Below are 144,179 nucleotides of genomic sequence, written 5' to 3' on the forward strand. Positions count from 1 at the left end.
AAAATCCGTGTGGACGCTGGAACTTTAGAATTCCTCTGGAATTCAAACATACTTGGCTGGTTCGCCCTGCAGCTACCCAAATCCTTTCCACTAGATGACTTTTTGTACCAGTGGCCTGAAGGTTTTCACAGACACCTCTGACTTCAGGCAGGAAAATCCTATCTATTTTCCAGGTTGAGTCTTACTTGGCCAGCGTCCCCCTTATGCACAGAGGCTCTTTCTTCTTTGTTTGTTTCCCATCACCAGCTACCAAGTGTCTCTGGGCTGTCATGACTGGGTTTTTAAATATTCTTTCTCCAGTGTTTCACTCTTGGGCAATTGCACGCCCACCCTATGGGTTTCAGAGTCAGGAATAGCATGGAAAAGGATCTCTGAACTGGTTTCAGGCTGGGCTGCAGGATCTCTGAAGGATGGTCCAAATCTGAAGCTGGGATTGCAAACAAACAGGAAGACCCCCCCCCACCTCCCCGGGAATCTGATGACGTGAAGGACAGTGCTTCAGCTTCAGGGGGAGGCAGAAGGCACAGGCAGCGTCAAAGACCAGAGGTCTGAACTTAAACTGGAGCAGGCGTGGACCCCTGGACACCCCTGGACCCAGGCCCCGTGGCTCAGCACCATCAGCAGCACCCATCTCCTCCGGAAGCCACGCCCAGATGGCTGGACTCAGAGAATCTGACACCTGATGGACAGCCAGGTCCAGCTGGAAATCTGACAGCAAGGGAAATTTGGCAGCAAAATCTGAACCATTCCCTGAAACTGAATCACTGAGGGGAGAATTTCACATTGATCTTGAGGGTTCGGGGTCTTGGCTTCCTACAGAAAGACTGGCACCCAGTCATACTCTTTGTGATTTTTTTTAAACTACATAGACAGTTCTAAAGGTGGTGGGGGAGGCACATATATTCACAAACGCAGTCAAGTTGATGAAATGATTGAAATGTCCTAATAGTACCGTCCAAACAGATGTCCCCATGACCCGGCCCCAGAGAACCAGGAACAAGCCCAGAATGTCCAGCTTCTCTGAGTCCTTCTTGAGCCAGAGCAGCTCTGGATAATGGAAAAGAAATGATGGGAAAACTGTCGTTAAAGGAAAAGGGAAGGATAGAGAGAATTTCTTTCCAATGAGAGTTACAGAAGGTCTTGAAAAGTGTGCTGAGAAGGGCAAGCTTTGTGCTGGAAGAAGATATGGAGTCAGAACTTGGACCAACTTCCTGCCAAAGGGCCCCTGGAGAATGAGAGTGAAGATACTCTGGGAACCAGCACATCTTTGGAACTCAGGGAGAGCTTCTGGGTCACAAAGACTTTCTCAGATGCAGCCTCTGTTAGGTCATAGCTGGGTGACCTGGACCACTCTGACCTTCTGTTTCATCATCTGGACAGCTAGTGTAATGACCGCTACCAGACAACATGGCCTGAGATAATGTGTGTGAAGCCTGACACACTGCTACTAGACAGAAGTGAATTGTGTTCATTAAGACTATACTATCTTCTAGAACAGCCCTAAACCTCAGCACATTACCCCAGTGGAAGTTTACTTCTTGTTCACAAAATTCTAAGTAGGTGCTCTTTCCTGGCAAGCCACCTCCATCCAGACAGCCGGGCTGGAGGTTGTTTGCAGCTGCCCCAGAAAGCTTTAGGTGATGCTCAAATCAGGGGCATGCCACAGCTCAGGGGTGAGGATGTGGAGTCCACGGTGCAGTCTGGCAAAGAACGGTTTTCAGAAAGAGGTCCACAGCTGTCTCCGGGCAGAAGTCCTGCAGCTGGGACCACACTTTGCTGAACCAAAGTTAGGACGGATGATCTAACAGGGGGGCTGGTTGTAGTTCCACGTTACTATCAATTCTTGCGCATTTTAGATCACGGTGTCCCTGGAGTCTCCCCTTCATCGTCTCTGCCGTTGCTCTCGTCCTTGTCACCACCGCCTCTCATGTGAATTTTTGCCGCAGCCTTACCGCGAAGTCGCCGCCCCGTCACTGGTGTCAGCCCCTCGTTGCTCTCGTGTCTCGTCCCCACACGGCAGCTGGTGGATTCTGCAGAGGTCACGGACCGTGCTGTCAGTCCTGGATGGAGCTGCTGAGTAATGGCTCCGAATCAATAGTCGGGTGATCTGGGCTCCCCAGGGGCCCCAGGCCCCTTCCTCTCACGCAGCACAGCCCAGCTCTCAGCATTCTCCTCCATCTGATGAACACCCTTTGCTCTCGGGGCCCTGCCTGCCCCAAACTCTCTCTTCAGTTACCCCTTTGGCTGCCTCCCTCACCATCTTCAGGCGTTTTTCTGTCTCCTTCTCAGTGAAGCCCATGGTGTTGCCACTCCTGGAACATGGCAGCCACCCAGCACACCACCACCTGCCTGCTGCCCCCAGCTTGGTCACATCCCGCACAAACAAGTGCACCTTTGGCTTCTTTTTCAAAAAAAGATTCACTGGAATATAAAGTAAAAGTGAAGTTGCTCAGTCACGTCCGACTCTTTGTGAGCCCATGGACTATAGCCTACCAGGCTCCTCCGTCTATGGGATTTTCCAGGCAACGATATTGGAGTGGGTTGCCATTTCCTTCTCCAGGAGATCTTCCCCACCCAGGGACTGAACCAGGTCTCCCAGCCCATCCCCCATTCACTCTCTGGTAACCAGATGGTTTTTACATATGTGACTCTATGTCTGTTTTGTAGATAAGTTCACTTGTATCATTTTTTTAGATTATGCATATACTTCATAAGGAAAGCTGAGCACCAAAGAACTGATGGCTGTGAACTGTGGCATTGGAGAAAACTCTTGCGAGTCTTTGGACTGCAAGGAGATCTAACTGGTCCATCTGAGAGAGTCAATTCCTAGGCAGGTTGATAAGAAGTCCGGGGGTCCCCAAGGAGAGAGGGGTCTGGAATTCTCAAGGAGGAGGAAAGGACAAATTTTTTTTTTTTTTTTTTTCCTCTACATTCCTTAGTCTTAGTCACATAAAACGTTTTTTTCTTTAAGCCTGGAACTGATGATTACACAACAAACAACTCAGTTTAAACTCTGTACTAAGGATTATATAACAACAATGTATCCTGCTTGAGGACAGTTTCTCCTTCCTGAAAACCTTCTGGCTAATCCTGTTATCTTAAAATGTAAATTATGGGAGTGGGTCTAGTAAGATCTTTACAACCTCCAGACATTCTTTTGATTCACTGTAATAACTAATTAAAAAGTATATAACTCCATTGCTAACACTAGTGAGGGGGTACTCTTTCTGCCCCCTTCTGATGTCTCTGTCAGAAGCTTTCTCTATCCCTTTTATACTTTAATAAAACTTATTACACAAAAGCTCTGAGTGGCCAAACCTCACCTCTGGCCCTGGATTGAATTCTTCTCCTCTGGAGGCCAAGAATCCCAGCGTCTTTCATGGTTCAGCAACAACCTTTCACATCCCAAAGGAGATCAGTCCTGAATATTCATTGGAAGGACTGATGCTGAAGCTGAAACTCTAATACTTTGGCCACCTGATGGGAAGAACTGACTCATTTGAAAAGACCCTGATGCTGGGAAAGATTGAAGGCAGGAGGAGAAGGGGACGACAGAGGATGAGATGGCTGGATGGCATCACCAACTCAATGGACATGAGTTTGAGTGAATTCCAGGAGCTGGTGATAGACAGGGAGGCCTGGCGTGCTGCAGTCCATGGGGTCACAAAGAGTCAAACACGACTGAGCGACTGAACTGAACTGAAACTTCTTCATCTTGGTCCTTGCACTCTGTGTATCTCCCACCAGGAGGACATAAGCCCCGCGTGGTCAGGGATCCTGTCCAGTTTGTTCTCTACTTCACCCTAAAAGCCCAGCGGAACACATACAATGTGCTTAGCTGTCATATGAATTAGTGTAACTGCTTGTCTCCATTAATGAGACAGAATTATGTGAAAGTGGGATCTTCATGTGAGACTGAAAATCTGGGATAACTGAACCCCCTCATGATTCTCCTACTTCTCTGTATAACTAGTACTGGGGTAAAATGCACCTTCAAGATGAGGTCTGGGCGTTGGGAAGGGAAAGTGGCACAGCTGAGTCAGGCACACATCCAGCGGCCGAATAGGGTCCCCGGACGGCAGCCCTCCCTCCAGCTGAGCTTGCTTCAGCACGTCTGAGCGTCCCCGGTATGGGTTGCGGTGTGGCCGCAGTGATGTGCGCAGCCTAATTTAAGCTCTCCCAGAGACCATGTTTTCTCTTCCTGGGCGTCACTGCATGTTATGGCACCACGGGAATTGGAAAGGCAGCCATGGCTATTTTTCTCCTCCTGTCTTCCCACCTCCTCACATTTTATAGCTGCATTTGTGCTCTCTGGTTCCCCCAACTAGGTCAGTTCCAACAGAACTGCATTTCTAGTGCCTAGACCCGGTCTAGCACATGGTACATGTTTGGTAAGCACTTATGGAACAAAAGAATGAAAGAATGAATGATGGGTGGTTAAGTACATCCACACAACACAGATTATAAAACAGTTAAAATTTTTAAATAGTGTCATTCGTATATAAAAATATCTTCAATTTTAAAATAACTGCTTGATATGAGTAATACATGTTTATTTTAGAAAAAATTTAAGTGTAGAAACACTTAAAGAACATTTAAATCACCACGCCAGAAATAACCGCTGCTTAAATTTTGTTGTATTTACTTTTACTTTTTTCTCACTAAAGAGAGGTACGCATGTGTGCATGTATACACATGTATGAAAGTATCATATTAAATATACAGATCTGTGTATTTTTTAACATTGTATCATATACATCAATTGATTAATTGCAAGGATCATTTACCTGCATTATGACATATTTAATGGCTGTCTTTTTCTTTTGTTGATTAAGCATTCTTTTCTTGTTGGCCATTTTGATGATCTCTAATACATTTTGTCATTGCACATAACGCCATATCCTTGAGCATAAATTTTTGTACATTTCTGATTGTCTCCTTGGGATAAATCTCTACTTGTAAATTTACTGGGAGAAAAGTCAGGAACACTTTAAATGCTGTTCATTTACACATACATACTGCCAGATGGGATTATGGGAATGATGATCATCATGAGTGTGGTGAAGGTTAAAAGTAAAAGTAAAGTGAAGTCGCTCAGTCATGTCTGACTCTTTGCTACCCCATGGACTGTAGCCTGCCAGGCTCCTCTGTCCATGGGATTTTCCAGGCAAGAGTACTGGAGTGGGTTGCCATTTCCTTCTCCAGGGGATCTTCCCGACCCAGGAATTGAACCCAGGTCTACTCGCATTATAGGCAGACTCTTTACCATCTAAGCTGCCAGGGAATGCCTGCGTGTATTCATTTGTCAGAACTCTTCAAGCCACACGCAGAAGGGGATGCATTTTACCGCATGTAAAGCTGATTATTTTTAATGCGATGGGTGAACAGACCCCGTGTGTACCGTGCAGGAAACAAGAGGCCCACCATTCCGCCATCTCTTGGGTTTTGGTTTTCTCAGTCCAAGCGTTCCCACCAAGGGGAAGATCTGAAAACCGCTGTGAGGATGGAGGGGATTTTAAGCAGCCGGAGGAGGGAAGGGGAGGGGAGACTTGCAGTCGCGGCTGGGGGAGAACTTTGGGGCTGAAGCGGCTTGCTCAAGAGCGTGCGTGTTAACTCAAACCGTGGACACGTGACGAGCCTGCTCCCATCCCCTCAAGGAGCCTGCCACTAACGCGTGCTGAGGCAGGCTCACACACATCTGTGGGGCGACTTGGGGTGCTGAGGCTCACTCCTAGGACATCGAGGGGCTGGGGGAGCAGTGTTCAGCCTGCACCAGGGGTCTGGGGCTCAGAGTGCTCCACTCCTCAGGTTCCTGCAAGAGGCTGGTGTCAAGTGCCCAGTGGACTCTGTTCCCCAGAGCTGATGGCTGGGGCCCCCGCTCAGAGCGACTGAAGGGTGGCCCCAGTCACTGATGATGCAGACGAGGGCCAGGGGAGGGGTCGGGGGGCTTTCAGAGACAACGACATGCTTATGAAGACACTGTGCTCTTCCCTCATCTCCTGTGGCGGGGAGGAAGGACCCACTTCTTTGGCATCAGGAAGGAACGCCCACCTGTTCACAGGGACCAGCTCCCATCCAAAAGCCCTAAGAGAAACACTCAGGGCTGGAGACCAGGGTCTGATCATTCCCTTCCACCACCACCAAGTCAGGGGCCAGAAACCAGCTCTCAACTGACCATGGGCCTGACCTCTGGGCCCCTAGGACCCTGACCCCCGGCTGAGTGAAAGGGGGGGTGTGGCAGTTGACGTGGCAAGCTCATGCAAATCTCCTGTGGATTAAGTGGCCTGAGAAGCTGGCTGGACCCGAGCTGACTGGCTGCCTCTGCTCTTCAGGAGGCTGCACGCCTGAGCAAAGACACCAGCACTGAGGGTCAGCGGGGAAGGTGAGCCCCAGGAGGGAGGGTGTGGGGGAGGAAGAGGAGGCTCAGAGGGGCCAGACTGCCCAGGCGAGCGCCCCCCAGCTTCCTCCAGAGAACCGACGACCTACACCCCAAGAGAGAGTCAGCAGGGGACCCGCGGCAGAAGGAGACCAGGGCAGGGGGTGGTGGTGAGAGAGAACAATGGAGACCAACAGGAAGTCAGCTCCAAGTTCACCTCCGGAGCCCAGGACAGAGCTCCAGCCCAGAAAACCCCTCCGGCGTGGAGAGTAAAGAGGAAGTGGGGCGGGGACGAACCAAGGGCTTCTTCCCTCCAGTCATCAGGGGCCGGGCATCCAGCCGGCACTGGACCACAGGGGAAAGGCTCTGAGCTGCATCCGGGATGCAAGTGTGAAATGCACAAGGACCGGCCTGAGGATCCTGCAGCCACTGTTTCAGTAGCCGGGGCTGATAAGAAACAGACAGAACTCACTCTTCATAGCAGCTGCTGCCCTCTACATAGCAGAGGTGGCTGCTGGAATTGGAGCCCCTAAAACTGTGAATGGCTTAAATTGTGTCTACCCCCCACCCCGCCCACCCACCAGACAGTAAAGAGTTTGCCCGCAATGCCGGAGACCCGGGTTTGATCCCTGGGTCGGGAAGATTCCCCTGGAGAAGGAAATGGCAACCCACTCCAGTACTCTTGCCTAGAAAAGGCCATGGATGGAGGAGCCTGGTGGGTTACATTCCATGGGGTCGGAAAGAGTCGGACACGACTGAGCAACTTCACTTCCTTTCTTTCCACCCACCAAAAAAAGATATGCTGAGGTCCAAACCCCCAGAACCTCAGGATCTGAACTTATCTGGAAATAGGGCCACTGCAGACATAGGTGAGATGAGGCTATTCACCCTGATCTCGTGTGGACTTCCCAGGTGGCGCTAGTGGTAAAAACCTGCCTGCCAATGCAGGAGACGTAAGAGACCCAGGTTCAGTCCCTGGGTCGGGAAGATATCAGAAGGAAATGGCAACCAACTCTAGTATTCTTGCCTGGAAAATCCCACGGACAGAGGATCCTGGCAGGCTACAGTCCATAGGGTGGCAAAGAGTCAGACGCAACTGAAGCAACTTAGCACACACACACACTAGTCCCATGTAACTGGCATCTTTATAAGAAGATGGCCATGCAAGGACAGAGGCAGAGATGGGACTCACATGCCTACAAGCCAAGGAGTCGCCAGAAAGTGGGAAAAAGCAAGGAAGGATTGCACTGTGGGTTTCAGAGGCAGTATGGCCCTGTTGACACCTTGATTTTGGACTTCCAGCCTGCACAACTGAGAGGATGAACTTCCGTTGTTTGAAACACCTGGTTTGTGGTACTTGGTTATGGCAGCCCCAGGAAATGCACACAGACTGTGCAGTCCACTACACCAGTGAGGCCCTCTTTCCTGACCCCCCACTACAAATGTTTCTTGCCTCCATTGGGATGTAATGAACTTGGCTTGACCACACACCTGAGGGGAGGCAGGCAGGCCAGTTTCTATGGAGGGGGGTGATCCTCTGGGGCTGGAGGGCTCTGGGCTGGCTGGCCGAGAAAGGCACAGAATCCACACTTTCCACCCTGGGTGAACATCCCTCTGGATATCATGGCCATCACTGGGCTCTCGATCCTTCCATTGGTTTGGCCTTGGGCTAAAAGGAGGGCCCTTCAAAGATGGGAAGGCAGGCAGTGTGTCCTAGAGGGCAGGGGTGGTCCAGGGCCCCCCAACCATGAGAGCTTCTTGGGAGTCCTCAAAGCTTTGCAGTCACCACCCAAAGCTGCCTTGAGGGTCAGCTGGGCTCTCTCCATCCCAGTAAGTTGCAGGTAAAGGCCAATCCCCAGCATCATGGATTGTGAAGTGCCAAGTCCTCCCCTGAACTCCTGCAGATTCCAGCAGGGCTATCCTCTGTCCACACGGTCCTTCCCTCCATCACTCACTCTGTCTGCCTGCTCTGTCAAAGGTACTCAGGGACAAAGCTCAGTTCTTCCTCCAGGTGCTATGCAAATATGCTCACTTTGAGTGTACTGGTGAATTTAGAAATTGCACCTAAAGACCTGGGTGGAAATCACAAGGAGTGAGTGGTCTTTGTGACCACCCAGTCTCTCCCATTCCATCCCCATGGCTCTTCATAAGCTCTGACTCCTCCCCTCCCCCTTCCATCAACATACTAACTGATAAACCGTCCTGCATCTTACATAAAGCAGTTCTGTCCCCACCCAAGGAGCTCCACCAAAGCCCTTGTCAGTGTCCTTGTGCTTTATCATAGAAATTCACTTTCCTTCCTAAGTGGAATTGAGGTAACACCTAAATATGTATTTCTTGGTTTCTTCTGTTTTTCTGAAGAAAAGAGAAAGGGGGCCTTTAAGAAAAAAAGATACCTTATGGTTCGTCTGAGACTCCAGAAAGGGGATGGGGAGTCTGGGCCAGCGGCCTGCACTTCTCAGCCACTGTGGACAGAAGCGGACGCCCCAGGAGACAGTTACCTTAAAGAGGCCACGTCTCTGGGATGCAGCTACAAGCCAGAGGGGAGTGTGAAGGCCAGTCTGGTTCTTAAGACCAGGGAGACTCCAGGGACCCTAAGCAAAGACCGTGATCCACCCGGTCATGGAGCGCTGGAGGGCGAGTGGGCTGGACCCACCGGGGTCTCCCACACACTGTCTGATAGAGCATCCTTGCCCCTTCACGGGACACCACAGGGTGGCATGCAAGACTACACACCTGAATAGGGCCCAATTCCCCCGGCCTACGGGTGATTCTGACGACAGATGCTATAGAATCAACACAACCAGGAACGCCAAACCCACACTTTCAATATACTTTATTAAAAAGTTTCTTTGTATAAATTTCCTAAAAATTTTAAAATTAAAATTAAACCCCCCCCCGCACAAAAAAAAAAAAATTAACACACACACAACTTTAGAGGAATGCCAACAAATCTTCTCTATCATGACTTTCTTTTCATTCTTTAATTAAGGCATTGGTCCCACAACAGTGCACCAAGATCAAGGGATTTTGCTTCCTTCTAACTAGTTTGTTAGAAGCTTTAGAAAAAGAAAATCAGCTCAAAATCTATTTCAGGAGACTGGGGCGGGGGGGGTGGCGATGAGAAAGTTGGATTCTTGCTTCTTCTCCATACACAGGCTTTCCATCTAAAGTCATGCTTAGTAAAGAGGCGAGGAAACAAACCAAGCGGAAGTATACAGGGTAGCTGTGAATTCGGGGAGTTATTTTCTAGATCTTACACTTGCCTGAAAGAGGCATAACATGAAACTCCAGAGGGAGGTTGAGTCTATAGGAACGTTCACATAAACGCCAGCAGTGGGTATCAGTTACACACGTTCAGCGTGTGCGATGGAATTGCCCGGAGACGAAGAGGGTCAGGTCCACAGACACATGTAGCACCATATTGATAGGTTACGCGGCAGAGGCTTCCTCCCAAGTCCGGGTGTAAATCAAAGCATGAAACGGTACAGTGCGAGGGAATCTACACCCAGAGCTCCTACAAAGACGACCGGCGATGGCTGACTCCTTCTTCTTCAAGAGGTATGTGTCGCTGGCCGGCCACGCCTAGGTCCCCATCGCGGCGATAACTCCGGGCTGCTTGATGGGCACTGGGCAGGGATGGAGGAGTGAGGAGGGGGTGAGGATGGAAGGGCAGAAGAGGGGGGAAGTCACATCATTGACCCGAAAGAACACCACGTTTCTCGTGAAAATGGCTCATGGCCTCATGGCCTCTGGCTTTCACCATCAGTCTCACTCTTCAGCGGCTCCCCTGGAGCTTCCCTGCCTGGACTTTGGGGTTCTCTGTGTCCCCTGAGCCCATTCTATCTTCTGGCATCACCGGCCTGGCCGTTAACCAAATCCAACACTCCCGTTCGGCACTGGCCCCAGACTCTCTGCGTAGCTGTTGTGACTTTATTATCAATCATGTTGCCTGACACGATAGAGCTATCTGATGGCCTTGCTGTCAACTTTATTATTTAGAGGAAGCAAGACTATTTAAAGATGAATAGACTATACAGAGGCTTCCCAGGTGGCACTAGTGGTAAAGAACCCGCCTGCCAGTGCAGGAGACATAAGAGACGTGGGTTCGATCCCTGGGTCGGGAAGATCCCCTGGAGGAGGGCATGGCAACCCACTCCAGTATTCTTGCCTGGAGAATCCCATGGACAGAGGAGCCTGGCAGGCTGCAGTCCATAGTGTCACACAGAGTCAGACACGACTGAAGCAACTTAGCACACAGACTATATAGAGGTTATTATTAATTTTTCATTACATTATTTTCCCAATAATCATTTCTGTTACAATATTTATGAATAACAGAAACCTAGTACTGTTTCTTTTTTTTTTAGCCACCAGGGTGGCATGTGGGATCTTAGTTCCCCAACCAGGGGTTGAACCCACACCCCTCTGCAGTGGAAGCATGGAGTCTTAACCACTGGACTGCCAGGGAAGTTCCAGCAGCTTAGGAATATTTCTAAAGGGTGAGGAGTGGTTAGCCATATGTTTCCTCATTGGCAAAATTACAAGTATGCTTTTAGAAATAACAATAACTCCGAAAATGAATACCATGTATTTTATTTGTACAACTTCCTCATCTGAAAATCCAATTTACCTTCTTTTTCAAATCTATCAGCATCATTATCATTAAATATCTTTAAAAGATGAATGCTTGGCTTGGATCCTTTATCTACAAAAACCACGAACACAAGATCAGAATCACTTACCAGGAGGGCAAACCTTTTCACATTCATCCTGCGAATTAAATCTGTTTTCATTTCCACCGCAGCCTCCATACCAGAATCTGGCGCAGTTTTCAGTTACAGAATCATAGTACCACTTTAATACAAACTCTCTGCAAGTTCCGCCGTCCTTTGGCAGCTTACATATATCTTGAGGAACAACATGGGGAAAGAAGATTAATGTGGATGTGTTAAGTGACTCTGCTCCTCGCACGAGGAGCTAAAGGTCTAATCCCAGTACTGCCGGAGAAAGAAAGCAGAAGCGTTTCCAGAAGGAAAAATTCCTTTACTTCTCAGAGCCTCGATCTCCTTACTGTCAGGGGGACATAATAATTACCTACAGCTTTGAGAGCAATAAATACAATCCTATCAATAAAAGGGCTTCATAGACTGCACTTGGAATCTCAAATGTTGGCAACTATTATTGGATGATTTCAGATGAAATGAACTTGTTTTCCCCTTTCCAATCACTGAGTCAGGTCTACAGTTCTTTGAATGCTCAACCCCCAGAGAAGCAACCAAAATTTTAAAACCTTGGAGTTTTCTACTCCTTGGCAAAAGAGCAATTAAATTCTGTCAGAACATTGTTCAAAAACAAGACTCTCCATTTCAGTACAAGCCAAGTTGATGAAAAACAAAAGTTAGAGTGGGAAAAGAAAATCCTTTATGAGTATGTGCGTATATGCATACAAGTGTGTGTGTAGCTACTAACTTTGTGACCAGCCAAAGTTAACAAGCCAAAAGAAGTGCTAACACTGATGTAAAACTCACGACACCGAAAATGTCACCTAGTAAAGCTATTTTGAAGACAGAGAAGCGTTCTTTTGCCAGTTAAGGGAGTCTTTTATGTTGTGAATGCATTTTAAATGCATGCTTCTGATACAGCCCAGCTGCAGAGGGAAAGCTACATTTTCCACCATGCCTGCAGAGACAAGTCTACTGTTCACACACAGTAAAACTTCTGTTTACAGAGTTTTTTTGGCAAACTCTAGATCGGGCTGGGAGAGAGACGCATTAATATTAATATCAACTGCTATCTGAAAATTTGAAAAACGTAAAACAAAGCCCCTGGAGTGGACAACACTACCTGTTTATGTAACTAGCATGGGTGAATCACTGTTCCCCGCTCCACACACACACCAGGCTGACATCTCCGGGGGCCTTCTCCCCCGCTGCAGGGGTGGCAGGGGTGGTAAGCTTCTGCAAATGCTTGTTGATACCAAGAAGTTAAAGGAAAACCTGGGTCTTCAGGTAGAAAACCAAACCTTGGGTCGGCTATAATGAACCAGACTTACAGGCGCAGGATTGAAGCTCAGAATTGGTCTAAGATACTGCCTGGTGACTTGGGGCGGGGGGGACGGGGGTTGACTGTCACCCCTGCAAGAGGAAGATGGCCCCACAATTACAGCATCTCTCAGTTGCAGACTTTTCAGAGGCCCAGAAGGCCAGCAGTGCTACCCAGAGCTTCTTGAAGACCTGAGGAGGCCAAGATAAAGTGATGATAACTCACAAAACCAATGTTCCTCCTTTTATAATGCCAGCACTGGGGGAGAAGGCCTGGTTTTAAGGAAAGAGGGGATTCAGCAAAGCAAGACCATTCAGCCACCAACACACATCCCTTGTTTAGGTTGGGTCCCCATCAGTGTGGGAAGCTGGCCAAACGGTCACCTCATCCCCTCCTCTTTTTTCCCTACAGCATACCCTAGGGGCCCAGGTCGGTTCCATGTTGTTTATTCCAAGTGCATCCCGTCCTGGCTAACTGTGTTTAGCTCTTTAGGTCCTACTTCACTGTGCTCTTCTAAAGCAGACAAAAGTCTTCCCAGACCCGAGGAGCCCAGCCTGCAGGCAGCCCTGAAGTAGGGCCCTGTTCCCTAACCCACTGGCTTTCCCAGTTTCCTTTGATCTTCACCTTCACTCTCTGGCACTAAACCACAGCTCTTGCATTCTACATCCTTTATTCCAGCAGGAGTCGCTGCCAAGACCTGTAAGGTTTACTAATGGAATATCAGGACAGATACTTGAAGAACTAAGAGAAATAACACGGGCCTCGCAGTATTCAAAGACAAAATCCTGGGGTTCTCTATTTTTTAAATTAAATTTTATTGGAGTATAGTTGCTTTGCAATGTTGTGGTAGTTTCTACCATAGAGCAAAGTTGATCAGCTGAAGTATACACATTGGCTGTGTCTGACTCTTTCGCAACCCCATGGACTGTAGCCTGCCACAGTCCTCTGTCCATGGGATTTCTGGGCAAGTATACCAGAGTGGGTAGCCCTTTCCTTCTCTAGGGAATCTTTCCCACCTAGAGATCAAACCCTGAAAAGTATGAAAGTGAAAGTCACTCAGTCGTGTCCGACTCTTTGTGACCCCATAAACTATACAGTCCATGGAATTCTCCAGCCAGAATACTGGAGTGGGTAGCCTTTCCCTTCTCCAGGGAATCTTCCCAACCCAGGGATCAAACCTGGGTCTCCCGCATTGCAGGTGGATTCTTTAACCATCTGAGCCACCAGGAAAGCCATAGATTTACATATATCTCCTCTTTTTTGAATTTCCTTCCCATTTAGGCCACCACAGAGCATTGAGTGGAATCCCATGGTAGGTTCTGAGCTATATAGTAAGTTCTCAAGCATCAAAATGGGAGGTTTTATGTCCTAACATTTTTCTGTATGTTCCGAATTCTTCACAATGAGTATCTATTGTTTTATGACTAGAAAAAGGTATCTGAAACTGAAAACATGTTAAATTGGAAAATCTTGTCTTTTATCAGTTGAGATTTCTACAGTGTCTAAAGGTAGCATTTTTAAAGGCACCATCTTTGACATTTTCCAAGCCAGCAAGTTATCAGTATTTAAGTACTTTCTTAAGCCAAATTGTGGGGGCTAAGAGGAGTAGAAAGTGTTTATGGCGCAGATATAAATATGTGCAATTATGTTCCTTATTAGTTTAATGGCTTTAAAACAAGAAGGTTCAATTGCCTTCGGACCAGACATTGTTGACATGATGTAAAGTGCTTCCAAATCTCTGAAGCAGATACAATCGGCTGGAATGAATAAAACTTTCCCACGTCTATATTTTGAGCATCGACTCAGAATTACCGAGGAAATATTTTCTGCATTGTTGACTTTATTTCAAATGTAGTTGTAGCTGTATGTTAAATGCAGTTTCAGGTCTTGACCAATAGAGCTTCATTTCATAAGGCTCACCTGCTTCACATAAAAAAGTGCCAAATGCCCTTGGGGACCTCATGATTCAAACCTGGCAGCTGACTTAGCCACCTTCTCATGAAGCAATAAACACACTGCCTTGAAGATGGCTATGTCTCTTCAACCAAGGAGACAAAGGGTTTGTAGCTATTTAATGTACCTCAACTTGTGGGGTTACGTTACTTCTTTAAATTATTATCAACATAAAGTCATATATTTTCCACATCACATCATTTTATGGCAGCCAATGCTATATATTCATGGTGGAACACACAAATACTGGATTTCAGCAAATCTAAGATACCTTAATTTTAGGATGTATTATTGTTTTATATTCCACTAACTAAGAGAAAATGATGCCAATAAGACACAACATGTCATCAACTTCAAGTCACATTTCAATTTTGGAAGTACTACAATGGGAAAATTTGTGCATCTTAGAATCAATAAAGTAAGCAAAACATTGGTGAATTTATTTCCTTCCGAGCTGTGTAACTGACCCAGAAATGCCTGCTCAGACAAAACATGGTCACTTCTACAGACTGCGAATTTCTAGAGTAACTGATATGAATGCTACACATTTCGGTAGCTATTTGACTCCCTTCTGCATTGAAACATCTCTTCATACATAGGTAGGTCAATAATTTAGGATTCATTCTATAATGATATAAAAAGCAAATTTTCTAAGGTCTTTTTCTTTTGCTGTTTAAAACCTTCAGAGTCTTTGCTTTACTAATCATATGCATATAAAATATCTCTCCAAGACTTCTTCAGCCAAAAATAAGAGGAGGAGGAGAGAGATGGTGACAGAAACCTAAAACAAATGACAGCGTCCTCAAAACCAGCAGGAACAAAGCATGCTACCAAAAATGCCTCGCATGGTCTATGCTTTTTTTAAGACTGTGACAATCACTGAAAGATTCATTTAATTGCTACTAAATGCCATTTTCAGGCAGCAAATGCATCCCAGAAGAGTGGGTGTGTTTCTTTCAGATGCTGAGAAAAGCAAAAATCAGGCAGGAATTTTTTCTTTTCACAGGGCTTGTTCTATTTTGTTGAGGAAAAAAAAAAGTATTAACCATTTACAATGGAATCATGGGGCTTCCCCGGTGGTCCAGTGGTTAAGAATCTGCCTGCCAATCAAGAGGACCTAGGTTCAACCCCCAGTGGGTGAAAGCTGCACATAGCACGGAGCAATGAAACCCATGCATGACAACTCCTGAAGGCCACACACCTAGAGCCTGGGCTCCACAAGAGAAGCCACTGCAATGAGCAGCCCACACATCGCAAGGACAGATAGACCCCCAGTGCCCCAACTAGAGAAAGCCCACGCATAGCAATGAAGACCCAGCGCAGCCAAAAATAAATAAATAAATGCGTCTTAAATAAAATGCAATAGAATGGAATCGCACAGTACTGCAAAGCCTGGAATCCTCAATGTTAGTAACGATGCTATCAGTCTGCTGAGGTAGGCAACCTTCGTCTCAAACTGATGCCTTACTCACACTCCATCTCACACTGATGCCACACCTCACATTCCATGCAAAACAGGGCCAGGCCTCATCAGGAGGGACAAAGAATCCCTTCGCTAGGGTGTCCTCACGTTCTGGGCCTGTGTCCCACTTCTGGTAAAGAAGTATCTATTAAATGTGAATTTCCAAAGGGGCGAACATTAACAAACACCAATGAAAACTCAGGTATTAGTACTGCCCAGCCTTCCTCCCCCTCACTGGACGCCATGGATCAGAGATTTGTTCATTTCATAGGATTTTGGCCCACAGATTCCTGCACAGATTCTAACACTGGTCACCATGTTCCCCAAACCAAGAGGGGTTACCTATGACAAAATTCAGTTCCCAAAGACAGGCTCAAAACCTAGTAAATTTTTTATTCATGAGGTAAAAAAGGCACACACACACACAAAAGTGTCTAGCATTTACTGTACAAGAAAGGGCCACATCTCTGCTAGCACAAATCATGTTTCTAGTGAACTGGTGCTGCAAAAAGACAAAAAGAATCAAACTGTATTCATGCTCACATATAAATGCTAGCTTTAAAACTGCTATTTGCCTGAATTGTCTAGAAAATACAGGTTTGCAGAAAGAATACATATTGTGGCAATTGATATTTAGATGTGAGATATACATACAACTACAGAGGAAGAATACACTTACTGTACTTGTAAAGTTACTTATAAACAATGATTTGTTGTTACTTCTTTTTCCTTTCTCCCAAAACATGAATATTGTTAAAATGTTTTACCCTCTGGGGAAATTTCTAAAGTGCCTTAATTATATGGGAGAGGGGGAAGGGAGGCATTGGGAGGAAGGAAAGCAAGCTTCCATCTCCTGATCTGTTTACCCATTCTGAATTTATACATTCTAAAGTAAATATCCAATTAATTCAAGTCAAGAACAGCTTTCAAGACGGGGTGCATGTGTGTGTGTGTGTGTGTGTGTGTGTGTGTGTGTGTGTGCATGTAACTCCATATGTTCATGAGCAAATGTTTACTAAGTGACTTCTCCAGGCACAGCACTGTTTTGTTACTTGTGGGCTAGAGATCAATTATACAGAAGCTTGTTAAGAATAGCAAGTAATTTATACTGTCAGACTGACTTGATTCACTGGGGGGAAACACACATACATGAATACACACACACACACACATGTGAAACAGCATTCAGGTCCTGGGGCTGAGGGTTCTGTACAGGTCAGAAGGAAGGAGAAAGGTTTTGGATTCATACAAATCTAACTACCAGTCGTCACCTTGAAAGACACACAAGCCCCGGTTTAAACATCTCTTTTCTCTCTGCCACATGAAGAGAGGAGACCTAAGTGTTGAAGGTGTAGATTGAGAACACTCTTCTACTTCTGAATCTGTGACTCAGTCTTAAAAAACAAGACAGCCCAGCAAGACGCCTTTTTAAAGACTGTGTTTATATTAACTCAACACTGTTTATATATTCTTATCCCTTCTGGACCACACATAAGAAGACCAAATACATCCCCAAATCTCACTGTGCAATTTATTCCTAATTGTTTTCTCTCAATGAAGTATCGAATTTGCTAGAAGTTTCTCATTCCCCACACTCTATAAGGGGTGAAGTTACCAACGAGTGGCAACAGTATGCACAGATCTCAGGGACTCTGAAGTCAGAATGTCATCAGTCCTGACCCCTATCTTTGGTGAGATCCTAGTGGGTCTCAGCTTCTCTGAGCTCAAGCACCATGTTGGGTGGGCTACGGGCTGCAGAGAACCCCCAGAGCAAAGACCAAAGCTGATCCATGGTCCCTTGATTATGAGCAGAAATCCAAGGGGTTGAAAAAACTTTAATTTTTTAAATTTAAATTTAAATTTAATTTTTTAATTTTAATGCACCTCAATGTCCACTGCAGCACTATTTACAATAGCCAGGACACGGAAGCAACCTGAGTGTCCATCAGCAGAGAAATGGATAAAGATGTGGTGTGTGCGTACAATGTAATACAACTCAGCCACACACAAAAAAGAATGAAGGAATGCCATTTGCAGCCGCGTGGATGGACCTAGAGATGACCTTACCAAGCAAATTAAGTCAGAGAGATAGAAACACCGTATGATATCACTTATACGTGGAACCTAAAGTATGATACAAATGAACTTATGAAACAGAAACAGACTTACAGACAGACAGAAAAGAAGCCTACAAACCCCATGGGTATCAAAGGGGAAAGGAGGCGGTGGGGGAGAGATGGATTAGGAGTTTGAGATTAGCAGATACAAACTGCTATACATAAAATAGATAAGTAAGATCCTTCTGTTTAGCACAGGGAACTATATTTAGTATCATATAATAACCCATATGAAAAAGAATATATATGTATATCAGAGTCACTTTGCTGTACATCAGAAACTAACACAACATCGTACATTGTAACTCAACTATACTTCAATAACTTCAAATATATATACTTCAATAATATACTTCAAAAAAAAAAGAAAAAAAATCAGAGGCATTGAGACTTCAGTTTTCTTCTACATCTCAAACCATCGTGCCACATCCTTGCTGCCATTTTTTTAGTCTAAGCTAAAAGTCATAACGGTGAAAGTTTCTATAGTTTTTTAACACAACTCTTAAGAAGTTGAAACTTAAATTACCCAATGTAACATGAATTTCTGAATTATTCCCATAAATTTATATCAGGAAAGAACTTGGAAAGGCCAGAGGAGCCTGAAAAACACCTGGCTATCTGATACTGGGAAAGATTGAGGGCAGGAGGAGAAGGGGGCAACAGAGGATGAGATGGCTGGATGCATCACTGACTCGATGGACATGTTTGAGCAAACTCTGGGAGAGAGTGGAGACAGGGGAGCCTGGCGTGCTTCTGTTCATTGGGGTTGCAAAGAGTCAGACATGACTTAGCAGCTGAACAACAACCTTTATCACAGACCAATTCCTAAACTTGTTTATAAATATAAACTATTTTGAAACGTTTCGCAGCTTTATAAGTAGTTGGTTTGTTGACCCTTATTAAACATCTAGGTATGTAATAGTTTCATAATTCCTGTATTGACTTCACTATCTTCTTTCTAATAACTCTTTATGTCAAAGCTCATTATGGGTTATGGCTGAATTAAGAGATGATAGACAAATGTGGAAATACAGATGTAGATATACACATGTATACATGGACAGGGGGAAATTCCATCAGTGGAATAAAACACTATTCTAGTAACAGACAAGACTCCTCTGGAAACAACTAAAAGAACCAAGCCCTATATTTCCAAGCAGGCCCAAAGAGATGGAGGTGTGGAGGAGGAAACCACCCAATTTCATTTAAATGCAGGTGAGCTAGGATGCAGACTCTACAAAAAGGGTGAGGTGGAGAAACAAGGATCATTTTAAAACTTGCAATGGAAAGAGTAAAATGGGGAATCCTCACTGACAGCTCAAAAAATGAGCATGCCGTTGCTTCTGATGATACAGGACAGACTGAAGAAGGACAGCTGCTTTTACACCTAGGATCTACGAAAGCAGCTTGGCATCCAAGATTTCTTTTACCCTAACTCGTAACAGAGACAAACTTTGTAAAGAAACACACCTTCCTCCTCCTGACTGGGGCCAACAGGTTGTTGTTGTTCAGTGGCTAAATCCTGTCCAATTCTTTGCGACCCCATGGACTGCAGCATGCCAGGCTTCTCTGTCTTTCACCATCTCCCAGAGTTTGCTCAGATTCATGTGCATTGAATCAGTGATGCTATCTAACTATCTCATTCTCTGGAGCCAACATATTAATTTCAAAACTAACAAACTGTCCCCATAATTAGTGGAAACCCTTTGCTTTGGGGTCTATAAACCAGTAAGATATCTAAATCCCATGGAATTCTGACTGTGGAATTAATACCAATATCTTTGGCAGAATACTCTTACGCGAAGCGTACTGGCCATTTCAATAACCGTTTCCCACAGATGAACAATCACAGCTCACGTTCCCCTGGATGAGAGGTTATGGGTCACCCAGAGTTCCACTGCCCGGGAACAAAAACAAGAAACAGCTGTCACTTCCAGAAACACATCTAACTTGTCACGGATTTCACATAAAATGTTGCACACTCTCGGCTCAGGCCCAAGAGAAGGGCAGGCTAGATTAAGCCAGGGTATGTGCTGAGGGAACTGGGACCAGAGCCTCGATCCCGTGGGTCACTTCCAAAGCCCCAGATTTCATGGATTCCAAACTGAGCTGTCTCGTGTTCTTCTGAGTAGTTTCTTATTAAATTAAATCACTGAGTGGATGAAACCCTATGCCTTGCTGCATCACAGACCACAAATAAACTCAAGTCCCAAGATGAGGCACCGGGGAAATGACTAAGGGACTCATGAGTTCCTGGCTACAGTCCCCCAAAGTCCCCAAAGCGTTATCTAAGAACCTCAGGACAGGCAAGGTAAGTCAGCATTTGGAACTTGAAATATGGAAGTTAAGACCAGGATGGACCACACAGAGCCACTTTGGAACCTTCTCCATACAAGTCACTCCTGGTCTGAGAATTAGAACCCCTGCAGATTAAACTGGAAGAATTCTCTTTTTTCTTAATAGTATAATTTATTGGACTTTCTCCTTTTAAGTATGAATGGGCCGTGCAGTTCTGGTTTTAGCTCTGCTTTTGTTTTAAATGTTTGGCCTCGCCACACAGCACATGGGACCTCAGTTTCCCAGCCAGGGATCAAACTCAAGCCCCCTGCAGTGGAAGAATGGAGTCTTAACCACTGCACCCGCCCGTATAGTCCCGAGAATGCTTCCTTAGTTCTGCGATGCACCTAGTATTTTCAGCGGCTCACCTGCTTTACTCCCAGCCAACTGGTCTGCGCTCACCACGAGATTGATGGCTGCACTAGAAGCTAATCTCTCTGTTTGCGGAGGTGGAGGCTGAATTTTCTCTGAAAAACAAAAAGATTCACCCCTAGTAAGTAACCCGGGAAATGAGAGGGTGAGGAGCCCTTAGAGACTGAGGCAGGCTTGCTTTTCTGGATCGTGTCTTAGGCAAGGGTGGGCCACTGGAACAAAGAGCCCCAAGAAGTCTCTACACACACGGCTTCTGTCTGTTACCTGCACGCCTGATCCACCTCAACAAGTAAACAGAGAAAACCTCTGATCTCGGAACAGACCCTCACAGTTTCCATATAACCTCTGCTGTTTCCGTCCTAGGAAACAGAGCCCTGGGGCTGAATGGTCTTTGGACTCACATCTTTCTGCGTGCATGGTAACAGATGAGAATTTCCCACCCCCACGCAAAGTTCCTTGATGTGAATGACACCGGGAGAAAAGAGTGGGAGCCTCCCCGGCCACGTCCCAGGAGCAGCAGGGGTGGAGGAGAGTCGGGGTGAGGGTGGGGTCCAGGACAACTTGGGGGTGGGGCAGGGTACTGAACAGACTGGGAAAGCATGCACAGGCAAACCCCGGGGCAGCACAGGGATCATGGGCAGTGCGGGGCGCCGCGGGCCCAGGGGCGGCCGCGCCGGTGCCCTGTCTGCAGGGCTGCGGACGTCCCCCGCCCCTGGGACGATGCGACTCCAAGGGCTCCCTGGGTGCTCTCTACTGAGCGCTACTCGGGGTGTCTTCTGTTCACTGGACATGGAAATGTGCTTCTGACGCTCAGGCCCGGCGGGTGGCCGAGACCCAGCCAGGTTCTGCGGACATTTTCTTCCTCCCTGGGAAGGGGTACAGTCCGGCCATGTGGACCAGGTTTCCTCCACCCAGGAGCCCAGGACTGCAAAAGCAGGGCAATAGTTCACAAGGAACCGTCGGTTTCCGTTGTGTTAATTTATCAAGTGGGTGCAAGCAGGATAACCTTGTTGCTATTTTTCAGGACAAGGTCCATGAATGAGAATTGTCCCTTGACCGCCCGGCTCTGATATCCCATGCAGAGAGGGGTACCGACTCTCCTTAAAGGCGACCGTGCACTTACTCGTGCTGAAGCTGCCTTGGTAGATGCCTCTGACCTGAGACCTCAGGGAGCAGATCACCGTGACGTGGTAAGTCTGCCCGGGGAGCAGGCCCCCGACGACGTGGTTCGTGACAGTGAGGTTCTGCTTCAGAACCACGGCCTGATCGTGGGCCGAGGTGACGGTGAGGTTGTATAAGTAAGGGCTGGAGGGCTCGGGCCTCTCCCAGTGCAGCCTGGCGCTGTTCTCTGTGACCTCGGACACGTGGACCTCGCGGGGTGCCTTCACTGCGGAACAGAGCAGGGAGTAGAGAGCATGAGATACAATACAACCCTAGGGCCTTCCCTGGGAGCGCAGTGGGTAAGAATCCGCCTGTAGTGCAAGAGACACAGGTTCAATCCCTGGTCCGGGAAGATCCCACATGCCGAGGGGCAACTAAACCGGTGGTCACAACTACTGAAGCCCTGTGCACCTAGAGCCCACGCTCTGCACAAGAGAAGCCACCACAATAAGAAACCGTGCACCGTAACTCAAGGGGAGCCCCTGCTCACTGCAACCAGAGAAGAGCCCTGGCATCAACGAAGACCCAGCACAGACAAAATCAAATAAATACACACTTTTTAAAATGATCTTAATTTTAAAAATCTTTTAAAAATTAACTGATAAAAAGTAAAACCCTAAATGACTGTAACACATAGGCCAGAGATGAAATCTGAAAGAGATGTACCAGTAGACAGTTGATCTGAAGCTTAGGGGAGGCAGAGGAATAATTTCTCATTTAAGCTCCCGAGAAATACTGATGTTGTAGCTACCAGCATATGTGAAATTCACAGTAATCAAAACCCTCATCATTCATCCACCAGGTATAAAACTACCTTTTTTTTATTTCTGTTGAAAATCAATTAAGAAGATACTTTGAACATGCACGGTCCAGCGTGCTTAATCTGAAATCTTCAAGATAGAATAATCTCCCTAATTTACAGTCTATTAAATATACATCATGGAACTTTAATGCACGACCTGAAATTCTTTGAAGGAATCCCTGCTATCTCTCTGTTCACAAAATGCAATGTCCACTTTTTCAGGAGCACATACATCCTGCCTTCACTTATCAACTCAGTTTGTGACTCCAAAGGAATTTCTAAGTGTCTTCTTTGAGGGAAAAATAAAACACCACAGTCTGAGTCCCATGAAGCCCACCGGCCCCTGATAATCTAACCTAGCCTGGAACGCACTCTTCCCTGGGGCAGCACCAGCACGCAGCCCAGCCTGCGGGGACAGACTGATCATCTGGCTCTAAGTTTCCTCTTTGCTAAATGAAATGCCCCAAGGTGGCCGCAGCACAAAGCTTGGGCTTCTCTTCTGTGGGTATGAGCTTCACAGAGGGGACAAGGCCTGTTAACTGCAAAGCTCCAGCCAGATCTTTGGGGGTCATATTCTAAGGGAGGGAGGTCTAGCTCCAGAACTAAAGCCTAGAAACATCTTTTTCACTGCCTAAGAGCTGACTACAGGCTTTATCCTTCTTTCACTCCCTCAGTGGGGTCTAAAACTCTACATGGGCTTAGAACTTATCCCTTTAGCCTAAGACAACTGCATCTCCAGCTGGGGAGGGGGATGCCCACATGCTAAATCCTGGAGAGAACGGGTCACTCCCGAGCTCACCTGATGCAGGCTTGGGGTTAGGGTGGGGAGTGGGAAAACAGGCAGCAGAGGTGGAGAGATTTATTTCATTAGCTCTTTGCATGGAACTTATCAGCTTCACTGGGTGTAGGGCAGGGGAGAGAGAGAAAGATTGCTTTTGAATATAGAAAATAAGCAATGTTCTGGTAATTCCATGCTCAGATCAGCACCTTTCAAGATACTTCATCTAGATGTCAGATCCCAGATCAAGGACTGTGTCTGCTTTGCTTTGTAACAGGCTCTGGGGACCAACCCTGGACACAATAAATGAGAACAGCACAAGCTGGCGGCTTTCTTACCCACGGGCTTAGTTGTGGCAGGCCTGCTGGCAGCCAGTTTGGCCGCTTGGGGCCTGGGGGCCTCAGACCTCGTGGCCATGGATCTGGCAGCAGTGGGGGGTCTGGCAGGGGCAGGTTTGGCTGCTGCAGGCTTCGCGGCCACTGCAGGTCTGGCTGTAGCTGTCTTTGCAGCCTCGGGCCTGGCAGCCACAGGTTTGGTGGCCTCTGTCTTGGTAGCCACAGGTTTGGCAGCTTCAGTCTTGGTGGCCGTAGGCTTGGCACTATCAGCCATGGCCACAGGTTTGGCAGCTTCCACCTTGGTGGCCTCGGTCTTGGTGGCCATGGGACTGGCACTGTCGGTCTTGGTGGCCATGGGTTTTGCAGCCTCAGCCTTGGCGGCCACAGATTTAGCAACTTCCATCTTGGTGGCCTCGGTCTTGGTGGCCATGGGACTGGCACCATCGGTCTTGGTGGCCATGGGTTTTGCAGCTTCCGCCTTAGCGGCCAAAGGTTTGGCAGCTTCCATCTTGATGGCCTCAGTCTTGGTGGCCACGGGCTTGGCACTGTCATTCTTGGTGGCCACAGATCTCCCAGCTGCGGGTCTCTCAGCCACAGGTCTCGTGGCAGCTGGCTTTGAGGCTGGCAGGTTCACCACTGTTACTGGTTTGGTGGTGGTGATCACTGGCTTTGTTGTGGTCACCAATTTGGATGTAGGACTTGAAGTAACATTATTCGGAACATTTCTGTTAAAATATATTAAATGTTATTTTGACTCGTACCTATTTTCTCCTGCCATTTAAAACAGACAAAGACATAATTCCATGCGCTATGTAAAATATGCTCTCTCAGCAAAACACATGCAGTGGTTTACATATATTACATATAACATTACATATACTAAATTTGTCCTTTTAGGATCTGTGCCACAAAAAAGACATTGAACAGAATTATTAAAAGTGAAACCTCAATGGTGATATAACTGTACTTGTCGTCTTATTTTCAATTTATAAACTAAAACCAGGGAGAGAGTAAAGAAACAAAAATAAGTATTGTCATCATAATAGCACTTGTCAATAATAAATAATTAAAATAAAATAATATGTAAATAATACTCTAAATTCCAGGAGATAGTGGAGCACAGAGAAGCCTGGCATGTTATAATCCATAGGGTCAGAAAGAGTTAGGCATGACTTAGCAACTGAACAACAACAAACTAATTATAAAAACTGACCAACTGAAAAGACACACCAAAAACTAAGATCATTTAGCAGCTACTCTCATTATAAGAAGGTATCCATGCAACAAGATGCTGTGTTGAGCTGGAAAACTACAAAGTTGACATATAAGTTCAGTCCCAGTATTCACTGTGTATTTTTGTTTGTGCTAATTGTGTGTGTGGTTGTTTCTCTCACAATTTCTTAATTTATTCTGAATCTTTAAAAAGAATAACAACATAACCAGCAGACATGACATCACAGATCCAATTCTGTTCGTTTGCTGCTCTGAGATGATCATTACTGTGTTATAGAAGTGTCACATTATATGGCATATACAGTATATTTTGTTCAAGTTGATATCATAAAACCTCAAACACTAGTTTGCTTTGTTCATTCTGTTTTCCTAAAGATAAAGTTGAGCCAACATGATGGAATATTTGAGGGAAATTAGACAGATCATATTAAAAGTCTAGAAAAATAGAACCTGTGGACCTAGATTGAGCAGGATGAGCATACAGCACCACAGGAGGGTCACTGTTGGATTAGCAATGACTTTCAACTTACCAGGCTTACCGCGCTTTTACCCTTATGGCAGAAAATGAAGAGGAACTCAAGAGCCTCTCGATGAAAGTGAAAGAGGAGAGGGAAAAAGTTGGCTTAAAACTCAGCATTCATAAAACCAAGATCGTGGCATCTGGGCCCATCACTTCATGGCAAATAGATGGGGAAACAATGGAAACAGTGACAGACTTTATTTTGGTGGGCTCCAAAATCACTGCAGACACTTTCTCCTTGGAAGAAATGCTAGGACAAACCTAGTCAGTGTGTTAAAAAGCAGAGACATTACTTTGCTGAGAAGGGTCCGTCTAGTCAAAGCTATGGTTTTTCCTGTAGTCATCCATGGGTGTGAGTGTTGGACCATAAAGAATACAGAGCGACGTAAAATTGATGCTTTTGAACTGTGGTGTTGGAGAAGACTCTTGAGAGCCCCTTGGACTGCAAGGAGATCCAACCAGTCCATCCTAAAGATCAGTCCTGAATATTCACTGGAAGGACTGATGCTGAAGCTGAAACTCCAATACTTTGGCCACCTGATGCAAAGAGTTGACTCATTAGAAAAGACCCTGATGCTGGGAAAGACTGAAGGCAGGAGGAGAAGGGGACGACAGAGGATGAGATGGTTGGATGGCATCACTGACTCGATGGACATGAGTTTGAGCAAGCTCTGGGAGTTGGTGATGGACAGGGAAGCCTGGCATGCTGCAGTCCATGGGGTCACAAAGAGTCAGACACGACTGAGCTGAACTGAACTGAACTGAGGCTGACATAAAGTGCTTCCTCTGAGGACAGAGGCAAGAGCTGAAGCAGTTAAGGGGTGCAGAGAGAAATACATAAAGGTGGTAGGAAGAGGTCACCTGGGGGTCAGCCAGGAGAAGCCAGGAAGTCACTTTGCAAGGCTAATTGGAATCTGCATCTCATTTGGACTCAACAGTCAAAACCTCCCTTTTCCCCAAAGTGTGACACTCCATCCTCTCTTGGGGAGCATGAATTGCTGGCACAGTGCCTTGCCCCAATTCCTGTCACCATGTCCCCCTTTTCCAGCCCCCCTGTCACACGGCCACACTGCCCTCCTCTCTGCTCCTGGATTTGCATCAGTGATAGTGCTGGACATAAGCCCACAGGGCATGTGCCAAACGGCCAGCATCACTGTGAGCACTGCAGCCTCACCCACCTCCCAACCTCTTGATGGCTCTTTCCAGGAGGTCATACATGTCGCCTCCTTTCGTCACCACCATCACCTATGCCAGTACAGCATTAATCATTTTAAGAAGATTGGAGTCCATTTTTTGCTTCACATGTCTAACCCTTCTATAGGAAATCACTACACACCAGTTAGACTGTTGGGACATATGGCCCAATGGCCCACCTTTCTCTATACCCATGCTCTTAACAGTGTGATGTGGCAGGTCTCTCCAGCAGGTCCAGGTCCGGCTCCCTACTCTTGAATCTGGCAAAGCTGGCTTTGGACAGGCTTTGGCCCGTAGAGCGGAGCCCAGGTAACAGTGTGCCAGCTCCAGCCTGGACCTCGGGGGCCTGCCCACTTCCGTCTTCTCTCTTGGAACCCTGCTCAGTCTCCTCAGGCACAAACCCAGGCTTGCCACATAGAGCAGAGATGAGTCACCCATGTTAGACCACCCTAGACCATCAGTCTGTCTGCCAACCAGCAGCTGATCACAAGCACGTAAATGAGCCCCTTAGAGGCCAGAAGAACTGCCCAGCTGAGCCCAAACAAAACTCACCAGCCCACAGAATTGCAAATTAAATAGTTGCTATTGTCAGCCACTAAGTTTCAGGTAGTTTGTTACACAGCAAAAAATAAAGGAGACAACAGATTCTTCTCCTGAAATGCTCCACATGACCTTTGGGAAGTCACGTTTTCTGGATTTCAGCATCCTCACCCCATAAAGTTATCTTTTGGCTAAAGGACCTGTGCATGCCCTCTACCACTCTAGCTTCTGAGACACTTATTATAATCACTTACATCTGTTTGTAACCAAACTGCACGAGATTCTTTGCCGGTTGGTCTGCTTGGAACCAATCACACTGTTTCCTAATATCTGGGGACAGGTAGAAAGCATCTTTACCTAGAGAAAAACAGAAAAAAAAACATTAAAGCGAATGTGAACCACGTGCAAATTAAATTTACTCTGCTAAGGAGTTAAATGGATCATATGTATGGTAGTCCATAAATATTTGTTGAATTAATTCATTCTTCCAGATGATCTAAATTCAGTGATTTGAAACATGAAGCATAACGGTCCTCAGTCCGTAAAGCATCTTAAATCAGGATCTTATATTTGGCAATATTTGGGTGATTAAGTTAAAGGTAACATTTACTCAATGTGCAGGAAGACAGAATAGAAGAGAAATCAAGTGCAGAGCTAAGCAAGCTCCAAGCTCTTGAACATCAAATTAGAATCAACATTTACAATGTGGACATTACTGTCAACATTTTCTCAGTGCTATTTAACGAAGCTTCTGTTTTCAAACTTCTGAAGACAGGAATAGTGACCCCTGCATGAACTTGCTGGCCTAGCTTTGCTTTACATTTTTTTTCCCTAAAATTTTATGTGGGGGGGTGAGGGGGTGGGCAGTGTTTACTTTATAAAGCTCCCTTGTTTGTAAGACTTTCCTGTGCTGACTCTGGACAAGGCAGTGGTGAACGATACACCTCCTCCAGGACGTGTGGGCTACAGAGACCACAGATCCAGAAATGAATGACAAGAGGCCATATAACAGATGTGCCAAGTACAGCATCAAGATGAATGATGCTCAAGCCTTGGGAGTGGGGAGCATCCCAGTGAGGAGGGGCACATGGAGGGAATTTTTGAAGATGAACATGGATTCGCTGCTGAAGCAGGGTGGAAAGCATTTCAAGGAGGGAGAGCCACAAGAGCAAAGGCTTGGAAGCAGCCAAGTGTGTGGTGGGGGTAAGATCAGATCAATTCTGCTCCTTCTAGAAGCTTCCCTGGTCTCCCTCGGGACACACTTCAATGTGACATACCAGCATACTTACTGTCATGCTTAATAAATGTGCACTTGACCCCTGTGCCCGCCTCGGCCATTAAGCCCCTGGAGCAGAGTCTATGGCTGGGAGAAGCCTGGTCAAGTCTGGTTGAAAAAACAAGTGAAAAAAGGCAGGATTCCATGGCTCCTACCAGTGTGTCTGGGATGTGGGAGATGCCAACAGACACTGGTTGAGTGAATGGACGGATCGACGGGGGCACACTAGCTATCATTCCCAAACCCACGGGCCCGTCCCCAGAGCCGAGGGCACACAGGACTCACTGCTGACGAAGGATGGCAGCAGCCTCCCGAAGCGCATCAGCGGCTCCTCGTTGAGCTCAGTCGACTTGTCCACCAGCTTGAAGAAGACGTCGTTGGGCTCGCTGGCAGAGCTGTACAGCTCCTTGACGTTCACCTTCCTGCCGATGCCCAGGATCACGAAGAAGTATCCTTTGCATTTGGCCTGCAGGATGGCTCTCTGGGCCTCCTCCAGCTGCTGCTTCTGCACCTCGCCCGTCAGCATCAGCACCACGATCTTCAGGTCCCGGGGGTTGGGCGCGCTTTCGAAGATGTTCTCGATAGTGTAGTCGATGGCGCGGCCCAAGGCCCTGGTCCCCTGCAGCTGGGTGATCCTGCTGCCGAGGAAGGCCAGCAGCTTCTCCTTGGAGCCATAGTCGGTCAGGGAGAACTCCACCTTCACAGGCGGCACGCTGGCGTTGTCCACTGCCTCGTAGGGCGCATGTTGTACCACCGCCACGCGGGCGAAGTGCTGGGAGGCCTTGGGGTCCGGGCTCACGTCCAGCTGTCGGACCAGGTACTCGATGTACTTCCTCATCTCGTTGAACTGGAATGGGGTGGTGGACTCGGAGCTGTCTAAGATGAAAGCCATGTCGATGTCCACGTCGCTGCCTGCTGCCCTCCGGTCCCTGAAGGAAGGCCTCCAGCTGCCGAATCCACAGGATGGGTCGATGTTGCAGATGTCTACAAAGAAGCATGGCAGCCTGTTTATTCTGTCACTCTCAGAGTGAGAAACTGCCTGTCAGTCTGCAGGGGGTCTGGGGGGGGTCATTAAAATTGTCACATAATGTAGAAACCTATGTATATCTTGCTGACATTAGTGTGGCCAGATTTCAGTTTCTCATCACCTAACACTTACCAGGGGAAACCAATCAGTAAGCTAAAATCCTTTTCAATATGGCTTTGGGTTCCATTCCCCAGGTCAGGAAGATCCCCTGGAGGAGGGCATAGCAACCCACTCCAGTATTCTTGCCTGGAGAATCCCATGGACAGAGGAGCTTGGCAGGCTATAGTCTACGGGGTCACAAAGAGTCAGACACGACTGAGCAACTAACACTTTTGGCATAACGAAAGAGTGAAAAAAGGGGGGAAGGAAAGAAAAATACCTTACTTCTTTGCCACTCCCTGAAGAGTGTTTTCCAGAAAGTCACAAAGCCAGATTATTAAATTCTGGACTCCAAGGTCAAAATATAAGCAGGGCCCACTTGCTCCTTTATTGCCTATGGAACCCAACGCTCTCTTAACAGAGAGAGGCTCTGTCTGGGGGGAGTCAGCTTCATGCATGGAAACCACATACGCAGCATTTACACTGGTAAATACAGGGCCATCTGAATCCTGGTTTAACTCAGGCTTTTTGTACAGATGGTGATTATTCACTCAGTGTCCCCTGTGGACGGTGTCTTTCGCAATTGCAGCTGGACAGGCTTTCCTCTTGGAGAAGCACCTTACCCAAGCAGACGTGACACGTCAGGACATTCTTCAAGAAGTCCGTGAGGTCTCCGCCAGCAGGAAGGACAAGGGCATGGCCCACTGCTGTGTTATTGATCTGTTTTAAACAAAAATAAATGTACAGGAGGAATATACTAGATGTTGCCATTTGAGAATACAGCTGAAGAAAACATTAGAGTCACATCAATTAAATAACCCGCCCATAGCTTCTCTTTCCTAGGAAGTGGGGTTAGGAAGGAAGGCACTGATTATAACAGAAAAGCATAGGTTTTCTTCCAATGAGATGAGCTGGAGTTCAAACCTCTCTCCTGCACTCTCTGCTAGACCTGAAGAAAAGTTACTTAACTTCTCTAGAATTCAGTTTCCTTTGCTGCAATCTGGGATTAATGGTAGATTCCCATGAAGTTATTTGGAGGATTAAATTAGATAATGAAGCTAAAGTGCCTGGTATAGCCTCTAGCAAACAGCAGGGACCTCAATGTTAATCGTTATTTCTAGCAACAATAACAGCAGCTGGCCAGTGTTGGCTCCATCCCTCTTTCATGTGCCCAGGTCCAGAAAGGGATTTAACGACAAAACAAGCAATCACTTCCAGAAGATTCAAAAAGTCCTTCCCATCACAGCCTCTGACACGCCATCAATAATGATTTATTTTATGAATAATTGAATGAATGAATAATTGACTTTCTGAGCTGCCTGAAACTATGCTTTTGAGAAACATGCATGGTGGAACTTCCCTGGTGGTCCAGTGGTTAAGAATCTGCCTGCCAATGCAGGGGGACACAGGTTCAATCCCTGGTCCAGGAAGACCCCACATGCCTCAGGGCAACTAAGCCTGTGTGCCACAAGTACTGAGCCTGTGCTAGAGCCCATGATCTGGAACAAAAGAAGCCACTGCAACGAGAAGCCCAAGCACTGCAACTAGAGAGAGCCCGTGCGCAGCAGCAAAGACCCAGCGAGGCCAGTAAATAAACAGATAAAAAGGAACATGCGTGGTTCTGGATCACCTGGCCCTCATAAGGGGAGATGGACAGACACGAGACCCTAATAGGAACACACAGCTGGTAAACCCAAGGCAGAGACCCAATCCCAATACTTGGTGCTCAACCTGGCCTGAAGTCTGGCAGAACAAACCCTGAGGGGTGGCACCAGGGACCCAACTCTCCCTGGCGACGTGGCCGTGATAAAGTCATAGCATACTTGGTTTGGAAGGGAAGTTTTCAGAGACCAGCTCGCCCCTCTGCATCTGCCGCAGCTGAGAAACCTGAGCCACAGAGAAGTCCGAGCGAGGGCCATGTCACTCTCAGTGACTTGAAGCCAGAAGGTGACTTAACTAAAACCAGAGCCAATATTCTGGTCCACTGTTTCCCTTCTTGACCATCACCCACCCATCCTGGACAGCACAACCAGAATCGGCACTGAGCAAAGGCTGATTGATTGATTAATCAATTATTTTATATGTGTACATCATTATAATAATTATACAAGTTATTCAAGCAAATGACAAGGGCGTACTTAGCTGCTTCTCAGGTGGAAGCTAAAGCTTCCTTGTTCTTTGTTTAAATGACTTGTTTAATTGTTAGATGGGGGGCTGGCTAGTTGATGTCCCTAGGGGAGGGAGGGCTCCCAGGGTCAGCCTGGGAGCGCCTCTTCCAAGATTCAAGGAGGGACCCAGTGGGAATAAGTCACAGGCACTTGGATGTCCCGCTAGCGCCAGAGACATCAGGCTGTTCTAGAAATCCCAGCTTGGATACCAGCCTCATCTAGATGCTTTGAGAAGCTATAGGGTACAAAACAGTCTCGGATTTGGGCACGGATGTGCCCGTGTGCCTTCTCAGAGCCCAAGATGCCTGGAACACAGACCTGCAGGGCGTTGATCAGCTGCCGGTCCTCCTGACTCGTGAGGAACAAGGGTGTGATCCCGGCATCTGAGAGCTTGAGCACAGCCTCCCGGAGCTGCGGGGACGCCCTCGTGGGCTTATTACTGAAGAACACCGCCACCTTCCTCATCAGGAACCCGCTCCGCACCCGCTTAAACGTGTTTCTGGCCACGAAGGACATGGCGGTTTCCAGGCTCTGCTGCTTGGAGGTCAGCGACACCTGCAGGTTCTTGATCTTGTCCAGGAGGACGGACTTCTTCCTGGAGTCGGCAAAGCGGATCTCCGTGGTCACCTCGTTGTTGTAGGTGACCACGGCCACGCGGGCCCCCCGTGGGCAGTTGCTCTCGGCGATGGTCAGGTCGTCCAGAATCTTGAGGACCACCTCCCTCATCCTGCTGAATATGTCCTGGGTGACCCCCTCGGAGGTGTCCAAGGCGAAGGCCAGCTCCGTCGGGAAGACAGGGCACTCCAGGGGCCCTGTGGAAAGTGGGGTGGGGGGTTCACAGACACACTACTTACCGGAAACGGGGTCTTCTGCTTCCCTCAGAAGGAAGTCCAGTCATCAAGATAACTTACCGTAACAGCAAGCTGGAAAAGAACAGAGGAGCGTGAAAGCCACATCCACCAGGTGCAGACTCCACACGCAAGAGTAAAAGTGCGGTGCAGATGGCAGAAAAGAGCGTACTTACGGCATTTATCTTTGATGCTCTGGACCAGTGCACATTGCTGAGAAAGGGAAGGACAGAAGACGTAAGAGGGCGGCAGGAGGCTCACAGGGCAAGGGCTCGGGCAGCGCGCACGCAACTTACGTCCATCGAGTCGCCTCTGCTGCCTTTATAACCCTGCAAAACAAGGACGGGCAGCTGAGACCCCGCACATGTGCAGGTGCGGAGCGTCCGCAGGGAAGAGCCCGGGCCCGTGGACGCACGACAGAGGACGCGAGGTCCCTGGCTGGTCTCGATCGTCCACAGGCTCTCCCTCTAACTTTGACTTAACTGCTCCAAGAACAAAAGAGAGGCAGAAGGATCTCCGGTTGAGGTTAACAGCCCGCACCCTGGAAACCAGGATGCTCACCACAAATCAGGGTAAACCACACATTTGAGCTTGGGTCTAAACGCCCCTTCTCCCAGGAGAAAAGATCTGCCTTCCCCCCAACTCTGCCCCTAGGCTTCCCACGTCCTGTCGCAGGAGGGATACCCGGGAGTCAGCAGAGCTACCTCGAGGCTCCAGGTCTGAGCATGCTGGCTGGATTCCACTCCCAGGACACACCCACGGCTGCCCTCGACATCTCATCCCAGTGTGTGGCTGCCGAGGGTCAGGCCATCCTCTCGCGGGCTAGCCAGCATCTTTCCATCCAGCTGCACCTGCTCGCCTCCCACTGTCACTGGACTAACCCTGGCCCATTAAAGGCCCTCCTCCATTAAACCCCTGACTCTGACTCCTTCTCCTGGGTTCAACCAGCCCAATCCTTTAACATGTCATTCCAGGGATTATCTTCCTTCCTGTGTTATCTTCCCCACTCTTCCTTGAACCTCATCAATTTCAATGTCAGGAGACAGTACCAGGAGAAATTCAAGCAAGGAAACAAAGACATTTGTAACGAAGGATGTCTAAGTGCTGGAGAAGGCTGCCCTCATGGTTCCAGGTGGCAGGTCACTGGTAGGGTTTCAACTATGAATCCCCGGGGGATTTTATAGCCCAAAGGGAGTCTCCCCCAAACCGAGATCTATACTAAACTCCCTCCTCAAGATGCAATCAAGGAGTATTCAGATGTGTTTACTTTTCTTTGCCCTCTACACAAACCTCAAAACCTACACTAGGAAATCTTAAAGGCAACTTACAATGCACCCTGGATTACAGAATTTCGTGTGAAACTTGCTTTACCATTGTTTTTGTACTCTAAAATTCAAAATGTCTTTTCTTCATTGTGATATCAAAAGGGAACTGATTAAAAAGCAAATAAACAACAAAAATGCAGACAACTCTTTCGTAAGGAAAGGAGATAGTGGAAAGTCTTCAAGGACCATGTGTAAGGCTCCCAGCCCTCAGGCAGCTTGACTGGAAATGGATAGGTACTTACAGATGGTCCTGGGTAACCGGGGTCTCCCTTCTGTCCAGCTATCCCTGGAGGTCCTGAGTTTCCCTAGAAGCAGAATAAACATGACTCTGTTGTGACAGAAAATGGAGAATTCTCAGTTCCTACAGTTGGATGGAATGGTAGATGTGATCTTGTCCAACGTCCCCCATCTCCAAGGGGAATCTCTCATTTTAAGAGACCTTCAGTGTAGGGACAAGTGGCCCTAACAAGACAGAGTGCATCTCCCCAAACTCTGTTCTCTGGCAGGTCAAGGAGAGAAGATGTGGGCCTGAGAACCTTTAATAAGACCACTATGGACGTGTAAGAAAATAGTAACTGACAAATCATTAGCTCACTCTTTGATGTAGAGAACCAATCCAATGTTTTCAAATGCCATCATGAGTAGTAAATGATCTAGTTTGAATGTCCTTACTGAGCAAATTGACAGGATAATTATGATGGATTTAACCGTATTTTAAGCTAAAAATACCTGTTAGAAGCCTTTACCTGTTTCTAGGTCACAAATTGCTAACTCAAGACTCAGTGCAGTGTTAAGAGGATGAGTAAATATCCTCTAGGGAGAGAAATACACAACAAAAAGTAGCTTAAGAAAGAGGAGTCTTATCACAATGGGGAGACAGGGGAGTACATGGTCTCAGCCTTGCTCGATCCTAGCCTGGAACCCTGGTGAGCACTTCGTGCATCTCATGAAATCCTGTCTGCAACATCCAGTGGGCATGACCGACTGTGTAGACACAGACCTTCAACGTCACTCATTCTGAGACTTGAGTCCCCTGGTGCCATGCATGGAGTGGACCGTGGACTAGTGACCCTTGAGGTGTATCAGAGGAGGGGGCCATGCAGACCTCCCTGTAAGGGGAGCATATCCAAAAGGAGACAGCGCTGACACAACAGCAGGGGGTCAGGAGTTCGTCAGTCTAGGGTTAGGATTCCTCCACTCCCACCCCTACAATCTCCAGTCAGGTTACAAGCGACGAAGGGTAACTATGAAAGAAGGAATGGAGCCTGCAGGGTTCAGGCCTGCTGCCACGAAGGATCTGGTTCTCCACCTTCAGCCAAGGGGCAGGCAAACTTACCCTTCGGCCTCTGATGCCTTTGGGTCCCGGTGGTCCGTCTGTCCCTGGCTCACCAGGATTGCCCTGGGAAGACAGCCAGGAAGCAGCACATTAAGCTCTGGAGTGGCAAGTCCAGCTGAGGGTCCCTGGGGACCTCTGAACCACACTTCCCAGGGCAGCCAAATGGATTTGGCTGAACTTTGATGGACTTTTCCACTGAGTTACCAGTGCAGACTTAGTCTAAGCTTATTGAACTTAGAATTCACATTAATGACAGCATTATATAGATTATTGGAAAAGGAAATGGCAACCCACTCCAGTATTCTTGCCTGGAGAATCCTGTGGATGGAGGAGCCTGGTGGGCTGCTATCCATGGGGTCGCACAGAGTCAGACATGACTGAAGCGACTTAGCATGCATGCATGCATGCATATAGATTATAGCATCTTAAAGTTTATATTTGATTGCAGTGTCATTTCATTTAATCCTCACAAGCGCCATACCAAGTGCATATTGTCATCTTCATCTGACTGATGAGGGAGGGTCTTAGAGAAGTTGGGTCTTTCCCAGGGTCACTCAGTTAGTGTCTGACCCATGACTAGACCCAAGATATGGCGACCTTCAGCCATGGTCCCATCAGACTCATTCAAAACAATGAAAATGTTTACCCACTTAGGGGAATGCTTACCTTTGGACCTGGGTATCCAGGGAATCCTCTTTCTCCCTACAAAAGATAAATAAATGACTCAACATTTGGGTCCCAACTTAAAATCATCTAACATAAATTATTCTCAAGCAGAAAAGAAATAGATCCAATGTCACCAAGAGAAAAAGTTCACCATATTACAATTAAATTTTGTGAGATAAATCTTTAAAACTGCAACATGTTAGAAGTTCAAGAATCCTCAGCAGACACATACTTTCTTGCCTCTGCGTCCTTCACTGCCAACTCCATCTCGCCCATCATCTCCCTGAAAGAGTGGAAAGACAGCATTACTCCAGGAGACCGTGTCAGGCACTCCACGACCTTCTTTGTCTAAAGCCCTGAGCGGTGCATCAGATAAGGTACAGTTGAGGGAAAAGTTCCCACACCCACCCATCCTTCAGTGCAAACTAGACAGTGTCTATAGGTGGGTGAGCTTCATGGACTACAATGTATAAAACTGCTACGAGCTATTGGTATCGATGCTGTTTGGATGTAGAATCAGAGTCTTGGAGCCAGGGAATCTTAGAGTTGACAGGACTCTTGAAGGTCACCTTGACCTATGGCTCTATGAGTCTTTGTTGTTGGTGGTTTAGTTGCTAAGTCATGTCCGACTCTTTTGCAATCCCATGGATTGTAGCCCACCAGGCTCCTCTGTCCATGGGATTTCCCAGGGAAGAATACCATTTCCTTCTCAGGGGATCTTCCCAACCCAGGGGTTGAACTCCCATCTCCTGTGTTGGCAAGCAAATTCTTTACCACTGAGCCACCAGGGAAGCCCCATGAGTTTTGATTCTATTTAAAAGAAGGAACATAGCACTCAGTCTACACCCTCCTGAATCTTCTTTGCTCAGCCCCTGCTCCCCTCTCCCGGTGCCCCTTCACTTCCTTCCAGGTCTCGCCTCTAGATTTCCTTTCTTCCCAAAACCCCTTTCCCTGTACTCGGAGATTTGTTCCTATCACTCTCTCTTGGGCGGCTCTCCGAACTGGACACTGTTCATTATTCCAAAAGAATCAGAAGAATGTACATGAAATATACAATAATATCTCTAAAACACATGCAGAACATGCTCCTTAGTTAATTTACAGTTTTAAATAACTAAAGAATTGTTGCCCCAAATTAATAGAAACAGAATCAGGAAGAGAGTTTTTTTCAATGATTTGAGTAGTTTTTAAAGTTTGATTTTATTTTTACCCTCTGCTTCTGGGACTAAGTAATAGCAATGGATTTCTAAACTACCATTCACTATAGAGAAATTACAAACACAAGAAAAATATTTTCAAGCTTTGGGATCATGGGTCAGATCAACCTGGCTCGTGTATGTAGTATTTAGGTGTCATAACTCATCTTAGGAGACTCCCCAATGTGCTGGAGATTTTTTTTTTTTTCTAGATAGAAACATATGTTACAACATTATTGTAAGTGAGCAGTTAGAGGATTTTTAAATATTTTTAAAATGAATTCTCAAAGTAAGAATTTCCATTCTGGGATATCTCATTCCTTCCCTGGTGGTTCAGACGGTAATGAACCTGGCTGCCAATGCAGAAGACCCGAGTTCAATCCCTGGGTTAGGAAGATCCCCCAGAGAAGGAAACGGCAACCCACTCCAGTATTCTTGCCTGGAGAATTCCATGGAAGAGGAGCCTGGCAGGCTACAGTCCATGGGGTCACAAAGAATCAGACAGGACTGAGCAACTAACACTTTCACTTTCATATCTCATTCAAAACAAACTGTTTCAGTCTGAACTGAGATCTTATCAAAGCTCACTCCATTTTAAACCAAGGACATTTATTTCTTTACAGAAAAGCTCCATCTAGTCGGACTTGAAAAGCATTTGCAAGACCTGAAATGAAGGTGGTTCGAGGGTCAAGACACCACCACATTCATTCCTCAAAAAAAGCCTAGAAAAACTGCCTTTATTCACTACCCCTCCAATGAAATAAGAAGCATTTTGAAACTCATAAGCACCAAGCCTCACTATTTTCAATCACATCCACAGTAACATAAGAAGCAGCTATCAAGCTGTCTCTGCATGGAACCAACCCAAGCAGCAATTACAAAGCCCAGCCCAGCCCAAGGCCCAACTCCCTGCTCCCCGAGCATCTCAGCAGAGTCGACAGAAGCCCGGGCCCCGTGCATGTGGGGACCTTACCGTCTCCCCGCGAGGACCCCGGTTCCCGATGCTCCCCTTAGGTCCTGGATTTCCGGGCTCACCCTAGACATGAGAAACAGGGCTGAGACGCCAGGGTCTGGGACGACTCAAACTCTGGTTTCAGGCCCTGTGCTTGCTCTGGGTGATGTCACTGGTAGGCTGCCGCAGCTGCTAGCTTCACCTTTTAGATTTTGAGGTTAGTGAGTTTTTTACATTGCAGGGCTCATGCGTGAACTCCTGGAAGAGAATCCAGGCAGTCTTATATGCTTGCTCTTTCCGTCATCACAGCAAGGGGACAGGCTGCCGGGGAGGAGGGGAGGAGAGAGAGGCAAGCACAGGAAAGAGGGCGGCGTGGAGTCAGCAGTGAAACCTCGAGGCCCCACCCAGGGCAGAGAGGCAAGGCTGAATCGCCCGAACTCACTGCTCTCCCTGAGAAATGCTGCCTCTCGGATAAAGGACAGCAGTTCCTGGGGCTTGCAGACCGTCAGCCTGCATCCAGCAAGGTGCTGTTACCCAAGGCCGCCAGGCTCTGGGGCCCTTGGACCAGCTGCATATGGCCAGCAGGGTTACTGGCCCATCTGGAGAATACTTGGAGCGTCTGGAGGCAGTCCTTGGGGCTGCTAATGTGTCCTGGGCTCCCTGAACCGTCCTCACAAGCCCGGACTCGGAAAGATGCAGCAGGCCAGTAGTGGCTGGTGTCCTAGGTATGCGAATACACACCAATCCACTGCGCACAGGCCATGCACACCCTCGAGGTGGGGACGGTGATCCCGCCGGCCCAGCCGCTGTCAGCAGGGGAGGCTGGGCGGAAGAGACCAGAGGGGAGAAGGATGTGCACACCAAGCAGCTAGACAGACTGACAGACAAGGGAGCCGGGACAGGGTGTCTGGGGTCGGGGTGGGGGGAAGGCCCTGGCCTCCAGAAACTCGCATTGCCCTTGTCCAAACAAACCTTTCTTCCCAGGGGCCCGGTTCTGCCGCGTTCTCCAGGAGCACCTGCAGTTCCCCCGCTTCCCTGGAGCAGGAGGAGAGGAGAGAGGCAGTGAGACACCCACCCCTCCAAAGCCAAAGGGTCCGATCCCACCTCCTGCAGCCCCCACCCTGCCCCTGCGCGGAGGTCAGAACCTGCAGCCCTCTTCCACTTCCAGCCCTGGAGGCCCCCGTGCAAATGCATAGGGAGACGGCTTGTGCCAAACTAAACTATGAGCGTGACCTCTTCACACGTGTGTACACATCCGAGGAATTAACGTTCACCTGCTGAGTTACCGACTAGGGACAAACAGGCAGATGTGTATGGCATTCCCTCCTCTCACTTTCCACACCTCCCCATAAGCACCTGATTTTCCAGGTGTGGAAACCTATACACACTCAAACATCGAGTGAGAGAAGAGATCAACAAAGGGACACAGCTCTTAGAATGCAGGGCAGCCCGCAGAGCCCAGAAATGACCCTGCCGGGCCCAGCAAATCCAGATGGTGATGGCTGTATTGCTTGATATTTGAAGAGTTTCACCTCACCTCTTCACCATCAAAAAAGTCTTGACTAATCAGAGCTTAAATACATGTTAGGAACAAAACACATAAGCTTTAAAAATAGGTATCTATCAGATTTCAAACTGAGGAAAGACTTCCCAAGCAAACAGCGAGTCTCACGAAGTCCCGGCTGCCTCCTGTAAAACACTTCTGGGCGTTTACCTAGCCTCGGGTCAGTGCTTCACCGGTTTATTAGTCATGACTATTTTCTGTAACAAACAGTAGGATGGCTCCCTCAGGATCACAGCAGACCCCAGGGGCACCAAAGTGTGGAGTGCGAGGCACCCGGGCCCTTCCCGGCTACACCAACCTGCTTCTGCTCATCATCGCTAACAGCTGAGACAGATGCTGACATCTGCAGTGGCGGTGAGTTTAAGGACCACCTTCCACGTCACACTTAAGTGTGGGGGAATTTCCTTACACAGAATATCGAACCACAGAAACAATTTCCAGCAGTATGGTGTGATCTGAGCATCTTAGTAGATTCATCTGACTTCCTGCTGATCCACGCTAAGACTTCTGCAGTGAGGTCCATCCTTCCTTTGCTCACCACCCACCTGGCCTATGTCCATGGGGACTTAGCCCAAGGAGCACCAAGAGAAACAATCTCTAACTTCCTCAGGGCGGACGAGCCAGTTACTGTGAGAAGTGATGTCTGTGTTACGAAAGTGTCGGGCTGAGGGGTCTGTCTACTGTCCCACCATCCACGAAACACGGGCTATCCATGCTAGCCGTTTAGCGAAAGAGGGATCAAAACAGACTTACCCGAGGTCCGGGAATGCCCTGTTCACCAATCAGGCCTGGAGGACCAGTGGGACCGGGAGGACCCTGAAAAAGTGAGACGCCCAGGTAAGCGCTGCGTGGAGGTGACCCACCACGACCACCACGGCCAGGTAAGTGCCGCGTGGAGGTGACCCGCCGCGACCACCACAGGCTCCACACAACGGAAGGTTACTCTGCACGGGAAGGAACGGCGCCCACGCTGCCCACAGCATGGATAAACTTCAAAAATGTGACGTTAAGTGAAGGAGGCCAGATACAAAAGGCCACCTGGTAAATGCTTCCATGCATATAAAAGGTTCAGAAGATGCCAGTCCACCAAGACAGAAAGGGAATTGGTGGTTGCCAGGAGCTGGGGGGAGCAGCATGACTGTTTATTGGGCACAGTGTCCCCTTGAGGAACAATATCATGTTTTGAAACCTGATAGAGACGCTGCTTGGGCAACGCTGGGAATGCTCTCAAAATGGTCCTTCAAAAGATTAAATTTTGTGTTCAATTTTGTAAAACTGATTGTCACCTCAATTAAAAATACATATATATGGTAAGACGTGGCTCAGTGGTAAAGAATCCGCCTGCCAATGCAGGAGATGCAAGAGACGCAGGTTTGATCTCTGGGTTGGGAAGATCCCCCAGAGGAGGAAATGGCAACCCACTCCAGTATTCTTGCCTGGAGAATCCCATGGACAGAGGAGCCTGGCGGGCCACAGTCCATGGGGTCGCAAAGAGTCAGACAGGACTTAACTACTAGACAGCAACAACGGCAAGCCATCTGGGAACATGACACAGGACACACGGGCATGCTGGGGTACTGACCTGCGCGCCTCTGGTCCCCTGCTCTCCCACAGGGCCCGGCTGCCCGGGACCGCCCTGGTTGCCCTGTGAGAGGACAGAAGAGAAAGGGAGAGGTCAGCCACCTGTGCTCCGGTCACCTCTGGAGGAGGGCGCAGGGAACCGTCCCAGCTGTTCCGGGGGGTCAGAAGTGACACCGCAGCTCCAGGGAGAGGCATTGGACACACGGAGCCAGCTGTCACTTGGCACCCTTAGCATCGATTGTCCCTCTCATCTCACCTTTTCCTCAAGAAGACTTCCTGACATGAAGCTATTTCAGCCCACATCTGTCTCGCAGAGACAGCTGAGAGGCAGAGCCACTGAGGCCAGTAAGCAGGTTCCCTGGCAGGAGACGCCAAGGACGCAGCCTCCTGCCTCTTTCCCGTTCCCTTCTCCCCCACCCGCCATTCCCACAGCCACTTTCATTTTGATAATCATTCTCACTGGGTCATCATGATTTTCCCAAGCCTTTGCAGAAAAGGCTAAATTCAAGGAGATGGTAGGAAAGCTCCTGTTGGAGCCACAAGCCTTGATGGTGAAAGAGAGTCCCTCTTAATTTCGGGTGGGACGGAGGGGGGGCCAGCCCCTGGGAGGCAGCGGTGAGTTATGCAGTGATGACATCAAGGAGGCGGTGATGGAGAGGCTTTACCTTAGCTCCTGCTGGTCCCCTTCGGCCAAAGCCGCCCTGGGGAGAAACCACACAAACTATGAAGGGGAGGCAGGGAGGTTGCAGGAGGCTGGGCACCTTCACCACACCCGCTGGGAGCCAGACGCTGTACCTACCGGCCCGCAGGAAACTCTCACGAAGTAACACCTTCCCCCTCCCCACCCCACCCTCCCCGAGGGAAGGTTGTGCTCCCACGCTGCCCTTGTCAATCATCTAAATGGAAGATTTGAGAAGGACTTCAGACCTGCCAAGCAAAACAAGGAGTCCTCGGGCTACGTGGCCCCAGCCAGTTTCAAGAAAACAGGAATGCCGACCTGACTATTTTTCTTGCAGTTTCCTAACTGGAGGGAGAGGTAAGACGGCAATTAAAATGGAAGGAAGCCCCAGACGCTCCACACTGTCCCAGCCAACTATAACACACACTCGGTTAAGTAAAGTGCCCAGAGTGCATGTGCATGGACTTAAAAGCCCGGCTGTCTCGGTTTGGGCTCAAGACTTGGCAGCATCTTCCCTGATGCTCCAGAAGCGAACCTTAGTTCAAATAAATGTGGGCGAGCTTGCGAGTACTCCAGTAAGTCCCACCTCGTGATTCCTTCCTCTTTGGTGGAAAGGTTTGGGGTGGGCACCCTTCCTGGATACCTCTTTGAGAGGTTAGGAGGTGGAATTCCGGAGCCTGTCATCAGCCAGCCTGTGACGGGCACGGCCCGTCTGCTTCCTCAACCCAAGAACCACGTCCGCTGCCCCCCGGGGACCAGCCCAGTGATCTGGGGCCGCCGCTCTGCCGTGACTCACTGCAACGGCACCTTCTCTAGGGAAGACCTGGGCCTCCTTCTAGTGATGACGTGTGGACGGGTGGGACAGGTGCAGCCAGGCCACGCCTCCACGGGGTAGCAATCTGCTCGCTCCTCACAGAGTCATCCCTGAGTACGACCAGAGGTCACCTGTGCTCGGGCCACATGGGACGGGAGGCAGCCCAGGGGAGGACATCCTTCATCTCAGCATGAACCTCACTTGGGAGCTCCTAACGGAAGTCCCAACTTGACCGCACTGAACTCAAACCCCGAGTTTTCTACCCATGCTTAGAATTACAACTGAATTCTACGCTCATCATGGAAACAAGTCTGGGCTCTCTTCACAAAGCCGGGCAGCACAGCAGCGGAGTTTTTCCTCACTGCTTTCCATTGTGCAGATCAACAGTATGACTCAAAAATTATACTCGAGACTCTTAAGAGAGCAGTTTTCAAAATTTAAGTTTTCTTCTGAATGTTAAAAGTAAGGTGATGCTCATAGCGTATGATCTGCTTACAGGTAAGAGTCGTTCCTTTTAAAAGCCCCCATCAGTGCGAATCCTGTTGTTTCTTTTTAAAGTCCCCGTCAGCACACACCCTCAGGTGATCCAGCTGCGGATACCGCAGCGTGACTGTCCCAGGGACACGGCTGAGGGGGTTTCAGTCTCAGCCCTCCCCACCACCGAACCCAGTGAGATGCTGAGCAAACACCTGTCTCGGGCACCCACCAGCACCCTGAACTGGCCAAGGATTCACAAGCTTCTGGACCATCTTCTCCCAGCTAGGGGGGTCCGAGCTCCATGGACCCCCTGGGCCCTGGAAGCATTCAAATGGCTTCCCAATGATCATCCATCCCCCTTTGACCTCAGCAATTCTTCAACAAGACAAAGACGAGGCAGCGAGCACTCTGCAACAGGCATTTCTGAACTGTCTTGGAAAAGCAACTGCGAGAAGCATTTCACTGGAAAACTGGCTCTGGTTTCACTGCTTGACACAGCAGCGGAAGAACAACAAACAATTATCAAACAAAATAAACATACTCCCCGTCTGCCTCCCTGCCCCTAATCCCCTTACTCTTTCTGTATTTCTGTTTGGATTTTTTAATTATTCAGTGGGATAAAGCCTGGCTGAATATTCGAAAGCAGCAAAGATATTACTTTTTAAAGTGTCTGTTTGGTCTGTTTTGGAGAACGGCATGGCAACCCACTCCAGTGGGAGAGTCTCTCTTGCCTGGGGAATCCCATGGACAGGAGGGCCTGGCAGGCTACAGTCCACAGGGTCCCAAAAAGACAGACAGGACTGAGTGACTTCATCTGTTTTGGGAGCAGGAGGGAAGCAGACTGGGAGTGGCTCAAGAGAAAATTATAACGACAAAGGGTATGTAGAAGCAGCAACAGGTGGTTTCCAAAATCCCTTAATTCCCCCAATAAAAAGTTGCTCAGTAGCTCTGAGTAGGAAGTCTGGCAGAGTTAGGTAAATACTGCAAAGCCCCCCTCTAAGCCCCAAGAGACACTCACGCTTTTCCCGGGTTCTCCAGGCCCTCCAGACACCCCGTCTCTCCCAGGGAGACCCTGGCGTGGGAAAGAAAACTGATGTAAGATTCTCTGCAAAGAAGAAAGTGTAACTCAAATTCTGCCCAAGTCGCCGGGGGACGGGGGTGCATACAGAGCGGGCTGGTCGCCCACACCGGGGGGCCTCAGACACAGGTGCCCTCTGCCCCCCATGAGGCTTTGGCTTGACTTTCTGGAAACATCTAGGGGGCACCAACTCTGCCAAGAAGCAGCCCCTCTTGGGAGAGGCCATTTGGGTTCCCCTCGGAGACCCCCTCTCAAGCTGGCTTCTGGCTTCTGCTCCCGACCTCGACCCTGTGCACCCACAGCCTCAAGGCCCCTGTCCACGGCCCCCAGGGCTGGCGATGACCCAGCGCGAGGCCAGCCCCCCAGGCCCGCAGCGCAGGGAGGGTCTAGGTGTGCAGAGCACTGTACCACGGGGCCGATGTCTCCGATTTCTCCTTTGGCTCCTCTCTGCTGGCTGTCCTGTCCTGAATTGCCCTGAAAGGAGCACAGGTGGGCAATAAGTCACACGTGCACTCTATTTGCACATATAGAAAGCCACCGCTGCAGGGGGCCAGGGACCAGGAAAATAGCAGCAACGTCTGCAACCCAGGCACTTCAGCCGCATCCTGTTTCAGTAACGCCCACCCCGCCGAACAGAGCTTGTCGTGGGGTCAGCAATCGCTCTGAGCCCCAAACGGGGTGGGGGGTGATGGCTCTCCCTTCCTGTTCTTTCTCCTGGGGAGGACGGTGGCCAGGCTCACGCATGCCTCGTCCTGTCAGGACCCCAAGAGGCTGGCCCAGTAGTGGCCACTTGCTAACTGGTTTTATAGCCCCATAAAACAGGAAAGCTATAAACTCTCCTCTTTCTCTAACCCAAACTAGTGTGAGTCCCGAGACCACACTTTAGGGAAGCTTCTTTGGTCTTAATAGGAGAGGCTTTGCAAAGAATTATCTTGCAGTCAGAGAGCAGAGACATCTCCAGCCACCCCAAAATTCTAAGAAAAGGACAAACCACGTATTTCACCAGCATACGTTAAAGCAATTTCAACAGTGAAATCCTTACTTTCAACCCACTTCTCCCCACACCCTCTTTCCCCAGACTCAAATCTAGTATCAGTTAGTTCCCCTTACCGGGTCGCCTCTGATCCCGACATCACCTCTCTCGCCTTTATCTCCTTTGGGTCCTTTGTCACCCTAAATAAAAACCACAAGCAGAGCCTGAGAATTAGTCTCACATTTTCATCTCACCCTCAAAATGGCATTCTTCCCATCACAAATCTTAAACTGAACAGTGTTCTAGCATTTACCATTTACTCATTTGCCACGAAGGGAAAACTACCTCCAAGCATTTCAGGTAACTCACAGGTACTTATGGGGACCCACACTGTACCAGGCGCTGGGGATTTATTTCAACAAAACACACTCAGGTCTTGCCCCATGGGACATACTTTCCAAACAAGAAAAGACAACATAAACATGTCATGACTGACAGGGGACCTAGGAGATGCCAAGAACACACCCCAAGAGGAGGTCAAGGAAGGCTGCCCAGAGGAAGCGGTCTTATGCACAAGTAAAAGAAATCACTGAGCGAAATATTTGTCGCTTTTCCAGGACAGCCACACTACAGACATATGCTTACCCTCCTTCCTGGACTCCCTTTCTCTCCAGAAGTACCGGGCAGTCCTTTGTCGCCCTGCCAAAGACAACAATAAAATGTCACTCCTGGCGCAATGTCTACCGTAGACTGATGGATTAGTCACCAGCATCTTCCGGCCCAAGCGCAGTTTGGACTTAAGAGTGGAAACTCACTTACATCTTCACCATCAAGACCGTCCAGTCCAATCTCTCCTAATTCACCCTGTCAAGAGACAAGATGCATGAGTGAGTGCAAAATCTGGCAGAATAGTGGGAAAGTTTTAAATATACAAAGAAAACCAGGCTGAAGTACCTTCTCTCCCGGGAATCCACGAGAGCCCTGGAAAGGAAGGGAAGAAGGAATATGAGCTCCTTCCTGGAGGCTGGAGAGGGTAGGCCAGAGTAGGCTAAGGGATGCCCCCTCCCCGTCCCCACCATGAAGGGTGGGGTCTAAAATTTCAGTGTTAGAGATTCATCTGTCTGAATAACTTTCTCTCCATCACAAGGGGACCATAACGCTAACCTGCCTGGACCTGAGCACGTGGGTGTTGCTGGCCCCCTTGGGAGCGGGGGGCTGCAGGCCAGGGGTAGGGGCTCCGAGGAGGCCCCTTCGTAGCACTAAGTGTGGGGGCTGGTCCCTTGACATTGGCTCCCAAACTCCAGCAGATGGAGAAGATTCATCCACCCTTGATTCAACTATTTCACACGCAGGAACTTCCTGCGTGGGAGTCCTCTCCCAGTCTCCACCCCCCATTTCCCTCACCCCCGCCCACCAGGTCCGGGGCTCTAAAGACTGGGCACCGGTCCTCTCTCTGGCCAGCCCAGGGTCTCTCTGTGCTGGTCAGTGCCTGCTGGTCGCTTCACAATGCCACAGGCAACTTGTCTCTCCAACCTCAGGCTCCCTTCCCAACGCAGCCTGTGCTCCTGAGCCCGCCAGGCCCGGCCCCCCCCCGCCCCCCACGAGAGGCCACCGGCTGCCCAGTGCTAAGCGGAGAAGCCAGGCGGGCTCCCCCTTCCCCCAGGAGGCGCTGGGAGGAGCGGTCTCCTGCACACGTGCGGGGATGCAGGGGCCCCCTCCCCACACTGAGGGGCACCACACTCCACCTTGACTCCTCTCTGCCCAGGGCAGCCCTGGAAACCTTGAGTGCCGTTCACGCCAGGAGGACCGCGCTCACCCTGCGGGGAGACAGAAAGGGGTTCGGCAGGTTGGAACTTCTCGGCGTGTGCGTGCACCGAGCGGGCATTCCCGAGGAGGGCCTGCACTAGCGGGACCGATGGGTGATGTGCCAGGCGGGCCTCCAGCCTCCCTGCACTGGGCCTGGAACCGGCAGGTCCCTGCCCCAGAGGGAGACGGACGGGGCAGTCAGCAGCACAGGGCAGCTCCTGGTGGGTAGGGGACGAGCAGGCCTGGGTACTGGGTCTGGTGAGGACTGGGCCCCGTGGAGGACCCTCAAGCTGGCTGCTCCTCAGTGTGGTCCCTGGTTTCAGCTCTCCAGTGAGGTCCAGGCCCAGCGCTGACACCGGGCTCTTCCGATGGGACCTTTGTGGCTTCCAGTCCTTCCAGACCTTTGTTCTTCCTGGAAGGACCTTCCAGTCCTCCCACTAGGACTCTCCATCCCCACCAGGAGCTCTCTATCCCCACCCCAGGACCTCTCTATCCCCACCAGGAGCTCTCTATCCCCACTCCAGGACCTCTCCATCCCCACCAGGAGCTCTCTATCCCCACCAGGAGCTCTCTATCCCCACCCCAGGAGCTCTCTATCCCCACCAGGAGCTCTCTATCCCCACCCCAGGAGCTCTCTATCCCCACCAGGAGCTCCTCTATCTCCATCCAAAGGCTGGGCCTTGTCGGTTCTCAAAACCTCTCAAGTCACTTCTGGGTCAGGTTCTCTGCTTCCCAAAGGCCCTGCTGAAGATTCCACACACCCCCACTGGAAGCCTTGGCTCCTGAAAACCCAACCGCCCTCGGGGAGGCTCTTCTCAAAAGGTGTCACCCCTAAAATCCTGCCTAGGTTTCCCCTGCACCCCACTCCAGCCCCCTCTCCTCTCGGCTGGGTATCTGAATTTGGTAGATGCAGAGTTCGGCATCCCCGGTGGCCCTCTGACTCCGAAGCCACTCCGTCCCTCTTCTGAGATGGAACAAGTGAAGACCTGCACTTCATACCCACATGCATCAGACCAGTTCCCATAGCACAGAACTCTGAGTTGAGTTGTTAAGACAGATAGGAATTCATGATTTTCCCAGTGGAAAAGATTGGAAATGAAACAGATGAGGAACTCCACAATTCAGTTCCAACATGTAAGGAACAAGGAGGGCATAAAGACTTAAGGAATAAAGCGGCGTTGACTTACAGGTCCACCTTCGTCACCAGGATAACCTCGGTAGCCGTCTTCTCCAGGAATACCCTAGAACAAAGCCATCAGTTCCTGGGTTAAGAGCTGTGGTTTTCTTTGTTTCCCACTTAAGCATCTCCCTGATCCTCCTTCACGCAGTAGAGCCATGTGTTAGGTGTCCCTTGAATGCGACAGCTTTCCACACATTATTTCAGTGCAATTATTCTATCAGGATCTTTAAGGCTCTTGATCTACCGAGAAATACTGTGTGTTTCCTATAACTTCGAAGCAAATGCAAAGAAATGTTGCTGACCATCGTAGTGAGGCTGCCAGTCAATGATGCCACTGGTCTCAACATGGTTTTATAAATTAAAGAACTGAACCTGATGGAAAGGGAGGCAGGAGCAGGCACGGGGAAGGGTCTGCCCCTCAGACTCCCTGTCCTACAGCATAGCTATCCCTACTCCTTCCTCTCCGTCTCCCCACCATGACAGTGGAGAAATCTCTCAGCCAGAGCAGCGCCAGCTCTGAAGCTAGTCTCAGGTGAAAAAGAGGGTAAAGCCACCTACCTTTGGCCCGATGCTGCCTATGGGCCCTCGGTCCCCTCTTTGTCCAGAGCATTTGCAAGGGATCCCACAGCAGGCCTTCTCGGCAATGTTGTCCTACCAAGACAAAAGGCAAAGTTCACCCCTCAGTAAATGCCTAGGAAAAAAGCAGAGGTCTGAGGAATGTGGCATTCACAGCAGATGACATCACTCCCCGTGGCATTTCCTCGAAGACTCAGCCATCAGCAGGCTACGGGATGTCACACACAGAGTCTGAAGAACCACCAAAGATAATACATCCTATTCATAAAGTCACCTAAGGCTGGGCCTTACTTCTAAAGTTTCCAGCATAGATATTCAAGCTTCAGTTGCTAAGTATAACATAGATATTTTTAAGCTGCAAAAAGCAAAGCCTAACAAACCCTTGTAGACAGCCGGGATGGAAGGGGGTTTTAGAGCAGACCATGTGTCCTTCCCCAAGCCCTAGGCAGAGTCACAGAACATGGTACCTGCCTAGAGAGAAGGCCTGGGAGTGGCCATGTGGTGGGATCCCTGCCTGAGCCACAAGCACCCCACCTCTGGTCACCAAGGCCTCCAACATCCATCAGACACCCTGGACATCATGTGAGAAAGCCCATCCAGGCCCTGGCCTCATGTGGAAAAGCAGACACCCAAGAAACATTTCCACCTGCTGAACTCATGAGGGTCAATGCATTTGCTTGCAGTAAATTTCCTAGAATTTTCACACGCTCCCAAGTCCCAGATTTGTCTACTAACCTCCTTCCACTCAAAAAAAAAAAAAAATCCTAACCCCAGTCAGAAGAAGGCAGGAGGGAAAATGAGAAGAGTCAGTGAATTCTGCAGTTCACTGCTGCCTCCACCAAGAGTTGAACACTCCGGCCCACACCCCAAAGTCCCCAGCTTCACCCCTAACGCAGGAGTGAAACCCACAAGCTGAGAGGCTGAACTCAGGGGAATTAGGAAGCCTCGTGGTCTGTCCTCATTTGCAGCAAAGGAAACTGGAAGAGAAGGCAATAGAAGACCCTCTCCACCCAGAGACGATCTTTCTTTTCCTGCCTACTCGTTCTCCCTGTTTTCCACTTGGAGAGGGTCAACCTCAGTGTTATGTCTTCTCAGCCGTCTTATAAGGAGAAGAACGTCTCGTTAAAGGAGTAGAGGACACGCTAAGGTGACGGCTGCCTGGACACCCGTTTCCCAGGAGGCCATCCTTCCAGTCCTCAGAGAGTTCCCTTTGCAGGACTCATGTGATGGCAGCAAAGCAGGTCCCTAGGGAACCAGATGAATCCAACTGCCCACCCAGGAGTCTCTCCTCCATTTGCCTGGTGATAGCGGACTGCATTATCCTGAGATGCCACAATTTGCGGCATCTAAACCAGCGTGTGTACAGATACACGAAACACTCACAAGCTGCTCGGCTAGTTCGTAATCTAGGTCCAGCAAGTTCAGCCTCAGGGGCCGGTTGTACGTGAATCCTCGCCCGAACTCGAGGTGCATCAGCTGCTCCAAGTTGGCGACGCGTTCAAGGCCCACCAAGATCAGCGCTCGGACACCTGCGGGGACAGATCCACTTAAGACTGCTCACCTGGGCGCTCAAGAAACACAACACTCTCCTCCCGCCTCTATTTGTTAAAGAAAACTTCAGTATAAAAATTTGGCTTTGTAGTTGAGGTGGATGAACCTAGAGCCTGTTACACAGAGGGAAGTAAGTCACAAAGAGTAAGACAGATATCATATATTAACACACATGTATGGGATCTAGAAAAATGGCCCTGATGAACCTATTTGCAGAGAAGGAATGGAGACACACAGACATTGAGAATGGACTTACAAACACAGCAAGGGAAGGAGAGGGTGTGACGCAGGAGAAGGGGTGAGAGAGTAGCACGGATACACACACACTGTCATGTGTAAAATAGATATTATTAACTAGTGGGAAGCCGCTGCATAACACAGGGCTTTCTCTGGAGAAGCAAGCTAATAAACCGAACATTCCTGAGCTAAGTCATGCTTCCATAAATTCTTCTTAAACCTCTGATGTTGGCACTTACTTTTTCGATCATTAGTGCTATCAAATTCCAAAGCAAATGATCAAATGGTACACCTGGTAACAGGTACCACTACAAACCAGTCACATTAAATTTGGGAAGTATGCTTCCATCATTTCATGTTAACTTTGCTTAACAGGGCTTCCCTGGTGGCTCAGATGGGAAAGTGTTTGTCTGCAGTGCAGCAGACCCGGGTTCGATCCCTGGGTTGGAAAGATTCCCTAGAGAAAGAAATGGCAGCCCACTCCAGTACTCTTGCCTGGAAAATCCCACAGACAGAGGAGCCTGGTAGGCTATCGTCCATGGGGTCGCAAAGAGTCAGACACGACTAAGTGACTTCACTTTTCACTTTTGCTTAACATGTTTGAGCTGTGATAACTGCAAACCAAAAACACAATAGATACTTTGGCTAGAAAAGTAATGCCTAATTTATATGATACAGCCAAATGAATCAAAACTTCATGTTCTTTTGCAAAAGCACCAAGCTTTCTAGATGCTGTACCACATGAGTGAACCTAGGACACCATGGGGTCTGTGTCAGGACTTGGTCTATGTAACTGAGGGGTACTTGCTGGCACATCCCATGGCTCCAGGCAGGTTAAAGAGGACCCAGATGCTGGACAGGGGTGTTCCCCAGGACAAGCCACTGCCCCAGAGGATCTGTTAGTGAACTCACTCTCCAGCCTGGCAGTGCATCTGCCTCCCATTAGAAAGCCCCAGAACCCACCTTCTTGTCGGAGTTCCTCTGATGCTCTTTGTAAATCAGCCAGATCCCCATCCACTCCATCCGTAAGATGAATGACCACCTGAAGACAAAACCATGTGTGAAAACCCAGCTGAAATTAAAAAGAAACGTCACAGACACTTACAAGGAAGATTAGCCAGTTCAAATCCTTCACCTCACGGTGGAGGAAACTGGGGGCCAAGGTTGAAAAACAATTATCCCCTATTCACAGATCCTTGATATTGTGCAATAAAAGGGGTATAAAATAAATGCCACCCCGCCTGCAGAACTCTGTTATGGCGGCCCTGGAGAACTGGTGTGTGTGTGTGTGTGTGTGTGTGTGTGTGTGTGTGTGTACAAACATAGAAGGAGAGGTAAAATTATATACAAGTAGAGAACATAACGTATTCAAAGGGCAGGACTATGATTAAACATGCATTAGTCACAAAGTCAACTCATTCAAGCTTAATTACTAATTTCAAAGTTTTTTTTTTTAGAGCTTTAGTAAAACAAAGATATTTCCTTTCAGCTCAGTTGATGATAAAGGACTCTTATACACAGGCACCACCAACCCCACCAAACATGAAGAACATCCACAGAAGAACAGTTTGGCGGGGCGGGTGGGGGGTGGTTTCGGGGCGGCAGGGTTTGACTCTTGCCCAGGAAAGCCCAGAGATGACACAGGAAGTAAAAGCGAGGCGGCTGCCCTGACCTTCACGTTGTCCAGCGAGGCCTGCCGGAACTTGTTCTGGTATAGCTTCAGCGTGTCCGCGGTGAGGACATAGGGGTGCTGGGCACGCATGTTCTGGAACTTCTCAAACAGCTCCGGCTGGTACTCAGCAAAGTCAAAGGCCTCGACAGGGCCCGAGGGCGTGAGGGCCACCACGGACACCCGCACCGTGGGCAGCTGGCTGCCGCTGCAGCTGATTTTTTGCATCTGACTGATTCTCCTCAGGATGGCGTCCACCTTGGACTCGAGGCCCTTCTGAGCCACAAAGACATTCTGATCTCCTGAACCATCGAAGCCCAGAATCACATCCAAGTTACAGGCTATAAAGGGAGAAGCAGGCCATGAGCTCAAAGCCAAGATGCTGAGACACCTTCAACATAGAGGCACAGCCTGGGACGTGGACCGGAAACACGCTCACTCAAGGGCAAGATGAGATCTTCTGTGTCTGAGCCCTGAGAAGCAATCGGATCTGCCTCTCTCTCGGGAAAATGCATGCTGACTCTTAGGAACCAAAACTGTTGGCATTGTAGTATGCTAGCTTTGGGGGCTTAATCAGCTCTAGCACAGAATACAGCCAGTGTCTAGATGCATCCCAAGTATCTGCTTTAGATTAAACACACTTGGGAATTCAAACACTCTGATCTCTAATAATCTAAGGAACCTACAAATTGAAATATATATCAGTCAGTCTGAATTATTTAGGGGATTAGAGAGGAGGGGTAAATCTGGTAAGAGCAAGAAAAGACAGACGTCCACTCCTATCTGGGAAACACATCCTATCACAGAGGCGGGGGACAACCAGAACCCAACCACGCGGATGTAAGTCGGTCCCAGAAGCAGCACATGCTGCAGGAGACCCAAGGCCAGCGCTGGGCATCTGGGCAACCAGATAACTTGCCGGCACTGAAAAGACAGGACTGAATATATGCACCTAAAGGACGTTACCTTTGGAAACGTCAGTCACGCCTGGACATAAGGTCTCATGCATCGCATCGTGCAGAGTTTCCAAAACCTGCTCGCTCAGTTCCGACAGCTCCTGGACGTTCCCCACCCGGAAGGCTGTGGCGCTGTTGGACGCTATCTTCCCCACCTCCTCCGAGTCGATGTTCCTTACACCCACCGCGAACACCTTGACGCCTTTCTGCGTGAGAGCCAGGCTCGCCTCCTGAGCGTCCTCCGCTGACTTGCCCCCCGTGATCACAAAGGCGATCTGCGGGACCCTCTGGTCCAGGCGGCTGCCCGCCTCAGGCACGAAGTGGTTCAGCCGCAAGTGCTCCAGGCCCACCTTGGTGTTCGCGTGCCTCCCCCCTTTGTAGACCACCTTGTTTATGGCGTCGATAATCTGCTGCTTGGTGGGGAAGTCCTTCAGAAAGAACTCGTCAGTGGGGTCAGAGTTGTACTGGACCAGCCCCACCTGGATGGAGTCGCCCCCTTCATAAACCGTGTCCACAATTTCTGACACAAAACGGAGCACTTCCTGGAAACTGTCTCTCCGGAAATTGATGGAACCGTCCAGCAGGAACACGATATCGGCTTTCTTCTTCTCTAAAGATGATGATGATGAGAAAAAGGGAAATTCAATTGCCATACCAGAACAAAATCACCAAGCAGAAAATGATTAAAATAAGGCCTTCCTGTCATTCATTCACAGTGAACACCTTGGCTCTAGCCCATGACTCTGTAGTTACCAGATTCACAGCCCTCAAACTATCATGCCCAAAACCAAAAGATAAATGATAAATCACCTAAATGAAAGGAAAGAAGTGAGAACTCAGCAGATCCCCAGTTACCCCAGGCAAAATGGGGTTATGCCATGGATTCATCAGTCCATGGTATCAGGGGTTTTAGGAAATGCCACTGAACTCTTTCTTCATGGTCAAAAGCAAATGATAGTGTCTGGCAGGAGGGGGGGACGTGTCCTAGAGGCAAGGTGAGTGAAGGCTGGAAAAAGACTGGAAAACAGGAAGCAGACTGCTTGCACCTTTGGAGGACTGCTGGACAGTATGCCAAATGCTTTGTTGGCGAGAACTTCCCAATTCTAACCAAGTCGTTGAGAATAGAGTTGAGAGAAGGGAGATCCAGGGCAGTGTGGGATATTCCACCACCAGCACAGAAAGAGGATATGAAAGAGCTAAGTGGAATGCGATGCCTCATGGAAAAGCAACCCTAATCGTTGGCTCCAGATGTCTGTATGGCCATCACCTGCAGAGGAGCTGAGAAAGACATGGGTTGGTGGAGGAACTCAACTTGTTCTTGGCAGCACCCAAGGTCAGATCCAGGAGCATGAAGTCAAAGCTACAGGTGGACAGCTCTCAATTCCCCCAGGGAGGTGCTTTCAGTCCAAGGAAGGAGGGTTGCCTCTGTCCCACCCAGGACAGAGGCTGCCTTTCAATCATGTTTGGAGGGGCATGGACTGAACAACTTCAATGGTGTCATTTTATTCTGAGAGCCAACGAGTCTGTGGCTAACCCTCGATGCAATATTACAGAACATCTCAATAAGGCTACAGTTAGTCTCATGGAAACTCATGGAAGAAGCAATGACCTTTTGCTTCCTGAAATGGTTCCTTCTATTTCTCCTACAATTTCAACTGAATTCTTCTTTTTTTAAAAAATTATTCTTCTTGTATTTAATTTCTAGGGACTTCCCAAGAGGCTCAGTGGTAAAGAATAAACGTGCCAATGCAGGAGACTTGGGTTCGATCCCTGGGTGGGGATCCCCAGGAGAAGAAAATGGCAACAAACTCCAGTATTCCTGGGAAATCCCGTGGACAGAGGATCCTGGAAGGCTACAGTCCATGGGGTCACAAAGACTCAAGCATGACTTAGCAACTTAAAAAACATTTACTTTCCAGCAGTATCACAGCCACAAATCTGAGAGAAGAAAATCATTAAGATGAATGCTGATTGCTTTTTTTCAATTAAAAAATAGTTGGTGTTCCCTCAGAATGGCCATCATCAAAAAATCTACAAACAACAAATGCCAGAGAAGGTGTGGAGAAAAAGGAACCCTCTTGTATGGTTGGTGGGAATGTAAGTTAATGCACCCACTAAGGAGAAGAGTATGGAGATTCCTTACAAAACTAGGAATAAAACTACCATACGACCCAGTAATCCCCCTATTGGGTGTATACCCTGAGAAAACCATCATTGAAAAGGACACATGTAACCCCAATGTTCATCACAGCACTACTTACAATAGCTAGGACATGGAAGCAACCTAGATGTTCACTGACAGATGAATGGATAAAGAAGCTGTGGTATGTATATACAATGGAATATTACGCAGCCATAAAAAGCAATACACTTGAGCCAGTTCTAATGAGATGGATGAACTTACAGCCTATTACACAGAGTGAAGTAAGCCAGAAAGTGAAAAATAAATACTGTATACTAATGCATACGTGGAATCAAGAAAGATGGTACCGATGAACCTGTTTGCAGGGCAGCAATAGAGACAGAATAGAGAACAGACTTGTGGACATGGGGCAGAGAGGGGGAAGAAGAGGATGGGACTGATGGAAAGAGCAGCTTGGAAACATATACATTACCATATGTAAAAGAGATAGCCAGTGGGAATTTGCCGTATGACTCAGGGAGCTCAAATCGGTGCTCTGTGACAACCTAGAGGGGTGGGATGGGGTGGGAGGTGGGAGGGAGGTTCAAGAAGGAGGGGCCGTATGTATACCTACAGCTGATTCATGTTGATGTATGGCAAAAACCAACACAATATTATAAAGCAATTATCCTTCAATTAAAACTAAATAAAAATAAAATAATAACCACTCTGTAGTCCCAGGGCCCACAGCACATACCTGGCCTTGAGGGAGAGGGCGTGTCCACTCCTGGAGGTGCAGGGGTGACCCCTGAGGACCCAAAGGAATTCATGATCCTTTCTTCTATGTTGGGGAGGTCTCTGAACTCCCGCACCGTGAAGACGAGCCTGGGGTCGCTGGTGATGGTCTGCAGCTCTGTTCTGTCAATGTTTCGGTCTCCAATGCCTAAGCTCGCAATTCCCGCAGACTTTATCACCTGGGAATACCTGGAAATATCATCCTGGGATTTTCCACCCAGAAACAGAACCAGGTGTTGGGGCACCCCATCTTCTATCCGGCTACCGGCAGATTTGACAAAGTAATTCCTTGCCACGAATTCCAGAGCCTTGCCAGTGTTGAGAGGAGACCCCCCTTTGAACCTCAGGCGACGTATGGCATCCAGCACGCTGGCCTGGGATTTATAGGTCTTTAGTTGAAATTCTGGGAAGACATCGTTGCTGAACTGCAGGACCCCAATTCTCACTTTGTTGGGACCAACGTTGAGTCTCCGCACGATCCTGATAACAAAGTCCCGGATGTGCGCGATGCCATCTGGCTTCACGCCATCAGAGCTGTCGATGAGGAAGACGATGTCTGCAGCATCGCTCTCCACAGCTGCGGGTGAGGAGGAAAAGGAAAACTCAGCAGAGGACTGGTGCGCATCTGGTTTCATTTCTGCACTTCGCACTCCATCGCACCATCATGCTAATTAACATGAAAACTACCAGCCAATGTGCATGTGTTTGCCTCTCAGGTTTTCTAATCAATCATTACAAATTGGGCCTTTTGCATCAAAACAATGTCTGCTTCTCAACATATTGTCAGTTCTCCAAAACTTCCCCTTTATGAGTTTAATGGTGGCTTTGCAGTCTGGGTTACAACTTCTTTCAAAATCAACAGCGCTTAGAAACAAATCCTGGGTGACCATAATCTATGAATCATGACCTGTTACTACCAGCAGGGACTGAGATCACCCAGACCAACATTTCTTCTTATTACTCAAGAAAAGAGAGACAGCTGAGGACAAAGGCCACCACTTAGCTAGTGACAGCCAGGAGAATCCCAACTCCCCCCAGGGTGTTTGATTCACAGTATTTCTTTTTCCTCACATATCTCTAGCATTTATACAAAGTTTTCATTTTCGCTATTATTCCCCTATCTCCTTTGCATGAATCAGTTTTTTCACTATACAATTAGTCAAAAGTCCTTGGGAAGATAAGGAACCCTGGTGGCTCAGATAGTAAAGAAGACCCAAGGAGACCTGGGTTTGATCCCTGGGTTGGGAAGAACCCCTGGAGAAGGAAATGGCAACCCACTCCAGTATTCTTGCCTGGAGAATCCCATGGACAGAGGAGCCTGGCGGGCTACAGTCCATGGGGTCACATGACTGAGCCACTAACACTTTCACTTTTCAGGAAAGATAAACCACACCTTCCTATTAATTAGATTTCTAGGTGCTTCCTGGATGCCATTTATTAAAGAGCTCACAAATCCAACCTTTTGCCTCATAAAACACTGGCCACTTCCAGTGGAAAACAGCACAGCAAAAGCTGAGCAAGTGGTGGAACGGAACCTTTTTTGTTGAAAACAGAAAAGCTGGCCCAGCACACACAGCCAGGCCTTGGATTCTCCAGTGGAATACAAAAGATTTCACAGAACATCAACATCAGGGAAAGCCATGCTCTTTTCGTGTCCTAACCCTGACAGAAAGAAGACAAAAGTAACCAAATACCCCCTCATCTTGGATGACAGGTGTGACCACTGTTTCTTTACCAATTACAGCTTTAGCCATGAGAGTTAGTGAGATATCCAGTCAAAGAATTACTCCCCCTTCTCAACAACATCCAATCCAGGGCAAAGTCCCATTTCCTCAAGCCTTCCACAAAACCATCTATGGCAAATTCAAATCCTGCCATCCGCCCCTCCTGATGCCCTGTGGTTCACCTTCTTCCCTGCAACAAGCGATAGTCCCAACTGATTCCATCACAGGTGTCTGTTATCCTAGCTTTACTTGTGAGCACCATGGCCTTTGAGCCCATTATATATATATATATATATATATTTTTTTTTTTTTTTTTGAAAAGACACAACAAAAGAGCAATCGCAAACACCCAGTCTCACCTGGAGGCGGGTAGCGCGTGCTGGCCAGGAGCTGCTGTATCTGCTCGGCAGTCAGGGTGGTGATGGGCGTCAGCAGTTTCTGCTCCAGGCTGGGGAGCTCTCGGAAGGTGTTCACTGAAAACACGTACTCGGGGCTCAGCGAGATCTTCACCAGCTCTTCCTGGTCCACGTTCCTGGCGATCGTGAGTGGCGCCACGCCAAACTGCTTGAGCTCTACGGCCGAGTCGTCCACCTCGTCGTCAGACTTCCCGGAGGAAATGAGGACCAGGAACTGAGGAACACCCTCCTCAATCCGGCTCCCCAGGGGCCGCTTGAAGATGTTCCTTGCCACGTACTCCAGGGCACCCCCGACGTTGATCTGCCTTCCGCCTTTGGGCCGCAGCCGCCGCACCGCATTCTGCACCTCGTCCTTGCTGGAGTGGACGTTCAGCAGGAACTCCACCCTGGGGTCATCGCTGAACTGGATGACCGCCACCCGGGTCGTGTCGAAGCCCACATCCAGGTAGTCGACCAGCCTCTCGATGAGTGTTCGGATGTACTGGAACTCAGGGCCAGCACTCTGGGACCCATCGATGAGAAAGACCACGTCCCTCTTGCCGCTGACCACTGTGAATCAAATGTTATCTTAGGGCTTCAACTCCACTGGCACCAGACCCTCCGTGTGGATGAACCACCTCCCAGTTTGTCACAGAATTGCCACCTGGCAGGCAAGGCATCCTAATTCAGACTCGTTAAGTTAAAATAACCAGTCCCAGGAGAGGATCCTGGGGAACTCAGTGAGGACAGGTCAGAGAGAAGAGCAAGAACCAGCAAAGGATAAGGAAGAATGACTCTGCAGGAGGAAGAACCTAGACTCGCCGGAGCCGAATCTAGACCAAGGGAGCATGGCCTTTCAGGAGGGAGGGGGTCACAACTGTGACAGACGACACTCACGGGTCAAGCGGGACAGCGCCCGACACTGACCGCTAGGATTTGCCAGATGGAGGGACTTTGCCCAGTGCACTTTCTATGGAGCGAGGAGAGCGAACAACAGGTTAGGGTGAATTCAGAGAGAACTACAGGCAGTGAAGATGATGCTTATACAGGAGACCGGGATGGGATGATTTGAGAGAATAGCATTGAAACATGTATATTACCATATGTGAAATAGATGACCAGTCCAAGTTCGATGCATGAAACAGGGCACTCAAAGCCGGTGCACTGGGACAACCCAGAGGGATGGGATGGGGAGGGGGGTTGGGGGGTGCTTCAGGAGGGGGACACATGTACACACGTGGCTGATTCATGTCGATGTATGGCAAAAACCACCACAATGCTGTATAGTAATTAGCCCCCAATTAAAAGAAGTAAATTATTTTTCTTTAATTAAAAAAAAAACGGAGACCGGGACCCTCCAGGAGGGGAGAGCAGGGCATCCAGGGAGTTTTTGCAAGAGAAGGAAAGGCACTGCGTACATATCATGAAAGGATCCATTCAGTGCATCAGAAAATCAATGATGTAGGAGACCAGAGAGTTGCAGGAGGCATTCTTGAATAGGGAGGAGGCACACTGTCAGGGGAAGCAGAGATGTTCTTCTTTGATTTTACTTATACTTTCTCAGTGAAATGGAAATCAAGACCATCAGCTCAGAGTAAACTGAAGAGGGACAGATGTAGATGAAGCAGGATGAGGAAAAGGTAGAAAATAGTCATCTTGAAGAGAAGGAAAGCAAATGGACCAGGAGTCACACTGCTGTAGAAACATGTGCTTGTGTTTAAAGAAGCTGCCACACACGATACCAGCATTTCCAAAGTGCCTTTCTGGGAGCGCCAGTGCCTCAAATGAGCCAGAAGAAAGGTGATTGGTGGAGTGGGGAATAAAGTCCGAGTTTGGGATTGACATATATGCAACACTACCTTTAAAAAGATAACCAACAAGGACCTACTGTATAGTACACAGAACTCTACTCAATAGGCTGTGATAACCTAAATGGAAAAGGATTTTAAAAAAGAATAGATATATGTATATGTATAACTGAGTCACTCTTCAGTACATCTGAATGAACACAACATTGTAAATCAATGATATTCCAATATAAAATAAAAACTAAAAAAAAAAAAAGAGAGAGAGATTCCTGCAGCCAAACAAGTTTTGGAAATGTGCTCCCCTATTGTATGGGGGACACACAAGACGCATCAACTAGGGAAGGGCCAACAGAACCCTCACGGCACTTACCCCCCAGTTTCCCCGAATTTATTGGGTGGTGAGCCCTGTAGAACATTCCAAGGAAGGCTCACAGGGGAGCGCTGTTCCGTGTGGACACCAGCGAGGGGACGCTGCCCGCCTCTCTCACCTGCCCTCACGGTTTCCTGCATCGACTTTGCTCTCACTTGCTCTCACCCCTCCTCCCTCCCGCCGCCGACCCAGCCTCCCCATCCCTGGATGCAGACGCTGTTCTGTAGGACGTGGACCGCTCAGGGGCAGCACTGCGTGTGCCTGTTCCCCACTGTGCCCTCCCCACCCGCGGGCATTCTTGGAAGGGTGGGCCCATCTGAGCCCCCTTTCTTCTGCATCAAGCCTGGGGAAGCAGGACAGGAAGTAGAATAAGCCAAGGTCACGAGAGCCAGGCAGGCTTCCTGCCAGTTCAGACACTCGTTTCTCTGCGCTGAGCAAATTCAAATGCCATCTTCACACTTGGGCTCTGAGAATACCAACATTTCAGAGACGGTGCCCAAGCTTGACAGAGGCACCTGGGATGAACACCCTCCCTGACCACCGGAGGCTGCCAGCTGAACCCACAAGGGTAACGTGGACCCAGAATCCAGCGGGAGTTTATCAACTAGATGGCCCCTCTCTTCAGTTATCAACACAGAAGGCTTCATGCAGAGTTAGGGGTCTGAACTGTAAACCAAGCCCACTTCTGAGACTTAAATTTGGCTAAAAACACGACTCTCAGCTTCTCCCCAAGTCCTTTCTGGCCACCGAGGCCACGCGGCTCCTGTTTCTTCATGTAACCCTAGTTTTCACTCCCCATGGCCAAGAAAACAAAACTGAGAAGCCTTTGTAACCCACAGTCCCAACAGCCCCAGATATTTTAACGAAGGAAGTGCCAGAGAATTGGCTCCTTACCCGGGGTCGTCATGGGGATGACAGATGCCTGCAGCTTGCTCAGCTCCTCGCGGCTGAGCTGGGTCACCCTCTCTGAGATGACCTGTTGGATGGTCCCCAGCTGCCGGAAGGTGGGGATGGCCACGGCGAAGTCCGGGACAAAGGAGATGGTCTGCATCTCGGTGATGTCGGCGTTCCCAATGCCGATGCCGATGGGCACAGCCCCTCCCCTCCTCAGGACCACGGAGGGGCCCCTCACGTCGTCCCCAGACCTGTCGGCGGTGAGGACGATCAGGAGCTGGGGGACGCCTTCCGCTATGCGGCTCCCGGCAGAGCCCACCAGGATGTTCCTCAGGACAAACTCCAGGGCGGCCCCCGTGTTGGGGGTCGGCCCGCCCAGCAGGGCCAGCCCGCGGATGGCTCCGACCACGCTCTGCTGGTCCATGTAGGAATTCAGGTAGAACTCGGGCCTGGTCCGGTCACTGTACTGCACCACGGCCACGCGGACCCGGTCTGGCCCCACGTCCAGGCTCTCCACCACTCTCTGGACGAATTCCTTCAGCAGTGGGAAGCCGCTCCTGACACCCTCAGAGCCGTCAATCAGAAACACCACATCCTTTTCAACTGAAACTACAAGGAAGACCGCCTCTGTGACTTAAGGCAGGGAGGGGACAATTTCATACCAACCGTGGTGCGCTGAGTACCGGCCCCCAGAGACATCCAACTCTGAATCCCTGGCATTTGTACGGAAGAAAATGCTCAGGGGTGGCGAAATTCAGGATCAGGGGCATGGAGATGTGTACCGGATTATACAGGTAGATCTACTGTAATCAATCACATGTCCTCTAAAAGAGAGGATTAGAGTCAGAGAGAGAAGATGTAAGGACGGAAGCAAAGGTCAGAGACAAGAGAGGATGCTACCCTGCTGGCACTGCAGATGGAGGGGAAGAGGCCGTGGGTCATAGGAGGCAGGTAGCCTCTAGGCCCCAGAAAAAGGGTTATCAGCCAGGACCTCCTGGAGGAAGGTTGACCTCTTGATTTTAGCCCAGTAAAACAGGTTTTGGATTTCTGACCTCTACAACTTAAGATAGTAAAATCATTCTGTTTAAAGCCATTGAATTTGTCATTTAAGTCAAATTTGGTGGTTTAAATTCTAAAGGAAATCAACTCTGAATATTCATTGGAAAGACTGATGCTGAAGCTGAAGCTCCAATACTTTGGCCACCTGATGCAAAGAGCCAACTCATTGGAAAAGACCCTGATGCTGGGAAAGATTGAGGGCAGGAGGAGAAGGGGATGACAGAGGATGAGATGGTTGGATGGCATCACCGATTCAATGGACATGAGTTTGAGTAAGCTCCAGGAGATGGTGACAGACAGGGAAGCCTGGCGTGCTGCAGTTCATGGAGTCACAAAGAGTCAGACACGACTGAGCAACTGAACAGCAACAACAAAAATCGCCATAATTTTTTAAAGCAGCAATAGGAAATTATTAATAATAAAAATAACAAAAATTATTTTAGAATTTTTGGATGTTTGAACAGTATCGTTAACATTCAAAGCTGTACTCAAGAAGAAATGTTGAGGGCGGGAGACAGACATGGGTTGGTGGAGTCTGCATAACCATCACACTTTATAGATGAGAGGTTTCAAACGAGTTGCTGCAAGTCACAGCAGGTCAACGGGGGGAAATGTAACCCAGATGTCCAGTTAACAACCCAAAACCAACAGTAAATGTGTCCAATCGTCAATGAAGAGAAGCTCTAGGTTCTTCATTTTCAATTAAAGGGGTTATATGTGAAATTACTCTTTTTACTGCATATTTATCACCCAGTGGAAACTGGTTAAACATGAAATCATGGTTATGAAGATTAGTACTCAGAAACTTTAATATAGCATTTATAATGGGACTGCGCCTGCCTCAATTCATGCTTTGTATATTTAATGAAAATAGAGAATGAATTATAACACAGTGACAGCCACTTAAAATAAAATATCTGCGAAATATGTGAAGATGAAGACTCTTTTAGTTCTAATGGAACCATGTTATATGTCTTTTATTATGCATACAATAAAAGTATTGGTTTTAGAAAAATAATTATTTTTCATCATTGATATGTCTAAATCTTTATAATGCATCTTATGATGAAACAGTCTAATGTCCTTAAAAGTCATCACCCTGAGTCTTCTGTTTTGCCCTAGAGAGAAGTTAGAGAGCCATCTTGGGAACGAAAAGTCGTAGTCCATTGCAAGGAGATCAAACCAGTCAATGCTAAAGGAAATCAACCCTGAATATTCATTGGAAGGACTGATGCTGAAGCTGAAGCTCCAATACTTTGGCCACCTGATGTGAAAAGATGACTCACTGGAAAAGACCCTGGTTTTGGGGAAAATTGAAGGCAGAAGGAGAAGGGGGTGACAGAGGATGAGATGGTTGGATAGCATCACTGACTCATGGACATGAATCTGAGCAAACTCCAGGAGATAGTGAAGGACAGAGAAGCCTGGCATGCTGCAGTCCCATGGGGTCACAAAGAGTTGGACGCGACTTAGGGACTGAACAAAGAACAGCTGCAGAAATCCCCTATCTTTCTTGGAAACCAAGGAGGGCTTCTACCTGAGGACCTGCAGCCAGCAGCCTAGCGTCAGCTCATGCTGGGGAGAGCTGGACTGCAGAAGTAATCAGATGTTCTGTGCCTTACCTGGCGCTGGTGCCCCATTTTGCACCGATTTTAAGAGGTTCACGATCTGTGGTTGCAGGTCTCCAATCTTAGGAAGGGACTCCGCAGCCAGAATAAAGGCTGGGGATGGTACTATCAGCTCCAACTCAGCAGGGTCTGCGTTCTTCGCCTGGAGGATGAAGGGCACCACCCCGCTCTGCTTCAGGTTGAGCGCGGGCCTATCTACACGGTCCGATGACTTTCCCGCCACTAGCAGCACCAGGAACTGAAGCACTCCGTCCTCGATCCGGCTTCCAGCAGCTTTCACAAAGATGTACCTCTGCGCGTAGTCCAGGGCGTAGCCCAGGTTGAGGGCTTTGCCCGTCTTGAGCTTCATCCTCTTCACGAGATTCAGGATCTCGGGCTTATTCTGGTGCTGGTCAAAACGGGATTCCACCTTGACATCGTCACTGTACTGAGCCACCGCAATCCGGGTCCCGTCGGGTTTCACGTCCAGCTCATCGATGACCTTGTAGAGAAAGTCGCGGGCGGCAGTGAACTGGCCCATGAGGTTGGCTGAGCCGTCGAAAAGGAACAGGATGTCTCGCTTACTCTCTGCAACGAAATTGGGTCGTGGGGCACAGTGAGGGACAAGAACACAATAGGCGCCAAACCGACCTCAGCCTGGCACTGCCAGCTTTCAGTCATGGGAATTCAGGCAATTCACCTGATGATCACTGTACCAGCAAGGCAAGAGAAAACCCACAGCAGCTGTCATTTAAATGCCCCTTTCAAAGCAGTGCATCTGCACACAGGGCTAGGAAGACTGGACCCATTTGCCCAACCTAGCGCCCTGCTTCCTCAACGCTGCAAGCCAAAGAAAAGCCGAGGTCTGTTCTAGCATCAGGTGCCAATCATTCTAGGAGACCAGACAGTGTTTTCAAATTGTTACCAACTTCTGAAAACGTGGTCCTTATCAACTTTTTGCTTAAAAATTGATCTGTCTCTAGTGACAAAGGCTGCTGTGGGTTATCCACCCAGAATACGTGACACATAATCAGGTGTCACTGATGCTCTATTTGGATTCTCTTCCCATTAAATTTGAGGTTATGGGTTAGAATCCAAGATAGTGTCTATTACCAGTCTGTGGGTAAGGATCTCCATCAGCGACTTCCAGTCTGCTGTGGTCAGACTACAGAAAATACAACAGCAGCCAACTGGGGGCTACAATGTGTCACGTGAACATTACTTTCTGTTCAAACCACTCTTAGAACTATTTTGATTAGGCTTCAGAGGGCTCCATCTAGCTACCCATCTGCGTGATGTCAGCAACTGAAGGAAGTAAGGGTCCATAACTCATCATCTGATTAATTTGCCACCATAATCATCATCACCTAAACTGCCTTTGGAAACCACTTTACGATCACAAAAAGACACAGCCTTTGTTGGGTTTATGACAAATATTTTTCTAGATACAGCAGATTTGGAACATAAAAACATCCTATCAAGAAAATCAATTCCACTTTTAAATGCTCCCAATGTATACTCATGTATGAAAGGGGATCCAGCTTTTCTCTCTGATTTTCCTCCCATTTCCATCCGGATTAGCACGCCAGAATCTTCAGAGGCATTGGGGCAAAAAAAATAAATAAGTAAGTAAAAGCTTCTGAATCCAGGGTGGGACAACCTGGGTAGAACATAAGCTGGAATTTCTAGACTTTCAAGGACAAACACTCCTTAGACAGAGGACCTAAGCTTGCAGGCACAGTGTCTCGAGCCTCTCTTCAAAAATCCACGGACCAAAGGGACCCCATCATCTCTGCACAGCTCGTCGCCAGCCTCTGGAGCCACCACAGCCCTGCCACCTGCCCACCAAAGAGGTGTCTGGGGGGGGGGGAGGGGAAGGGAACCCCGAGCAGTCGCAGAGCTTTACCTGGCTGGGCAAGAGGCACCTCCTCCACACCTCCACTAACATAAGTGGTTAGGGGCTGAATCAGCTGTTGAGGCAAAGCTGGCAGGGAGCTGAAATCATCCATGAGATACACCAGGCCCGGGTTAAAAGCAATCTGCTCAAGCTCCGCCCTATCGGCCTGGCTAGTGCCCACACAAAAGGTCAGGATGCCCGCACGCGCCAGGGCATTGGCGGCTTGCAAATAGGAGTCCTCAGACTGCCCGGCCGTGAGCAGGAGAAGCAGCTGCGGCACGTGGTCCCGGATCCTGCTGCCGCCAGCTTCGGTGAAGTGGTTGGCATGCACATAGCTCAGGGCCGCGCCTGTGTTCAGGACTGACCCCCCCTGGAGCTGCATCTGCCTCAGGTGAGCTAGCAACTCTGACTTGGTCGGGTAGGTGTTTAGGGAGAACTCCGTCACCGGAGTGTCACTAAATTGCACCAGACCGACCCGAATGTGGTCGCTTCCAACATCAAGGCTGTTAACTAGGTTCATGACAAAGTCCCGCACATAAGGGAAATTGGTCTTCCCGACGTTGGACGATCCATCCAAAAGAAAGATGATATCCCTTTTGTTTACGTGAACTGCAGTGGAGCACAGAAAACAACAGTGAGACACACAAACCGCAGAGGCTTCCTCATGTGTGCCCGTACATGGGCACACATGCCAACACGCAGAATACAGAGAGCCAGTCAGGCCAAGCACGTCCATCTCGTAAAATATGGCAGAAGGCTGCATATTTTCCTCCAGTGGGGGCTGGTGATTGTGAGGTGTACTGATAGCTGAGATTATGAAACCCAACTGGGTCACAGAGTGATACAGTGCCAAAGCTAGAATGTTTGCAACCAACCATAGTGACCAGAATCCTTGAAACGGAGCATTCCTTATGTGGAAATGAAAGCTACAAAGGTGCTGTGTCTTTCAGCATCAGTCGGTTTACAGCCACGGACAGAGACAGGTTTACCTGGACAAGACTGGGTCCCCCCAGTATCCCCTCTACACATCTACACAGAGATTTTCACTTACAGACAGATTAGAAATGTTAGCCCACATTAACCTGAGAATACAAGTTCCCTAAGGCTTAAAAAAAAAATCAATAAAATTAGGTTGCTCTCATCTTGAAACATTCCTAGGAAGGTCCATTTTTCATTCTCTACTGAGACTCCTCTACAGGGAGTCATGGCCTTACCAGGCAAAAATCCAGCAAGTACCCGTGAGGATTCCTCCTGCGTGAGATCACGGGATGACTAAAACACATTAAAATGCAAAGAAACTCTTTGCTATGCTTGGCCGCAGCTGCCCTCATGAAGAATAAAAGTAAAAGTCGCTCAGTCGTGTCCGACTCTTTGCAACCCCATGGATTATACAGTCCATGGAATTCTCCAGGCCAGAATAGAGAGTGGGTAGCCTTTCCCTTCTCCAGGGGATCTTCCCAACCCAGGGATCGAACCCAGGTCTCCCACATTGCAGGCGGATTCTTTACCAGCTGAGCCACAAAGGAAGCCCAAGAATACTGGAGTGGGTAGCCTATCCCTTCTCCAGCAGATCTTCCTGACCCAGGAATCAAACCGGGGTCTCCTGCATTGCAGGTGGATTCTTTACCAACTGAGCTATCAGGGAAGCCTGAAGAACCAAAAGTATTTCTCAAATCAGAGTGTTTCCCGAACACAAGCCACTGGGGCTGGGGGGGATTCTTTCCCCTCTCTTCCCTGATGTTTCACTAAAATTGGAACCTAACAACTACATTTAGCCTATCTGTTGCATCAAATTGAACTTCAGCTATAAAAGTGTGGATTAGAAGTTTTAAGGAAATAGAGAGTGAGGAGGAGGGAGGCTTTTGGAAGACCAGAGTGCTTGATGAGTGAGCATGCATTCATGCACCGTGGGTCATGCATTGAACATTCTTCCAGTGGTAAAGGTTGTGAGGCGGGGAAGCTTGTTTCCATGATATCCATCTTCATTAAGGACGGTGAATTGCACTGATTCAATTCGTAAGCTCTTAGATTGCTATCATGTCTTGAAAAATAACTGCTCACTGACAGCCATAATAACCGAGGGGTTTGGAGAACCACTTGCTTTTTATCTGCACACTCATCCCCTTACTGTGCTTCCCCATTGAAGGAATTCCTTAAAGAGAGGAAAGGATTAAGGCTCTACCCTGGTCAGCTTCAGACCATTTAGAAGTGGACCATCCGCTTGGGAAGGGAGGAGCCGGGCTGCAGCTTGGTGGTTGGGAGGAGGGGGCTGGACTGGAGTCACCAGTGTGGACAGAACACTGGGACCTCATGAGGGGTCAGGATGAGAAGTGAGCACCTTGGCCAAAAGCTCTGGCCAAAGACAGGTGGCCCCTGGTCCTGCAGTTTAAGTGACATATTCTTACTTTATGACAGTTTATGACACACAGTTGTATCACATGGCATTTTAAGTCATATCTTTGTTAAGTCAGGGTACGATGAAACTCAAAGCAGATCTAGTTGGTTGATACCATTTCCATCATTTAAGAGTCTGATCTTAGTCTAACACAAAATCAATTTACTTATTCCCCAAAGGCTCTGCCTGGAGACAGCCCTATCATGTGTCTGACTCCCCACCCCAAACCCCAGCAGACTGCCCTATCACGTGTCTGTCTCTGCCCTATCACGTGTCTCCACCCTATCACGTGTCTGACTCCCCACCCCCACCCTGCAGACCACCCTATCACGTGTGTCTCCACCCTAGCACGTGTCTGACTCCCCACCCCCACCCTGCAGACCACCCTATCACGTGTGTCTCCACCCTAACACGTGTCTGACTCCCCGCCCCAACCCTGCGGACCACCCTATCACGTGCGTCTCCACCCTATCACGTGTCTGACTCCCCACCCCTACCCTGCAGACCACCCTATCACGTGTGTCTCCACCCTATCACGTGTCTGACTCCCCGCCCCCACCCTGCAGACTGCCCTATCACGTGTGTGTCTCCCCCAGATCGCGTGTCTGGCTCCCCCGCCTCGTACCTTCAGTGGTTCCAGTGAGGGTCCTGAGAGGCCCGAGCAAGCCGGGCAGCACGCCCTGCAAAGGGGCGGGTCGGAACTCGGTGGCAGTGAACACCAGGGAGGAATCGAAAGCGATCTCTTCCAGTTCAGCCTGGTCAGCCACCTTGTTCCCGACGGCGAAGGCCAGGATGCCGCTCCTCTTCAGCTCCTGGGCGGGCTGGCTGACCGCATCTAGGGACTTACCGCCTGTAACCAGCACCAGAAGCTTAGGGACCCCCTCGGCGGCCCGGTAGCCGGCCGCCTCCGTGAACAGGTTGTTCCGAACAAAATCCAGAGCGGAGCCCGTGTACAAGGCTGAGCCATCCAAGGGCTTCATTTTCCGCACGGCGTTTATGACCTCCCTCTTGCTGGGGTAGGTATTGAAATAAAACTCTGGCCTCACTGTGTCTGCATACTGAGCCACTGCCACCTGGATTAGATCCTGTCTGATCTCCAGCCTCTGGATGACCTTGGCAATGAAGTCGCGGATTGCATTGAAGTTGGTCAGTCCCAGTTTGGAAGAGCCATCCACGAGGAAAACTATGTCCCTCTTGTTGACTTCAATGACTGTAGGTAGCAACGTGACAAGGTAAGTAGAATGGCCTGACCCATCACGTTCAACATGACCCTCCACATAGCCAGTTCCACCCAAGCGAGCGCCTCTGCTCTTGCCAATGTCAAGTCCGTGGGAGGCCCTGAGGGGTCTATCCTGACTCGCGGCCTTAGTAACAGCCTGTCCTGCCCTGCTGGCAGGTGGGCCTCCCCAACCCCCCACCTTCTCTTAGTACGCTTTTCAAAACAGTTGTTCAAAAATCAGTGTAGTTTTATTCACCACTTGTTTACTATGTTGTCACTAAAAAAGTCAGAAAACTCTCTTCTGCCATAAATCCATAGCTGGGGTTTTAGAGGCGAAAATGAAGCCATGGCTCAAGGAATTAAAGAAGTGATTGGTGTCTGCTCAGAGAGGCTTGTGTTTCACTACCTTGATTTCATAAACACCTATCGCCAAGGGCAAAACTCAAAAGAGCGCCAACACCCTATTTCCTTCATTTCTCTGGTCCATGCCTTGATGTTTTCAGACAAGGAGAAAAACACTAATTATTCAGCATCATAAACATATAAAAAGGAAATCAATGTCAAAACTAACAAGTGGCCCAGAAGTATTTTTATTTAAGATACCTGTATTGTGAAGTTCCCACGTTATGTGTTAAGGTTATGATAACTCAAAGACAAATCACAAAGCAAAAATGCCTCAACAAGATCACTGCCTCAAAGTGACTATGAACTTGTGTCCACCTGTTTTATCAACTCTCAGGCAGCTCGCCTGAATCTCGGGAACCGAGGCTTGTATCAGGCCTCAGCACCCGGTCCAGACACCGGAGAAGGCTTCTGAGACTTGTAAGATGGCAAATGGTGCAAGCAGAGGCAGGTGTGTCTGCAAATTGTTGAATGATTATCTGAATGTGAGGTGGCCTCATTGCTCCATGCTGTCAAATTGATGGTGTGTAACATCTTAGTTTACTTAATGTTTGACTACGTTGACATTATTGGTCCAGAGTCTGTTCTTTAAGAGAAACATGTAAGGCGCCATATACACAAGGCATCCAGGGACAGGCACGTGAGGATCACCGCTTTGGCATTAAGTTGTGGTGTGAACAGTGTATCCCGAGTCCTCCAGCTCTCCGTGGAGGCTGCAGACATGTGAAGCCACATCCCCAGCCTCCTTCCTCTCCCTCTCTCCATAGGTACATAAAAGCCATATTATAGCTGTGCAGGTAACCACGTGTGTGCCTTCTAGACACACCCGGGCATTGAGCACACCTGAACACACACACTGTCACACACGCCCCGTCTATACTGTAGGTGCAGGTGCTGAAACCATAAATGCAGAGCTTCCTGTCCTCACTAAGATGTATGAACATGGGGACAGATGCAGAGAAAGGTGGATTCCTTCATCTGCCAGTCACCAAGGTGACTTGTCCCATTTCCTCCCCTCCCCCCTGCTCCAGGAAGGGACTTCCTCTTCCTGCTGTGAGAGTTGGGTCCCCAACAGCTCTGTCTCCCCTCTTTCACACGGTTCTGCTGGGGCTGGTGAGCAAACCCCTTGCTCAGGTGACCTTGAAGGTCCTGTAACCAGTAGGCTGTAGCCCTCCCCTCCCTGTTGACTGACATCTGGCAGGACGTCAAGTCCCCTTCCACCCTCACAAGCCAGGACTGGAAGTGGTCATCTCTGTCTTGTTCCTAAGCCAAGTCTCCTCAAACGTCCAGTCCCCGCAGGCCTTCTTGGTGCTGTCTTCCTCTGCAACCACCTAGGGTGACTCAAGGCTACTCTTGGGCAACTCTCTTCGGTGACTCAGGGACCCCAACCTCCAATAAGGCAGATGCTCCTGTACCCTGAGCTTCACTGAGAAGACAGAAGCCCCTGGAGAACTCAGCCAGGCTGGTGATGCTCACCCCCTAAACCAAAGGTTTCTCCAGGCCGCCAGGCATCAGGGAACTCCAGCCCACCTCCTCTCCACAGTTCTGGGCGGGGCCTGGCTCCCCCAGGTCGCAGGACGGACCACCTCCCCTGGCGCCTTATTCCCGCTGCTTCTCTTCTGCTTCTGTCCTACAGTTTCTCTGATCAGTCTTCCCTGGCCACTCTCTACAGCTCTTCCCGTCCTTCTTTCCAAGTCAGCCCCCTTTAATGTCCTCCTCTGCCGTGCTTGGAGTAGCTTTTTCATCTTTTGTGACCTGCCTCCCTGTTTCACTGTAACGAACCAGTGGCCACGTCAGTCTGGTCCACCAGCATTGGGGTCTCCAGTGCTTGGCATGGTGTCCAGCACATACCTGATAGCCAAGAATATTTGTAGAACATTTACAAATGGATCACAGAGATTAAAGATGATTTTGTAAGTGAGGAGTGAGAATTAGCTAGGGAAAGCTGACATGAGGGCCTGGATTGCCATGGATAAGAATGAAGCTGAAACTTTGCCTGAAATGGAAATATCCTTTCATCCTTTGTCATCAGTTCAAAAAACTGGAACCCAGACAGGCTGTGTGACCTGCCCAGGATCACACAGCTGGGTAACTAAGACCCAGTACCAAAGGTCCAGTCTGCTGTGATGGCACTTCCTGAGTATTTACAAAACCTATGGAAGTTGTTCATTTGTTTCCAAAAGCATGCCAGTCCAGGAAAAAACCTTAAGATATTGTATTTCAATCAGACAGGTGTCTGGAAATATCAAGAGAATTTTCAGGATGTAATTTGCACCAAATCTTAATTTACCTCACACAACAACATGCCTAATACCACTGGCTATAATACAGTCTCTGACAGGCAGGTGAGGTTACCAGTGGTGGGAGTTGGTGCACCTGAGTCCGTCAGACTTTTGCCTGCCACTGCATCAAGAGCCACTGGGTTCTTAAATTTTGAAATATACCTCCCACCTCCCACATTTGTGAAATGTATTTTGTTATATGGCTTGACTAGTTTTATGTTTCTTTACATGATCCCAATTGGACCCTTTTGCCAAAGGCCCGCCATCTGAGTGTAGAATCTCTCCATCAATAGAATTCCTCTTCAGTTCAACAAGAAGAGGGGGAAAAAAGTTTCCATACATACCCCCAAGTAAGAGCTTTCTTATTTCTTACTTCCAGAAGTGCCACTCCTGCTACCCATTACAAAAGTGACTTTGGGGAGACAGTTCTCAGAAGCCAGCACAGTCTAATAGGCTGACTTTCAGAGTTCAACCCTGTTATTCTGCAGTAATTTTTTCATAATTGCAATGATCCACTGAGACCTACTTTTCAGGCGACTGCAATAGAGTAGATCACACCTGCATGTGTGTGCTCACTCAGTCCTACCTGACACTTTGCAACCTCATGGACTGTAGCCCGCCAGGCTCCTCTGTCCATGGAATTCTTATTCCATTTAAATAAATAAGACTACTGGAGAGGGTTGTCATTTTCTCCTCCCGGGGATCTCTCCCACCCTGGGATTGAACCTGTCTTTCTTCTGCCTCCTGCACTGGTAGGTGGATTCTTTACCACTGAGCCACCTAGGAAGCCCATGATAAGTAGATGGTATGATGATGTTACCATAGGGTCACAAAGAGTCAGACATGACTGAGCGACTGAAATGAATGAATGAATGAATGAATGATGGTGTTGAATAACCTCAAAGTAACAGGTTTGTTGAATTAGCCATGAAAGCACACTTTCTTGATAACTCATGCTCCAACAAGAACTGTCCATGCACTCACAGATCTTCGAGGGTTTTGTGGAACACCGCAACCATCCCAGACACCACATCTAAGAACTAGCTCATCTAGGAAGGACTGAACCATGGGTACTTACAGGTTCTCCTGAGGCGAATCATTCTGCAAGGCCCCCGCCTGACTCCTACAGAACCACACACAGAACACCCACTACCACACAGATAGTGAGAAAAGCATACGTACCTTGGGTGACAATGGTTGGCGGTTGCAAGACAATGTGCCTTTGGGCCACGCCAACAATGTACGGCAGTAATTGTTCCTGGACGTCCCCAAGGCTACGGAATTCCGGGACAATAAACACCAGGTTGTCATTGGTAGCTATGTGCTGAAGCTCTGCCTTGGAGGCGGCCTGGGCTCCGAGGCCAAACGAGAAAACGCTAGCCTGCTTCAGTGCTACGACCCCGTCTCGGATCTCATCACTAGAAGGCCCAGCACTTATGAGGACCAGCACCTGGGGAACCCCTTCCTCCACTCGGCTGCCCCCCGCCCGGGTGAAGTGATTCTCCACCACAAAATCCAGGGCAAGGCCAACATTGGCCAGTTCTCCACCAATGAACCCCAGGGCCTTCACTGCATCCAGAACCTGAGCCTTGGTGGAGTAGCTGTTCAAGGAGAACATGGTTCTGGGCTCATCGCTATACTGCACCACCCCCACTCGGATCTGCTGAGTTCCAATTGACAGTCTCTCAAGGAGATTTACAAGGAAGTCGAGAATGACTGCGAAATTGACACTTCCGGTGTTGTTTGATCCATCAATAAGGAAAATAATGTCAGCAGAGTCTTGTGCTTTAAAAGAGAGAAATGCAAAAAATGTGAAAGCATTAGAACAAGTGATCACATGCATCGTTCGGTGTTCTGACATGTTTCTTGAGAAACCAATAAGAAACACGAAATATGGACAAACAAAACACATGTTGATTAAGGAACGTGAAATTCTCTTTTAGTTCTGCATTCTGAATGGATAAGAGGCAACTTCTTAACAGAAATGATGGTGTTCAGTAGGGGCATTTATTTAATAGCAAATTTTCCTCTGCACCATCTTTGTAGTTAAATTTCAAAAGATCATGTTTACTTTTCTGGGAGAAGTCTTGGGTATATTCTGAAATTTTCTACTGAATTTGGAGGGAACCACAGATGCACAGAACTGTGTCTTACCTGACCTACAGGAGAAAATAAAGGACTACATGAACAAAGGTCTAAAGATGATTTCGAATCTGGGGACATTTCTGTTATAATCCTCAAGTGATCACAAGAATTTTCTTTGTCCAAATCCACAGCACAAAACAGAATCTCAGATTTAGGATTTGGTGACTCATTGTCCCAGTATGTTAAATACTTCATTCCTCGAGCAACCATTGTTTATGCTTTTCTTTTCTTTAGAAACCAAAATGGCTATGAACCTTCCACTTCAGAAATATGAAAGAAAGAACTCAAACCACATCCCCAGTTTTTATTCAAAAATACTCGATATATTTTGGGTTAATTTTCTTTTCTCAAATGATGTTTTCATTGTGTAAAACTCAAATGCAGGCCTGGGGTTGGGATGAGTGTTTTCTTCATTTATTTTTGCCTTTGCCTCTATATTCAATCACAAAATGCAGAACAATGTTAAGCAGAGTGATATGAAACCAGTCATGACATAATTATCCAACCTTATTTTTATGACATCCTAGACCAAGTGCCTGACAGGACCATGGGTATCTAGGCGACCCAGAATCAGAATTAGCTCTGGGCTTTGACAAATGGACATAAAAAAGGCTGATCAAGACCTTTTTTCTCCTCCCAATGGCAAACATGAAACGTCCATTCTGTGACTGAGAATGGGGGTTTCACAGAAGCACTGAGCAAGGAATTGCAATCAGTAAACTACCAACCTGGGTGGAATATTTCAAAGCCTCAGCTAGAACGTTTAAATCAGCCTGATTTAAACCATAGGAAAAGCAAAATTACTGTAGCAAGTGTTTTTTTAATAACTTAAGTGTGTGTTAGGAATAGGCAGAGATTTTATGTAAGCATAGACAGTATTTATAGTCTGGATTTTAGGAAGCTATATTTGGAGTATAATTATATGTAAACTCATTCATTCTGAAATTTGTAATGACAGTGAACATTTTATATGTAAAAATTAATTCTTCCTGGTACTAACAAAATTCCTTTTATTTCCAAGTGGAAACAGAATGCAAATCTTGTCTCATGAAATTAAAGAGTTTACCGCAGTGAGATGTTCTTGTCCAAGCTTTCTGCTTGGGTAAAATGAACCAGGAATGGCTGGAATTAGGATTACTGGAATCAGAACTGGTCTTTTTCTCTGCTTACAGGCATGAAACTCCTAATAACAATTTTGCAGAGGAATTCCTTGCATAGGGAAAGATACTAGTGTGGAAATATTTAGTAAGATCATGTAAGATTAACTTAGCCTTTGCTAAGAATTCCAGAGCATTTTACTCTTCGGTCGAACCACAAGGTTCCCGAGGAATCCTTGGGAGGATGTGGCTCCAGCAGTGTGAATTACACTGCAGGCTATAGCAATGGCTCACTTTGTCCCAGGAGTTCCCGGCTCTGCAAACCATACCACAAAATTCCTCAACACTGCCCAGACCTAAGCCAATGATCCTGAGGGACTAAGAAAGATTTACCCCTTACTCACCAAACCAAGACCTTTTCAGAAAGGACTGACTCTGAGCCTAAGATCAATAAAAGAAAAATGACCCCCTAAATCACAGGATGACTCACTCCTTATTAATTTATTATTTCCTTTTTGATTGCAGTTCACAATAGAATAAATAAGATAAACAAACACTGAGGGAAAACGCTTGAGTGTTGTCTTCTAAAAAGCTGAACAGCAGCAGGTCATAGAAAAATGTTGGATAATTTGTCATCACTGAAAAAACAACGTTGTTCTCTTATGCACACGATGGGACACACGCAGGGCATGCTGTTATCCAGGAGAGCTGAAGCCTCAAACAGACACGCGTTCACGGTCTCTTGCGTACAGCAAGGCACCCCAGGGGCCAGAATTAACTCTAAGAGAAATCAGATCTTTCTAAAATTTGACATATGAAACTTTCTGGTTTTCTACTTTTATGGCTCATGTATTAGTATCACACCCTCAGTGGCATTTTCTATGGAAAAGTTTCGAAACATCCATGGAAAAATTGAAGGCGCTTTCAACATTGTTGGAAACACTTTTCCTAAGCACACTGGTGTGGGCACAATGCCTTCTTTAGCTAGTGGGATGCTCCTTTTTTCAAGAAAAATATAAAAGATCATATTTGTATTTCCTGTGCAAACACAAAATCTCAGATAGGTTTTGCTAGTTTTCTAAATCTTTGTTTTGTAAAGAAAAGAAAACTCGTCCTCACTGAATGTAGGTCACCTTTTTAGCTTTTGTTATAGTAAAGCTTTTATATCTTATGTCCATCTATAAAAAGGATTTTTAAAAGTACAACTTTCAGGAATTGCTTGAGTAGAGTTCATTAAGAACAGTGATGATCATATGTACATTGGTGGGGGAAAGTTACATAGTGGATAGAAAGTGGAAAGAAATGGCCCTAACTTATTAGCTATCTTCATAATGGCTTCCTGACTACCTTTTCCAAAAACTTTAAGAAAGAAATTTTTTTTTTCTGCCATGAAATACACAGTGGAACATGATACAAGAGAAATTGCAGAGTGAAGTTAATTAGAAAAGACAATATAAATGGATTAATATTCCACCCTGAAGCTACTAGTGGCTTGGGCACTAGAAGACAGAGATGCTTTCTTGGCATAAAAACAAAGGTTTTGTCATCTGTGTGGAAAGAGAATATGTTGATAGGCTTATTTTGCATTAATGTGGTAATCTAATTTTTATCCATTTATATAATGGTTAAACATAAAGGCAAACTCATCCACCCATTTTCCTGAATTGGCCAAAACATCAATAAAGAGAAGATGTTCCATTTCTCTCCTAATCCTCTTCATTGATTTTGACATGGATGAGTTACATTCAGAAATGCAATGATTAGTGAATTATTGATGCTGAGAGCATCGTAGCGAATGCAGAAGGTCATTAGACTTGCTATGTTATAGTCTCCTTGTAACCTGCAATGTTTGGTTTGGGGTGCTCTCGGAGTCCCACCTTCTTTTCCTGTAATCTGGCAGAACTGACACTAGTGTCACAACACAGAGGTGACACACATCATTTGAAGTAGGGAATGATCTTCAGATTTAATGCAAATTATCCAGACTGTCCCTCACTACTCTCTTAGCAGTAGACCCACTGGTAGTGCCGTGAGCCCTTCCACCCCTATCAAAGCTGACATCACAGGTAACTACTGGGGAAACCATCTTATGCACAACTTCTGGAACAAAATTAACTCAGCTTACTCTACACTCCTACACACCACTGCGTCTCCCGCTTTGTCGTCTCTTATTGAAATGACTGATGCCAGCTCAAGCCAAACTCTCCCAGCTTCTTCCCTTTCCACCTCAATATCTTAGCTACATGACCCCTTTCTTCTCCTTTCCCTTCATCCTGTGGGACACACATCTCTCCTTCTGGAGTTCATCTCAGTAAGAGGCCCTTGGTTCCACCCTAACTTTCTGCCCATTCTCCTAGAATTCCCTCCACCCTGCCTGTTGCTGATGAGGAAACCTAGCCCTGGGTACTGGTCAGAATCACAGTGGTGCAACACGTGAAATTTACCTGCGGAATTCCTTCCCTATGAGTCACTTAGCACTGGCAAGAAAGCTAATGGGGGTGACTGGTTAAGTAACTTGCCAGACAATTAGCTTTCTGCATGTCACTGGACCTGAACACACATCCATGTAAAGTCCTTTCATCATCAGGACTCACAGAGTCCAGGACGAGGACCACTGGAATCAGAAGCATCTTTGTGGATACAACGATGGCGACAGTGTGGAGGAGAAGTGAGAAAACCCCATCCAGAGCCAACACATAAGGGACTTCAGCTCCTGTACTCAGTTCCTACAAAATAGATTGGGACTGGATCATCTCTAAGGCTTCCAAGAGCCAACTCACTGGAAAAGACCCTGATGCTGGGAAAGATTGAGGGCAGGAGGAGAAGGGGACAACAGAGGATGAGATGGTTGGATGGCATCACCGACTCAATGGACATGAGTTTGAGCAAACTCTGGGAGATGGTGAAGGACAGGGAAGCCTGGCATGCTGCAGTCCATGGGGTCGCAAAGAGTCAGACACAACTGAGCAACTGAACGACAAATCTCTAAGGCTTCTCACAATTCTGAGGCCATCAAGTCTTTGAAATAAATTCCGTAGTGTCAAAGAGAGGAGCTCTCTGTGTGGATTTACTGGACCCAAAAGTGGATGCCCTCTTCCTCCCTCACTTGAGCTCTTTCAGACCCTGAGCTTTCTTTAAAGGAGACAGACTCCTTCCCAGGAGCAAGTGGAGGGACTTTTGTCAAAGTCCTGCCCAGCCACACTGGGGCTTTTTGTCCAAGCAGCACTGCTTGTGGGGTCATAATATCAGGATGTGTGTTTTTGGGAGTTGGAATATTGTTTCAAAGGCAGAAAAACTCTTGGAGGGAGTGAATACTCTATATTGGAAGGGGACTACAGAGAATATTCAAACCTTTGTTTTTAGGCCTGTGAACAGGCATCTCTTCCCTAATCCACCCCACCGCCTTTTAGCGAGAGGATTGCCTTAATGCCAGCGGTTGCCAAGCTTATCTCCAGAAGAGCGAGGCAGGCAGCAGGTTGGTGATGTTGCCATTACCTGTGATGTCTTTAGGGGTTTCTGTGCCTCCAGCCCTTTCTGGAGTCATGGATGAGTGCACACAGGCCACTAAGTTTCCTACTATGTCATGAAGTGAGGTAAAATTCTCTAGGTTGAAAACATGCATATTGAGCGGTTCACTTGCTATTTCTTTTAAGGCTCCTTCATCTGCATCCTCAACTCCAATTGCAAACACGTTAACATCAGCAGACTTAAGTTCCGCGGAGGGCAGAGCAAGGCCATCCTCCGAGTGTCCATGGGTTAACACTACGATAACCTGAGGGACTCCGTCACTGGCCCGGCTTCCGGCAGCCTCAGTGAGGTGGTTCTGCATTACGTATGCTAATCCTTTTCCAGTCTGATTGCTGCCCCCAATATAAGACATGTTGGAAACATGGGAGAGGACTTCTTGTTTAGAACGATACGTATTGAACAGGAACTCAGTATGTGGGTTGCCGTTGAACTGGACCAGAGCAAAACGGAAATCATTGTCTCCCACCGCTAAAGATTCTATAACATCATATAGAAACTCTCGAACAAGTTGGAAATGTTCCTTGCCAATGCTCCAAGAGGAATCCACTAGAAATATTATATCGGCAGCGGCACCATTTTTGACATCTTTAAAAGAAGACATTGGTTTAGATGTTTCTCCTGTTCAAGAAATGACCTCCCATCAGTGCAAAGCCTTCCACAACTCACTCAGTTTCTAGGGTGCTGTGACTAAATAACTTTTGCCTCATGTGTGAGGCAGGTGGGGACACTGACTTACCTGAGACACGGGGACCTGGGCACACAGACTCAACAGCTGCTGGGGCCCCATCATTGGCCCAAGTTCCATATATGATGACTGCCACACATGAGCCAGCAGCAGGTTCCAGAATGGGGACAAACAGACCCTGGGGTGTCCTTTACCTCTAGATGATTCTTTGTGGCAGTTGGAACCCCAAGACCCACCTGATCAGACAGGAAGGATATCCTACTGCAGATAACCAAGCATCACCTTAGAAGTTCATTCTTCAGTCTGGGGCCTTGGCAAAATGGAATACTGAAACATACTACTCTTTTTACCTGATCTAGTCTCCCATGCTTTGGGTAATTTGCAAGAAAAATAAATGTCGTGAATACATCTTAAGTGAAGAAGACTTGTATAATTGTAGCGAAGGGCAGAGGCTTGTTTTTTGTTTCTCTGTTTGCTGAGACTCCCTAGCAGGAAAAAGGGTACCCTAACTCAGTACAACATTTTCAGGGCCGCCTGAGCCCTCTAAGATGTTGAGCAGTATTCACCCCTTTCAAAAATGAATCCAGGTCTGTCAAAAGTAGGAGCAGGAGGCTCCAGGCTCCAGGCTGAGTGGCTGGGGAGTGCCCTCCTGTCCTGGGCCAGACTGGCTGGGCACAGCAGACTCCTGGACTCTACTTACCTGGGGCTGACCTGATGCCCCAGCCCATGCTCCCCTGGCATTGGGGTGGTCCTCAGCACCCTGCTAAGAACTACCAGATCTGGAGGAAGTACCCCATCAACTCAAGGAGAGGGACCCAAGTCAAACCTTCCAAGCTCACAAACCATAAACCATTTCTTGTTTTTCCAAAACTCTGCAAGTTCTTAATAAGATTAGGTAGGATCTATTTTTAACATAGTTTCAGGAAACTGATTTTTTAAAGATTTGATGATTCTAAATAAAAAATGTCTGTCTGTGTCCAGAGTGAGAGAGAAAGACTGGTATTTATTTTTGGATTTATTTTTTTTTCAGGGAATATAATTTTTACCCTTAATCATTGTCTTCTCCGGGATATATGTGCTGAGACACTAACCAGTGCCAGAAATGTGGAAAAGCTCTTCCGATGGTAAAGTATTTTCGATACAAACTTTCTGCTCACACCCAATGTAAAACAAACCCAATGTAAAAACAAACCCACCGCCAAGATATCAGACCCAAGTTTCAGTTTAAAAAATGTCTCTCTCTCTCACTTGGATAAAGAGGAGCTGAGAAAGTCTGTAAAATAAACAAACACCCTGTAATCAATGGCTTGGCTCTCTCTTTTTTTCTAAGCTCTCTCTCCAGCTCATGATGTCTGAGATCTAAAACAGAGAACACTGTCCCTCTTAATACAATGAAGAGGTGATTCGGGATCTTACCTGGCTGTTGTTGACCACGAGTGAAAGAGAAGCCTGAGAAAAAGAGGCAAAAAATGGCCAGTAAGGGCAAATGCCGATGTTTCCTCATTTTGACTGAGTCTAAGCACCAAGTGAGAACCTACGAGAGAAAACGGGGTGGATGAGCATTGTCAGGGTTTGACTCTCCAGTGACTAACGGGTGAATCAAGGACTTATCCTCTGGATGAAAAATAGTTTCAGCTAAACATAGACATGGAGTCTCTGAATCTGGTGACTGTAGGCCATAGCTAAAACTCTGTGCAGTTCAACCATTTTTTCCTCTCAAGGCAGGCAACAGTAGCATATTACAAAACATGTGGCAGAATGACAAAGGGTGGGGAGGAAGGGCACCCAGAGGCACGAAGGGCAGGTTGGCGATGCCCAGCCTCTCAGTCACATCTACAGGAATCCCACCGGGAAGCTCCAGTTCATGGAGAGAATGGGCTTTGTTCAAGTCCCAGTGTGCACAAAAACACAACCACAGCAGCTGGGACCATTTCGAATCATGCCTTTATTCTCCGTTACTGTTTACCACTTTTCCTTCAACAAAAACCTGCTGTGTGCCCAACACCAGTTGCAGAGTGGAGCATGTCCAGAGATACTGAATTAGCAAGACTGAAGCCAGTCCTGAGGGCTGACAGCCTCGTAGCGTGGTCTTCCGGCAAACTTGACATCCAGCCAGCCAGGGTCATGTCTGGACGGGCACAGTAGCCTGTGGCACCCTCCCTTGAAGCAAACACCACCCTCTTCCCACCCGACACCTGACGGCAACCCCCCCACATGTCAACTTCATCACCCTCCAGTCTCCAGTGAGCTCAGCTCGAGGGGCTAAGCTTTTCCTTACGACCCTCCAAAGAACAGGCCTAGGTCTTCTCTGTTTAGGTCCCCTTGCAGGACATCACCTCTTTTCCCTTCCCTGTGATCCAAGGCTCTTGTTTCCCCTGACTCTTTCTCAGGTCATGGCTATCTGACCGGCGCAGTCTCACAGGACCCCATGCTTGGTGTGACGGTTTGGTGTTGCTTAAAAGTCTTAACAACTTCAGGGCAAAGACCCTTCAGTTCACTTTGCACCGAGCCCACAGATTCTGGAGTTGGTCCTTGCTGTATCTGTGCATGTGAGTCAATGACCCTTCTTACCCCTACCTAAACTTGTCAGGGGTTCCCTGGTCAGAGGCTTGGGTAGAGGCATTAAAGTGGAGGGGTGTGCAATCAAAATTATTGGTTTTTTTTTTTTTTTCATTCTTTCAAGTAGACATATTGAAATTGCAGACAAAAACCAACCAAACCAAAAATTCTTATAAAGGAGTTTGGGATAGACAGGTACACACTGCTATATTCAAAATGAACAACCAACAAGGACCCACTGCACAGCACAGGGGACCCTGCCCAAAGCCACACAGCAGCCTGGAGGGGAGGGGAGGGGAGCCTAGGGCAGTGTCTTCAACAGATGATGCTGGGAAAACTCTATATCCACATGGAACAACAAAAAAAAGGAAGCTGGATCCTTACCTCACACCACTTACAAAGAACTAACTCAAAATGGATTAAAACTCTAAATATGCATGTCCCCCTGCTGTCCACTCAGAACCATCACAACACTGTCAATTGGCCACACTCCAACACAAAATAAAAAGTTAAACAAAAATGGCAAAAAGAAACACAGGGAATACTAATCCTCATATTCTCAATAATTTTCTTTAAAAATGTGCTGTTTATCAGAGGGGAGGAAATTCTCACCATGGGGGTCAGGGTCAGCCTCCTACAATAGGATCTCAATTATTGATTATTTTTTTTATTGTACTTAGTTTCAAGAAATACTGTTTGATATTGAAAATTATGTAGTATAGACTACAGTCAAGTGCAGAATCCGATTTGGTTTAAGAAATATGAATATATTTAATCTGGAGAGATTTGTAGTTCATTCTTAGAATTTGAAGATTTAGAAGTTGGCATTGTGAATTACAGTATAAAAAGGTAATCATCATCAGTACGAATCAAAATCAAAAACCTCTCTCTCTGTGGCATTTTTTGGAGAAATAGAAAAGATATCCTAAAGCTTACATGGAATCTGAAAGGACCCAGAAGAGTCCCAGCAATCTTGAGAAAGGAAAACAATGGAGCTGGAGACCTCACAGTTCCTGAACGCAAGTCATACTACAAACTACAGTGGTCAAAGCAGTGTGGGATGGGAACGCAGACAGACACATGAACCAGTGGAATAAAATAAAGATCCCGTAAATAAACCCTCAAGTATATGATCAAGTCAGTTTCTATAGAGGTGCCAGTACTACCCAATGGGGACAGGATAGTCTCTTCAACAAATGATGCTGGGAAAACTGTATATCCATATGAAAAAAAAAACCTTACAAAGAACTAACTCAAGATGGATTAAAAATCTAAATGTAAGACCTGAGACTATTAAACTTTTAGAAGAAAATATAGGAGGAAAATCTTCATACCATTGGATTTGGTAATGATTTTTTCCATTTGATACCACAAGCACAGACAATAGGAGCAAGGACAGACAAATGGTACTATATTGTTGTTTAGTCACCAAGTCATGTCTGACTCTTTGCAACCCATGGACTATAGCCCACCAGGCTCCTCTGTCCATGGGATTTCCCAGGCAAGAATACTGGAGTAGGTTGCCATTTCCTTCTCCAGGGGATCTTCCTGATCCAGGGATCAAACCCACATCTCCTACATTGCAGGTGATTCTTACCACTGAGCCACCAAGAAAGCCCAAATGAGAGACCAAATGGTACTATATCAAACTTTAAAACTTCTACACAGCAAAGGAAACAATCAACAGAGTGAAAAGGCAACCTACAGAATGGGAGAAAACATTTGCAAAGCATGTAACTGATAAGGGGTTCATATCAGGAATATATAAAGAGCACCCACAACCTTATAATGATAAAAACAAACTCTGATTTAAAAATAAAGGACTGGAAAAGACATTTCTCCAAAGAAGACATACAAATGGCCAATAAGAATATGAAAAAAGACTCAACATCAGAGAAATGAAAATCAAAACCACAGTGAGATGGTATCTCACACCCATTGAGATGGCCACTGTCAAAAAGATAGTAAACAAGTGTTGATGGGAATGCAGAAATACTGGAACTCTTAGGCAATGTGAATGTAAAATGTTGCAGCCACTATAGAAAATTATATGGAGTTTCCTCAAAAAGTTAAAAGTACAGTTAGCATATAACTGATCAGTCCTACTTCTGGGTATGTATGCAAAATAACTGAAAATAAGATTTGAAGAGAGATGTGCACACCCAAGTTTAACGCAGCATTATTTACAATAGCCAGCAGGTGGGAACAACCGTGCATGTGTACTCAGTCATGTGTGACTCTTCGAGAACCCCTGACCTGTAGCCCGCCAGGCTCCTTTGTCCAGGCAAATTCCAGCGAATGGGATTTCCCAGGCAAGAACACTGGAGATGGCTTGCCATTTTCTCCTCCAGGGGATCTTCCCAACCCAGGGATCGAACCTACATCTCCTGCATCTCCTGAACTAGCAGGTGAATTCTTCACCACTGTGCCACCTAGTCATGGGGTGAAAATAACATGAAATAAATGCCCATCAGTAGATGAATGAATAGAGAAAATGTGGCATGTACGTATAAAGAAATGTCATTCAGCCTTAAATAAAAGGAAGAAGTTTTGTCACAGGCTACAACATAAGTGAACTTTGAAGACATTATGCCGACTGAAACAAGCCAATCACCAAGAGATTCCACTGACGTGGGGTATCTGAAATAGTCAAGCTATTAGAAACAGAGAATGGAATGGTGATTCCTAGAGGGTGGGAAAGGGGAATGGGGAATTACTGTCCATTGAGTAAAGAGTTTCAGTTTGGCAAGATGAAAAAGTTCTAGAGATCAGTTGTAAACAAGATACGTATAGATAACACTACTATACTGTTCACTTGAAAAGAATTAAGATTGCAAAATTCATATCATTTTACTACAGTTCCTAAAAAGACGGAGAAGTTACCTGTGGTTGTTAAAAAATATGGGTAACTCTGTACACCTAACAATGTTTTGCCAAGAGAATGCACTGGTCATAGTAAACACCCTCTTCCAACAACACAAGAGAAGACTACTACACATGGACATCACCAGATGGTCAATACCTAAATCAGACTAAATATATTCTTTGCAGGTGACGATGGAAAAGCTCTACACAGTCAGCAAAAACAAGACCAGGAGCTGACTAGTGGCTCAGATCATGAACTCCTTAATGCCAAATTCAGACTTAAATTGAAGAAAGTAGGGAAAACCACTAGACCATTCAGGTATGACCTAAATCAACCCCTTATGATTATACAGTGGAAGGAACAAACAGATTTAAGGGATTAGATCTGATAGAGTGCCTGATGAACTATGGACGGAGGTTCGGAGGTTCATGACATTGTTCAGGAGGCAGTGGTCAAGACCCTCCCCAAGAAAAGAAATGCAAAAAGGCAAAACGGTTGTCTGAGGAGGCCTTACAAATAACTGAGAAAAGAAGAGAAGCTAAAGGCAAAGGAGAAAAGGAAAGATACACCCATTTGAATGCAGAGTTCCAAAGAATAGCAAGGAGAGATAAGAAAGCCTTCCTCAGTAATCAATGCAAAGAAATACAGGAAAATGATAGAATGGAAAAGACTGAAGATCTCTTCAAGAAAATTAGAGATACCAAGGGAACATTTTATGCAAAGATGGGCACAATAAAGGACAGAAATGGTATGGACCTAACAAAAGCAGAAGATATTAAGAAGAGGTGGCAAGAATACACAGAAGAACTATACAAAAAAGATCTTCATGACCCAGATAACCATGATGGTGTGATCACTCACCTAGAGCCAGACATCCTGGAATGCGAAGTCAAGTGGGCCTTAGGAAGCATCACTACAAACAAAGCTAGTGGAGGTGATGGAATCCCAGGTGAACTATTTCAAATTCTGAAAGATGATGCTGTGAAAGTGCTGCACTCAATATGCCAGCAAATTTGGAAAACTCAGCAGTGGCCACAGGACTGGCATAGGTCAGTTTGCATTCCAATCCCAAAGAGGCAATGCCAAAGAATGCTCAAACTGCCACACAATTGCACTCATCCCACATGCTAGCAAAGTAATGCTCAAAATTCTCTAGACAGGTTTCAACAGTAATTGAACCATGAACTTCCAGATGTTCAAACTGGATTTAGAAAAGGCAGAGGGAACAGAGATCAAATTGCCAACATCTGTCGGTGTCGGGAGCCAAGAAGAGGACAAGCGAACGCCCCGCCCATGACAAGGCTCTGGGTAAAGGTCATGGACCCAAGGAGGCCATGAACCCAGGGGAATCCGAGTCCAGCAGGCTCCGGGACACTCCCTATTCTTGCTATATGTGTCTTGTCTGTGCTAATACTCTTTCTTGGAATTCTTGGTGGTCTTTCACTGTTCCTGGTAGACCTCGGGGAAGGTCCCAGGGACATCTCTAGGGTGTAAACGTCTGGGGGCTTCCCAGAAGAGTTAGGCTTACTCTGCCCCCAGGGAGATGGGAACCATATGAATAACCTGGTATGCGGGAGGTATTTAGATTTAGGCCATTTATAGATATGTGGGATTTTATATATAGGAAGGTATATTAGGGAATATGGAAATAGATTAGAAGTTAAAACTGCTTATAAATGTGATTGTGAATCCCATCCCTGGACACGCAAACACCATTAGATTTATTTGTAAGTTTAATAACCACACAATGCTATAATTCTCATATTGTAGAGTAAGGGTTAAGGCAGCTGCGACGCTGCTGCTACTCCATTTCCCCTGCCCATGGTGTGCCTGGGAGTACACTAGGAAGTAGTGTTAGTGCTATAGGTATCATAGACGGCTGTGTGAAAATAGAATGAATTATGGCTTGTAGATTAAATAGTAAGCAAGATATTGTAGTATGTGTATAATATAAAAGTTAAGTTTTCATAGTAGGTAAAATTATAATAGAAACTATAGTGGTTAAGTGATTGATTATACTGTAAAACTGTTAAGATATTTTTTTCCCTGTAGCTATGTGTTTCTTTGTAGCTGACGTTTGTCCATTCAAGTGAAGCAGTGAAGCAAGAAGAACGTTTAAACCTGAAAAGAGAGTGGGCTAAGAGGTCCAAAACAATCCTTGTCACGCGCCACTAGGGACGGAAGATTTTGTACCCTGGGAAATTCTGTCTTGGAAAATATCCCCTGACTTGTTTTGTTGATCTAAGGGGCACGTCATCTGGAAAGATCTGAAAACAATAATTTGTACCTTGGCCCCGGTAGTAAAAAAAGGATATATAAGGTGTTAGAGAAAAAATAAAGAAGAAGAAGTTTTTCCACTGCAACTGTGTGTGTGTGTGTGTGTGTGTGTGCATTCGCCGACGCCGCTCATCCCAAGGGTTCCCTGGACCAGCGGAGGCTGGACCCCCGCAGTTGGCGCCCGGAACAGGGACCCGAAGGGTAAGTCCTCCCCCCAAGAAGTTTCCCAAGGCAAGGTCGGGGCGGCTAGGATCTCACCTAGGGTACTGCAGACCCCCCTGCGTAAGATTAAGGTAGGGTGAGAAGGGTGAGGAATCGTGAAAATAACCCTGCGTAAGAGTAAGGTAGGGTGGAAAGAGTGAGTGAGAATAAACCCTGCGTAAGAGTAAGGTAGGGTGGAAAGAGTGAGTGAGAATAAAAAAAAAAAAAAAAAAAAAAAAAAAAAAAAAAAAGAAAAAAGAAAAAAAAAGAAAAAGGAAAAAGAAAAAGGAACAAGAAAAAGGAAAAAGAAAAAGGAAAAAGAAAAAGAAAAAAGCAGAATAATTGTGAAAACAAAATGGGAAACAGTGAGTCAAAAGATAGACGCCTCTTTATTGATATTGTAAAACAGATGCTCTCTCATAGAGGGATTCATGTGAAAAAGAGTAGCCTTTCTACTTTCTTCTCCTTTGTTCAAGAGCAGTGTCCCTGGTTCCCTGATGAGGGCACTGTTAATCTGAGAATTTGGGAACGAGTTGGCAGAGACATTAGGAGGCATTATGATAATGTTGGGCCAGATAGAGTCCCTGCTGACACATTTTCTCTATGGAATCTTATTAGAGATGCCCTAGACCCTGAGCATGAGGGTGAAAAAGTTTAGACGAGAGACCAAGAGCCCTGATTCAGACGGAGAAGATCCGGTGACAGACGAGAATAGAGAAACACATCTGAAGGGCCCAAAATGAGTCCTAGTTCTTCTGATTATCGCTCATTAAGACAAATGTTGGCCTCTATGGCTGTACATAGGTATGATGATGATTCGGATGATGATGTTCTTGATCCTAGAGATCAGGCTGAGTTGGAAGAAGAGGCAGCCAGATATCATCGTGATGATGGTGGCTGGTCCCCGGTGGGAAAAGTAGCCCCTCAATATTTGATTCCACCCTTGAGACCTGAGAAGAAGCCTATAAGACCCAAATTGCCTAAAAAGACAATTATTCATCCAGCAGATGATCCAGATCCCCCGCCTGCTAAACCCCCTCTATCAGGGGACAACAATGGGTCAGACATTACAGAGACTGACAAAACCGGTTAGGCCAGGAGGTGGCATGCAGCCCAGGGAGCTACTGAACTATGGAGGCTGTTTTTCTTGTGGGCAGGCAGGCCGACAATGAAGGGGAAAAATCCCCACCACCACAAAAAGAAAAAATTAAATATAAAGTAAGTAATAAAAAAACTCTAGATTCTCCCACCCCAACTTGGGGACAGATCAAGAACCTCACTCGTCAAGCCCAGACAGTTGCCGGACCTGGTGCCAGCCCAGAACAACTCTTTCTTGCAATCCTTGCTATCCTGAGTTGTCAGGTAAGTATGGTTACTCCCTTTTCCTCTCAGTCAGAGAGCGGAATTTATTGGGCCTATTTCCCTGATCCTCCAACTCTGCAGGTTGTCCCTTGGACAGAGTCACCCCTTCGGGTGACAACTAATGCACCTCGGTTGCTAGGAGGGAGTTGGACATCTCATTCTTTAAAAAGTTATCCTATAAATCTAAATTTCTCTTTCCACGGATTAGTTGAAGGAATCCCAATTTGCTTTAATTTCCCCCGTGAAGGGACTCGAGGCCTTATTACTCCAACTAAAGAGGGATGTGTCCAGACATCAAAAAAGGCCATTATTACTGATTCCCCACTTAATAAAGGAAAAAAGGGATCAAAAAGATTTGTTTGGGTTTTATTGGGACAAATGCCTGGAATCTCAGATGAGATCCAAACACAATTTGGAAGGTTTAATCATTCTCTCCCCTTTGATGACACTTATGAACGATGTTCATCAGACCCACCTTCAGATGACAGCTGGGGTGGAGTAAATTATCAGATAGGATACCCTCAGTGGAGAGAGTGTATTTATGATTCTATGTTAGCCTATAAAATGGGGAATTCAAATACAATATCCATTCAAGATTGGAGTAATCCAAATCCAAAACACGATCTGAAAACAGTAAAAAATTATACAGATGAGTATGTAAATTGGGAAAACTCTACTGTACCTTGGCCTCTTTCAGTCAGTAGATGGCACCACAACGCCCTAGTTCCCCCCATGGTTGCTTATCAGCAAAATTCAAAGACCTTTTGGCAGCCAGAGCTATGGAGAGCAGTAGCTGCAACTTCCAATGTAACTTTAAAGCGACCTAATTCAACCTTAGAAAAGGTTGTTTTGGCTTGCCTTCCTTCTCCATATGTTTTCCTTTTTGTTAATGATTCAAATAAGTTACAGATATATCTTAATCAAACTGGAGGACCTACCATTGTTGATTGTGATACCTGCTTCCTTTCTAGCTGTCTGAGCCCTAGGTTTAATGTTTCTGCTTTTATAATTTTAAAACGACCTCCCTATCTCATGGTACCTGTTAATTTGACAACATATTGGTATGATAATTATGGCTTAGCTGTATTACAACATGTTAAAGAGTTAATGAGAATTAAAAGGTTTGCAGGATTGTTAGTTTTAGGAATATCTGCCTTAATTATGGCCATATCTTCTGCTATATTAGCCTCTGTTTCTCTTGCACATCAGGTTCACACAGCCGCTCATGTTAATGATTTGTCAAAAAATGTTTCCTTAGTGCTAGCAACTCAAGAAGCTATAGATAGAAAACTAGAAATGAAAGTAAATGCTTTGGAAGAGGCAGTAATGCATATAGGAACTGAATTGCAGGCTTTAAAAACGAAGTTGGCTTTATCCTGTCATGCAGATTACAAGTGGATTTGTGTTACACCCTTAAAGGTAAATGAAACAGATTATAATTGGGAGCGGATTCAAAATCATATTTCTGGGGTTTGGAATAGCTCTAGTATTAGCTTAGATTTAGAAAGATTACATCAACAGATTGCTAATGTAAAAGATGCTAAGTTAGACTTTACTGTGGTTGAAACAGCTCATGATTTCTTTAATCAGTTAAGCTCCTTCATTTCAGGAAAAGGTCTCATTTCTGGAATTATGACCTGGGTTTCTCTAGGATGTATTGTCTTAGTAATTATTCTTATCCTTCCTTGCATTGTTAGGATCCTCGGAACTAGTATTCAGCGCCTTTCTGTTGAACTTCAGCTGCTTGCCTTAAAAAATAAAAAAGGGGGAGATGTCGGGAGCCAAGAAGAGGACAAGCGAACGCCCCGCCCATGACAAGGCTCTGGGTAAAGGTCATGGACCCAAGGAGGCCATGAACCCAGGGGAATCCGAGTCCAGCAGGCTCCGGGACACTCCCTATTCTTGCTATATGTGTCTTGTCTGTGCTAATACTCTTTCTTGGAATTCTTGGTGGTCTTTCACTGTTCCTGGTAGACCTCGGGGAAGGTCCCAGGGACATCTCTAGGGTGTAAACGTCTGGGGGCTTCCCAGAAGAGTTAGGCTTACTCTGCCCCCAGGGAGATGGGAACCATATGAATAACCTGGTATGCGGGAGGTATTTAGATTTAGGCCATTTATAGATATGTGGGATTTTATATATAGGAGGTATATTAGGGAATATGGAAATAGATTAGAAGTTAAAACTGCTTATAAATGTGATTGTGAATCCCATCCCTGGACACGCAAACACCATTAGATTTATTTGTAAGTTTAATAACCACACAATGCTATAATTCTCATATTGTAGAGTAAGGGTTAAGGCAGCTGCGACGCTGCTGCTACTCCATTTCCCCTGCCCATGGTGTGCCTGGGAGTACACTAGGAAGTAGTGTTAGTGCTATAGGTATCATAGACGGCTGTGTGAAAATAGAATGAATTATGGCTTGTAGATTAAATAGTAAGCAAGATATTGTAGTATGTGTATAATATAAAAGTTAAGTTTTCATAGTAGGTAAAATTATAATAGAAACTATAGTGGTTAAGTGATTGATTATACTGTAAAACTGTTAAGATATTTTTTTCCCTGTAGCTATGTGTTTCTTTGTAGCTGACGTTTGTCCATTCAAGTGAAGCAGTGAAGCAAGAAGAACGTTTAAACCTGAAAAGAGAGTGGGCTAAGAGGTCCAAAACAATCCTTGTCACGCGCCACTAGGGACGGAAGATTTTGTACCCTGGGAAATTCTGTCTTGGAAAATATCCCCTGACTTGTTTTGTTGATCTAAGGGGCACGTCATCTGGAAAGATCTGAAAACAATAATTTGTACCTTGGCCCCGGTAGTAAAAAAAGGATATATAAGGTGTTAGAGAAAAAATAAAGAAGAAGAAGTTTTTCCACTGCAACTGTGTGTGTGTGTGTGTGTGTGTGTGCATTCGCCGACGCCGCTCATCCCAAGGGTTCCCTGGACCAGCGGAGGCTGGACCCCCGCATGTCGGATCATTGAAAAAGCAAGAGAGTTCTAGAAAAATATCTACTTCTGCTTTATTGACTATGCCAAAGCCTTTGACTGTGTGGATCACAACAAACTTTGGAAAATTCTTAAAGAGATGGGAATACCAGACCACCTTACCTGCTCCTGAGAAATCTGTATGCAGGTCAAGAAGCAACAGAACCAGACATGGAACAACAGACTGGTTCCAAATCAGGAAAGGAGTACGTCAAGGCTGTATACTGTCACCCTGCTTATTTAACTTATAAACTGAATACATCATGCAAAATGCCGGGCTGGATGAAACACAAGCTGGAATCAAGATTGCAGAGAGAAATACCTCAGATATGCAGATGACACCACCTTATGGCAGAAAGTGAAGAAGAACTAAAGAGCCTCTTGATAAAAGTGAAAGAGGAAAGTGAAAAAGCTGGCTTAAAACTCAACATTCAAAAACTAAGATCATGGCATCCAGTCCCATCATTTCATGGCAAATAGATGGGGAATAATGGAAACAGTGAGAGTTTTTATTTTGGGGGCTCCAAAATCACTGCAGATGGTGACTGCAACCATGAAATTAAAAGACATTTGCTCCTTGGAAGAAAAGCTATGACCAACCTAGACAACATATTAAAAAGCAGAGACATTACTTTGCCAACAAAGGTCCGTCTAGTCAAAGCTATGGTTTTTCCAGTAGTCCATGTATGGATGTGAGAGTTGGGCTATAAAGAAAGCTGAGCTCCGAAGAATTGATGCTTTTGAACTGTGGTGTTGGAGAAGACTCTTGAGAGTCCCTTGGACTGCAAGGAGATCCAAACCAGTAAATCCTAAAGGAAATCAGTCCTGAATATTCATTGGAAGGACTGATGCTGAAGCTGAAACTCCAATACTTTGGCCACCTGATGCAAAGAACCAACTCATTTGAAAAGACCCTGATGCTGGAAAAGATTGAAGGCAGGAGGAGAAGGGGATGACAGAGGATGAGATGGTTGGATGGCATCACCAACTTGATGGACATGAGTTGAGCAAGCTCCAGGAGCTGGTGATGGACAGGGAGGCCTGGCCTGCTGCAGTCCATGGTGTCGCAGAGTCAGACACGACTGAGCGACTGAATGGAACTGTACACCTGTAATATAGCCAATCAATTTAACAGGAATGGTAAAAATGTGGCATCTCCTTTTCGAGATGTGATAGTCTTTAAGATGGGCTTCCCTGGTGGTTCAGTGATAAAGAGTGCACCTGCCAATGCAGGAGATGCGAGTTCGATCCCTGGGTTGGGAGGATCCCCTAGAGAAGGAAATGGCAACTCACTCCTAGTATTCTTACCTGGGAAATCCCATGGACAGAGGAGTCTTGTGGGCTGCAGTCCTTGGGATCACAAGAGTCAAACATGACTTAGCGACCAAACCACCACCATCAATCTTTAAGAAATAAGTTTTCTCTAAAATAAGAAAACAATACAACTACACATCTTTTTAAAGCATATGTGTGTACCCCTATAATTAAATAACATAACATTTCCTTGGCACTAGAAAACAATTGAAAAGGAAGAGAAAAATAAAGTGTTTGCCAGCAAAATGTTAAGGTTTGGGGAAGAGGACTTGAATCTCAGGAAAGTGAAAAAGAATCTGATATAAACACTGAGACCTGGAACAAAAGTTATTTCTGTCCCAACTGTTAATAGTGTCATCAGAGCTATGAAATCCACTCCACCTAAGGCCTAGGCTTTTGCACCTGCTTGATCTTCCTAGCCTGACTTTTCTCTTGCCATGGACACGCCATGGACCGGGTGATTCCATTCGTGGTTGTCCACCTCATACATAATTCAGGAATCCCAGTGTCCCTTACTGCTGATGAAGACAATGTGAAGGATGCTCTCAGGTTCTCACCTTTGCCATCTAGAGCAACAGAACTAATGACAGCACAGGAAAGTCTGGCTGGCTGGAGACGCAGCCTTGGCAGGGGTCTGGCGTCTAGATGGGCCTCGTAGCAAGATGGTACAGAGGGCCAAGGAGAGCAAGAGCCCCTTGCTGAGGCTGTCACCCGAGGTTGTGGATGAAGTGGGCTCAGCCTCGTGGTTTTCCTGTCTGAGGTCAGGCCCAGAGGCCAGCTGTGAGGAACAGCAAGAGCTGAGTGTGGGCCCCAGGCCAGTCCAGCCTGCCAAACTGGTGGGATGGAAGAAGACGAAACCGTAAACAAGAGAGTGGATTCCAAGTCCCGCAGTAGCTTTGGATGTCCCAGGGAAGTCGGCCAAAAGTATCACCTGTGATAAGGCACATTTACCCTGTGATTCAAATTCTAGGAGCTTGAAGACACAACCCCAGAGGCTAATACAAAACCTCCCATCCGTACGACTGTTTTTTTGCAAATGTATCAACATCGAGAAGAAAAGGTTGTTCTGAAGATGATCAAAAGGCCAGTCATCAAGAGAACATATTTCTTTCCACAGTGAAGTGACAGCCACTGGGGATAATGGTAACATTCCAGAAACACGGCCCAGTCTTCTTGGCTTGAAATAGTTGACACGTGTTAGACAGGGATCTGTGTGATATAGGAAGGGATTTCCCAAGCATCTGGAGCGTTTGTTCCACAGGGTCCCCAAGTCATAATCAAGTCCTGCTTGGGGCTCAGGGCAATCCCCACAGGTAGTGTAGAAATCCATGCATGGCTGGTTGGTCCGCTGTCTTCACTGTGGGTGACCCACCAAGCCACTGTCCCAGCACTGCCCGAGCACTGCCCCAGTGTTCTCTAGAAACCCCGCAAGCCCATGCTCTACCCTGGGGATCTTCCAGACCTTTCCATCTGGCCATAGCTTTCTCTCCCAAGCTCTGCTGGACTTATTCCTGAGTTTGTCTTTAGGAAAAAAAAAAACACATGCAATATTTGTTGTCTTTGTGACTTTTCTCAGTTGAGGATATACACTTTAGATCAATGTAAAAATACACTGTATATATGCTATTCCTGATTCTTTCCATTAAAATTGAACATCAGATTTCTTTATCAGCAATAACATCCTACTAGAAAACTATTTTATGGGAAAATTGTCCACCTACATTATTTACATTTTACTGGATTCTTTCTAGAAGTATATCCCGTGCTTTCAAAGACAACTTGTAATATTCTAATAGGTCAAGAATCTTTTTTTTTTTAATATGGATCCACAGATTTCAAAGGGTTTGTCAACCTCCCACAAACGTGTACAACATCATATCTGTGTATATGGGGGTCTCTGGGGACAGGGTCCATGTTCACCTGTGATTCTAGCCACATCTCTTCTAACTCCCCCCTGAAGTTTAAGCACCACTGCTTCAAGAAAAAGATCTGATGCAACTTTCTGGGAGGTCCAGTTCAAGATGCAGGATTTTAAGTAGCATCTTTGTTTTGGAATGAGGGCAAGAAAATAGTACAGGACCTCATTGCAAAGCGCTGGCCAATGTAATCCATGAGGGGGAAAATAGGACATGAGGTGAGAGCTATTCAACCACTGCTGAGTGTGGGGTGGGGCCAGCTTCAGGTGTCTCCGCAGACAACCTTGACAGCATGGGTGAATTGGGCACTGAGTAGTTTTTGCTGCTTTTGTTTGTTTTTACCATCCCTATCTATATCTTGGGCTTCCCTTGTGGCTCAGCTGGTAAAGAATCTGCCTGCAATATGGGAGACCTGGGTTCGATCCCTGGGTTGGGAAGGTCCCCTGGAGAAGGGAAAGGCTACCCACTGGTATTCTGGCCTGGAGAATTCCATGGACCTCTATCTTACAGCAGGATTAGGTCCAACTTCATGGAACCCATGTATTCTGTCATATCTTAAACACTGGGTGGGGTCTCTGTGGACAAATTCTAAAATAATTGTGCGGTCTGATTTGTTGTTGTTTAGTTGCTAAGTCATGTGCAACTCTTTGAGACCCCTTGGACTATATGTAGCCTGCCAGGCTCCTCTGTCTATGGGATTAACCCAGCAAGAAAACTGGAGTGGGTTGCCATTTTCTTCCCCAGGGAATCTTCCCAGGGATTGAACCCATATCTCCTGCACTAGCAGGCAGATTCTTTTTACCGCTGAGCCACCAGGGGATTTTCTGAGGCATTAATTACTACTTACTTTATTGTCTAAGGAAAATGAATTTTAAATTGATTGAAAATGTAACGATTTTTATTTCAGAGATCTTAACTTTAGTAGACTTCTAAATGAAGTGCTTCTCATTGGGACACAAAGAAATGAAAAATATATACAGTGCAGTGCAATGCCTTCCCTAAAATCTACCCAGATGTTGAAGAAAGGGAAAGAGAGGGGAGTAAAAGAAGGGGAGGAGAGGAGAGGGCAGAGCAGGGCAGAGGGGAGATGCTCTTCCAACCCTGACAGCGAAAGACAGAAGATGTGTCTGCTGGATGAGAAGGATTCCAGGCCCCCCGGATGATTAATGAACTCACTTGTTGGGCTGAGCTGAATTCCCAGGTGGGAACAATGCCTTCCGCTCCCCCACATTTGTCCTGCTGCAGTGCTTAGGAGCCAGTCATGTGGCTCAAGCATGCCTAGCCCAGCTGTTGAATATTTGTTCATGTTTTTGTTTGCAATTAAACCTCTCCTATTGTTTATCGTGTCTTGGCATCCCACTTTTTTTAAAACTGAAGTTCTTGGCAACCAATCTTGGAGATTTTTTTTTCATTTAGATTATTAAAAGATGTCAAACATCATCTCCCCAAATGATCACCCAGTTTGTCCATTTTAATAAGGAGAAACAAGGCAGCCACTCCCTGCCCTTCATTGTCCTTGTTTAACTCTCCCTCCCACCCCCAAGAAACAGAGACAAGAGGACACAAGTCATACGTGCTAAGCCCCTGTCTCAGAGGTGGGCTCCCATGCCTTCCTCCCACAGCCCGGTGGCCGTGTTTCCCTTCATCTTATAGCTGGGAAACTGAACCCAGGTGAGACTAAGTGTTTTGTCCACTGCCACTTAAACAAAAACAAGATTGAGCCAGAATCCTAAGGAAGGTTTGCGTTTCCAAAGCCCAAAGGCAGAAACCCAGGAAATGCTAAGAGGCTGTGCCAGACTTGGCCCCAATCTCAAGGAAACTCCCCATGTCTTTTCTGGTGGGTGGCGGGGGTGGGAACAGACCTAATTTCTTTGGTGATGACAAACCACAGATTCTGTATCAACAGAATTCATTTGTCTGCTGCTGTTCTTTCAAATATGATAAAAGTAAGAATTGGCTGCCTGAGACCCTTGGGTTGGATGGGATGTTATGCAGCTTTGTGTCGTAGATTCTATGTCCTAAAGGCAATAGATCCAATCATAGGACTTCATTCAATTCTTATCTTTCTATTGAGCATTAGTAAGTCTTTTTTCTTTTTTTTTTTTTTTACTGGTCTCATTCTAAAAAGAACTTGAGACGCCTTTTTCCTTTTCATAGCTGTCCACTTGAAACTTTAAAAGACACCTCTCATTATGAAGATTACTCTCCATGGCCTTTCAACTCAAAATTGCATTCAGCGTCCAATGACATTCCCAAGCTATTTTGCAATTTCATGAAATTAATTTTCATTAAGTCTACTCAAAGCTTTTTCATTTTCCGTGTCTGGAAATCTTTTTTAAGAAAGAGACACACACATGCACACAAGGAAATCATTTTCCAACAAAGACTTAAATGTATCCAGAGCTCCCATTTTGAAGTCATTTATTTAGTCTTCTCCAAGCACTGCTTTTTAAAACCAGGCTGGTCCTCCTATCAAGTTCTAGCATTCTGTTAACTCCTGACTGTCCTATTTTATGTGGGAGCTGCAGAAACAGCGGAAGACCACACCCAGAGAGCCCTGCCATCTGCTGTGAGATGAAAAGTCACATTTCTGCAAACTCCGGGTCTCTCCAGCTTGTAGCACCCTAGTTCTCTCTCTCTTTTTCTTGTCCTTCTTCTCTTTCTTCTTCTCTTTATTCTCTGAATCTTGGGGAAAATTCTTGTCCCAGAGAGGAAGCTGAAAGAGGATTTATTAGATCCTCCAGTTAGGGAGGGAGGACAGTGGAATTTAACATAGTATTGCTACCTGAAAGAGTTTTGGGGGAATTTTCAAAAGCAAACAATTTGGAACAACTGTAAGAAGACCCCTCCAAAGAAATGCATCAGAAGCTTCTTTTTTACCATTTATTTTACAGTTTGAATCTCACATTTCCATTCCATGAAATTGTGCTACAAAGAAAATATTAGCCATGCATACACATCTGTAAGCAATTATCTACTTGACCCAGGCTCTGAAGGTGTGTCCTGTGATAGCAAAACTTAACTCTTCTGATCTTGAGTGTCAGCCTGGGCTCACTGCCACTTCCCGGTGTCTTTGTCAGACACTGAGTATCAGATTCAAGACCTCTGGATCTTCCTGGTAATGTCATGTAAAACAATGTCTGTTCATGTCTTAGCCACTGTAAGTAGTGCTGCTATGAACACTAGGGTACATGTATCTGTTTAATTTAGAGGTTTTGCCTTTTCCAGATATGCACCAGGAATGGAATTGCTGGATCATATAGTAGACCTATTTCAGTTTTTTAAGGAAACTCCATGCTGTTCTCCATAGTGGCTGCACCAATTTATATTCCCAACAGTGTAGGAGGGTCACCCTTTCCAGCATTTATTATCTGTAGACTTTTAGTGTCCATCAACAGATAAATGGATAAAGATGTGGTATATATGTTCAATGGACTATTACTTGGTCATAAGAAAGAATGAAATCATGTCATCTGCAACAACATGGATGGACCTAGAGATTATCATATTAAGTGAAGTAAGTCAGACAGAGAAAGACAAATATCATATGATATCACTTATATGTAGAATCTTAAAAAATGATACAAATGAACTTATTTACAAAACAGAAACAGACTCACAGACATAGAAAACAAACCTATGGTTAGCAAGGGAGGAAAGCATGAATCAGGAGTTTGAGGATGAACAGACACACACCGCTACGGATAAAACAGATAAACAAAAAGGATTTACTGCACAGCAGAGGGAACTATTTTAGTAGGAAATGGCAACCACTGCAGCATTCTTGCCTGGGAAATCCCATGGACAGTGGAGCCAGGTGGACTACAGTCTGCCGGGTTGCTCTAAGAGTCAGACACAACTGAGCGAGTGTGCACGCACAGGGAACTATATTCAATATTTTGTAATAACATAATGGAAAAGAAGATGCATGTATAACTGAATCACTTTGCTGTACCCCTGAAACTAACACAACATTGTAAATCAACAGTATACTTCAATTTTTAAGTGCCTATCTGTTAAAAAAAAAAAAAAAAAGATGTCTGTTCAGCAGCTCATACATTGGAATAGAGCAATCCAGAAAGGGAAGATTTGACTGTGTCCTCACAGGTAACCTCCTCCCAGAACAAGTTCCCATGAGACTCTGCCAAACACCATCTGGGGCTACCTTCTTTTTCCCCATAAAGGCATCTTGAGGAACCTCCAGATTAACCACCCAGATATTCAGAAATTTATTTAAAGACATATTGCTAGGGTCCAAGATAATAAACACGAAGCAGAAAGTTCCACATTTGCTGTGATTGGAAAAGCTAGATATCATGATGCACAAGTAAGTAACTTTCTACCCTTTTAAATGTGAGGCAGCCAGACACTGTTGTTTCCTTGGTTTTTCTTGCTAGTGATAAGCATTAGGCAGAGACTAGTTCAGATTTAACATAAGGGAAGAGAATGCCTTAGAAGATGCTTCAAAAGGAATTGCACGAACGTCCCGTTCCATTCCTGCCACATGACACACGGTGCTGTCGGCTCCAGGGCAAACGCCGGCATGTCCTCCCTGCCTGCCCTGGCCAGGGACTAGGGGCCACTGGCCTCTCCAAACCACGGGGTTCCGCTGTAGAACTGTTCAAACAAAAAGGCTAAAATGTCCTCAGATGGTAAGGGAATTGTAACCATTTTTGTTTGTTTTCTAATTTGATTCACGTTCAAGTCTAGATAATTATTTAAAATAGTATTTTTTTAATTAAATTTAAGTAGCTGATAAAATATCACCGTGGATTTAATATAATAGCCTGGAAAAAATCTACTGCATTCCCGTCTCAGTAAGGGTCAGTTCATCTCTCCCAGCCTCCCCAGCTTTACGAGCAGAACGAGGCTGACGGCCCGATGCTCTAACCAGCAGCGGTCCTATGGCTGCTTTTCCATCTGTCGCCCTAGGCTCTGACCGCTGGTGGGTCTCCTTCTGCCCCCATGAGAGGCAGAGAGCCCAACAAGTGATGGTTGGGGGTGTCTGTGGGCTTAGCTGCGCTGGCTCTGCGCTGCTGAATCAACTGATGAGGATTGCAGAAGAGAAAACCCGTTTCCTGGAATGGCTTCTCTTGAGACCTGAGTCATCTCCAGCTGCTGTTCAGTTCTGCATTTGAGATTAAATCAGTTCACAAGCTCGCCCTTCCAGTGGCCAATTCTCAATGCCCTGGGTCCATGAAAACCAAAGGTATGGGCAGAACCAGGTGGACTGGACAGAAGCCCTTCCTTTCATACCTTTCCCTAGCCACACCTATCTTGCAGATGTTTCTCTGTACTTCATGAAACATCTTAAAATTCAGGAGAACAGCAGGATCACACTATGTGAAACGCAGCCAGGCCCCAACGAAAGACTAACAGCCTTCGGGAGAGGGCTTGGCAGAACTTTTCATATTTGTCCTATTTTTCTGCTTTTTTTACTTCTTTCCAGATTTTTTTTTGAAACAGTTACCTCTCTGCTAAATAAAATATGATACTCTATAAAAGATTGGTCAATGGCCAAAAAAGCACCTTTCTTCTCATGATACTCCAAAATGTACTCCTGAAGATATGTTCTCTCTTTTATTCCTGGTCCTCAACACCCACCTGTAAGAACACACTGGCATGTCCAGGAAATGATGATTCTGCTTTGGGACCCAGATCGGGACGATGCCCTAGAGAAGTGAATTGGCAACCCACTCCAGTATTCTGGCCTGGAGAATCCCATGGACAGAGGAGCCTGGCAGGCTGCAATCCACAGGGTCGCAAAGAGTCGGACACGACCGAGCAAATAATACTCTTGGGACCTCAGACAAGCAGTTCACCCCTCTGCGTTCCATTTCTTCATCTGAGGTGTCAAGGGTGTGGGTAGAACATCCACCGAGGTAGTAATTTGGGGATATTTCAAGTAGCCAAACGGAAGTCAATAGCCTGCCAAGTCAATAATTTGCCCTAAGGCGAGGGCAGGGCCGGAGTCTTAGTCATTTTTGTCCCCTCCTCCCACCCCAAAGTTCCACGCCCTGGAGCACAATGGGGTTTATTAAGCTTAAAGGAATATGAGACACTTGGGTCAAAGTTTGGGAGTTACTGGGTTAGTTCCGCTTTAACTTCCCTTCTATTTCTAAAATTCAAAAATCCTACCCGGATACAGCAGACTGGGTTCTGAAACACCGCCGTGTTAATTTAAACTTTCTTTCTCAGTAGGTACCAGTAACATGTTTCCTCTAAAACTTCTTACTTGGTTAACGCCCTTGCATGAAGGTAGAATGCAGCCTGCTTCACCGCAAGCAGCCGTTCACCTCTAAAGAGAACACTCTAACCGTACACTTACTTCAGATATTAGTCACATTTTTTAAAACCTGGTATTGAAACAGTCTCTAGATGGGTCCTAAAGTGACCAAAGGAGCTCTGCTGAGACGTAACTCAACAGATTCCCTGCGACCCCCAGACTCCTGCACTGCGCAGGGCTCAGTGGGACGCGTCGCCCTCCAGCGGACAGAAAACAGAATGCAAGTTCAGGAAAAGCTATCCCAGGAGGAAGACACTAATTCACCTTTTCATGTCCTTCCAGAAATAGATGAGGCCAGAAGGTACTAAAATTACGTTTTCAAAAATTAATGAATTCCCCAAAGGAACTCCTCTTTGTAAATCGAGGTCCTGCAGGTGATCCCTGAATTTGAGACGTTCATCACCCATGGTTCAGAGGGGACAAAGAGTGTTTTTTTTCTTGAAAGGGTAGGATTATCTCCCAGATGCTTGGAAAGAGAGACTCCGTATCTAGAAAAGTGGATGAAAACAGCCCAAGACTGTCTGAAGAAGCAGGAACTTTTTAAAGCTTCCCTGCTTAAAAACCTGCATCATTTTTGGGCGTTCCTTTCCTTAGTGAGAGCTGCTAATGGGATTTTTTTTTAAATGCCAGGCCACTCCTCAGGTCTTCAGCTATTTACAGAGCAGTGGTGTGGGTTTTACAGCCTGCTGTCCACAGCAAAGACACCATGGAAAGTTCGCTCCTGTAGGTTTTGGTGGAAAGGCTGCTGGGACAGAAAGTCCCCTTCAGATGGGAGCCCGCCCAAGGTTCTTCTGTAAGAGATAACAAATCCCGGGTTCTTCCAAAAAGGAGACTGACTACTTTTCAAGTGAATGTTTGCCTAAAGAGATTAGCATGTGGGCAGGATAGCCTCCCGTGAATTCGGGACCTCCTAGTGGATTTTAAATCCTAAATGTGGAATTTCACATAAAACTGGATAATAACAAAGACTGCTTTAACCAGTTGAGCGAGAGTATGGATGAAGCCTCCAGGACAAAACTCTACTAACTTTCAAAAGGCAGGAGGTCTGATTTCAACCTCACTTTAAAATCAAAGTCAGATGGGGACCCTCCTTGGAGCCACAAACCCATCATCCATTGTCCATTGAATAGAGGGGTTACTTTCTCCTTTATCATCAGTGATGTATTAGGTTCTAAGGTACAAAATCACAAAAGGCGCTTACGATGAGAGAATGAGAAGCAGTGAATCCTTAACACTTTGAAAATGAAGGTAGGTGCAGAAATAAGAACAATTCCTATTCAGAAAGATGCTTATCTGACATCAAAAGCATCCTGAAGACCCTCAGTTTAGATATTCACCATATATCCCACCCTCTAAGGGCCACAAGCATGGTGGGGTGGGGCACACACCCTCCCAAGTGCTGGAAAAGCAAGGGGCCAAGGGCTAACATTCTAGAGGCTTCCCCGGCCACCTCCCAGGAAGGTGGGGGTGGCCACACCCTCCATTTCCCCCACTGGAAAAAGAAAGGCCACCCTCACCACCCTGCTATGGGACTCTTCCCCAAGCCTCCTCTCCACCCAGGATCTTCTTAATGATTTTCTCACTGCCGTGAGTGGAGAAAGAAAAAAAAAATACACATTATGGTAATGGAAAACCCTTGCCTCAACAAAGAAGAGCTTGAGACCACATGATCACTCCTAGGTCTCGAATTCCTACAAACACCCATCACCTTCCCACCCTTCTGCCTTCACTCTCAGCAAAGCCCACGCAGGAACAGAGCAGAATGCAGGTCCCATCCCTCTGGGCCCCGTCCCCAGAGGTGGCCTGAATGCAGGAAGCCTGCTCAGCTGCTCTGGTTGCAAAGCCCAGGTCTGTTCTGGGAACCAGCTCTCTCGCCTGGCACTTCTTTCCCTGTTAGCTGGGAGAACCCTGGGGAGCATACACCAATTCCCCCATCACTTCTCGTAGAATATGACAGGAGGGCATTATCTTCTGGGAGAATAGAAGCAAATGACACATTTCAAATCACGATGCAAGTTAGTTTGGGGACCTCCACGGCTGGGCCATCTGCCTTCCTGAAATGGTAAAGACTGGACTGCCCTCTAAGCCACCTACTGGTGCCACAGCCTCTGCAAGTAACTGAGCATCTCAGAGCCCGGGAACATCTTTAAAGCCAGGGAACCACACCTCAGCGCCCCCGACCAAGAACCTCTTCCTTTCTCTTTAGCCCAAAAGAACTCAGGAGTTCTAATACCATCCGACAACTAGCTGGTTTTCAATAACATTTTGCTTGGGAAGCAAAAAAAAAAACCTGAATTTAAAGTCATTTCTGTTCGGTTTTTTGAAGCTACAGGAATGGGCCCCCTGGGAAGGGGGGGATCCCCGAGTGAGAACTGTCTCTCCCTTTGGGGTCCGAGCACCCTTGCAGCTGTGGGACCCAGTGGTTCTCGCGCAGAGTTAGCTGTGTTCAGCAAGAGAAGCGGCTGGTGAGGGCCGGCTCCTCCGAGTCCCCACTGGCTGGAGGACACTCCCCTGCGTCTAGAGCAGTTTGTTCTTGGGGTCCAGACCAGCCTTTCAGCTCACTCCTCGAGCTGGCTGTGAAATGCCAATTTCTGCTGACAGCCCCCAGGACTCTGCTGGGCCCTCCCAGGGAGCCCCTGACACAGTAGCCCCTGACACAGGTCCCCAGAGTAGCCTGGTGACTGTCAGGGAACAGTCTCCTTCCCAGGCGAGAGGACCGGGGCCCCACCCTCCCGGCCGGGGAACAGGCCCCGGGCCTCTGGGCTTGGCACGCGCCATGCATATGGGCAGCACAGGCCGGCTCGTGGCCCCAGGGGCCCTGCCTTATCCACCGGGCCTGCTGCCCAAACACCAAATTCCTTCTCCTCCTCTGACCCTGGCAGCTCCTTTGGGCAACCCCAGAGGGGACCAAGGCACCAGCAGTGACTTCAGATTCCTGAAAAGATGGAGTCCTGATGGTGAGAGCCGAGGAAGCCTCCACCTGCCCCTTGCCTGGACAGCAATGTCACCCCATCCCCCAGTGGGCGACAGAGGGGCTCAACCAGCCACCCCACTGGCCACCTCGGAGAGTCTCCCCAAGGTGCCTCTGGGATCCCTGCACAGGCACTTCTGCAGACAAAGCCAATTCTCAGATTCCAGCTCAGCTTTTGAAGGAGGAGGCAACGTCAAATAAAATAAACCCTGAGCCCGAAAAGCAGAGAAGGATGGACAGGACAGACCGCACTGCAGGACTCAGGGCAGCCCCAGCCCTCAGCCCCACCAGGGGAGACCCAGGTGGCGCACACGGAGAAAGAAAAAATCGGCCGGAGCTTCCAGAGACCACAGCTCCTACAGCAAAGAGACTCCCAGGGCGCCAACTGGAGAGCCATCGAGACGCGGTCAGCGTTTGAAGGGGTTTGAAGCCCTTCCCTCTGGCCACAAACCCGAAACCGGGCAACAGGGGCGAGGGGGCACTCACCCTGAGCAAACCTGGAGAAGCCTGCGTCCCTGGGCTTCGATATTCAATTATGTGCGATTCTGACGCATGGTTTCCCCCACGGGCTGCGTCTCCTTTCCCTTCTGCAGGAGAGGGGGGACCCCAGGCGGGGAGAGGGGACCCCGGGCGGGCGGAAAGCTGCTCTCGTGGGCTTCACAGGAGGCTGGCGCGCGGGAGAACTGAGCGGCCTTTGGTGGAGGACTGATCTCCAAACTGGACGGGGTCCAGGGATACAGTCAGGGCTCCCTCCAGCTCCTCCTCCTCCCTTCTCCGCCCCCTCCTCTCCCCCTCCCCAGCGGGCCTGCCCCAACACTGTAAATGAAAACCAGACTCCTACTCTGTTGCTTCTGGCCTGGACCACAAGCTGATGTCACCTCGGAAGGCTGTCTTCACCCCACGAGCCCGGAGCTGGATGCCTGCAAACCCCAACTCCTTAAAAAAAAAAAAAAAACACCCCTTCTACTCATCACCTTTGGGGCTGGGCCCCCGGCGGCTGCAAGGAGAATGAATTCTGGAATTTTTTTCGTGGGTCTCCATGGTTTTCCAGCAGTGTTTCCCAACACCATCTGAAAGGAAAACAGGAAATGCAGTCTCCCCCATCCACCCTCACCACACCCTCCCACTTCTTCTTGAGTTTCTGAATTGAGACTTCTCCTAATAACCTCCCCTTTCAGATATTAAAAAACCAGCCATTAAAATCGCCTTGGCGTTCGGCTAACCAAAGCTCTGTTTGTCAGTGAAAAGACAAGAAAAAAAGGCTACATTTTTTTTTTTGGTCATTCTGTATATAATGATTCTGACTGTAAAGCTAATGGTCCCAACTCCAGGACACACACGGGGGGAACAAGAAGGGTTATCATGTTCAGATGTACAGGAAGACCCTTGAGAAAGAACTTGTGTTTCTGCAAAGCTGGTACAGTTCACAGCGTGTTGATACGCGTTATCTCTTGCATCAAGACGAACCCCACCTTTTAAACAGATATAGATCATGCTTGCTTAAGTGAGATTATGGTCCCATTTGATAGATAAGAAGAATGGCTTTGTAGCAGAGCTCAGATCAGAATTCTGGCTGTGGATGCCCTAAACTTCTTACTGCCCACCCATCACGTGAGCCTGCTGAGAAGTCATGTGAAATATCAAGAGACATCTGCAGAAACAAACTTACTGTTACCAGGGAGTGGGGGTGGAGGCGATAAATTGGGAGATTGGGACTGACATATACACATGATTATTACAAAATAGATAACCAATAAGGACCTACTGTATAGCAGAGGGAACTCTACTCAATACTCTGTAATGATCTATATGGGAAAAGAATCTAAAAAAAAAGAGTGAAGAGAACTGCACTGTTGGTGGGAATGCAAATTGATACAGCCACTATGGAGAACAGTATGGAGATTCCTTTAAAAAAACTAAGAATAAAACTACCATACGACCCGGCAATCCCATTGCTGGGCATAAAGCTTGAGAAAAGCACAATGGAAAAGGACGCATGTACCCCAGTATTTGTCGCAGCACTATTTACAATGACTAGGACACGGAAGCAACCTAGATGTCCATCCACAGATGAACGGATGAAGAAGCCGTGGTACATCTACACAACGGAATATTACTTGACTATAAAAAGGAAGGCATTTGAGTCAGTTCTAATGAGATGGATGAACCGTCAGCCTTTTACACAGAGTGAAGGAAATCAGGAAGAGAAAAGCAGATACTGTATATTAATTCATGTGTGTGAAATCTAGAAAGATGGCACTAATGATCGCACTTGCAGGGAAGCAAAGGAGACGCAGGCATGCAGGCATGAAGAACAGACTTTAGGACATGGTGGGGGAGGGAGAGGGAGGGATATGTGAGAGAGCAGCATGGAAGCAGACACATTACCATGTGTAACACAGACAGCCAAAGGGAATTTGCTGGATGACTCAGGGGTCTCAAACACAGTGCTCTGTGAGGACCCAGAGGGGCGGGATGGGGAGGCAGCTTCAAGAGGGACGGAGCATACGCACACCTAAGGCTGATTCATGCTGATGCGTGGCAGAAACCAACACAGTATTGTAAAGCAATTATCCTCCAATTGAAAATAAAATAATTTTTTAAAAAAGAACTGTTTTCCTTTAAAAACAAGAGTGGCTGTGTGTGTGTGTGTGTGTGTATCTCAGATTCACTTTACTGTACATCTGAAACTAACACAACATTTTAAATCGTACCTCAATTTTAAAAAAGAGAGCAAGCAAGACATCTGAAGGAGACTTTTCACTTGGAGATCCTTCGAGAGCAAGGCTGGGGAGTCAGGGTATCATTAACTCCTTTCCAGACGATTTCCTGCACTTAGGGAGGAAGGGAAGATGGTACAGGAGAGACGGTGCCCACTGTCCTCCTGCCGCTCAGGGGCCCGCTTACTCACCCAGCAGAAGACTCACCCCTTCTCTACACCCAGGGGCTCGGGTGGAGGAACGTCAGGATGGGGACGAAGACCTGGACTGGGGTGCTTCCCTGCCTGTCTCCTGCAGGGGAAGAAGAAATGAACAGGGGCTCCAAGTAGGAGCGACACGGCCCACATGACGTGTAGGCAAACAGGTTTCCCACTCAGGAGAGCACATGTCCCGCCAGCGTCCCCGCTCCGAGGGGCTGGCATGGACTTGGACCCGTGGACCAGGACACATGCTGCCACTTCACTGGCCGGGTATGCAGGACCATTTCTGCAAGGCATATCACAGGCTGCAAATAAGGGAACATTTGCTCACAACTTTCTGTCTCAAGCAGCGCCCCTTAGAGAGGTCTGCAGAACAAGTGTGGCCTCTGTGTCCCTATTCAGTCGTTCCTTTTTTCAAATACCAATACAGCTATTTCTTTTCAAAATCAGAGAATGTACATTCCTTAGTATTAGGAATGACTATCAACATTATTTAAACGGCAATGGCAATGCATCATTTAGAACAAGCATTAAAGAAACTAAAACCCCTGCTTAATCAGGACCAGGTCTCCGTAATATTTAACTGTAACTAATCATTGACGATCTAGACCCTTGCCAACAGAGCCTGTGGTCGCAGAAACTTCTGGAAGCTGGCAGCCTTTGGTGGAAAACCTCCCACATCCTCCCAGGCACTCACCAGAGAGAGCCCTGTGGCCCCTATGGTTTTCTCACTGAATCACTGGGATCTGGGATTCTCAGTGAAATGACCAGTTCCTCCTGCCACCTGGTTCCAAGACAAAACCATCCCAGAAGTCAGCACTGACCGCAACATTGATGGTCCTGGGTCTGGGCCTGGTACCCCCCCCCCCCCCCCCCCCAGGGAACTCAGAAGTCACCGAATCTCACAGTCCGGCTTCCCCGCAAATGCTGTGCTGAACCAGCACTGATACCTCCTCCCTTCTCCTTCTGCACAAGTTGGAAACTTGCAACCCCTGCTTCCCAGGCTCCACTGTAGTTAGAGCCTTGGGTGAGAATGCACTGGAGTGATGCTGTGGACAGGGGTGTGGGGTGGCGGGGGCTGATTTCTCTGCTACTTAGGCTGGTCTTTTCCCTGGCGGCCAGTACAGAATGGGGCGCTAGCCCCCTCCCAGACCCCTTCCAAGGCCAGGACAGCTGCCCTAGCCGTGGCTCCCTCCTTGAAGGATTATCCCCAGCTGCTGGAAGCTGCCTCTTCCAGAGGCGCTGGGATGGGTGTGGTGGGTCTAAGGGAGACCTCAGCTTCATGGGTGCGGAGGGTGAGTTACAGGGAGGTTGTGAAGACAATAGGCTTCCCTGGTGGTTCAGTGGTAAAGAATCTGCCTGCAATGCAGGAGACCCAGGTTCAATCCCTGGGTCAGGAAGATCCCCTGGAGAAGGAAATGGCAGCCCACTCCAGTATTCTTGCTGGAAAATCCCATGGACAGAGGAGCCTGGTGGGCTGTATGTAGTCCCTTTGGTCAGAGTCAGACACAACTGAGGGACACACACCCACATACTGTGAAGGCAGCAGCGGCAGCCAGACTCAAAGTCCAGCATGGCGTGGAGTAGGCTGGGACTGCCCTGCCCGTCTTCCTTCCCTTACCCCTGGATTGAGGCTGTGACCCTAAACTCGGGCTCCACGGTGCAGCACCCTGCTTCCACCTCCCAGAATGGACCAGAAGGAGATGCCGGGCGGCCCGAGAATTACTCCCGGAGGACCCGCCCCCAGTGCACACCGCTGACCCCTCCTGATCATTCCCAGTGATGGATCCCTTTCTGCTCACAGTAAGGAGAGCGGTTTCTGTTTCCTGCCTGAAACCCCGACTGGTATTACATCAGCTCTGAAGCTTCTTGCAGTTCCAGCAACCTGTGCTTATATATTTTATATGACCAAACGAAAAGGAAATAACGCTGTGCCCAAAGGGACTGTAGGTATGATACCTATGCCATCAGTCTCTGGCTCAGTGGCGCACAGATTTTTCTCTATCTAGCGGCCTCTCAGCCTGTGAGTCTCTTCCCTTGAATGCGGGCTCTGTTGTTTGTCTTGCACTTCTCTCGGCGCTTCTTCCTGATAAAGTCTCTCTGCCCTTTGCAGACCTCATTGCAGTAACGAACACACAGAATCAGCCCACAGGGATACAGGCTCTTCCAATGAATTGCTCTGTCTCAGCCATACATGTGGAAGTCTACACTTAAATGGATTTCGATTTCATTTTTAAAAGAAATGTGAAATGCATTCTCCTCCAACGCCGTCTCTTCCTTTTCATTTAAGTCCATGCTGAGGGGGAGGAGAATGTACATAACACAACTCGTGTGACCCTGAAATTGTAACTGGCATCACAGTTGACATGGAGCCCCAGGGAGCTCATGAGAATCTTAAGAAATAACCCTGACAGACGCCTTGGGAGCAAGGGGTCGAATGATTCACAACCAGCTCACAGGAATAAGTGCATATGAGTTAAGCCCTTTTCCATTTGATGTCCTCAGTAATCCCCTCGGATCAGTTCTCTACTACCACGCCCACCCCCTGTTACCATAACAACCAGCATCCCATAACAGGCCCTGGTAGCATTAACAGAGTGGAAGGGAGCCAGAAGCCCCCGCCATGGTGACCATAGCCTCCAGTTCAGAGATGTGTGCTCCAGGGCCTCGCCCTCTGAGCTCAGGGTCTCTTGACGAGTCAAGGGGTACCTCTCTGGCTACACTGGAAAGACCTGCTCTGGACCACAGCCAGCACCCCGACTCTTCAGCCCCAGGACATTGCTCAAGACCAAAGACCTCGTCTCAACAGGAATCCGTAGATTTGGGAAATGACCAGCAGACATGGAGACGACAGCATTGTGGGAAAGGAAGAATCTCAATCCTGCATAGTTACGTCCTGACCTTAAAAGATGGTAATAATCCTAAAATAAAAGGAAAAGCACATTGTCACCTGCTGGGGCATTCACCAAAGGGGCAAATGGTCCTGACCTCCTGGGGTCAGAGTGGGGAGGGGTAGGGTCTCAGGACAGGGCACACAGTCAAGAAGGCTGCCCCATCACAGTTAGCCTGGAGGGGACCTTCGTTCATCTGGGTGTGTGCAGACAAACATGTGCATTAAATCCTGCACTTGCTGATGCATAGGAAAACTGAGCAGGGAGGAAAAGGTAACCGGCATTTCTGCCTTTAAGATAAAAATCAAATTCCTAGAAGAGCCAGATTCCAGGGTAGGGAGGGGAGGAGGGACTCTGGAGGGTTCTCTGTTCGCCTGCAGAGTTCCCACATTCAGAGCCCACAGCAAGCATCTGCCTGTGTGACTGTGTTCATAGATTTGCTTGTTGTGAGGTTGGAGTTTCATCCCATGGGAGAGGGGGGATGCTAGATTCCAAAGTCGGATTAAAGTAAGAACCCAAGAGGCAACTCAACTATTTCAAGAGAGGAAGGATCGTGAGCCCAACCAAGGGGGAGGACTTGAGGTTGCCTCCGACCCCGCGGCTGGACGGTGGATGGGAGTCCTCGCTCCATCCCTGTGCCAGTTTTCAGCCTCCGTGAGCAGCCTAGTGGAAAGTGGGCTGCCCGGCTAGGAGCGAGGCCCTAGTCCTCCCCTGCCACTAGCGAACCGCAGGTCTTGGGCGGTGAGGCTCCGCTTTCTCCTCTGCAGACCACATGCAGCCGTGCCTGGGGTGTCCAGCACGGCCCAGCGTCAATGCCGGGCACTTGGGGCTGGAGCAGCCACACTGGTCTCAGCCTGGTTCCCAGCCTTTACTTCCTCCTCCCCTGCCTCATGCTGCCAACGCAGACCTCCACCACGTCAGCCCCACCCAAGCCCAGGCTCTGGAACAAGGTTAGAAAATACGCAGTGGGCCGGCTGCCCCTTCACCCAGCTCCTCCTGGGTGTGCTTGGCATGTGCGTATTGGTACAATCCTCCACGCTGATTCAGTCTGCTGTCCAAATAATGCAGTTGTAGCAATTTTGGGGTCTAAAGCTAAAAGACATCTCACCTTCCATTACTAAAGCACAGCAGGCTACCTAAAGAAGATGTGGGGTATAGGTCCAATGGAATATTATCCATCTATTAAAAAAGAACAAAAAATGCCATCACAGCAATATGGATGGACCCAGGGATAGTCACACTGAGTCAAGTAAGTCAAACACAGAAAGACAAATAGCCTATGATAGCGCTCATGTGTGGAATCTTTATTAAAAAAAGTACAAGTGAACTTATTTATAAAACAGTAGAGTCACAAGTGTGAAAAACTTATGGTTACCAGGGCATAAGGGGGAAGGGATGAACTGGAAGATTGGGACTGAGACACACACAGCTGTATCCTGGTGGCTTAGTGGTGAAGAATCCGCCTGCAAAGCAGGAGACCCAGGTTCAATCCCTGGCGTCGTCTGGAAGATCCCCTGGAGAAGGGCATGGCAACCCACTCCAGTATTCTTGCCTGGAGAATCCCATGGACAGAGGAGCCTGGCGGCCACAGTCCACGGGGTCACAAAGAGTCAGGCACGACTGAAGCGACTGAGCGCTCACACACACGCACACATGAAATAGATAAGCAATAAGGCCCTGCGTGTAGCATAAGGAACTCTACTCATTACTCTCTAATGACCTCTGTGGGAAAAGAATCAAAGAAAGAGTATATGCATAGTATAACTGATTCACGCTGCTATACACCTGAAACTAACACGCTATTGTATATATACTATGCTCTTATAAGAATTTTACAAAAATAGAATCAAAAAATGAAGCATAGCAAGCTACGAAGGAAAACGTACACAGATAATGGAAAGACATCTGCTTTGGCGTTTGTCCAGACGGGCACTGGCCTCGTTCTGGGAAAGGCCCGTTCCTACTTTCACCACGTGCTTCAAAGGGGGCCACCGTCTTCCTGCAGAACCGTCCGGCCCGCCTCCGCTGGTCAGTCCAGGGGTGGGTGCAGGACACGGGTCCGCACTGCTGTTCCCCGGGTCTCCAGGTCGGGCCTGGAGCCGGCCGTCTCCGGCCGCCCTGGGGAGGCAGGCTGCGAGGGAGAAGGAAGCCGCTAGGAGAGGAGGAGACAGAATGCCCTCAGCTTGCTGGTTCCCCACATCCAGAGCCCGAGCCTGTCCCAGGGCTGGACTCATCCTATCCATCTCCGCTCTTGCTTTGATCTCTGAGCCGAAACTTACTCATTTTTAACGCTAATTTGAATTAGGATCTCAAGATCCGCGACCAAAGTAGTCTTGCCTGATCCATTAATTAAAACTCTTCACATAGCAACCTGTTAATGTAAGTTCGAGACTAGCAGATCAGTCAGGCCATTGTAATAATGACCACGGAAATGCCATGATCATTTCTGCCATAGTACAGATGGACCCTGTCTTGATTTTCCTTGATTTTTCTTTGAAATTATCCTTGATTTAAATGTTGTGTGAGTTTCAGGTTTATTGCAAAGCAGTTCAGATATATATTGAGTAAATTTATATATATTTTTCCAGATCCTTTTCCATTAATTCTTTGACTTTTCTTAGAGCCGTTTTTTCTAATCAAACAGACAGGAAGGCGTTGTCACAGAGTGTCACATGGACTCAAAAGCCTGCCATGGAAATTAGACACTCAGTGATCTCTCCAAAGCATCCACCCAGCGAGACATGGGGGAGGGTTTTGCTTCCTAAGGCAAGTCTTCAACTGCAAGGGTTCAGGAAACACCTCGTGACAATACACACTCTTGCAAAGAATTGCCTAACGAGAGGAATTTCCTATTTATCTTGCTTAAATAACTTTGGGGGAACATGTGAGCCCCCTTCGTTTGGGGGAATGAGAAGATGCATGGAGTAGAAGTAACTTGCCAGCACTGAGCTGGCTCTAGGAAAATCTGTGTAAATAGCCCAGTTAAAATTATAACATTCTTCCTAGAATTTTGTGAGCTATAAACCATGCTCTGCCGATTCATTTTAAGGATGGCAAACTCAACTGTGAGAGTGGCCAAGAAACTTTTTGCAGTTGATTGGAATTCAAAAATTCCAGCAAGGAGATGGATGTTTGGTTTTATAATTATCAGACTACTCAGAGTCCCAATTTGACTCTTTTTTTTTTTTTTTTTTTTCAAGCTTTGAGATATAAATTTCCATCCATAAAGAATGGGTGGATTGGTTTTTTAACAATCTTAGCCTTAGGCATAAAGTCAAATGTCTTCTCATTTTAGCTTCAATGTTGTCTCGATCCCTTCATTTATCCAGCAAACAAGCACTGAGGACTATTGTGTGGAAAAGTGCTGGGCGGGGAGGATGCATCAGAAAGAAAGGCGTCCCTCCAGGCCAGGCGGGTCCTACAGGGAGCCTGGTGCAAATTCTTGGGGAGGCCAGGAGAGGGCGCCCTCGCCTCCTTCCGGGAGGGCTCAGGGATTCCTGGAAGCCATGGCCCTGGCTGCGGGCCTTGAGAACTGGACACCGGTGTGCAGAGTCAGGTCTTTCGGGACCGGGAGGTTCCAGTTGCCTTTCAAGAGTGAGCTGAGGCTGAAAGCACGAGGATTCATTGGGAGTCTGAGTGACGAGGACACAAGATCCTCAGCCCTGCCCCATGAGGGTCACGCCTTCCTCACCCCCAGAGGAACCAGGAGGTTCACTCCCAGAGCGGACACAGCACAGGGCCAGGGCCAGACCCTCAGCTGGGCTTCCCAGGTGGTGCGGTAGCAAAGAATCCAGCTGCCCGTGCAGGACAGCCGGGTTCGTTTCCCGGGTCGGGAAGATCCCCTGCAGAAGGGAATGGCTACCCCACTTCAGTATTCTTGTCTGCAGAATCCCCTGGACAGAGGAGCCTGGTGGGCTACAGCCCATGGGGCCGCGAAGATCAGGCAAGACTGGATGCGTGCCTGAGACCCTCGGCTAGCCTGAGAGGGACGCAAGGTCAAGGAAAACCTACCCCTGTAGAGGATGGGTCCCTTCTGGCCGCCTGCCCCCTCCCGCCTCCTCTCCTCTCCCAGTCCCTGCCCCCTCCAGCCCCCTCTTGCCGCCGGCCCCCCGACTCACTGTCCCTTCCCGTCCTTCTCCTGACCCCTCGGCCCCCACGGCGAGCAGCAGTTGGCATGTGCCCTCTGGAATATTTTCCTGGAACTGCTGTGACAGACTGCCACAAACAGAAGGCTTAAAGCAACAAAGATGTGTTGTCTGTCAGTTCTAGAGGTTGAAGGTGCAAAACCCAGGTGTCAGCAGGACCACGCACCCTCGGAAAACCCTAGGAGAGGGGCCTCCTTTCTTCCTTCAGCTGATGGTGCCCCAGGCACTCCTCACCCAACCTCTGTCTCTGCGTCACAGGCTTCTCCCCGCGTGCCTCTGTCTCCTTACAAGGACACTCATCAGACCCGATGGGTGTCCCCCTACTCCGCTGTGACCTCATCTTCACCAATCACGTCCGCAACAGCCCTGTTTCCTAATGAGCTCAAAGCTGAGCACCGAAGAATTGATGCTTTGGGGCTGTGGTGTTGGAGAAGACTCTTGAGAGTCCCTTGGACTGCGAGGAGATCCAACCAGTCCATCCTAAAGGTAATCAGTCCTGAATATTCATTAGAAGGACTGATGCTGAAGCTGAAGTTCCAATACTTTGGCCATCTGATGTGAAGAGCTGACTCATTAGAAAAGACCCTGATACTGGGAAAAATTGAGGGCAGGAGAAGGAGATGACAGAGGATGAGATGGCTGAATGGCATCACTGACTCGATGGACATGAGTTTGAGCAAGCTCTGAGAGTTGGTGATGGACAGGGAAGCCTGGAGTGCTGCAGTCCGTGGGGTCGCAAAGAGTCGGACACGACTGAGCGACTGAACTGAACTGAGCCCTGTTTCCTAATAAGGTCACCTCTGAAGCCCAGGGGGTTAGGACTTGGACGAACCATTTTTGGGAAAGACAGTTCAACCCATTACAGTCTCCCCACAGAAAACCAGAAATTTCCTCCACAAAGAAACTCGCTGGACAAAGAGAAAAAGCTGAGAAGATGCTGATACATAGGAGGTCCTGCAGAAAAATAGGCAGATCTTCACCCCACTGTGGAAACCATCATTCAGCAAGCCCAATCCTGAAAACAGATGAACTAAATTAAACTTACAGGAAAGAGAAACAGTGTAGGAAGCAGAGAAAACTCTTCTACAGAGTAAGGATGAATATTCATAGCAGTTCACGGAGAGAGAGTGCAACCACGAAACAAGAAAAGGATGCTACTTCTTAAATGAGAATATTTAGTGGATAAGAAAGCGTTTATCAGTAGTAGTTAAAAATAACATAGCAAATTTCACTTATATGTGGATTCTAAGAAAGCCCAGAGACTGAGTGTTGAGAGAAATGGGGAGATGTTGGCATAAAATCAGTTATAAGTCAAATATGTTCTGGGGGTTCTAATGTACAGTCTGGTGATAACAGTTAATAAAACTGTATTGGACACTTGAAATTTGCTGAGAGAACAGATCTTAAGTGTCCTCACCACACACACACACACACACACACACTTACAAAGGAACTGTGTGAGGTCATGGATGTGTTAATTAGCTTGATCATGCTAATATGCAAAAAAAAATACTTTAGGAAAACTAAAAAATTTGATAGAAATTTTTGGACAACTAGCTAGAGGAAATCCCTCAGCCAGTATGAGAAAAATCAAAGAGAGAGAAAAAATAAAACTGAAAGACAAGAAAATTACAAGTTCACCCAGAAGGTCCAAAATCTAAGAAATAGAAGTACAGACTGAAAGAACAGAAAACAATAGGGATGAAAATGGCAAATAAATAATACAAAAATAAATAAATCCCAGAATTGGAGGGTCTGAGTTTCTGGACAATAAATGAAACAAAGAATGAGAAGGGATCCCTGCCAAGGCACATCTCTGCCACATTTCACAAAACACTGCAAATTAAGAGAAGATCCTATAAACTTACAGAACATCAAAAAGGGATAAAAGGGACTGAGGGTTTACACAAAGAATTAGGAGCCAGAAGACCTATGAGACGTTTTCAAAAGTAGTACTGGAAACAGAGACCATGGAGCCATGCCTTCAAAAGTCTGTTAAAAGTAAATATTTCCATCCTAAAATGCCACATCCAACCACCTATTAATCAAAGGGGCCACAGAGGATGAGGTGGTCGGATGGCATCATCGACTCAATGGACAAGAGTTTGAACAAACTCCGGGAGACAGTGAAGGATGGGGAAGCTGGCGTGCTGCAGTCCATGAGGTCTCAGAGTCAGACTGAGCGGCTGAACAGTAACAGAGGGCAGAGTAAGGACACCGTTGGGCGCGATTTCAGAAAATTATTTTCTAGTACCTTTTCTCAGGAGACTACTAAAGGATGTGCTCCACCAAAATGAGAAGGAAAATCAGAAAGTGGGAAACAAGGGCTCTGAGAGACAAGAACCTAACAGAAGAAGCAGGAAAAGGGCACTTCTAGGTATGAGTGCTTAGTCGTTCAGTCGTGTCCGATTCTTTGCGACCCCATGGACTGTAGCCCATCAGGCTCCTCTGTCCATGGGATTTCCCAGGCAAGAATACTGGAGTGGGTTGCCATGCCCTCCTCCAGGGGATCTTCCCGACCCAGGGATCAAACCCATGTCTCTTATGTCTCCTGCATTGCAGGCAGGTTCTTTACCACTAATGCCACTTGGGAAGCAGGTGGATGATGTAAAACAACCACTTGTGCAGCCAGCCTGGCAATCAATGAGCCAGGACCAGAACACGAGAGGTGGGAGTCCAAAAGGGAGGTTCTCGGGAACTTAGGAAACTGATATAGATTCACGTTGTGTTTGATGACTAGCGAAAGAAGCTTGAGGAAGAAATATGCATGGGTACAGAGACAAGCACAGCAAAGAAGAGGCCACTAGTGATTCTTCTAAACATGCAAACACGGAAGAACTGTTTAAGCAAAACACACGATAAAGTTATCAATAGGGAGAGGGAAATGGTGGCTATAAGAAAGCAGAGTACTCATTTTCATAGAAGGAAGTCAGAAGATATTTGTGGCTGAAGAAGCTGAGAATAACAGTACAAGTGTTTCATGTAGATGGAGACAAATATCTGAAGCAAGGAAAAAAGGGTTCTGATGATTTCAAGAAGGGTAGGACAGAGAGTTTCTGGGTTTAGTTTTTTTTTTCATTGTCCCTTTTTAAAAAAGAAAGAAAAACAAAATCAGGAAGAAAATCAAATAACTTAGCTGTGGGCTTAATACTTGGTTTCCAAAATTTCTGAAGATGATTAAAGGACAGGAAACTCTGAGAGGGGTTCCTAACAGCAGCATCAAGTTTATGTTCCCAAAGTACTACTTTTTGATTTGGAGAAGTGGATTTTTTGGCTCAAAGTTTAAAACTTCGAGGCATAAATTTATATACACACTTGCATCATTGAAAAAAAGAAGTGTTGACATGCTTTCTTAAAGTCCAAATCTCAACACTGTTCAACACAGCCTTAGCAGGTTATTATGAGTATTAACCTGAACTTAACCAAAGGACATTTCACTGTGTCTTGGTGTCTCAGCATTAAGGATTTGCACTATAGGAGGCAGAAGCAAGAGGAACTTTCATCTAAAGCTTTTCTGTCATCTATTTTTCTATAACTGAGTCTCTGTCATGATTAAAACAGATTCTGTTTTGTCAAACAGAGTCCAATGTCTTCACAAACCAATAGCAAACCTCCTCCTTGGTGATCCAAAGGGGATGTTTATGTCGTGGCATGGAACACCGCATATGGAGCATGGTTGCATGCCAAAAAGAACAGTGCTGTTTACAAGTCGAATCTGGTATTTACATGGACTGAGATGTTTTAGCTGTGCCATACCATTTTGTCTTCAAAAAGTGCTTTTAATCTTTCTTCTAAGACAAAAGACTTATTTAGGGAAGAGTTCCGAATCCTTCTAAACATTGCTATAAATATCTGGTTTCCATTAATTCTAAATGAACTGCCATTTCTGTGTTCCAAGGAATTTTTCCTGCTTAGAAAAGAAGGTCAAAAGATAATTTTTAAAGCTGTTCCCCAAATGTACCTTGTTTTGTCAGTGAAATTCACTGTAGCTTCTCTTTCAAAATATTTGAAACAACACATGCAAAACGGTTGTTAAAGAACGTGACACGCAATCTTCTTAGGTACGTCTGTATTGTGTCATTCTTTAATTCAACAAACACTTAGCAAACAGTAGGCATTGAGTTAATGTAAGGATTCCATCTAATGAATAACCCACTCCACCATGCCAAGTCTATCTGAAAGTCCCAGTACTCTCTGCTTTTCCTTTGTTTACAGGAAAAAGAGGAAAGTACGCTGGGTGTGGTGGAGTATATTATTGTTCCCCTAGTATCCATCCTCTTCCCCAGGAGGTTATGCATTCCCTCCAGTGGTTATTGATTTACAGCATCCAACTTTGTGCATGGGTTTCCCTGGTAGCTCAGCTGGTAAAGAATCCGCCTGCAACATGGGAGACCTGGGTTCAATCCCTGGGTTGGGAAGATCCCCTGGAGAAGGGAAAGGTTATGCAGATTCTAATTCTCATCCCACTGTCAAGCTAAACCGAGTGACTAGCTCAGGGCAGTGGAGTGTGTGAGAACGTGATATGGAAGACATGCCTCCCAATTCCTGCAGTTCGGTAACTTTATCTCCATCTGCTATAAAGCCAGCGTGTCGAAGACAGGGGCTGCTTCTCCAAGCTAGAGGACGCAGGGACTAGAACTGCTAAAGCCAACCCATAGCCACCTTATGCAACGTGATGAAAAAATAAACATTCAGTGTTGGAAGTCGTGAGATTTAGGGACTATTTGTTATCACAGCAGAGCTGACTAATAGACTAGCATAGCAGTCTGATTGCAACCATTATGTACTGCAAAGATGGTGGAAGATGGTCTGTGCCTTCTCTTTGCTTAAATATGTCCAATTTATATCCTTGGCCTGGATCATCACCATATGCTTAGCCCTTGGGTTTCTGTTGGGAGGCCCAGGCTCTGAACAGTGGAACCCAAGGTCAGGACACCTCATCTGCCATAGGGTCTGAGTGACTTGCAGGGAGGTCTGCACCCTGCGGACCAGCATCAAGCAGACCCAATGCCAAGGGCATCACATACTCTGCCTCCCTAACCTCACCAAGACCCCATAAGATGTTACTGTCATAACTGTCATCTACAGATGAGAAAACTGAAGCTTGGAACCATTAAGACATTTGCCCAAGCTCACCCTTCTTAATCAATGGCAGGGCAGAAATTTGAACCCAAGCAGTTGGTCCCTGCACATTCTTCCAAGAAGGGAGATGAAGAAAGATATCACCTGGACTTAGAGTTTAGTCCTAAATGTGCATGAGGGTCAGACAGGCTCAAACAGAGTCCCACAACCCCAGCCCCTCATTTTGCTTCTTCCTCTGTTCATAGCATTTTCTCAAAACTTCTTACTTCTCCCTCCTCTTAAAACATCTTGATGTCTGCTGAGATTAGTTCTGCAATGGAGCTGGCAGAAAATCAAGCTTCCTCAATTCCTAGTGTGCAAACAAATGCACTGCCAAGCAAAACCACTTCTCACAATTTAATTGGATGTTGTCGGTCAGCAAAGGAGACAAATGCTTCCTTTCAACTTTCTCTTCGGTCTAATCCCAAGAGTCTGTTGAACAGAAAAGGAAAACCTCACCTCATGTCAAAATGGCTCAGTCCAAAGGTTTCCCTGGTGGCTCAGTGGCAAAGAGTCTGCCTGCCAATGCAGGAGACACAGGTTTGGTCTCTGGTCTGGGAAGGCCCCACAAGCTACGGAGCCACTAGAGCCCGGGCCCCGTAACTACTGAGCCCCCGTGCCGCAACTACTGAACCCCTGGAGCCCATGCTTTGCAAAAAGGGGAGCTACCGCAGTGAGACGCCTGAGCAGCACAGACAAGAGCAGCCCGCTCTCCCCCCAACTAGAGCAAAGCCCCCACAGCAACGAAGACCCAGCACAGCCAAGCCTAAGGAAATATTAAATTCTTTTGTAAAATGTGTCAGTCCATAGAACTAGGGGAGTTGAGAATGGAAGATCTCCTGAAAGAGCATCTAATACAAGTTCTTTATTTTACTGATGAGGAAACCGAGGCAGGAAAAGGCTTGTCAGGCCGCAGGAAGACTCAACTGCAGAGCTGGATCTGGGACTCAGCCTCCCAGTTCCCCAGCCCTGCAAGTCACGGGGTCCCTCTTGAAGACCTTCTCATTTTTCTGCAATTCTCCCTGTGAGCTGGGGACATTCTCTCACCTTTCACCACAAGCTTCCTGAAAAGAACACTGAGTTTTTCTCTCTTCTGCCTATCTTTAGCCTCCAAATGGAGACAGCTTTTCCCTGTTTAAATCTTTGTCAGAAGATACACTGTGATGAGATTTTTCTTTCACGAAACAATTCAACCCTGGTTTTTCCTTCGAGTCATCCACAACACCTAAGTGACTCTGAGTCACAACCCTCATAGGGAAAGAAGAATTTCCTTTGCCCTTCCTTCCTAGCTTTCTAGCCCTGGGTCCTGTAATTTACCCAAAATTAAGGCATTTGAAGTTTTGATACACCTTTTAAGAAACATTACTTGGGGTCACAGTTATTCAAGATAACGAACGTGTAGGTAGCCCAAGTTTAAAGTACAAAAATTTAAAGTGGAATGAGTACAGGGTTGGGGGCAAAATTCTTTTCTTCTATTAGCCCCAAAATAAGTGTGAGTTTGTCCCAAACTTGGCAAGAACTCTTAGTATAGACTGCTGAATAGCTCCTTTGGACTCTGGGAGTTGTCAGGACCCTTAATTCACCCACATCCCAGGACAGAAGAACCCAACAAGGCAAGCTTGGCCCCAAGGCCCCACTGAAGCTCATAAGCTCTGCTCCATCAGCTCCGGCTCCTCTCCCCATCCTCGGTCTTCGTGGTACCTGGCTTTTTTTTTTAATTGGAGGATAATCATTCCAGTGTCGTGTTGGCTTCTGCTGTACAACATGAATCAGCCATAAGCATACATATGGCCCCTCCCTCATGAACCTCCCTTCCACACCGCCCCAGTCCTACCCCTCCAAGTCATCCCAGGGCACCAGCTGAGTTCCATGTGCTACACAGCAACTTCCCTTTAACTGTCTGATTACATACGGTCATGCGCCCTGGCTTTCTGAACTGCTCTTCCAGTACCAGCCAGTGATTATCCCTTGGGTTTAAGAAGGCAAGGATATAAAAAACCTATATATTCATAAAGAAAGGAAGATCATCAGAGAAAGAATAAATGTATAAGCAAAACGAAACAATTTTTCTCATTCTTAATTGATATAATAGTTAACTGCTCAAAGTAATAATAAAAGCCATATATTAGGTGATTATAGCTTATGGATGTAAATTAAATATCAGCAATGTTATAAGAGATGGAGGAGAGAAATTGGGAATACTCTGTTGTAAGATATCATCACTATCTGTGAAATGATAGAGTATTGCCTGAAAGTGGACTCAGATTATTTGTAAATGTGTATAGTGAACTCTAGAAAAGCCAATAAGCATTTTTTTAATGTATAATGATATCCCAAGGGAGGAAAGTAAATTAAATCATATAAACTTCTCAGTGCAAAGCAGAGAAGGCATAAAAAGGGTGGGGTGGGGGAGAAGAGAAACAAAGACCAGGTGCGATAAGTAGGAAACAGTTACAAACACGGGAGATATGAATCCAGCTGCATTAGTAGTCACCTAAAATGGTAATAGTCTTAATGTGCCAAGTAGAGACAGGGATTGTCAGAGGGTATCTTTTAAAAAGATCCAACTGCATATTTTCTATTAGAACCCCAGTTTAAATTTAAAGACTGAGATAAGTAGAATGTAATAGGAGAAAGATACACCATGCTAACATTTATCAAAAGAAAGTTGGAGTAGCTATATTAATTTCAGGCAAAGCAGACTTTAGAGCAGGTAAAATGATCAGGAATAAAGAGAGGCATTACATAATGATAGAGGAGTCATTTCTCCAGGAAGAGTTAACAATCCTTAACATGTATGCACCTAACAACAGTGCATCAAAACAAACTAGGCAAAACCTGATAGAACTGCAGGAAGGAATAGACAAATCTCCTACTAGGAGACGTCAATTGCCCTCTCTCGGTAATTAATAAATCAAGCAAATAGGTAAAGATATAGGTAACCTGAATGTCACCATCAATAATCGTGATCTAATGGACATTTATAATACACTCTATCAAAAAACAGCAACTAGACATTTTTCTCAATGTCTGTATTCACTTGGAGTATTCACAAAGATAGACCACACTGTGGGCCATAAAAACACACCTTAGCAAATTTAAAGGAATAGAAATCATACCAAGTAGAGTATAAAATTAAACCATAAGTCAGTAATAGAAAAATAGCTGGAAAGTCCCCAAATATTTAGAGATAATACACATTTATGTTGTAAATAACATGTGGGCCAAAGAAGTATCAAAGGAAATTAAAAATATTTTAAACTAAATGAAAATGAAAGTATAGTTCTTAAAAAGTTGTGCGGTGCAGTAAAAAGCAATGCTTAGAGGAAGATTTGTATCATTAAATGCATATATTAGAAAAGAAAAAAGCTCTAAAATCAGTAATCTAAATTTCCACCTTGAAAAACTACAGAAAGAAAAGCAATTTAATTTTCTCCCTAAGTTGAAAAAAAAAAATAGAGCATAATGTGAGGAAATTGAAAATAGGAAAATAATAGAGCAAGTCAAAACAAAAACCTGTTTCTTTAAAAGGATAAATTAATAAACTTCTAGCCAATTAGAAGCTGGAAATCAGGAAAAGGGGGAGAATACACAAACTGCCATTCTCAGAAGTGAAAGAGATGCCATCAGTACTGATCCCATTAACATTAAAAGAATAATGAAAGAATACTTTGAACAACTTCTTTCCCACTATGCACAAATTTGATAAGTTAGATGAAATGGACTAACCTTGAAAAACAAAGAACAAAAATTTACACCAGGAGAAACAGATCATCCAAAGAAGCCTATGTCTAATAAGGAAATAGAGCCAATAGCTGACAACTTCACAAAAAAAGGAAAGGACAACAGTTCCCGATGGCTTTGCTGATCAATTCTACCAAATATTTAAGGAGAAATGATACTGATTCTCCACAGTCTCTTCCAGAAAGTAGAGGCAGAGAGACCACCTCAGAACTAATTCCATTAAGCCAGTTTAACCCTATTACCAAAACTAGATAAAGATATTACAAGAAAGGGAAACTGGAGACCAATATCTCCCATGAATATACATGCAAAACTCACCAATAAAATACTAGCATATTGAACCCAACCATTTATAGAAAGGATTATACACTATAATCAAGTGAGATTTATTTCGGGAATGCAAGTCTGTTCAACATTTGAAAATCCATAGGCTGAAGAAGAAAAATCATATGATCTTATCGACCGATGTGGAAAAAGTATTCTGTAAAATCCAGCACCCATTCATGAAGAAAAAACTCTTGGCAAATTTGGAATAGAAGGAAGCTAAAGAAAGTTTATTGCTATCATAATTAGTGATGAAAAACTGGGCAATTTGCCCCTAAAATCAAGATGTCTTCTCTCACCATTCCTAATAACATCACACTGAAAGTCATAATTAGTCTAATAAGACAAGAAAAGGAAATAAATACACGGATTGAGATGGAAGAAACAAAACTGTCTTTTTTCGCAGATGACATGATCATCCAAGTAGAAAATACCAACAACCCAACAGCAGCATCAGAAAGAATAAATTACCCAGAAAAAATGAACAAAAGGAGCACAAAAGTTATGCTCCAAAAACTCAATACATTATTGAAAAAACTTAAGGGAGAATTAAATAAATGGAAAGACTTCTTGCATTCGTGGATTGGAAGAGTCAATATACCGAGGTGATACTGCTCTCCAAACCAATCTAGTGCAATCCTTTTCAGAATTCCAGCCAACTTCTCTGTAGAAATTGACAAGCTGCTTCTAAAATTCATATAAATTTTCAAGGGACCCAGAGTAGCCCAAACCAGCTTAAAAGGGGAGGATAAAGCTGGAGGATTCACTCTTTCCAATTTTAAAGCTTATTATTGGTATAAAGCAACAGTCATCAAGATGGCATGAGACTTGCATAAGGATAGACATGTAGATAAGTGGAATAGAATGGGGTCCAAAAATAAACCCTTACATTCATGTTCAATTGATTTTCAACAAAGGTGCCAAAATAACTCCAAAGAGAAGGAATAGTCTTTTCAATCATTGGCATTAGGACAACTGAATATCCACATTCAAAAGAATTAAATTTGATCCCTATCTTACATCATATACATCATATGTAAAAATTAACTCAAAATGAATCTAAAAGCTAAAATGATAAAAAAAAAAAAAACAAAAACTAGGGCTAAATCTTCATGACTTTGGATTGGGTGGTGGTTCTTTGCTGCTGCTGCTAAGTCACTTCAGTCGTGTCCGACTCTGTGTGGCTCTATAGACGGCAGCCCACCAGGCTCCCCCGTCCCTGGGATTCTCCAGGCAAGAACACTGGAGTGGGTTGCCATTTTCTTCTCCAATGCATGAAAGTGAAAAGTGAAAGTGAAGTCGCTCAGTCGTGTCCAACTCTTCGTGACCCCATGGACTGCAGCCCACCAGGCTCCTCCATCCATGGGATTTCCCAGGCAAGAGGACTGGAGTGGGGTGCCATTGCCTTCTCTGAGTGGTTCCTTAGATATAACCAAAAGAACAAGAATTCAAAGGAAAAAATAGATAAGCTGAATTCATCAAATTTTTTAATTATTGTGCTTCAAAAGCTATCTTCAATAAAGTCAAAAGACAGAATGGGAGAAAATATTTGCAAATCATTTGTCTGGTAAGGAATTTGTACCTAGAATATATAATGAGCTCTTACAATTCAATAACAAAAAGACAATCCAGTGTTTTCAAATGGGTAAAGTATCTTCACAGGCATTTCTCCAAAGAAGATATACAAAGGGCCAATAAGTATATAAAAAGACACCCAACATCGCAGCCTTCAGGGAAATGCAAATCAAAACCACAAAGAGATACCACTTCACATCTGTTGGGGCAGCTTAGATGATAAGTACCGGTGAGAATATGAGGAAAGTAGAACCCTCATACACTACTGGCGGGAGTGTGAAAGTCCACCAATTTGCTGAACACTTGGGCAAACAGCCTGGCAGTTCCTCAAAAGGGTAAACATAGTTACCATAGAAGCCAACAATTCCACTCCTAAGTATATACCAGAGAAGGAAAACATACAGACACACACCCACAACTTGCACAAAACGTCACGGGTAGCGTTATTCAGAATATCCAAAGAATGGAAGGAACACAACTGTCCTCCTACTGATGAGTGGATGGATAAAATGTGTCATGCTGATACACTGGAATACTATTCAGCATTAAAAAAGAATGGAGTACTGAGATATGCTACAGTCTGTAATAACCCTGAAGCTATTACACTAAGGGAAAGAAGCCAATCACAAAAGACCACATACTGTATAACTCCATTTATACACGTTGTCCAAATAGGAAAATCAACAGAAACAAGAATATTAGTGGTTGCTTAGAGCTGGGGGCTGGGGGGAGGTGGGGGAGAATAGAACAGAACAGACTAACCCATCCTGTGCATCCACAGCAGGGGCAGAGCGCAGGGTGGTGGCACCACCTCTGGCTTGACCAGGGGGCTTGCAGTGTAGACACAGCTCTTCACTGACTGGCTGTGGGACTTTGAACCAGTTACTCTATCCAAGCTCCAATTTTTTCTCTGGTAAAATGAGAATAACTTTCCCATCTTTCTGGTCCTACAGGGTTGTCATGGAGCATGGTTGAGAGGAGTTAAGTGAAAGCGTTTCAAAGGCTGCGGGATGTTCTAGCAGATCTAACCAGTTAGAGGCTTTGCCATTTCAGTCCCAGGGCTGCCGGGGGGGTCACTTCTGTGCCCTGGACCCAGGCGGTCCACCCTCCACACCCAGCACCTTGCTGACCGCGCTGAGAGCGGGGAAAGCCAGGCACCGTTTGAGAGGAGGGTGGGTGGAGATGGGAGGACCGCACAGAGGAGGGTGGTCTCCCTGCCCCCGCCCGGGACCAGGGGGCGATCAGCAGGTGGGTGCGGACAGCGGAAGATGACCGGGCAGTGAGTAAGGGTGGAGGCCACCAAAGGAGGGCCAGCTCCCCTCTGGTCGGCCCGCCCGCCGCAGCCACGGACCAGGAGGGGCCCGGCGGGCTGGGGTCGATGAGGCATCTCGGGCGGAGCAGACAGACTGCCCGGCAGCCGGCCGTAGGAACAGGCAGGGGCGCACCCTTCTCGGTGCCCCTCAGCCCTCCCTGCAGAGGCAGAATGAATGGGATACTCACCGAGGAAGCCACTAGCAAGGGCGGCCCCTGATTCACAGTTTACAGGCAGTGGTGAAGTCCTTTTTCCACTGGCTGCTGCAGCCTGGCCGCTGTAAACGGTAACCATGGCCATGCCCGCGGGTCTCTGCCTCGCCCTCGCCTCACCTCACCCCTCCAGCCCTGAGCCCCGGGCATGCCAAGGCTCCCCTTCACTCCTCACCCCCAGCAGCTGAGCATCCTGAGGAAGCACAGGGAACACTTGAAAAGACACAGACACACGTGAAATCTGCTGGCCAAGTTCTGAGAGTGGCAGTGGGGGGGGGCACGGGGGTGAGGGGATGAGGGGGTGCGGGGAGCAGTGGGCTGCAGTCCTGCCCAGAGAGACTGAGAAGGGGCGGAAAGCAAGACCTTGTCTCCCCGGCAGCCTCCTGGCTGGAGCTTGATAGCAATGAGGCTGGAGGCATCATTGCTTCATTCACTCATCCACTCACTCACTCATTCATTCACTCACTCATTCATTCACTTGTCATTCACTCTAGTCATTCATTCACTATTCACTCGTTCACTCATTCATTCATTCACTCATCTAGTCATTCACTCACTCATTCATTCACTATTTATCATTCATGCACTTATTCATTCACTCACTCAGTTATTCACTCTAGTCATTCATTCACTCACTCATTTATTCACTTATTCATTCACTCATTTATTCACTTATCATTCATTCACTCACTCATTCATTCACTCATTACTGACTCATTCACTCATTCATTCACTCACTCATCTAGTCATTCATTCATTCACTCATACAAGCAAGCTGTTCACAAGGGCTTGCTCATGCCAGGACCTGCCAAGGGCTACAGACACAAAACACAGCCCAAATGGTCCTCAGCACAGAGGAAGGGCTTGAGGAAGCTCAGGACATCCCTTTGTCACCTCATTCCCTCTAGGGAAGGATGCCCCCGGCAGCAGTAAAGAGATGCCCGGGGATCAGACCTATTGCTGGCTGCCACACTCAAGATGCATGAACCAGGAAAACCCCAGAAGCATGCCACTCTCAAGAACTGCACTGACCAAGCTTGGAGCTGGTGGGGCGGGTGGCACTTCTACACCCTATTTAGGGGTGGGGCCCTTACAGCCACACCTGGGGCTCCCTGTCCAGCCCCTGGGACCCCTTGTCATGTCAGGGGAGCCCAGCCCCGAACAGCTGCCGGTGTGGCTGAGAAAGGCTCTCATCCCCCTGCAGCCTTCTCTGCAGGATTGTCCTTGATTAATGGGAGCCACCTCTCCAGAAGTGCCAGGGAGTTGTGCCCCCACCATCCCCGCTCCTGAGCGAGGCCCAAAGCGAAAGACTGACTGAGGCGGGGGTGCAAATGGTGCAGGACAGATTCCAGAGCCCCGGAGGGAGCCCACACGGCTGCACATCGCTGACCCACTGGGGTTCCCTTCCTCCCCATCCCCTGCTTCCAGCCTGCTGACCCACACGTGTCCCCAGGGGCAGCCCTCAGTCAGCCACTTGCAGGAGAATTCATCTCAGCCTCTGCTTCCAGGAGTCAGACCTGAGGCAGCTGTGTTCTAGAATGTCTGCACCAAATCCCAGCTGAACCAAGTCACCTAGAACCAGACCCGGCTCTTCCCAAGTCTCAGGTCCTCTTCTGTAAGGTAGGGCTGGGGAACACTTGCCCACAAGGGTGTTGGGCAGACTGTGTGTGTGCATTAACATGCCCTAGGGCAGGATACTTCATGCCTGTAGAAAACCCTTGTGGTGTCCAATGTTCACTCTGCGTCATCGTGTAGCAGCCTGCTCTGAGCCACGAGGCAGGCACCCGACACCCATCCATTCGCCTCTCTGAGAACATCACAGTCAAACTAGCCAGGTACCGATTTTTCACGCCTGGCATTTTCATTTGGCGGTGTCTTATCCAGCATCTGAGGTCGAAAGTTCATTTCCAGGAAGAAAGTTTGAAGAACTGATGAAGCTTATCCCAAAAAATAAGTATATAAATAGCCTGGCCTTTGCAGGCAACTGGGCTTCCCAGGTGGCTCAGGCGGTAAAGAACCTGCCTGCAATGCACAAGATCCAGGTTCGACCCCTGAGTCTGGAAGATCCCCTGGAGAAGGGCATGGCAACCCACTCCAGTATTCTTGCCTGGAAAATTCCAGAGACAGAGCAACCTGGTGGGCTGTAATCCACGGGATCGCAGAGTCGTATACAGCAGAGCGAGTTTCACTACCAACACTTGGAGCAGAGCAGTGATTATAAGCCTGGCTGCGTCTCAGAATCATCTGGGAACTTGTTTACAAAGTCCAGCTCCCTGCCAATGCCACTCGCCACCCCTACTTCAGTCACTTCTGGGACCTGCATCCTAGAGCACCCCAGGTGGCAGGGTCATGAAAGCTTTCCTGGAGAGGATACCCAAACCTCGTCTGGAAGGATGTATAGGAGTTTTCTGAGTGTGGAGGCAGCGGGGAGAAGGCCTCCCAGGGAAAAAGGCCAGTAACGGTGGAGTGGGAGCCCTGGAGCTGCGTGCTGGGTGCCCAGAACTGCGAGCGTTCCTGCGAGGCAGGAATGTGAGGGAGGGGCAGGTCTTGGGATGAGCTGGACCTTGGGTGAGTGACTCACGGCGCCCAGGACAGCCGTGCTGCTGTCCTGGCTGTGAAGAGGAAAAGTTAAAATTTTACATAACCTCCTGCTCCTTCTGCCTCTGTAACTCAGCTTGCTCCTTGCAAAGTCTGGATCACGTCAGTCTCAGTAAGCGGGGGTTCACAGTACTAGGAACTGGTGCTTATCTCACTCACCCTTGTCTGCTCTTTGCAATTGCCCAGCCTCTGCAAACCCACACCCCTGCTTAATCATGCCTGTCCATGTATACTCTGTAACCCCTTTGTTCAAGGCTCAGAGCTTGGAGTGTTAACTCCTCTGGGCCCACCAGCGTAATAAACCTGAGTTCTCCAACTCTCCGAGTGTGGTGCTTGGTTTCTCGAGTACTGGTTTCTGCAACAGCTGCACTTGAAGACTCTCATGGCCCCTGTGGATGCTCCCAGCCTCCTGTCTGTCAGTCCTCACGCCTTCTGTCCCCACATCACCCAGGAAGTAATGAATGAAGCCCTGCAGGGGGACCAAGCTTGAACAGTCATCTCCATCAGGCCACTAGAACCTAACAGTGACTCCAAAGACCTCGATTGCTATTGGTGTTCAGTCTGACTCTTTGTGACCCCATGGACTGCAGCACACCAGGCCTCCCTGTCCTTCACTGTCTCCTGAAGTTTGCTCAAACTCATGTCCATTATGTCGGTGATGCCATCCAACCATCTCATCCTCTGTTGCCCTCTTCCCCTCCTGCCCTCATCAGGGCCTTTCCCAGCATCAGGGTCTTTTCCAATGACCTCAAAGTGTCTTCTGGAAGCCTCCCTCACCACCCTCCCTCATCCTGTTAGGACCCTGATGGGCTGTGTCTGCTGGACCAAGGTGGGCGCTGCTTCCCTCCCAAGACGACTGGACTCACATCCTAAAGTAGGCGTGTCCTGCCCTCCGCAGACCCTCAGAAGGAGTGAGGACAGCTGGAACCTCCTCCAGACACCAGAGCCACTGAGATCATCCACAGAAGGAATCCCAGAAAGCAGGAATTTCAGGCGGGTGCATCTGAACGCTGTATTGTTAATACTTAAGGATTTACCAGGCATTTCCTATCTGACAGCAGACGCTGGGAGTCGATGACACGGCTCCAGACCTGGCAGAACTTAATATATAGTAAAACACAGGAAAAAAAAACCCAAAATGAATCTATAAATTGGGTTATTTTTGCCACACATTTCTGCTTTAGGTTAGAGATGTCTAAAGTGGTTAGAATTGATCTGCATGATGAAATGCTTTGGGCCTGTAGTGGTGATATTTAAATAAAAATACCACAGCAGCCTTAGAGAAGGGAGGGAAGAAAAGAGGAAGGAAGAGAGAAGGTGAGAAGCCCTCATCCAGGCAGAGCCCTTCTGCGCCCCCCACCTGGCACTGCCCTCGTCCTTGGTCAGAGAGGAGCCGGACGTGCCAGCAGAAGAAGGAACTTTCAAACTTTGAGAATCATTTTCGGCGTCAGCTATTCTGCTGATTGAGGATCTCCTCCTCATTACAGTCCCCATGGTACAGAAAGCTCTCCTCCTGAAAAGCTCACAGCTCTTCTTTTATGAAATGATCCATCCTCCTATCAATTCTATTAGGAAGAGAAAATTTTTTTCTATAAGTTGTTTCACCAAAATGCATCAGAAAGAGGTATGTTGTTGTTGAGTTGCTAAGTCATGTCTGACTCTCTGTGACCCCATGGACTGCAGCACACCAGTCTTCCCTGTCCTTCACTATTTCCCAGAGTTTGCTCAAACTCATGTCCATTGAAGCGAAAAGTTATGGGATCCGTACCGAACAAGGTCAACGGTGAAAACTTAACGTATATTATTCCATTAACTCTGCTGTGAGTTATGGCAAACTGTGATGAAATGCACAAGTCTTTAAAAATCACTTTCAGTATCCCAACTGATAAGAGGAATTTAGTGTCATGATAAGCTATTCCCTCTCTGATTTTGCAAGCCACCTGAGATGAGATGATTTCAGAAGTCCCCTCTGAGGGGTGGGCTTCCTAGGTGACCCAGACGATAAAGAACCCACCTGCAATGCAGGAGACCCACGTTCAACCCCTGGAGAAGGGCATGGCTATCCACACCAGTACTCTTGCCTGGAGAATCCCGTGGACAGAGGAGCCTGGTGGGCTACATTCCAGGGAGTCGTAAAGAGTAGGACACGACTGAACAACTAACACTGTCAGTTTCACTTCCTCTGAGGGTTGACAGAAACTGTGGTTCCCTCTCCAGTCTGCAAGCCCACCTTCACCTCAAATCCAAGGGGCAGAAACCACCTTCCTGGACTCTTTACCATGTTCTCAGCATCTTTGGCGCCCAGTTACAAAAAAGCATCTCTCAGACCCTTGGCTACAGACTGACACTTCAAGAATTTTGTCTCAGAAGCTACGTGGTCACTTCCTTCTATAGCTAATTTTAAAAAGAAATTTCCCCCTTCCAATCTTTATCTTATAACCCTTTCCTCCAGTTGATCTGGCCTTTTCTCTTATTTTGTATACTTTCTATTAAAGGGTATGTGTGTACACAGTAAGGAATCTCAATATCTTTTGGGAAAAAGTCAGAATATAAATGATCAGTGAAAAAAAAATAAAAATAAATAAAAATAAAAATAAATGATCAGTGATTATATTATGCTATTATTCATAATAACACACAATAAATATAAATATATAACCTAGTTATACTATACTGTCAAATATCTTCAAATATATTATATTAATCAACTTACTGTTTAATTAAATATAGTGCATAGTTTCTCAGAAACCAGTTCTGTAGAATCTTTACTGGGCTGTTTCCCCTCTGGAGGTGCTGATCAAGGAATCCATGGCTCTCGGAGCTCTGAAGGATTTCAGGCCAAGGCCCAGCTGCCGGGGACTGGCCCAGTCTTCCCTTCCTGTCTGGCCACCAGGGGGTTAAGGATATCAGTCTCTGCTCTGCTCCCCCTAAGAGGGCCACACACCAGAGCCCAGGCTCCCAGGCTGGTTCCAGGTATATCAGTTACACCTGTGGGATAGATGGACAGATAGATCAGTGATAGATCACACACACACACATAGACATGAACACACATACAGGGGTGTGTGTGTATGCTTGTGTGTCCATATGAATGTCCACCTCCATGCAAAAATCTCCCAAAGACCAGTCTGGGGTTCCTAGATGCCAGCCCCCCTCTGGCACGGCCCCTCTCCAAAATGCTCTCTCACACCCATTTCTACAGTCCCGTGTGGTTTAGGCAAGGTGGGAACCAGGGGCCAAAGAAGCCTCCTGCCTTGCAATCATGCCAGCCTCCAGTGGCCAGGACTTCTGGTTCTTCAGGACAAGCTGGAGATCTCACCCTGTGTCCATCTGGATTTTTAAAGCCTGGGGCAAGTTTTCTTTGAAACAAAACACACGCTGTGGGGCTTAGGTCATGATCTCTGTCACAGAAGGGGTCCTGAGATCTGAATTTGGGTCTGTTGGGGGGAGGAAGGGCGGGGCCGGTGGTCTTCCAGTGCCCGCCCCCCAACCAGCTCCATGTCTCTGAGACTTCCACTCCTCCCAGCCTCCAAAACTTTTTTCTGACAAACTTTCTACCACTTCTCAGTGTAATTTATTTGAGCATCAACTCAAGTATAAATGTGTCTATTCAAATAGGGCCTGGCCTGGGAAATTTTAACCAGCTACCAGATTTCCAACCGTTTTCCACTGACCCATATATTAAAATAGTAGAAGCCGTTGGTCTCATGAGGTTTCTGAACAAGCCTGAATCCAGTAGGAATGACGCCCCAGTTGTGGAATTTCACTAAGCAACAGGCCCCAAACAGAAAGTGTCAGCACTTCTGAGGAATAATGCAGTATTTCTGGTCCACTCTCACCCACTCCTTCTCTTTATCCTGTTTCTGCTCTTTTATTTCTACCATTCCTTTTAAATGTTCATGCATGTTTTTATTACCATAATTTGAGGAGTATTTACTTCTTAAAAGGACTCTTTCTGACATACTACCCAGCCTAAAATTATCATGCTAGCCCCTTCTCAGAGGATGAGATGGTTGGATGGCATCACCGACTCAATGGACATGAGTTTGAGTAAACTCCAGGAATTGGTGATGGACAGGGAAGCCTGGCATGCTGCAGTCCATGGGGTCACAAAGAGTCGGACACGACTGAGTGACTGAACTGAACTGAAATGAATGGAGCCCCTTCTCTGGAGGAAGGCTCTGCTCTTGAAATGCCCCCCTTGGAGCTGCAGCAAACCCACGCTTCCTCACTGGGGTCTGGGTGTTCAAGGAGTGACTCATGGGGAAATCAAGGCATTGGTTGGTGGCCAAACAACTGGTCAACCCCAGAGGAAGACCAGCCCAGGAGGGAGCAAAGCCAGTGTTAAGGTCTAGCCTTGGCAGGGTCTGCGAGCCTGGAGAAGGAGTCAGGCGCCAGCATCACCCAAAGGGAGCAGTAGCTGTACCTCCAGGAGAAGCTGGTCTGCCCCCCTACCTGCTCTGTGCCACACAGAATGTAAACACTTGCCAAACAAATAGAAATCAAAAGACATCTCTCCTTCACCGTTTAGTGTCACAGAGCAGAGAGGCCCCCTGGAGATCCAACACATAGCTGTGTCCCTTGTATTCCTCTGTAAGACTCTGCGGTCTTACAGGGATTAAGCCTGGGAAAAGGGATGTGTTGGATGTTTAGTTACTGTGTTTTGAATGGGGTGTGTGTGTGTGTGTGTGTGTGTTCAGTTGCTCAGTCATGTCCAACTCTTTGTGACCCCATGGATGTAGCCCACCAGGCTCCTCTGTCCGTAGGATTCTCCAGGCAAGAATACTAGAGCGGGTTGTCATTTCCTCCTTCAGGGGATCTCCCTGACCCAGGGAGCAAACCAACATTCTCCTATGTCTCCTGATTGGCAGGTGGATTCTTTACTGCTGAGCCACCAGAGAAGCCCAGATTGACTGGCAGCTCCCCCAGAAGATCTGTCCTAACCCCCGGGACCTCAGAATTTGACCTTCTTTGGGAAAATTTCTTTGCAAATGTAATTAAGGGTTTCACGAAGATAACATCCTGGATTTCCTGCATGGGCCCTAGATGCCACGAGCAGTGCTCTTATAAGAGACTAAAGAGAGACAGGCAGAGGAGGAGAGACTGGTGCAGAGGAGGGGTGATGTGACCACAAACAAAGGATCACCTGGAATCCCCAGAAGCTGTGAGAAAGGAGGACATCTCCCCACCTAGAGTCTCTGGAAGGAGCGCAGCCCTGCCAACCCCTGATTTCAGTCTTCTGGCCTCTAGAAAGTGGAAAGTGAAAGTGGAAGTCGCTCAGTCGTGTCCAACTCTTTGCGACCCCATGAACTGTAGCTCGCCAGGCTCCTCTGTCCATGGAATTCTCCAGGTAAGAATACTGGAGTAGGTTGCCATGCCCTTCTCCAGGGAGTCTTCCCAACCCAGGGATCAACCCAGGTCTCCTGCACTGCAGGTGGATTCTGGGCTCTAGAACTGCAAGGAAATCAGTTTCTGTTGTTTGAAGCCACCAAGTTTGTGATGACTTGCTGCAGCAGCCACAGGAAATCAATAAAGGGAGCTGCCCTTGGAAGGGGTCTTGGGGGCCTCCTTGCCCAGTGAGGACATGAACTCATTTCGGGAGTGGGAAGGTCAGCTGCAGAGACTGGCAGGGAGGGAGGTCATGCATTCCATTCCACACACAGTCCCATCCAAAGAGCCTCCACAGCAGCGACATTCGCCACCATGTCTCTCCGAACTGCTCAGCGAAGAAGTCCCATCCCCACGAAACTCCCTGCATAAGTGGTTCAGCTTGACCCCTCTGCAGGGCCATCCTAGGGTCTTCTGGACACCCTGTCCTTGCAGGTTCCCTCTAGACCACTCCCACCTTGGGGCTTGCCTCAAGCCAGGTCACTATACCCCGTGGCTCAGCAGCTGGTCATCCACTGATCAAGCGTAGACACAAAAGCCAGCATCATCACATTTGTCCCCAAAAGGTAGTTTGGCTGGGGCACCTCGGGGACGCCAGACACAGTAGAACTGTTCTGACTGCTACAGGTCTCTAGCCAGAGGCATGCAGTGAGGACAAAGTGACCAGCATGCAGAAGAGAGGATTATGCTACTGGAGGAGGGAACAGTGTCCAGGAGAGGCCTCAATACCCACTTGGAAGGAGAGCCTGGGAGAACAGACCAAAGGGGTCAGAGAGACCCACCCTTGGCACCGTCTTCCAACCTACATGACCCTCCCCCCCACAGGGCCCACAGTCAGTCTGGGCAGAGATAAGATTCAGACATGAAAAGTTCAACACATCAGACTTTTTATGCCAGCCTTGAAAGGGTTTCACCCTGACGCTTCTCTAAATTCTGAAATTTGCATTTAATTATACGCACAGCTATACAGCATAGAATTCATTCCATCACAGGAAGTGAGACTTCAGCTACCATTTGGGGAGCACCACCAGATCCATAATGAGTGCATTCGGGAGGGAAGTGTTTCCTAGCGCCACTGCCGACTCGGCTGTGGACCATCGGGTTCACCCTCCCACAGACCCAGCGCATCACACACCAGCGTCTGCTGCCAGCATCCCTTCCTTCTCCAAGAAAAGTCCGTGCTCTTGGTGGGAGAAGCTGTGGACCCCAAGGAGGGGAGGACTTCTTGGCTCCATTACCCAGCATTGGACAAAGCAGCCCCCCAGGAGGGGGTGCTCTGGTTTGGGGCATTAGTGTCACCCCCAGGGAAGCGTGGGGTGACCCACAACTGAGGTCGGGGGGGAAGGGTGGGCAGATCCTGGGTGGGTCTTCCAGCACCTTCCCTGGCCAGGGCCTCAGCGCTGCAGGGACGGACGGCAGCATGGATCAAGTGCCTCACAGAGGAAACACTGCATTTTTTCCACATCCTGAGCAACACCCAGTTCTGATTCTCCAGCTAAGATTTCCACACATGTTCCTTTCTGGCTGGGTTGTTACAATGTTGCAGAGGCCACTGAAATGGAACAAAGCTATTCAGGGGGTGGGCAGAGCCTGGGGACTCTGAGAAGGTGCAATAGGAATCACAGGGAGGCCCGCGTGGCCAGGACTCTGTTCTCTGCGGGAAGAGAGAGGGAGGGAGAAAGGGAGGATGGAGAGAAGGCAGGAAAGAAATTCTGTCACGGCAGCAGCTTGACAATAAGATGCAACATGCAAGCAGCCTTGAGCAACCTTGGACATGGACGGGGTCAGATGCTCCCAGCCAAGGGTTGTCTTTATATTCCTGCCACAACACATGTTTTCAATACTCATATTTTATTCCAACAGGCTCCATGGGTTCGGTCCTATTAAGAGGCTGAGGCCAATTAGAGATTGGACGTGCTGGAGTCAAGGGTCCCCCTGTGCAGGAGGACGGGGGACGGGCAGTGGGGGGCAGGGCCAGCCTGCAGGCGGGATGCTGGTCTGACACCTGCTAAAGGCGAAGAGGCTGCAGGAGTCTCCGAGTCCACCGCAGCTTCAGGGAAGTTTCGCCCAGGGCAGCGAGACATCCCAGAGCCAAAGTCCCCACTGGAGAGCGCCCCTCCGCTGCAGGAAGGGGCCTGGGTCAGGACTCCGTGCTCAGTCACTGCCTGGGAGCAGCCCTTGGTGTGACCTTAGTGAGTGAGACCCCCCCCCCCCCATAGGAGGGAGCCCCTATCCAATTGCCAGCATGTTAACCTTGGAGGAATTATCACTATCAGAAAGCCTCTTCCTGCTGTTGTGATAAGGAAGAACAAACCTGACTGTTACATCTGTTTCTTTTATCTTAACCCTGTGCTCTGTTGCAGTAGGTAGTCCTGCTGGCTCTTTTGTAGAAGAATGTTGCTACAGCCTGAAATACACAGGACAGCCTATTCTCAAGGCTGTGACCTTTAAGAGTATAAGGCTCTTCCATTCATATGGTGATAGAAAGTTGCAGAATACAGAACATCTGTCTTCTTGGAGGTTTACAGGAGCATCTGCAAGCTGACCTATGTGGGCAGCTGCAAAAGGGAGGGTTTCCCCTCCAAGAAGTTTGCAGCCACCAATCACCACCACCACCCCCCACCACACACACACACACACACACACACACACTCACACACACACACACCACCTTCTCTTTTTAGTATAAAGGAGGCCTGAGTTCAGACTGGGGTAAGATGGGTTCTTTGAGACACTAGACTGCCATCTTCTCAATCTGCTGGCTTTCCTAATAAAGTCATTACTCCTTACCCAACTCATTCCCCAGTTTATTAGCCTGTTGTCTGGACTCAGTAACAACGCAATTAGCTTCTCTGTTCTTCTTTCTCCTCCACCAGAATATCAGCTCTCCCGCCCACTGCAGGGACTTCCTCTATTGTATACACCTCCAGACACACACACTGTGGCTGTTGTTTAGGTGCTAAACAACACCTTGGCGACCCCATGGACTGTAGCCCACCAGGCTCCTCTGTCCACAGGATTCTCCAGGCAAGAATACTGGAGTGGGTTGCCATTTCCTCCTCCAGGGGATCTTCCTGATTCAGGGATCCTACCTGGGTCAGCAAGCCAATTCTTCACTTCTGAACCACCAGGGAGGCCCCAACACACACACTTAGTAGGTATTCAAATATTTGTGGAATGAAAGAGTGTGTGGAGGGAGCTGTAGGCTTGACAAATTATTGTATTCAAACGGGGATTTTGAAGCTGTGGAGGATGAACTCATCAGATTAGCATAAGTAAAGATTCAGGTTTTTTTCTTGATTGAGAGTACAAAAGTCATTTGTTTGTTCAAAACATAAAGGCCCCTCTGCACTCGTGGTGCATGCAGCCTTCGTAACCCCTAGCACCAGGGATGTTCTTAACTTTGTTCCTTTCAGCAGAGAGTTTGTGATACGCAAAGCTGCATGTGGTTTTGTTTTCATGCCTCTGTTAGGCTTTCCAAATAAAAACATTCCTTCATCAGGGAGGAGGAAAAAGAGATTTTATGTCAAGCCAAGCAGGCTAATGTTTCGCTAATGATATAGAATTCATATACATGAAAGCTTAATATCAATACATGTTAACTGCCTCAGTTACCAGGGAGTGATGAACCTACACATAAAGCCATTTTACCTTATAATGTTTTATAAACAGAGCGTCTTCACACCAGAACAAAAGACAAAGATAAACGTTTGGGGCAGAGTAATTAGAAAAACCTGAAGTCACTATAATCAGAACCAGCCCCTGGAAGTGCTTAATTTTCCGACAGTGTTATATTATGGATTTTGCCAATAGGTTTTATTTTTTCAACTAAGAAAAAAAAATCCAAATGTGTGTGATACTCATTCTATCAAAGTTCACAGACGTTTTCATAACACTTCATTATATTAATTCTTCCAGAAGGGACATAGAGTCCTGGAAATGCCAACACCTGGGAAAAATCCACATTGTTGAGCAGACAGTTGATTATGCTTGCAAGTAAATGACTTTGATTATTTGTTCCCAAACGCAAGTTCATGTACCTGATGCTCGGAGAGCCCAAACAATACCTAAATGTTGGAGTTTGGAGCAGAAAAAGGTTTAGTGCAGGGCCAGGCAAGGAGAATGGTGGCTCATGCCCAAACCCCCAAACTCCCCGAAGGTTTCAGCAGAGCATTTTTAAAGGCCAGGTGAGGGAGGGCCGTGGTAGGTCAGATCACAGTGTTCCTGTAAACCTCCAGCAGGACAACTATTATTCTCTATTACACAACTTTTTATTATTTTTATAGAATGGAAGAGTGTTATACTCTTAAAGGTCAGAACCTTGAGATTGGGCTCTCCTGTATATTTCAGGCTATAGGCAACATCCTCTTGTGTGTGTGTGTATGTGTGGTTAAGGAAAATACAGTGTTTATTGTAGTTACAAAAAAGAAAACAGGCAGCTAGCACTCAAAAGATCAGAACTCCTCAGAACTTAAAATTTTTTTGTTTCAAAAAATTTAACTTGATTTTTTAATTTTTAAATTATGAAAGCATGATAACACATTTTCAGGAGACTTGGAAAATATAGAACAAGGTTACATATAGTTCTACTATATAACTATTTTTAAGTAGATAAATTAAGATTTTTAGTTAGAGTTTCAAACCTCTCAAAAATTAATAGAATGAATAGACAGAAAAGTAGAAGGATACAGTAGACCTGAAAAGCACTATGAACCAATTCAACATAATTAAGATTTATACAATTTTCACACAACAGCAGGATACAAATTCTATTCAAGTTCCCATAGACTATAAACCAGGAGACAGTGGAGTATATCTGGGGACATGAAACAAGGTGCAAAATTTTCAGTCTGTTCTCTTATCACTGTGGAATTATGTTAGAAATCAATATCAAAAGATATTTGAAAATAACCCACATATTTTCAAGTGCAATGTGTCATTCACCAAGAGACACCTTTGACTTAAGCCATCAAAACGAGCTCTAGGTAACATTTTTAACTCAAGCCAAAGCAGCAGAATAGAAAGGTAAGTAAAAGGATGAATCCGATGTGGAGTCAGACTTGCTCTTCCCGATGACGCTGCTGCGGCTGGTAATTTGAAAACGGGATCCTTAGCAGAGCCGCCTGATTCTCCTGACGACCCGCCTCCTCCAGGCAGCCCTGCTCTTTCTTCTGGCTTCAGGCGGGCGATGCCTGCGCGCCCCGGGTGGTTCCTGGGAGACCGCGTCCCAGCTCCATCAGCCCGGCGAACCGCCAGCAGCCCTGGGTCACTGACTGGACAGTGAGGCGTGACAAGCCCCAGCCCAGCTCCGGCTTCCCTGTGCTCAGTCGCCCAGCACATCCGATTCTGTGCGACCCCGCAGACTGTAGCCTGCCAGGCTCCCCCGTCCATGGGGCATCTTCAGGCAAGCATGCTGAAGTGGATGGCCATGCCCTCCTCCAGGGGATCTTCTTCCCGACCCGGGGATCGAACGCACGTCTCCCACATGGCAGGCAGATCCTTTACCGTCTGAGTCACCGCTCTCCTGGTGAACAAACACATCACCATGTTTACCAGGCCTAGTGGCTTCTTCCCTGCGGCCCCTCCACCCACGCCTTCCAACAATGTTAATACCACCGGCTGTTATTCCCACGTCTCCCAACAGGGAAACTGAGGCCCAAAAAGATCAAGCAGGAGGCCTGGGACCAGCGACCATGGGAGGCAGTACCAGACTCCAGACCAGGCCTGGAGGCTCCAAGGGATTTTCCTTTAATCCACCTTTTAACCCGCACCATGCTGTTAGTCTGGACTAGCTTTGAAGGGGAGGTGCTGGGACATTGTTCGCATGTCCATCCCATGAGTCTTGAACTGTTCTCGGCCCTGAGGACACAGAGGAGAACAAAATGCATTTAAGTTCCCTGCCCCACTCCCACCAGCAGACAGCGTCCCAGCGGGGAGCCAGGCAGTGGTCCTCCCCTGCACCCCGGCTTCTCAACAGGTGACTCTCCCCCAACTCACGGTCACTGGTTGTCTGGTTTTGCCTGCATGACTGAGCCGCCCTGTCCCCTGGCCATCTGCCCAAGCCGGTGACAAAGCCGAGTGGGGCGAAGCCAGCCGCTGGACTAGGTAGGTCCCTCCAGATGAGCAGGCAGGCTGCTCTCAGGAGGGAAGGTCCCCAGCTGCTCCTGGCCACACTCATGCCAGTACTTCAGGGCGACAGGAACCACATGACTGTGACCTTCAGAGTGTCCTCTCCTCAGGGAGGGGCAGGACACGGGACTCAGACCCTCATGGTTCCTCATCACCTTCCCAAGCCTGGATGTGGGCAGAGGCTTCTCTGGGTTGGCGAGCACACCATTTCAGTACAGTGTTTTATTTTAGGCCTGCCCTTGGGAGGGGCTGGGCTTCCCCGGTGGCTCAGCGGTAAAGAACCCACCTGCCAATACAAGAGGCCCAGGAGACACAGGTTCGATCCCTGAGCCGGGAAGATCCCCTGGAGGAGGAAACGGCAACCCACACCAGTTTTCTTGTCCGGAAAATCCCATGGACAGAGGAGCCTGGCGGCTACAGTCCATGAAGCCACAGAGAGTTGGACACGACTGAAGTGGCTTAGCACGTTGGGAGGGGCTGCTTGAGAAAATTGAGGGGGGTGCACCATGCCAAGAGCACAGATGCCCAGTGACCCCCAGTTTCCCAGGACATCAGAGTCACAGTGGAGACCCAGACACAGGGCTGTGATGATCACGCCCCATCATAAGCCAAAGGGCAGGCACAGCGGAGAGGCTCGGATTGACGGGGGTGAGGGAGCATCCCTGGGCCACCACCCACCCTCAGACCCTGGCTGGGCCCAAGGCAGGGAGGCTGGGCCAGACCTGGCCCAGATGAGGCCGGAGGAGGAAGAGGCCGCCAGGCCCCACCCCCGAGTCGGGACGTTTCCTCAGTCATGTGGTCCTTCTTATCCCTCATCTGAGCAGACATTTACCAGGCTTGGAAAAAACACTCAGAAGAGAAAGAAAACAAAAGTCCCCTTCAGAATGGGGAGAATTATCTTTGTACTTAAAAAAATTGGAATAACAAATGTCTGCGGCCCATTTTCAAGTGAGAAGCTGTATTTCTTCCACTGATCCTTGTTGTCTTCCTATCCTGGCGGGGTGGGGGCCAGTCTGATTGTGGGACCCTCAGAGTCCCGGGCTTCTGAGCTGGATGGAAGGGTGGGGTCTTGGCCTTGACCTGCCCTGGGCAGCGCCTCTTGAAGACTCCGTCTCTTCTCCTCTCCCCGTGCCCCTCCCTCGCGTCCTCTGTCTCTGTCTCTGTCTGTCTGTCTCTGCCTCCAGGAGAGCCCTTGCACCCTGGTTGTGTCCCGCAGCTCAGATCTCAGCTAAGGAACGTGTCATACGTGACACATGTGATCCCGGAGAAACACCGCGTGTGCCTGCGGCCACCCCACCCCGTGAAGTCCCCGGGTCCTCTCGCCCCCGTTTTCCAACATCCACGTCAAGATCCTCCAGTTTAGCGCTTGGGCCAAAGACTTTAAGAAACTTTTTCAGGAAACCCAAGTGTTTCCTGTTTGGCGCGGGCTGTGCTGAGACGTCCCCTGGGAGAGGAGCCCGGCAGGGATGGAGGCTCATGTTCCTGGAAGTTGCCTCGGGAGGAGGGGCAGCTCCGGGCAGGCTTCGAGTCAGTCGGTGTGGCTGTGATCCCCTCCGTTCCTTGACCGCGGCTGCTTTCTCCAGAAGTGACCCCGGCCCCGGCTGGCCTGAAAGATCGCCAGTTACGACCCCAGATGGTTCTCCAAGCTCCTGCCAGGGGCCCAGACCGCCCGCCTCCGTCCGAGGCCATCGGGTGGGCTCCCCTTGTGACAGAAACGGCGTGTCGTGTCCCGAGCTTGACACTGGGTTTGATCACCAGGTCCTCATCCACATGATCCCTGAGCCCAGGCCCTCCCCAGCATCAGGAGCTGCTCTGTAACCCCCCAGAGGACGAGACCAGTCTGGGACCCCCACCCTTGGGCAAGTTCCATCCCAGAGGGAGCCAGACGGACGTGAGGACCGTGAGGGTCCGGGGACTGGCTGCAGTAATGACACAGAAAGCTCCAGAAGGTGGGAGGCAGGAAGGACCGCAGACCTGAGGCCCTTGGAGGTCCAGCCGTGGCTCTGAGTGAGGGGAGAAGACTCATGGCAGAGAAAGCAAGGGACCCAGCTCCGCCCTGGGGGATTACACTGGCTGCCGGGAAGGGAAATGGCCAGGACCGGGCCAGGGTCAGGGGGCAGGGCCTTTCTGGACCAGGGCCACGAGGAGAGATGGTCACCATCTGAGCCCTGGGCTCCCGGGCACCACCAAGTTGTGACTTTTTAAATCCCAGAGAAAGAAACTCAGGCTATCCTCATACCGCATGAATAGTTGATACTTCTCTGCTAAAAATGTTCCTTGAAGCTGGCATCACAGCGCTGGGGAAAGCATAAGCGTGACCACTGAACAGGCGCTAGGAGGTGCTTCGGGACGGCCAAGGGCTGACTGGCCAGGGAGCCCTGTTCCTCATCTCTGAGCGGGGGTGATGAGACCGACATCAGAGACCGGTGCGGCAGAGCAGGACTGTCTCCCCAGCATCCATCAGACCCCTCCCCGTCCACTTCAACTGCATGGCGATGGGAGCAGTGGGATGGAGCAGGCCACCCACCAGCTCGCCTCTGCTCCAAAAGGCTCACGCAGCTGCCCTGGTGGGTCAAGGCTGCCCCCCACCCCACCCACTGTAAAGCCAGGGTCCCCCAGCTTCCAGCTTGCACGGTCCTAGTATCACAGAGCACCTCGCTCAGCTTCCGTCCAAAGGCCCCTGGGCCCATGGTCTTTGGTCTCAGGTCAAGACCCTGGGCCAGGAATCCACCCTCAGACCCGTCCCTGTGGGCAGGGAGGTCCCTGTGACTGTGGCTCCCAGGCCAGACAGAAGACCATTCTGTGGACAGAGCAGGACCCACTGACCCGTCTCTGGGTCTTCTCTCTGCTGACCTTCTCCAGGCAGAGTTCTTCCCCAGTCCTGCCACTAGCCCTGTGTCAGGTCTGACCTCTGCAGATGCTTTCTCCCTCCCCGTAGTTGGTCTTTCATCTTAACAGGGTCTTGTTCAGAGCCAAAGGTTTTAATTCTGATGAGGCCAAAGTTATCATTTTTTTTTTCTGGATCTAACAACTTGCCACCGAGTCTGAGGGGTCCCAGAGAGCTCCTCCTCTGGACTATCTAGCAGCGTCGTGGTTCTATGTTTATACATGTAAGATGGTAGCCTGTTTTTTAATTCTTAGTTATTTATTCTTGGCTGTGCTGAGTCTTTGTGCGGCCTTGTCTTTTCTCTAGTTGGAGTGAGCAGGGCCCGCTCCCTAGCTGTGGTGAGCAGGCACTCCTGGTGCTGAGCGTGAGCCCTGGAGTACTTGGGTTTCAGCAGCCGCTGCTCCCACACTGTCGAGCAGAGGTTCAGTAGTTGTGGCTTACGGGCTTAGCTGCTCCACAGCTTGTGGAATCTTCCTGGGCCAAAGGTTGAACTTTTGTTCCCAACACTGACATG

At 47.5% G+C, this 144,179-nt stretch overlaps 1 protein-coding gene across 6 annotated transcripts; it reads right to left on the reverse strand.

Moving 5' to 3' along the window:
* Positions 1-9,195: 9,195 nt before the first annotated feature.
* COL6A3 (collagen type VI alpha 3 chain) lies at positions 9,196-105,472 on the reverse strand. 6 transcript variants are annotated; one of them, XM_020868891.2, is made up of 44 exons: positions 104,906-105,134; positions 81,100-81,217; positions 78,966-79,583; positions 73,411-74,013; positions 68,951-69,535; positions 65,940-66,539; positions 64,049-64,621; positions 61,368-61,976; positions 58,260-58,865; positions 56,139-56,753; positions 53,270-53,869; positions 52,307-52,644; positions 51,598-51,676; positions 50,230-50,375; positions 48,829-48,921; positions 48,278-48,331; positions 47,030-47,101; positions 46,239-46,265; positions 46,104-46,148; positions 45,930-45,983; positions 45,422-45,484; positions 44,720-44,785; positions 44,252-44,305; positions 41,929-41,964; positions 41,265-41,327; positions 40,436-40,498; positions 39,091-39,153; positions 38,140-38,202; positions 36,203-36,253; positions 35,971-36,006; positions 35,305-35,367; positions 34,211-34,273; positions 32,940-32,972; positions 32,820-32,856; positions 32,707-32,718; positions 32,114-32,607; positions 30,251-30,347; positions 28,787-29,485; positions 27,480-27,582; positions 23,742-24,463; positions 21,786-22,049; positions 20,659-20,757; positions 11,122-11,286; positions 9,196-10,005 (listed from the first exon to the last, which is right to left on the reverse strand). In XM_020868891.2, the coding sequence occupies exons 2-44, from the start codon at positions 81,185-81,187 to the stop codon at positions 9,962-9,964; spliced, it is 9,858 nt and encodes a 3,285-aa protein (XP_020724550.2). In that variant the 5' UTR covers positions 81,188-81,217; positions 104,906-105,134; the 3' UTR covers positions 9,196-9,961. The 6 variants fall into 6 exon arrangements, with proteins under 6 accessions (XP_020724550.2, XP_070319663.1, XP_070319661.1 ...); XM_070463562.1 differs by lacking the exons at positions 78,966-79,583; positions 104,906-105,134 and adding an exon at positions 105,394-105,472; XM_070463560.1 differs by lacking the exons at positions 65,940-66,539; positions 104,906-105,134 and adding an exon at positions 105,394-105,472.
* Positions 105,473-144,179: the final 38,707 nt, after the last annotated feature.

This window comes from Odocoileus virginianus, unplaced genomic scaffold (assembly GCF_023699985.2).
Source record: "Odocoileus virginianus isolate 20LAN1187 ecotype Illinois unplaced genomic scaffold, Ovbor_1.2 Unplaced_Contig_4, whole genome shotgun sequence".
Lineage (NCBI taxonomy): Eukaryota > Metazoa > Chordata > Mammalia > Artiodactyla > Cervidae > Odocoileus > Odocoileus virginianus.

Excerpts from the sequence above, each read along its gene's own strand:
- COL6A3 (XM_020868891.2), bottom strand. The coding sequence starts at position 81,187 with ATGAGGAAACATCGGCATTTGCCCTTACTGGCCATTTTTTGCCTCTTT. Across the intron at positions 61,977-64,048 it reads AAATGGGGCACCAGCGCCAG|TTTCAGTTGAAAAGGATGTG; the intron begins GTAAGGCACAGA and ends TCTTCCTTGTAG. Across the intron at positions 47,102-48,277 it reads CTGGTGACGAAGGTGGACCT|GGTGAGCGCGGTCCTCCTGG; the intron begins GTAAGTCAACGC and ends GTCTCCCCGCAG.